Genomic DNA, 144,179 nt, shown 5'->3' on the forward strand with positions numbered 1-144,179 from the left:
GTCTTTGGAGAAGGGCGGGATATAAATGTAATAAAAATAAATAAAAAAATAATAATACATGACACTAGAATTAAACTTCCCACATACCCAAGATTGTTCATGTTTTTCTAGCTTGGCTCCTCAAAAGATGGGAATTTTATAATTCCTTTTTTAAATAATATTTCCATTTAAATGTTATATTTAAATAGATAAAAACAAGTACAAACTACTACTGGTGAAGAAGATTCATCGTAAACTAAATGTCTCTGAAGCAGCAGAGACTGTATGGTGTCGAAAGGTAAATTCCTGCTGGTAAAACCTCTATGGAAAAGGGAAAGGCTGTGAGATCATTCTCTGTACTCCAGACATCACTACTCATAAGTAAACTGCAGGAACAAAGTGTCTGCAATTGGCTCATCAGCTGAGCAGTTGGGAATTAAGAGATTTCCGTCAGGTTCACAGCCACAATATATTATATTATTGAGACAAAGTTCTCTCAAACCTCACAATTATATTTGGAAATTGTTTTTCAACTACTTTTCAAATATTAAGAACCTTCTAATCAACAATACATATTTTACATGTTGTATAAATTTAGGAAAACAACTGACATGATTGATTGATGCAAAATGCTGATGTATGCATGTTTTAATACAGCTAAAACAAATACAAACTATTCATGTTGTCTGTTTACTCTGTGAAAATTCAAGACACACCTTTGACATTGAGATAAAATTTAAGTAAAGAGAAAGCCACAAGAAAATCTGTTCCAATTCCACAGTTATTTTTCAGAATGTCCATGATTAAATTTATCCACAATATTATGAAATTTCTTAAATTTTATATGTTCCTTCCCTCTGTCTAAAGAAAAGCAATAAACAGATATAAAGAGAGACATCTACTCATCTTTAAATTTTCTCAAGCAAAAGCTTCTGTTTTCATTTTTATTGTAATGATATCCTTTTTTCTGTAGTTAAGATTCAGCAATGTGGGATAATGGAAAGATATACAAAATGATGCAAGAGTTCTGTAATAGTTTTGGCAATGAAGAAAAGAGAAAGAAATGAAGTATACTTGAATTATTCAGTTTCCAGTTTATTTGTCTAAGTTATTTTGCGGAAAATAAATCTCTAATCCTGTGGTTAATGGCATGAGTCATATCTATAAAGTAAAAAGCTAAAAGCTCAATTCTGATTTAACATTTGAGTTAAGTTGAAGGAAATGAATTAGTTTGCAAATTAATTTTAAATATTGTTTCAGAATATGAGATGTAACAAAATTACCTAGCAAATATCCAATAAAAATATTTAGCTTAAATATTGATATATTTATATGGTGCTGCACCATGCAAAACTTTGTCCATTTACACAAATAGGTTTGGTTATTGATGCATTTAATAAAAACAAATAAAGTTCCATTTATTTCATTGGGGCTCACTTCTGCATAGACATACATGGTACTGCACCATTTAAATGTACAGAGACTAGAAGATAGAAAAAATGGATTGCTTTTACTTTTTTTAAAAAAAAAATTATACAGTTAGGGTAGGCAAGGCAATTGGATTTTAATTCTAAAATCATTTCTTTCATTAGAGATGTTTAGGCTTAAGTACTGTATACCATCCAATTTAATTTAAAAAGGATATTTCACATTGTAGCTTTATTAAAAAAAACTGGCAGAGGAAGTCAAACAGTATAGTTAACAGAAATACACTTTTTTTCTAGAAGTTCCTTCACTCCAGGAGTGGGAACGCCCCCCACCCCACATCCAAGAGAAACAGATAGAACTATTCCCCTTTCCAGCCCACTTCACTGCCCATCCTGTGTCACATTAGATTTTTGTTGCTTCTAAAGAAAGAAATGGTGAAAGCACAAAAACGTAGGAATTATCTTGTAGCATCTTTTCCAATTAAGACATTTTATTAAAAAGCATAAGCTTTTTTGAGCGCTACTAACATTGTTGGTTGGAAAAAATGCTATTGTGATTTTTTGCCATCAGATTAACATGACTTTCCTCTTGTAACATCTTTAGCAGAAAAAACCTAATTTTGCTCCCAACCCTTTGCTAGGAATCATGACAGAAAGAGGTGTAAAACTTTTCTTGAGGTCAGAAATCATATTTGAGGCAACCTCTCATCCACAGCTACATGTGTCAGTTTAAAGGGGTGTTAAACTTTAAATAAAAAAAATAATGAAAAAATGATATTGCTACGATTATTACCTGCATGTTTAATGATTGCCCCCTTTGTCCTAATGATGGTTATGCTATTGTACAAATTCTATGTGATTATTTTCTGAAATAATAGGTTGTATTTTTGTAGGGGACCTATTCAGAAGGTAAGGGGTTGCCCCTTTTCAGAAAGAACTGGAATTGTCATTCTTTTCTCATATTTGTGACCAGCCTTCTACAAATAAGGCCTAGAGTTGAGGCTGACAGAAAGATACAAGCCAGGAACCTGCAGGGGGAAGAGGGTGGTGGCAAATAACAACATGAGGATAGAATCATAGCAATTATAATGGTGTTCAGGGATTCTTTTTTAACAATACTTTATTAATTTTTATAGTCACAAATCCTTAATATTTTATCAGCAACATGTTGTCTGCGTTCCAATATTTAGCTTACTAATACATGTTAAACTCCTTTCTCTCTACCTCATTTTTCTAGCCATTGTTAAAATCTATCCCATGTTCTAAAGCAGAGGTCCCCAAACTTTTGGGCACCTTTGGGTTAAGTGGAAGGAGGTTTTTCTGTGGAGGGTGCATGGTTTGTGTGCTGCCTGCATCTTGCAGAAGGGGCTTTGCTTGCTGGCATGCTGCAGCCCGGTACTGGTCCACAGCCTGGGGGTTGGGGACCCTTGTTCTAAAATATTCTGAATCTTCTTTCTCTTTCATTTTCAATGTCTGTCCATTTTTGCACAGTCCAAAATTTTCTTAATTATCTCTTCCTCTGCTGGTAATTCTTCATCTTTCAAATGTTGAGCAAATATAATTCTCGCTGCAGTTAAATATACACATTCTTAGACTTCCGGTTTGCCACGCGGCCAATATGGATGTGCGGAAGACAACTCTAGTCTTCCCCGTCCAATTTTGCATCACTGGGGGACCCTGAAAAGGGTCAAAAGTCACTCCATAGAGGTGACCAATGAGGGGCCCTCGCTGGATCGCAGAAGAGTGGCAACTCTCCTGTTAGAGCCGGCAAATCACTCCAAACTGGCAGACAAAAGGACTGGCCATAGAAATATGGCTCAGCGCTACGCTGTGAACAGCCATCTGGCAACTATAAAGCAGCGTGGAAGAGACTGGGTGAGATCTACCTCTCTTACATCCTAATTACTTACTTACCTGCATAAGCTGCTAAAATACTTTTCACCTGTGGTGAAGGAAGGGAGATTTTAGCCCTCCCTCCAGAAACAGTGGCAATTGATTACCCAGGGGAGTTTAAAATGTTGGAAAAAATACTGGGATCTAATTGGAACTCTACTTCCTAAAACAGGTGGATTATAAGATTTGTAATTTTCTACTCTTTATTTTTCTTTGATTTTTACTCTTATTATTATTGAAGATCTGGGTTTGTTTTTTTCTTAAAATAGAAGGGGGGAAAAACCTGAAAAGATCCAAACAACTCTGGGATGACATCTGGTGGCTAAACTTGAGATTGTACCTGCAATTCTTTAAGACAGACTTGTTGACAGTTTTGAAAATAGATAAGATATAAGCAACCTTGAAGCATCAGCTGCAAGGAGCTCAGCTCAGCTCCTCACTTAGTGAGCTTCCTGACTGTAAGCTTTTAGTTTAATACACTATAATGGAAGAACAGGAATTGATCTTTCCTACAGAGGAAGAACAATTGGTGATGAACAATTTTACAATTGGTAATGAACTAAGAAATGGCAGGAAAAAACAAGGAAGCAGCCTGGACATGCAAACTAAAATTATGACTTTAACTAAAGAATCATCTAAACAGAATTCTACAGAGAAAGTGAAACAACCAAATGCTATGACAGAAGACTTAGTTACTCAACAAATACAGATAATGGAAAATACAAAAAAGAAACTGATAATAGAGAACAAGAAAGGACTTTTCTTAAAAACCAGAAGGACTCTGAATATCAAAAAGAAAAAAAAAAGATGAAAGAGAAGATAAACACTTTGGGACAAGTACGTCGAGATGGAAAAACAAGGAGACGATATGCTAGATCAGCTAGTCCTCTTAAGAAAACAACAACTGGATGTTCTTTTCAACATCAAACAATAGCCACAACAACACAAGGAGATCTTTTTGATGATTTAAAAGCAAAGATACGAAAGATGATTTGGCAAAGAAAAAAAGCTAGAATAAGACTGAAAAGGCTTGGGGTTTTGACTTGTACATGAGATTTAAAATAGAATATATCCAGATGGATAGAATATGTATTCTGAATATAAGATATTGTAATGACTTGAGATAAAGAAAAAATTGGTTATATAAAATTTAGAAACACAAATATTGAAATAAGAATATTATACTGTTTTACCAGTTTGTTAAGGTAGATGGTAAGAATCTATATATAAGGTGTGTATTTTAAATATTAGATTGTATGAGGAATTGTGATAAAAGAATTGTGGTTAATTAAAAATTTGGAAAAAATATTAAACGTTAAATTAAAATATTAAGGGAAAATCAATTATAGGTCGCCACTAGCTAAAAGTTTGAATGTTTAAAAATAACTAAGATTTGAATTTAAGATATTGTTATGAGTTGAGACAAAGGTTAAGTAAAACTTAGAAGTATAAACACTAATAATTAAATTTATATATTGGTTTGTGGTATAATAGTTAAAAAAATTATTAGCTTCAAATATGAGATAGGAGACATATAGGAGGAAAAAAATATTAAGTGTGGAACAAAAGAAATTTTGGCTATTAAATTGGAGGCCCTAAGATATTTGAGAATTACTAGAAAAATAAGAATACTACTTTGTACTATTAATTGGTTGATATAGATGGTGAGAATCATGTATAAATAAAAGGTATATCTGGAATTTTAGACTGCGGGGCAATCGTTATAGAAATTGGGGTCATTTAAAATTTGGAAATGATAAAGATTAAACGTTAACATCAATAGGAAATTAAAGTTAAGAAAAATTTATTAGGTCATGGATTTTCTAAAAGATGGAATGTCCAATTAATTAAGATATGTATAAACTGAAGATTATTGATGAACACTAAAAAGTTATTCTTCGTTTGATTGATAGAATGAGAACTATGTAGGTCCGAATATGAGACAGTATATATCATTGATGGCAAACCTTTTAGAGACCGAGTGCCCAAACTGCAACCCAAAACCCACATGTATTTCATCGGGTGCCAGGTGGACGTGGCCCACTGGGTGGGTGTGGCCCATTGGGTGGGCATGGCCCATTGGGTGGGCGTGGCTTAGCCATTGTAATACTTTGAGATTTGTACTGATGATATTTAAATGTAATGTAACTATTGTGCCCAGCCGCCACGTTACTTTTCAAATATGTAAATGTAATATAAATTAATAAAAAACTTGGAAAAAATATACACATTCTTTCTCATAATTTCCTACAATTATACCTAACAAAAATAATTCTGGCATAAAATCTACATGTTTTTTTATATATGTATTCTTAAACAAAATCTTTTGGCTTTAGGGCATGTCCACCAAAGATGATAGTATGTGCCTTGTTTTGGTCTACATTTCCAACAATTGCTAGGCATCTTTTTGAACATTTTTTTCTAACCTCATGGGTAAATGCCATCTATTCGGGCATTCTGATGTAACTATCTTATTGCAACATTTGTTTGATATCCTTTGGTGCCCATCAGGCATTCTGTCTCATCTAGATTTTAAACATTCTTTTAAAACTTCATACCTCATACAATACTACAGGCAGTCCTTGACTTATGACTATAACTGACCTTAAAATTTCTGTTGCTAAGTGGAACATTTGTTCAGTGAATTCTGCCCCGTTTTATGTTCTTTCCTGCCACAGTTGTTAAGTGAATCATTGCAGTTGTTAAATTAGTAAAACAATTGTTAAGTGAATCTGGCTTCCCCATTGATTTTGCTTGTTAGAAAGTCAAAAGCTGATCACATGACTCCTGGTCACTGCAACCGTAATAAATGTCAGTTGCCAAGTGTCCAGATTTTGCTCACATCACCATGGAATGCTGCAATGGTTTTAAGGGTGAAAACGGGGTATAAGTCACTTCTTTCAGTGCTGGTGTAACTTTGAACAGTCATTAAATGAACTGTTGTAAGTCAAGGACAACCTGTATATGTTTCCATCTCCTTATACGTACGTGGATGAACGAGAGAAGGGTAGCAGCCGCCGCTTTTGTCAGCTTTGTTGAGCCTTTGAGTCTCTTGCCTTGCCCTGGCTTCTCCTGCCAGCTGCTGTCTAGCCCGAAAACCCGCCCAAAAAAGGAAAAGAAACGAGGGTTCCCTCTTTGGGCCCGCTTTAATCCGATTGTTCGCTTTCTCTTCCACATGTAAAAGTATAAGTGATGACCCTCGTTAAAAAAAATTACCGGTATTTATTCTCTCGATCTCATTACCGATCTTTATAACAAGTCCTTGATGCGCAGAAGTAACCAAGCAGGCTTATAAAACTACATTATCCAGAAATCTCCGGGAGCACTATAGGGAAACTACGTTACCCAGAAGGCCTCGCGAGGGCACACACAAAAAAGCGAAACTACATTCCCCGGAAGGCTTTTGAGGAACTTAACGCTGTCGTGGCGTTTCGCGGGTTACAGTGGGAATGCCTGAAAGTGTGCCCCGTTCTCTCCTTGCCGCTGTGTGTGTGAACGTTGGTCTTCAGTGGTGCCCGTGAGTCTCAGGAGAAGGACTTATCTCATCTCTCCTGTGGCGAATAAGGATGAGGAGGGCTGGGCTGGGTAAGTGGGGATTAACAGCGAGAAATTTGTTGTGGGGAGCTGGGCTCTAGAAAGGAAACCGGCGTTCAGAGGTTCAGCGTAGTTGCCACAGTTCAGTCACGGCCGCGTCTTCGGGAAAAGATCCAAGCCCCTCCCGCGATCTAGGTTAACTTTCCTCTTATTCATTAAGGCGAATAGCAGAGGCCTGGTGACACCTATCTCCTACCGATGTCTTTAGTACATTTTTCCTCAATGGGATTTACACTTAATATGCCTAAGAGTTCAAAACACTCAATTGCCGGTATGGATACATCCTGGGTTGATGTCTCCTACCAAGAGTTAAGCCACGTAGTTGGATATTAGAACAGATGGCAGAAATGCAAAGAGCCAGTGGGGTGTAAGAGGGACTGGCATGAGGAGCATCCAATAGATTAGGCTTAGACTGAAGCTCCTTGGGTGATTTTGGGCCAGTTACACTCAGCTCAGTCTACTCTGCTGGGCTGTGGTTGGGAAAAATAGAAGGAACTTTATGCACACTATTTTATGGTCTTCTACCAAAAGTCAGGATATAAATCTAGCAAATAAATACAAGTGGAGTATCATGTATAGTTCAATCATCCTACTGTAGCTAGATGAACACTTATCTCAGATTTTTAAAGGCAAGCTATGCATTATGCAAAAGGGACGCGGTGGCTCAGTGGGTTTTATTTAATGTACAGATAATACCACCAGAAATTATTTTAGCCTTTTTAATAAATGTTTTTATTGATGTTGAGCTCATCATGGAAAACATCATATATTGTTATATATATACTAGGTTAACTATTTAAAAGGGACGTGGTGGCTCAGTGGGCTAGGACGCTGAGCCTGTCGATCAGAAGGTCGGCAGTTTGGCGGGTCGAATCCCGAGTGCCGCGTAGCAGAGTGAGCGCCTGTTACTCGTCCCAGCTTCTGCCAACCTAGCAGTTTGAAAGCACATAAAAATGAAAGTAGAAAAATAGGGACCACTATGGTGGGAAGGTAACAGCGTCTAGTCATGCCGGCCACATGACCTCGGACAAGCGCTGGCCCTTCGGCTTTGAAACGGAGATGAGCACCAGCCCCTAGAGTCGGAAACGACTAGCACACATGTGCGGGGGAACCTTTACCTTTATATGCATTGAGAGTCAGGGTATACTTATGGGTTACTGTCATCAAGTATCTGCAAAAATCATCATTACTGAATAAAGTTGAAACCAACTGTAGACTATGATGAAAGCGATAAAACACTACCTGTAGCTTGCTTGTTCTGTATGTCACCCCACATATGCTACAAAGATATCTGATTAGACACAACCAAGGAATTGTATCAGGAAGTTCAAGACTGCATGAATAATGAAAAGATGAGGCAGCAATTTATTTATTTTATTTATTACATTTATATACCGCCCTTTCCCGAAGGACTCAGGGCGGTTTACAGGGTGATTAAAAAACCAAAATACAAAAGTTAAAAACAAATTTAAAAAAAAAATTATATCTGTCCCTGTATAAATAAAACCCCAGTTAAAACAAGATTAATCCCCTTTTGCTCGTGGGGGTTATTATGGCTTTAATAATGAGCTCTTGTGGTTGCTTAATATTCAGCCCAGTTTTCACTGCACTAATGAGAATCAAAAACTGCATTAACTTTTAAAATAGGTATGCAACCCTGCCATCAAAAGCTCCTATTCTCTGGCCTATGACATCTAGGAATAACTTAATTTATGAGAAATCTTTCATTGAATGCTAATTGGAGGCCTAAGACTAGAAATACCATTTACTATGACAAAATTAACACTACACATTATGCAGATAGCTTGCAAATTTTAATCAGCTTTCAAGAAATTCATAGAAATCTGGTATATTCTGAAAGCATTTGGGACTTGCAAAATAATGTGAAATATAATATATAAATTAATTATCTTCAAAGTAATTATTATAGTGCTTTCTGCATAATAAAGTATTTTGTAGCTCACTTTCTCCTATTTATAAATTATTTTTGGCTCTTGTCAAAAATGTTTTCCATTTCATATGGATAAACTGTCTAATTTAGTCAACTAACTGCAGAAATATGTGCATTTTGACTTAATAACCTCACCGTATTTTATGTTTTACATAGAAAACTTCAAGAAAATAATGAAAGATAGTGTATGCTACTTTTCTTTTTAAAATTCAGAAGTGGTTGACAACCACAGACCCATTTCAAATTCTGAGCAATTTATTCACAACTTGTGCATTGAATGAACAATAAAATCCAGCAGATCCAGTAACTATAAATTATAATATGTATAAAAACATAGATTTCTAGCATTCAGGTGAAGCTGGAAGGACATTAAATTAGATGTTATGGCAACATTCCATGATTAGACTTGTTTCAGGGCACACTATTCTAGTTTTAAAGATAGGATTTCTGAGGTGATTATAACGTGTGTGTGTGGTGTGTTTGTGTCTCAAACAGAAAAAGTTAATACTGATTTTATCTATGCCCCAATTTATTACCAATTGTATAAGTGATTTTCACCAATTTAAAGTGTATTTAGAAACTGGCAGTTTTAATTTTTTAGCCAAGTAATAATTTAGTGGCTAGATAACTGAAATTTTAAGAAAATGTGTAAAGGGAAACCTACCACATGCTAGTAATCTAAGCAATAAATATTCAGATAATCTCAGTTTGGGTACAAGCCTGTTGCATCTTACAGTTGCCACTTGGCCTTCCAATGACAATATGTATCAGCACCCTTATCCTTTAGAATACACTTGTTTAGGTATGTGGCTTCCTAAGTCTTGTGTGGAGCCCCCAGTTCTATCCTCAAATTGCTGCCGCATCATTAATTTATTAATGCTGCAGGTTATTAGAAAATGCACCTTGATGTCTTCTTTATTTGCAGTTGATAAAATCAAAATTAGTTGTTTGCCATCCGCTATATACCTGCCAGAGTGCTTTTCATGGATTATGACTAAAATGTTGCATATCTTTATTTAGGAAAATGAAATCCCATTGACCTTTGACAATGGTTTATCTCCTGACTTGTTTAAACTTCATTTGCCTTAAGTTCCTCCATAAGTGCACTATTTTTCAAGACTGGTTCCACTGCTTTGTCTATCTGAGGAAAAGGTGGGGTAGAAGGTAGAACAAGGTTTCATTAGTGCAAACCTGATGGCACCTCTACCCAAATTTCCTTGAAGAAAAGGGTAGTGACTTTTCTCCCAAGGTAATGTCATAAATGGATTTCTGAAGAATCTTAAAGTACATCATTGAGTAAAAATGATTAATGCGATTCTGGGAAGAAACTAGCTGTATTTCTGTGTTGCATCAGTTATGAAGTAGACATCTGGAATTACAAGAAAACATTTCCAGTCTATGATGTATAACTTTTGAATTCTATCCACGAAAAATGGTCACTACAACTTTTAGCTATCCAAGAAATGTGTAGACATAGTTCCATCGTTATTCTATTATTTTAACTATTTGGAAGTGAAGTTCCTGTCCCCCCTATGAAAATTATAAATCTATTTTCCTACTTGGGATATTGAGACTCAGTTTATATGCCATGTTTTCAGTAAAATAATAAATTGGGTTTTTTTAGGTCAACATACTGTATCTCTTACCTGACCCTCATCTTCCTTCTCTTGTCTAACCATTACTTTTTCACCTGCCAAATTTATCAAGCATTTGGTATATCTGTGGGCTGTTGTATAAGAGGGATGTATGTATTATGTGTGGGTGAGATGTTTTATGCATGGATGTATTTCAACATAAGCACTTCAGTTTGCCCCACCTTCATGTAACATGTTCTACAGGACTTGAAAAAATGGTCCTCTACCTAAGAAAATAAATATATTCTTTTATTTCCCAACAGACAAATTATATTTTTCATTCTAAAAGTTGACCTAGTATTTTTGTTTCCAAAGGAGCTAGCCATATTAGTCTGCTGGTTGCGGGGGGGGGGGGGAATGTAGAGAAGTTTTGTAGCCTTTTAAAAACATAACAGATTTAACCCTACAAGTTTTTGTGGATCCTGTCCACTTAATCAAAGTGGGATTTAATAGTATTTTGTAGCACCTTAAAAACTGTACAAAAAATTACTAAATCTTTGTTAATGCAGTTCTCTAAAATAGCGACAAATGACTTTATGTGTTCATTTATGTAAGTATGTGTATGTAAATAAATTATTAAATAGTGTGTTTCTTAGGCTACCACTAAATGGCAGTAAAGTATTAAGTTTCTGTATCCCACAGCAGATACAGATGTATGATAGGCCTAATATGTATGGAAGGTAAAGTTTTTACTGAATTTGTAACATAAATTGTGGCGATGCGATAGCTCAACTATTTATTTATTATTTATTTATTTTTATTTATTTATTTATTTATTTATTTATTTATTTATTTTTTATTTATTTGGTTGGTTGGTTGGTTGGTTGGTTGGTTGGTTGGTTGGTTGGTTGGTTTATATACCACCCTACTCCCGAAGGACTGAGGGCGGTTTACAAGGCAAAATTAAAGACGACAGCCTGGGTTTGAAACCCAAGCATCACACAATGCAGTGAGCTCCTGTCCTTGCTCTGGCTACTGCCAATCTAGCAGTTTGAAAGCATGCAAATGCCAATAGATAAATACGTACCTATTCGATGGGAAGGCAACAGTGCTCCATGACTTCATGCTGGCCACATGATATGGAAGAATCTTCAGACAACGCCCAATGGCCCTTGAAACGAAGATAAGCACTGCCTCTTACAGTCAGCAACAACTAATGGAGTAAAATCTGCAGGGACTTCTTCATCTTACCTTTTACCTTACAACATATTATAATTGAATTTTATTTAAAAACATTTCAATGATATACTAATTATGAGCATCTTTAGATCTGTTGAAAGTATTAAGAGATAAAGTGTATGTAAAAATAAAAAACCTACATGTGGCTAATTTTCAAAAGCAAAGGAAAAATATTAGGAAAAGCAGTACGTTAAAAGGAGCTAAAATAATAAAGTAACGGAGGAAAAAGGGTAAAGAAATAATAAAAATTCAAAAATTGAAATTGCAAAATTTTCTACAAATCTCAATTTGTAGAAAAAATTCAAATCTCAATTTTGTATTTTATAAATAATTGCAAATAAAAATAATACAGGTTGTGCTTGGATTATGAATACAATTGGGACTGGAATTTCAGTCCTGATTGTGGACTAAAGTGATGCAGAATATTATCATTGTATTCTAACCAATCTCAGGATGTTCCAAAAGTGATGTTGGCACAGAGAAGACCCACCCATGTGGTCCCTGATACTAAATAGGAGTGTGAAAGAAGCTCTCCCTTACAAAATGTATCAGTCAAAAACCACTGGGAGCAGGTGACCAAAATTACCCAATTATAAAGTTTTAAATTGCTAATCTTGAAGAGTAACACTGTCTATTCTTACTGAAGAAAAAAGCAAGGGACAATTTCTAAGACCAGTTTTGAAGAGTAGAACCTAGCATTTGGGGAAGATGCTTTTGATTTTGTGTTGTCATGAAGAAAGGAGTAAGAAAATAACACATCTAATTTAATAGATGATCCAAATACGTACACCCTACTTAGAAAATCAAAGAAGAGGAAGAGAGATGGACTTTAATGTATATTCTTTTGCAAAATGTTAACGGTATATGGAAGCTTTGGACTGTCCCTTTTAGTTATTTTTAAGACAGTAGATTTGGATCCTGAATTCTCTTTGCAACCCACTGGATTGGGCTGTAGACTGAAAGGCTCTGAGGGTAACATGAATTAATCACCCTTTGTATTATATCTTCCTTCTTCCCTTATTGAGTACTTTGACCCTGTTCAATTTTACATTATGAAAGGTTTAGGTTGTTCCTATTGCATGATGACATTACTTGCCTGTACTTTTAAAACAGGTGATGATTTAATAATCATCTTTCCCTCCAGAAACCGTATTTTCACATCTGAACTTCTGGTGCTTTGATTGGTTTTTTTAGGTGAAGGAGCTGCTGGCAGCAATTATGGTTATACCAATAGTGGCTATAGTGTATATGAGGAAGAAAATGAAAAGCTAGCAGAAAGCTTGCGTTCAAAAGTCACTGCCATAAAATCTGTAAGTATGTCATTATACTAGCAACATCCAAATTGATTGGAGTACATAATGGTTGGATTATCAGTGTGTAGCAACAATTTAATTGAATTGAGGCACAATGTTGCTCATCAGAAAGCATGGTACATTTGTTCGTAGAATAGATTCTAGCTATAATTGGATTTGAGTTTCAGCTGCCCTTTTTAGCTAATCAGAGTATTAGTTACAAGCTGGAACAGTCAGAAGATTTTCTTGTTTGGCATTGTGACTAAGAATTGTGTTCCTAAGGGAATGATAAATCAGCAAAGGTTAGTAAGTCAGTCTACTTATAAGCCACAAAGTTAAATTGTTCTGTTAAATAAATACTGAAAATAAACTGAACCAGCCCAGTTGTCTAGTCTGGTCCCTATAAATAAAGCTGGCAATTTGCACATCCTCGTGCCAATTCATTTACTATGTCTTTAATAATCCTCAGCATGGCAAAAAAAGATCAGGTTTGCTTCAAAAAGAACTCATTGACTCCAACTTGACTTATTATACACCATGTAAGGAGGGTACACCAAGACATTTTAACTGCCTAATGGCTCCCTTGATCTAAGTACCAAATCTTGTGGAATTATTATGGCTCAAAAGAATCTATAAGAGATAAATGAGATGTAATAGAGTAATCTACTACCCAAACTAGCTACTATACTATTAATCATCATCTGTAATTTAATTTGCTGTGTGTACCATTTTTTGCTCAACAAGGCTGGTCTGTAGTTCTGAAGTAGGCTTTAAAATACTGAAACATAAAATGCTGAAAAAAAGAAATTATCTAAGCACAATATAAGCAGAAAAGAAATAAGAAATAAGACACAGATTTAACAGTATACAAAGTGTCTTTAGTTAAAAGCTTCAGAGAGCAAAGCAAACTGTAATACTGTAATTCCTACTGCATAAGGGAAAAAATAACAGAAGGGAGAGAATTTGTATTTGAAAATGAATGAAATTGTTGGAAAAATAATGCTATCTTACTCAATTCTATTACAAACCTTTTAGGATCATCTGAAACACCTTAAATAAGCTTGTTATCTCATTATATACTATTATGCATGGTAAAATATGATGTATGTCTTTTTTCTCATAGCTTTCCATTGAAATTGGAACAGAAGTTAAACAACATAATAAATTATTAACTGAAATGGTATGTATTTATTTAAGCAGTTTATTTTAGATGAGCATAGAAACAGCTTAACTCTAAGCTTTCAAATAAATCAATTTAATTTTAAAATCACTCAAGTGAATTCTAACATACTCAGCCCTTAAGACATGCTTACATGACACCACTGAATTTAATAAGTGAATAAAGATTTAGGTTTGTTATTTCAGTAGATTTATTTCAGGGGTCCCCAACCAGTGGGCCATGGCCCTGTAGTGGGCCGTGGCCACTGGGCCGTGAGACAGGCTGGCCAGTGCGCACACACACCCTCACTTGTGTTAGTACCACAGCCGCAGGGCGCAAAAACGGGGTGCCACCGCACTGTGGGATGTAAAAACAGACCACCCCCGTGCTGCAAGGTGCAAAAATGAATGACGCAAAAAATCCAAATTTTGCATACAGCTATTAAAATAAATGAAGTTAAATACATGGGACATTTTTTTAAAAAGCAAAAATATCCACGGCCACCTTTTTTTGGGAAGGTGAACTAAACACTGAAGTACAGTTCTTTCTGTATAAGTGAGAACAATTTAATTTCTTCAACATTTTGCTAAACTTTCACTGTCTAAAATTTAGTATTTTCAAATGAAGCAAAGGAATTATTCAATTTATGTCGCTTTCTCTCTAAGGATCAAGCAGTATTTTCACAATTCAGTAAAAAACATTATACCAAAAAGTTAGTAACGTACCTAAATAAATCCAGTGAGGACTATGTCTGAATGGTGATTTGAACTCAATATTCTGTTCAAAACTGATTTAGCTTTCTACAATCCGAGTTATGACCATAATGGAGCCCAAAATTTTCATGGCTAAGCAAGGCAGTTGTTAAGTGATTTATGCCCCATTTTATGACTTTTTTTGCCACAGGTAAGCAGGCCACTGCTGTTTTAAATAAATCATGCAGTTGTTAATTTTTCTTGTCGGACTCCAGCTGGGAAGATTACAAATAATGATATTTTAATGAGCCTGGGACAGTGCAACTATCATAAATACATGCCAATTGTCAAGCGCCCCAGTTGTGATCATGTGACTGTGGGGATGCTGCAGTGGTAATAAGTGTGAAAAAAGTCATAAACACTTTTTTCAGTGCTATTGTAACTTCAAATGGTCACTAAACAAATGGTTGTAACACAAGGACAACCCGTACTACTTGGAAATATGAACATACGTTTTTCAGCAATACCCAATATGACAAAGTGATTCTGAGAGTTGGAAGTCCACACATTTGAAGGGAGCCCGAGTTGAGCAAAAATATTCTAAAGCATGAGAGTTGAAGTCAATTCTGAGAGTTGAAGTCTTTTCGTATTAAAAGTTGCTAATAGCAATAGCAATAGCATTTAGACTTATATATCACTTCACAGTGCTTTACAGCCCTCTAAGCAATTTACAGTCAGTCTATTGCCCCTAACAATCTGGGTCCTCCATTTTATTGACCTCAGAAGGATGGAAAGCTGAGTCAACCTTGAGCCAGCCAGGATCGAGCTCCTGGAGTGAGCAGTGAGTTCGCCTGAGTACTGCATTCTAACCACTGCTCCACCACGGCTCTCAATGTTGAAAAACATTGTAGATAGCTTGCTGATCTATGAGCAGAGAAAATACATCTGGTTGAAAGCTCTATCTTTATGTATTAAAAGTTTAGGTAAGATGCAAACAGTAAAATAATTCTGCATGTTTTTAACAACAGGACAATGATTTTGATTCAACAAGTGGATTCCTTGGTGCAACAATGGGCAGATTGAAAATCCTCTCCAGAGGAAGCCAGACAAAACTGTTATGCTACATGATGCTGTTCTCATTGTTTGTGTTTTTTGTGATTTATTGGATTATTAAACTAAGGTAATGCAGATCTCCATTATGAGATTATTTACAACATGATAGACTCTTGAAAGCCTTTTTTGAGAAAATTGGTAAATAATTTTTGTAACTGGATTTAGGATTAATGCATTTGGATCTCTGTGGTATACCCTTAAATGCTTATCAAGCTAGACGTGTTTTTTTGTGTGTGTTTTGTTTTAAAAAGCCCTTATTTTGTAGACTTTCCTGAACTGAATTTGTTCAAATCTGAACTCTTTGCAGACAAAACACGTTTACTACGGATTAAATCCATTATTGAAACAGGCATTTTCCTATTCAAAAATTACACTGTATAAAAACGGTTGCTTTTTTTCCTAGTAATAAATCATCTTGGTAATTTTGTATGAATTTATCGAATATTTTAAAAAGTGAAATGACTTTAAAGCTAAATTAATTGAAGGGCTATTGTTTTAGTAAAATAGTTAATTGTGTTCTGAATTTGGCTTACAGTTAATTATATACTTTATACTATATAATAGTTTTGCGATACTTGTGTGAGGGAAAAGAAAGGGGGCTCACTATTAAACATGTGGTTCTTTACCCACATGTCTGTACTGGGGTTCCATTACTGTTATGTTTAGGATTAATAGACCAGAATAGGCAGTTTTAATTTTACTACACTATCTTACAATAGGCAGTTTGTGCAAAATTCTAGGTAGGCAAGGCAGTTGCATAACCCGCTGTTATAATGTTTGAGGTTTCATGTAATATAATAGTGAAACAGGCTGGCTTTGGTTTTTTTTTTGAAAAAAGAAATTTAGGGGTTAGATTCCTTTTAATTAAAAAATGAAAGGGATCCACAAATATTAAATCCCCATTAAATAAATGGCCTGTTTTATTATATATTGGTATATTCCTAGTAGCAACACTACATATTTGCATCATTAATAATGTTGCTGTTTTAATTTGGTAGGACAGTGTTAACTTCCAGAATATGAAATCTGATAGTATGTGACATTTGAAATATAGGTGATATTTACACAATTCCAAGAAGAGAGATTTTGGTGATGAGAATAGAACCTCAGTATATATTCTTTGAAAAAAAAAGTGTTCTCTCTCTATAAGGAATACCTATCTCATATGAAGATTTCTTCACAGCAAGAGCTTCAATTAATCTTTTAACTTGCAATTCTTGTTTTAAAACAGCAATAGCAGCAGTACTTAAACTTAAATACCAGCCCATAGTGTTTTACATAGTGTTTTACAGCATTCTCTAAGCAGTTTACAGATGTCAACATATTGTCCCCAAAAATTTGGGCCCTCATTTTACCGACCTCAGAAAGATGAAAGACTAAGTCAATCTTGAGCATATCAGGATCAAACTCCAGGCTGTGGGCGGAGTTAGCTTGCAATATTGCATTCTAACCCATTGCGTCACCCCAGATTTTAAAATTCATGCTCAGAGCTAGTTGTTAAGGTGTTAGATTAGAAGTGCGAAAACCTGACTTAGCCCTGCTTTATAGATGGTAGCAAGCTGGTTGAGTTTAAGCAGTCATTAACTTTCAGCCCTAGGAAGAGGCCATGGCAAACCACTTCTGAAATGTTTCCAAAAAATAATCAATGGATTTAACCAAGCAGATGCCAGAAGTCAAATCTGATTTGAGGGTAGTATATATTTAATTCTCTATATTAAATATTGTTTTTGCTAAGTTCATAGATATTTATTTTTAACACACCTGCAAGTTTGAGAAAATTGAAAGATAATAGAAGATTTTTTCCAGTGTTCAACTTCATATTAACTTGCTAGAGTTAACAGACCTGTAAAGAACTGTTAACAGAATGGACTTGAGTGTTATGTTAAGCTTCTTAGAAGTCTTTTGCATGCAGAATTTTTTTTGAGAAAATTGGTAAATAATTTTTATTAAGCTAAGTTAGATGCTGGATAAATATCTAGTGAATCTTCAGCAAATCCAGTCACTATGTAGCTATGATCCCATTAAGGTGTTAAAGTGAGGATTCTAGTCACCGTCACAATTGGCCATTTCAACAGCAATGATAATTTCCATCCATTTTTCAGTTCCAACAAGTAGAGTCACACCAATATGGAGCAAGTGTATCTTGTTTTATTTATATGTATTTTATACTGTCAAATTCTCCAACTGAAATGATTTTTTAAAAAAATATAGTAGAACAATTCATGATTTGAAGTTTATTTCAATCATATATAAATGCTTCAATTATAAAAATTTTATCCTATTTTATTATATTGAAAATAGTGAAGAATATCTTTGATTTTACTAATGGTAAGGCTTATATACGCTATACATATTTATCATTTAAAAATGTAGAGAAATGCAATAGGAGTGTTTCAATTTCCGTATCATTTATTTATTAAATTTATTTGCCGCTTATCTTGCTTGGGGGGGACTGCTCTATGCAACTTACAATAATAAAAAGAAAGAAAAATGAAAAATTAAAGTTATTAACATTAAAGCTTTAAACCATTTGAAGAATATGATTAGGCTGACTGATGTTAAGATTTTTTTCATCATAATTGTGCTATATAGCAGAGGTCCCCAACCTTTGGGCACCAGGGACCGGTTACATGGGGAGACGTTTTTCCGTGGATAAGAGGGAGCATGGTTTTGTGTGCTGACTGCAACCCGCGGATGGGGCTTTGCTTCTTGTGCAGCCTGGTTGCTGGCGTGCTGCGGCCTGGTACCAGTCCATGGACTGGGTGTTGGGGACCCTTGCTATATAGTTCTGAAAATTCCAGGGGTCATCCTTTTTGGTTCCTATAAAATAAGAGAATACAGATTAATGTTTCAATTTAAAATAGCTTTTTTGTAACTTAACTACAAGCCCACTGTTTACTGATATTATATCTGAATGTCCTAATGTCATAAAATTTTACTGGAAGAAAATGGTTCCCTTTCACAATTACTTCCCAGTAACCAATATTTGAGTATGCAGCCTATGATGCAGGGGATAGTAAACCTTCAGTGTTAGTAATCATTGATAGCTTGATTCTGAATGAACCCATTCATCTCTCTTTGAAAGCTGTCCAAATTGCTTGCTGTAATCACAACTGCTGGCAATGAATTTCCTAAATTAGCTCTATATGGTGTGAATTTTTCTTTCTTTCTTACCATCTTTAGCCTCTCTGCATTTAATTTGGGTAATAGATGACTTGAAATTCTAACAGTGTGAAAGAAGGATAAAAACTTTTCTCCTATCTAAGCTATGCATAACTCCATGTGCACCATGGCACTCATTCTTTTTCAGGCACCATATTCAATTAAACTATATAGTCAACTACAGGTGGACATTTTTCCACATCTTTTGGAAAGTAATGGTGCCTTTAATACATTGCATATTATAAATAAATAAATATAGAATGCATTCGATTGTTACTAACAGGGTTGCACAAACAATACATTTAAATAATTATTTAAATCAATATAGTATGGTGGACATTAAGATGTGCAATATTAATGCATATGTTAATATTTATGAGATGCATGAAATAATTATATGAACTTGGTATGTGTGATCATATCTCTGATTAATATTTAAAAATCTTGATTATAAAGTATGTGAGATAAGAATTCTAGGTGGATCCTATCATTACCTTTTTTTACATTATATTCCTACCTTACATTGTTCAGAAGGAAACGATGGATTCACTTTTTAGAATTAAAAGAAAAACCCAGAAAAAAAATTTCTAGGTATGAATGTGCAGGGCATTCACATTAAAGCAGAAAAGGGGCTTCAGATCTGGCCTGGCTCTCCTCACTGTGCATGAAATCAGGGGGAAAAATACACCTGCTTTCAGCACACTTTCAGTAGCCTTATAGACTCTATTTCCTAAATTTAAGTATAATTTACATGCAAGGAAAAAATCATGAAGAAAATTAAAAATGTAATTCCTTTGGATATATTTATCATACCAACATAAAAAAACCTCTTGTCTAATACAGATTATTAAAACAGTACTAAACATTTACAGTGTTCACAAGACTTACTTTTGTGGCAATATACCCATGTATTTGCATATAATGGACAGCATGATTTCATCAGGACCACCTCCTATTGATGACAGTCTTAAATCTCTGCCATGACAGAAAAGGCAAAAGAAACTTATCAATAAAGTGAAATTTGTCTGTTCTGTTTCCCCTTTCAGTTATGCTAAATATTGTTTAACAGTTAATTGCAAGATGCTTTAATATACCAGTCATCATCATCACTTATAATGTATTGGATTTATAAGTACAAAAGTTCAGTTTGGGACAGAATCTAATGATCCTCAGTCTAATGGTCAGCAAGTGTAACTGAGTGTGGCTGCATATATAGCACCCAAAGCCTACAAAGGAAGTCTTGCCAACCTTTCTCTGTTGCCAAGCTAAATAATCATAAATTGGGTAACAAGATTCCTACTCTAGTGCTGCTCTTTGGAAAATGGAAAACACAATCTTGAACATCAATCCTGGATCCACAGTAGGGTTTAATCTTTTGTTACACAGGCATTAATCCCCATGATTTTAATGGTTGTGGGAGTCATAGCTTTCAACAGAATTGTTCTGATGCATATTTTCTCTATGTCAGAAAAAATGCAGCCCATAAAAATTCCCCAAAGTTCCAGTCAGTCCTCTTATCTCAGAAAAGCATGATAATTCCTTGGGGGGGGGGGCAGAGTTATTTCAATTCCATTTTGGTACACCTCCTTGAATTAGAAATGACCTATCTATTTGCAAGTATGTGTAGTCCTTGGTTTACAGCAGCAATTGGGCTTGGAATTACCATCATTAAGCACTACAAATATAAAGAATGATGTCATGTGGTCACATTGCTTAGTGACATCAATTCTGTCAGTCCCAGTTGCCATTGTTAAGCAAATCACTGTGGCTCATTAAGTGAGGCCATTGCATGATCAACATTTGCTATTTTTGCTGGGTTCCCCATTGACTTTGCTTCTCAGAAGCTGCCAAACAAAGTTGCAAATAGTGACCACTTATTAATGGGACACTGCAATGGTTGGAATGGTAAGGAATGTCTACTAGTACAGGTAGTCCTCAACTTATCACCACAATTGAGCCCAAAATTTATGTTACTAATTGAGAATTTTGTTAAGTGAGTTTTAATTCATTTTACAACTTTTCTTACCATGTTTGTGAAGTGAATCATTGCAGTTATTAAATTAGTAACATGGTTAAGAGAATCTGGCTTCCCCATTAACTTCACTAGTCAGAATGTTGCAAAAGGGGATCACATCACCCCAGGACATTTGCGATTGTCATAAATATGAACCACTTGTCAAGCATGTGAGTGTAAATCATGTGACCATGGAGATGTTGCAATGATCATAAGTGAGAAAAATGGTCATAAGTCTTTTTTTGGTACTGTTGTAACTTTGAACAGTCACTAAATGAACTGTTGTTAAGGACTATCTATACCACTTATTTGGCATGATTGAAATTTTGAATAGATGCTGAATAAGTGGTCATTAACCAAGGACTACCTAAGAATTATAGATTAGTGTACTTTTTAATCACTGGGGGGGGAGTTTCATTCTGAAAAAGCTGTTTCAGTGTGATCATGCAGAATAAAATAGGGTTATGCAAATCTTTGAAGAATCTTCAATGAGGTTTCGAGGAAAATAACCCCTTCAAGCTACTTTTATAAGGGAACTGTATGGTTATCATAACCTGTCACTTGTCAAAAGCACTTGAAGTTCTTCAGGCTTTTGCAAATGACAGAGGTAAATGCTTCACCTTAAGTAATGCAAAGTGTTTTGTTAAGGCAAATTTTACTTCCTCTTCATTTCCTCAAAATGAAGAAGAGATCATTTTGCCTCACAGCACAAAACTGTTCATTGAGAATTGACTAATGCAAGCCTAGAAGAGGATAATAAGAAATGAGATGTAACATCCAAACTCCTAATCAATTGCAGTGTTTTACACTGTATAGATTAATTGAAAAAATGTGTTCAATTAAAAATCTCAAAATACACTAATGACCATTAAAACTATATGTAATTTTTATGTAGTATCTAAAATTTTATGTAACACTTAACATTTACATAATTTTTGCCATGTATATCCTGATAATACATAACATTTACTTAAATTAGTAAAAATTACTCAAATACATTCTGTGAACTCTTTGAATTTAGGTTTTATCTGCATCCAAAGTAGACAATGAGGATGTGCATTTCGCTGCACTTTGCTGTATCTTTCCTTTACAGCAAGATTTTTGTATTCTTATCTTGATAATGTAAGACATAGAAATAAGGGCTCTTTTACAATGTGTGTGTGTATGTGTTTATGTATGTGTGTGTGTGTGTGTGTGTGTGTGTATATGGATCTTTGTGTATATATATATATATATATATATGGATCTTTGGTCATTCGGGTTTTTTCCCACGTAGAATTGAAGGTGTAAGAGCAACGTTTCGATGAAATCTCATCCGTCATCCTCAGGCTGGTGGCTTCAGCTTCGTTCTTCTGGGAAGCCACCAGCCTGAGGATGACGGATGAGATTTCGTCGAAACGTTGCTCTTACACCTTCAATTCTACGTGGGGAAAAACCCGAATGACCAAAGATCCACATACAAACACCCGCGAAAACCTCAGAAAACACACACACACACACACACACATATATATATATATATATATATATATATATATATATATATATATATATATATATATATATGTGTGTGTGTGTGTGTGTGTGTGTGTGTGTGTGTGTGTGTGTGTGTAAATTACTAACAAAAAATTAAAGGGAAACTGAAATGCATTTCTGATTCTTTAGTCTTCATCAGTCAGCTATACCCTTCTGAGATTCGAACCTGGGCTGATTGCATATTAGGCAGTGTTATTTGCCTCTTAAGCCACAAGGTCTCTCTCGCTCTGTTAGCTTTTTTTTGCAAGGGAAGATATGTTTCAAATGTTAACTATTTAGATTACCTTGCTAGGCCCCAAACATGGGGCAAATCTTTATTTCCTGTTTTCAGCCTATCTTGAAGGCCATCGAACAGGCTATAGTCACACCGGACAGTTCATATATTTGTGTAAATTACTAACAAATAATTAAAGGGAAACTGAAATGCATTTCTGACTCTTTAGTCTTCATCAGTCAGCTATACCCTTCTGAGATTCGAACCTGGGCTGATTGCATATTAGGCAGTGTTATTTGCCTCTTAAGCCACAAGGTCTCTCTCGCTCTGTTAGCTTTTTTTTGCAAGGGAAGATATGTTTCAAATGTTAACTATTTAGATTACCTTGCTTAGATTACCCTTCGAATTTATATATATATATATATATATATATATATATATATATATATATATATATATATATATATATATATATATATATATATATATATATATATATATATATATATATATATATATATATATATATATATATATATATATATAAACAAACAAACAAACACTGGGATGGAATTAAAAAACTAAAACAGTTTTTATTGCTAAAAAATCAAGCTTTCGTTGGCTAACTGCCAACGTCGTCAGGATGGAGACGCTGGGGTGGGGAGATCACGTTTATACTGTTGCACTCTGTCTGCACTCTGTCTGCACTCTGCTCATGGAGCGCGTCACCGATCTGTTTGTTGAGGTCTGCCATGTTTCTTTGAGTTGTCGCGCATCTGTTTTGGGGGGATGTAGTTGTCTCTGGGTATCTGTTGTTAAAAGTGAATTGCTGATAGTTCCATGTGTTGTAGCCATGGCTCTGGTCATTGCCCGTGTTCTCATGCCAGGGGTCTTAAATGGTTGTTGCTCTTCTTCCCTGTGTTCAACACAGCTGGCCTTATGGGACCCTCTTTAGACGTATAGACACGCATTGCAGCATGAATAAGGCAAAAAGGGAAGAAAGACGCCGCCTTTATCGTGTCTGCAGAAACAACGGGTACCCATCTAACTTCATCAGACAACACAGCATGTCAGGTGAACCTATCCGCCATGAATGTGAAAATGCCTTAACATCACGGATAACACTGCCTTATATCTATGGTGTATCCGAGGCCACAGTGCACATACTAAAAGGTAAAGGTTCCCCCGCACATGCGTGCTAGTCGTTTCCGACTCTAGGGGCCGGTGCTCATCTCCGTTTCAAAGCCGAAGAGCCAGCGCTTGTCCGAGGACGTCTCCATGGTCATGTGGCCGGCATGACTAGACGCCAAAGGCGCACGGAACGCTGTTACCTTCCCACCGGAGTGGTCCCTATTTTTCTACTTGCATTTTTACGTGCTTTCGAACTGCTAGGTTGGCAGAAGCTGAGACGAGTAACAGGCGCTCACTCTGTTACGCGGCACTCGGGATTTGACCCGCCAAACTGCCGACTGCGCATACTAGCCCCTCACAAAGTCGGTGTTGCCCACAGACCTGATCGGACCTTATGAGCTTGTGTCATGCGCCCTAAAGATCCACTCCCCAATGAAGAGAAATCCTCGGTTGTGTACAAGATGTCATGCCAGAATTGCAATTGCAATTACATTGGGGAGACAGAAAAATGACTGAGGACTAGGGTGCATGAACACAAGCTTGCTATTAGAAGACAAGAACAAAATTCACAGGTGTGGGCACACATGGCTACACACAACCACGTCTTTAATCTAGCAGGGACCGAGGCAATTGCCAGCGACAACACTAAAGGCGGCTGCTTGTTTAAGGAAGCTTGGTTTTCAAACCACTCCTCTATCAACCGGCATATAGACCTCCCCCCTGCATACCAGGCACTAAGAAATTGGGAAGAGGAACGACGTGCGCGATATGAAGATAAAACAGCGCAAGAATTCACAAAGTACCTCATTGTATCAAATCCAAGATTACACCAACAGACAACCACCCTGCAATGTTGAACACAGGGAAGAAGAGCAACAACCATTTAAGACCCCTGGCATGAGAACACGGGCAATGACCAGAGCTATAGCTACAACACATGGAATATATATATATATATATATATATATATATATATATATATATATATATGTGTGTGTGTGTGTGTGTGTGTGTGTGTGTGTGTGTGTGTGTGTGTGTGTGTGTGTGTGTATGTGTGTGTGTGTATATATTCATATTCATATTCTGGACAAATGGCTGTCCAGTCTCTTGAAAATCTCTAGTGATGGAGCAGCCACAACTTTCAGAGGTAAGACATTCTAATGAGTAATTGTTCTCACTGTTTTCTCCTTAGTTCTAGGTTGGAACGCTCTTTAATGATTTGCCACCTAGGAATACCTAGTTCTCTCAATAATTCATTGTCACTTTTTTGCTCTTATCTGCATCGTTTCTAGGGTCTCAACATCTTTTTTATGTTGTGCTGACCAAACCTGGACACAGTATTCCAGGTGTGTGTGTGTATGTGCATATACAAACATACACATATTAAATCTATTGTATATATGTTCATTGTTTTGAGATAGTAGTTCCTGTTGCCACCTCATCTTTCTTATTGTACTTAAGTTTGACTACTGGCATAATAGAATGCATTTCAATTTACAATGAATATAAATATTGTTGGTCAATAACAGAAATAAAAGTTTACTATTACTGCTTCAACTGTTCTCCCTGTGTATTTGTAGGATTCTTTTGAGGGGGTGGATTTGAGTGCATTTGAGCTTAACATGAGGCATGGGGAATTTAAGAAATGTATACTGTAAATATCCTGCAGGATACATAGTATATAAAGTTTCTTGGATTATAAGATGTGTCTTTTCTTAAAATTCTACATTAACTACATGAATCCAATGCCATGCTTCAAATTCAATGCATCAAATATGACCATGGCGACAGCGACTCATTGGGTTCCGGCTGCTTGAGGCGATGGCAGCGACGGTGATGGCGATGGCGGCGTCTTCGAGGCCCGCTGGCCTCTTTTACCGGCAGCGACGATGGCTGTGGCAACGGCGGCGACATAGCGGACTACCAACTTATTTATTAACTTATTTATTAACTTATTTATTAATTCTCCATCTGCCTCCTTTTTTCCCCTTTGGACTGGGACGGACCTGGGCACAAGCCACAGTGGGAGAGTGGCTTGTTTTACATCGGCAGCCCCATAGAGGTGGGAGCTCTATGGGTGCTGCCCCACCCAGGGTGGGCATTTTGGACCATCCCCGGGAGCAGACTCGCGCCCCGTTGTGAGAGGACGGGTTGTGGTCTGCCCCTGGGAGCATCCAACCGAGTGGCAGTAGGTTGGTGGATGGCCCATATGTTCCACTCCTTACCTTCGAACCTCCTGTTGGATTTTTTAACCATTGGACTGCCCTCTCTGGACTTGCTCGGACTGTATGCATCGATATTCTGATACGGACTTGCTCGCCCTCAGGGGTGCCCCCCTCTCCTGGGTGCGTCCCGCCTTCTTTTCTATCCCCAGTCTCGATGAAGGACCCAATTATTGGGACCCTGAGAGATGGCCAGGTAAGGCCAGGGGCTCTCGATATAAATTTAATAAGAGGCCCCTGGTTAATTTTTTAGTCAAATTTTTTAGGGGGTTGGGGAGGGGGGTGGGGGGTAGTGGTTGTCTGGCTGTGGGGGGTGGCCATACAACTGTGTTGCAGGCCAGGCCTGGGTCTGATGGCGTTCGGGGAGAGCGGGTTGTGGTTACATCTGGGGCTCGGGAGCGGGTCGTGGGATTGCTGATTCCCACGACACTGGGGTATGGCAGCAGGCGTATGGACAGAGGGCCGTATCGTTACCGGGAGGGCTGTCTCCGCTGTTTGCAAGCGGTGAGGCGCTCCGACCCTCTGGTTCTTCCCCGAGGTGCCGGGAGCGAGGATGTGCAGCCTCCTGAGCTCCGGCTGGTGTACCTGAATGCCAGGTCCGTGGTTAATAAGGCTCCCCTTGTGCGGGATCTGGTGGAGGGTGAGCATGCGGACCTGGCTTGTATCACCGAGACCTGGTTGGGTCCAGAGGGTGGGGTCCCTTTGGTTGACCTTTGCCCACCAGGTTTCCGAGCGTTACACCGGCCTCGGGCTCAAGGTAGGGGCGGGGGAGTGGCGGTTGTTATTAGGGAGACCTTATGTCCGCGGGAGACCACCGTTCCTCAGATAGTCGGGTGTGAGTCTCTCTTTTTGAGGTTTGGTTCGGGGGCGCAGTTGGGCTTGCTGCTGGTGTACGTTTCGCCTAGTCACACAGCGGCAGCCCTGCCCGTGCTACTCGATGTCCTCTCCGGTTTGGTGATTGAGTTCCCCAAACTTCTAGTTTTGGGTGACTTCAATCTACCATCCCTGGGAGGGTCATCTGAGTTAGCCCGGGAGTTCATGGCTTCCATGACGGCCATGGACCTGACGCAGGTAATTTCTGAACCAACTCATGAGGGAGGCCACACCCTTGACTTGGTTTTTTTATCTGGACGGTGGTTGGATGATCTTGGTGGGGGCTCTCCATTTATTATGCCCCTGTCATGGACCGATCATCACCTCCTGCGGCTGGTCTTCCGTCTTGCCACCCCCCACCGTGGGGATGCGGAACCAACTAGATGGTACCGCCCCAGACGCTTAATGGACCCTTTCGGGTTCCAGGCAGCGCTGGGATCCCCACCTGCCTCCGTCGCTCACAGCTCGGCAGATGCCTTAGTGGAAGCCTGGGAAAGGGCAGCCACTGAGGCACTGGACCGAGTTGTACCCCTGCGGCCCCTGACCCGGTGCAGATCCCATCGAGCTCCATGGTTCTCCGCGGAGCTCCGGGAGATGAAGCGTCGGAAACGGGGCCTAGAGAGCTGCTGGAGGTCCAGCCGATCCGAATCTGACCGGTTGCGGTTAAGAACCTATATTAGGTCTTATCTCGCAGCGATGAGGGCAGCAAGGTGCAATTACTTCTCTGCCCTCATCGCGTCCGCAGATAATCGCCCGGCCGCCCTGTTTAGGGTAACTCGCTCCCTCCTTAATCAGGAGGTGAGGGAGGATCCCTTGCAGGGTCGTGCCGAGGAGTTTGGTCAACATCTGTCGGATAAAATCGCTCGGATTCGGACCGGTTTGGACTCCAGCTGGGCAGAGTCTGACGATCAGGACACGGGCGGTCTTGTCAATGTTATCTGGGAGGAGTTTGATTCTGTGACCCCTGATGAAGTGGACAGGATTATGGGGAGGTTGAGCTCCACCACATGTTTATTGGATCCATGCCCTTCCTGGCTGGTTTATGCAGCCAGGGAGAGGACACGAGGCTGGTTCCAGGCGGTGATATCTGCTTCTTTGAGTGAGGGTAATTTCCCCACCGTCTTGAAGGAGGCGGTGGTGAGACCTCTCCTCAAGAAGCCTGCCTTGGACCCAGCTGTCTTGAACAACTTTCGTCCAGTCTCCAACCTTCGCTTTCTTGCGAAGGTTGTTGAGAGTGTGGTGGCGCATCAGCTCCCTCTGGTCCTGGATGAAGCGGATTATCTGGACCCGTACCAATCGGGTTTCAGGCCCGGGTACAGCACGGAGACGGCATTGGTCGCTCTGGTGAATGATCTCTGGAGGGCCCGGGATAGGGGATATTCCTCTGTCCTGGTCCTATTAGACCTCTCGGCGGCTTTCGATACCATCGACCATGGTATCCTGCTGCGGCGTCTCAGGGGATTGGGAGTGGGAGGCACAGTTCTTCGGTGGTTCTCCTATCTCCTGGGACGTTCGCAGTCGGTGTTGGCAGGGGGGCAGAGATCGGCCCCTAGGTCTCTCGTTTGTGGAGTTCCTCAGGGTTCGGTTCTCTCGCCTCTCCTGTTCAACATCTACATGAAACCGCTGGGTGAGATCATTCGTGGTTTTGGAGTTGGGTATCATCAATATGCTGATGATACCCAACTTTTCATTTCGACCCCAAACCACCCCAGTGATGCCCTCGCTGTGATGTCCCGTTGCCTGGAGGCGGTTCGGGTCTGGATGGGGAGGAACAGACTTCAACTCAACCCTGACAAGACTGAGTGGCTGTACATTCCGGCATCCCGGGACATTCAAAACGTTCCTTCACTTTCTATGGGGGGTGAGTCTTTACCCCCTGTAGATAGGGCTCGCAACTTGGGAGTCCTCCTGGATGCACGGCTTACCTTAGAAGATCATGTAGTAGCCGTGACCAGGGGGGCTTTCGCACAGATTCGCCTGGTGCGGCAGTTGCAGCCCTACCTAGACCGGGATGCCCTGTGTACGGTCACTCATGCGCTCGTGACCTCTCGTCTTGACTATTGCAATGCTCTCTACATGGGGCTTCCCTTGAAGACCACTCGGAGGCTCCAACTGGTACAGAATGCGGCCGCGAGAGTTGTCTTGGGAGTTTCCCGGTACTCCCATGTTACACCTTTGCTCCGCGAGCTGCATTGGTTACCAGTTGTCTTCCGGGTGAGGTTCAAGGTCTTAGTGATGGTTTTTAAGTCCTTACATGGCATGGGTCCGGAATACCTCGGGGACCACCTGCTGCCGGCGTCAACTCCCCTCCGCCCCGTGCGTTCCCACAGAGAGGGCCTCCTCAGGGTGCCTCCAGTCAGAGAATGTCGGCTGGTGGCCCCCAGGGGGAGGGCCTTCTCTGTGGGCGCTCCGGCTTTGTGGAACCAGCTGCCGGTTGAGCTCCGGATGGCACCGGATCTCCGCTCCTTCCGGCGCGGGTTAAAGACCCATTTATTTGAACAAGCTGGCCTGGCCTGATGGGGAATCACTTAGGGTTTTAATATTTATATATATATATTATTGTTTTTATTGTGGGCAATAATTTAATTCTTTTTTAACTTTTGTACTTTTGTAGTTTTAAGATATGCCCTGTTCACCGCCCTGAGTCCTTCGGGAGAAGGGCGGTATAAAAATTTAATTAAAAAAAATATATGAATACTTGATTAATAATTTGAATGTTTGTAACATTACATTTGAAACTCAAATACTTTGGCCACCTAATGAGAAGGAAGGACTCACTGCAGAAGAGCCTAATGCTGGGAAAGATTGAGGGCAATAGAAGAAGGGGACAACAGAGAATGAGGTGGCTGGATGGAGTCACTGAAGCAGTAGGCATGAGCCTAAATGGACTCCAGAAGATGGTAGAGGACAGGAAGGCCTGGAGTCCATGGGGTCACGATGAGTCGGACACAACTTCGCATCTAACAACAACAGCAACATTACATACTTATACATGTATACCAACATAGACTAAAGGGTTAATCATTCTCACCTGTACATTCTGCTCACTAGCACTTCATTAGTGTACCCCATTCCTCCCCAAAACTGGAGACAGCTATCCGTAATCTCTCGACATAGACGTCCACACTTTAGCTTGGCCATGGATACAAGTTTTGTCACATCATTGCCACGTATATAGAGACCTCAAGTAAAAATACAAATTCGCCTGTCAAGTTAGCCATATTTTCAAAACTAAAATTACCTTTTATTAGATCATTAGAAATAAAATTATATTGCATTTACTTATCGTCTCATATAGCAATGCACGAAGGAGTTCTAGTTCAGTCGCTAGTTCAGCCAGGCGAAAATGCACTATTTGATTGTGAAGTATTGGTTGGCCAAATACCTTCCGTTGAGAAGTATAATCAATAGTTTCTTTTATCACGGTTTCTAGACTTATCACTGCTAAAATGTGACATAATAAAAGATGAAAGTAAGTTTATTTAATTCCTTTCCATTGAAGGTTAAGTCTCCCCCTTCCCCTCCCTCCCTCCCTCTCTGCCTCTCTCCCTTCAGATTTTTCTGAATCTTTGCATATCTTTGCCACAGAACATGATCAAGAGCTTTCCATGAATGCTACTGTTACTTAAAGGGAGTCAAAGTGAGTAATAATACTCTACACAATGAAACTCTGTTTCATGGACAACATGCAATGTGTGTGGAACAAGTCAGCAGCAACCTCAAAATTCAGTAAGTGGTTGCACCATCTTGAACTGCAGTAATGCTTCCTAATAATTATGCAGGGATTTTGCCTGTTTCATAGCACGTTGCTTTGCTCAGTAAAATTGGAATTTTTATTATTTGAACTGCTTGCCTCAAGACTTGCTACAATATTTCAGCTTTTAGATCTAGAGTATCTAAATGCAGAGGTAGTTCTCCATCCAATCTCTCAAAAATGTGCTTGTTTATTTGGCAACGCTGCTTTGGTCTATGACCCATCCGCGATGCATGTATGGCTTGATATTCTGCAGAATTGTATGATACGTTTTGTATGATAGCAAGTAGTCCAGATCCTGAGACCAAAGAGCATCTCCAAACTATGAACTTACCACCTCTCTGATGACTGATATGAGATTTGAAATTAATTTATTTGATTAATTAAAACCAATCTGGAATTCTTTGGTTTCCACCAAACATAATAGCACCTATGGAGCCTGAAAAGGTCCACATATCTGGAAGGTCATCCAGATGCTTTTTAGCCAACTTGAAACAGTGGCTATCTCTCAAGAATATTCCCAAAGTACAGGATAACATTTCCAGGAATCTCAGAACATGCTTGGCTTTTTCAGCCCTTTCTTGATCTGGCTAGAGTCAGTTTTCTTTACTTCTCTATTTTTAAAAAAGCTAAAAGAAGAAGTTTCTCTGTTATTCCAAACTTTCACTACCACAGAACCTTTTTTAAAAAATTTAGAGTAGTGGAGTCCTAGAGGTTCCACATGGCCTTGTAGTATCGTCCAGACCAGGGGTCAGCAACCTGAAACAGTGAAAGAGCCACTCGGAACCGGTTCCCTCACAAAAGGAAAAACTGGGAGCCGCAAAAAATGTGTGTGCATGCGCGTACATGCGCGCATGTGCAGAACAGGGTTTGACTGAAGAGTGGAGCCAAGGCGAGATGTGCACCTACCCTGCATATTTGAATTGATTGGTTGAACTTTTTTAGTCCCACTTTTTTTTTGGACTGCACATGGCAGAGGACTGGGAGCCGCAGGAGACGGCTGAAAGAGCCGCATGTGGCTCCGGAGCCGCGGGTTGCAGACCTGTGGTCCAGACGGATAAGACATCAATGACTTTATTGTGGAAGTTGTCATATGTTCTCTGGAGAGCACTTTACTGTAATAAGGAGAACCAAACTTTGTGAAATTGATGTAGAGAAGAGCTGGTCCAAATTAATTGCATTCAAACAACTGTTATGGTTTGTTTTTTAGTTGTATTAACTGAACTGATGTTTTTAAAATATTTATTTTATTTATTAAAGTTGTACTTGTCAAACCAAATCAACACAGACGACTTGGTTTATAAAACAATACATATTTGGTGTTTTTCATCAGAGCCTGTTATATAACAGAGAGACCCATATAAAGTTTTGGTAACATGTAATGGCAAAAATATTCAAAATTCAGAAAAACTGAATGGGAACAAATGCTTTTTCACAGGTTTGTATATGGAAAGAATCTGCAGCTATGGAAATGCGTACAATATTGTCTTCAACAAGAATTTGGCTTCCACGTTCATAATTGAGTGTTATATTTTACTGCCAAAATCAACTTTCCACATTGTTTTCAAAGCAAAAGCCATCTTAGTGGCTGGACAGTGTAGCTTATTACTTACTTGAGGCTACTACCCACATTCGTTCTTCTTGGAATTGCAACATCTGGTAAATAAATCCCATTCCTTCTTCCCCAATAAGGTAATTGCTGGGAATTCTGACATTTTCAAAGAAAACTTCCACTGTGTCGGATGATCTCACACCAAGCGTGTTAATTTTCCTGGCAATGTGAATACCTGAAAATGAGTGTTTATAGATTAAGGGAAATGATTAATACAAATGAATAATATGAATTGCATATGTGGGACATTCAATGACAATTACATTATGGCTTTTTCTTTATCCTAATTAAAATTCATCTTTAAAAAAGTGCAAGTGTTAGTAAAATTAATGTTTCCACTTGGGGGGGCGGAAAATTGGAATGATCCTTTCTGATTTGAGGAAGACAAAATTAAAGAGTCACTCTAAGAATGAATGGGCAATCTCTATATATGATAAACACATAAATGTGAATGCTCACTTTTTTACAGTGCAATATGCCTATTACTTTCCTGAACAATGAATAAAATCCCTTGTGTATTGGCTTGTCAAGAATGTCATTCGATAATATCCTTTATTTACACTAGGAATAGTATTCTGACTGCCAATCACTCACAATATACTGTGGTGCTTCTGTATGTATTTTGAGACTGTATGTATTTTGAGACATTCAGTACCTTTACTAATTCAAAATGGGGAAAAATATGCCTGAAAGAATCAGGGACTTTTGACTGGATAGTCTACGTTCCATCTGGATCAATGAATTTACAAATTTACAGATTTGAATAAAAAAGAAAGAAGGAGGAATACAGTACAGACAAATGCAGGACCGTCTGCTACCAGAAATGACTTCCCATCACCCGGTGCGCTCACACAGGGAGGGCCTCCTCAGGGTGCCGTCGGCTAGACAATGTCGGCTGGCGACCCCCAGGGGGAGGGCCTTCTCTGTGGAATCAAGTTCCCCTTGAGCTCCGGATAAGTCTTTGTATTATGTGCATCTACTTTTTTTCCTAGATAGGGAACTCTCTGGAGATTCATGCCCTGGTCATCTCCTGTTTGGACTACTACATCGACTTATCCTTGAAAAGTATCAAGAAGCTTCAGCTGGTACAAAATGCAGCTAGGGGCACCAAAAATAGTGCATGTAATACCTCTGTTGCGTGAGTTGCATTGGGTACTAGTTTGCTTATGAGTCCAATTCAAGGTGTTGGCTATGATCTTTAAAGCCCTTCAGGGCCATGTTACTTCTGGGACTCTCTTCATCCTGTTATATCAGCCCATCCCACCCATGAGGCATGGAAGATATGTTATGGATTCTGTCAACCAAAGAATTCCAACTGGCAGGCTCCAGGAGGAAAAACTTTCTCTGCCATTGTTCCCGGAATGTGGAGCAATCTCTCTTTGAAATGAAGTGGGCACCCACTCTCTTGGCCTTCCATAAATGCTTAAAAACATGGCTCTGTGGCCTTGCTTGGGGCATGCAGAGAAGCACAGAACCGTGGAGCTGATTACTGCCCTGAAACCCCTCTCCCACCTTTTAATTATTTTTTTTAACATTCATTGCCTCTTTTAAATTTTATGTATTGTTTTTATGTTTTTAATATTTTACTGTACACTGCCCAGAGTCCTTCTATGAGGGAGATGAGTGGTTCTTCTTAAAGATGATAAATAATAGGCTTTAGTGGTATTTCCTAGATAATACACACTATTATATATAAAGAATGCTATTCCATATCAGCAACATGGGCAATGTTGGCTCTACTATTTTTTAAAAATTAACAGACTAATGTCTGTATATCAGAATTACCAACTTTACTAAGACCAAACGGGACTGCAGCATGACCCAATACAAGGTAAAGGTTCCCCCGCACATGCGTGCTAGTCATTTCTGACTCTAGGGGCCGGTGCTCATCTCCGTTTCAAAGCCAAGTCCGAAGATGTCTCCGTGGTTATGTGGCTGGCATGACTAGATGCCAAAGGCGCACAGAACGCTGTTACCTTCCCACTGCAGTGGTCCTTATTTTTCTACTTGTATTTTTACGTGCTTTCGAACTGCTAGGTTGGCAGAAGCTAGGACAAGTAACAAGTGCTCACTATGCTTTGCGGCACTCGGGAATCGACCCGCCAAACTGCCGACCTTCTGTTCAGCATCCTAACCCACTGAGCCACCGCGTCCCTGCATGACCCAATATTACAGTCCAATTCTTTTTTTAAAATTGTCAATAAAACTGTTGTCCTTATATTGGAAAATTGGAAAAAATCACTTATAGCTTAATCAGTGCAATGTATTTGAAAAAATCTTACTTCTTTCTTTAGAATTACTCATCAGTGGGCGTAGAACAATTTTAAATAATATAATCCTTTGATTGTTTAAAGTAACTTCACTAATCCAAAAATTTCATTTATATTTTTAACTACTAACAGACTGCAATTAAGATTGAGTGGTACCTAGCATTAGTTCTTTTTTGGATAGAGAACATTCCAAATTGTTTTTGTTCTTCCTATTTTAGTTAACTCCCGCCTGTTAGAAACAACTACCCTAATATTGTATTTAATAACACATTCAAGATTCAGAGGACTAGCTCTTACGAAATTTCCCAAAGTGGATTTATCGACTTTCAAGTAGCTATAAAACTTTCCCATTTAAATGGGACTATGGTATTGTTAACTTTTATTCCTTCACCAGATCATGTGCCCCAGACATATTTGGAAAACTGATTTCATCATTTCTTCATTATTAATAGCATTTCTGAGTGATATTCATCTGGGTACTTAGTGTGAAAAAAACTTGACAGTCAACCTTGAGACATAGGCCTTGCTGAAGGATATCCAACATGCTCACAAAAAGAAAGTCCTATCTAATTAATCTATATTAATATTTTAGAATATTAATAAATGTGATAATGATGAACCAGTAGACATTATTTACTTAAGTTTTTTAAAAAAACTTGATAACTCACTCATCAAATATTTCTCAGTAAGTTTAAGAACCATGGGAAAAAAGAGTAGGTTCTCTTGTGTATAAGCATCAGGCTACATCATAGAAAACAATACACACGAGTAAATGGATATTTCTCACAAGGGAGGATATAATTTGTGGGGTCCGCCAGTTTTTATCTTAGAAATGATGTCTTTTAAAATATTTATATATGATTTATAAAATATTTATAAAAGAATTGAATGTGACTTGTAGACTAGTGAAGTTGGTGAAAACAGTAAATTGTTCAGAGTGATATAAAAACCAAAATAAACTGCAAAGAACTCAATAAGAAAATGGATGTAGTTGTCATTCTACATGAGCAAGTATAAAATGATATACATGGGTGCCAAGGAACCTAACTATTCATGCAAGCTAATAGGATCAGAGCTAGCATTAACTTGATGTGTGAGTAATAAAAACAGTTAAATGAAGATGTTAATCCAGTGTCCAACCAAAATGAAAGGGGAAAAAAACAGCATGTTAGAAATAATTTTAAAAATGTAATGAAAACAGAAATTATAATTTCAAAATGCCCTAATAGCAATCAATTATACGACATTTGGAATACTGCAAGTGATAGCCTTAATCAGTTTTTGTTTGGATGTTTCTACTGATATTTTTACAAGTACTATTTTATAATCAGTAGCAGCTTCTAATTTATCTGTTCCTACAGCAGGCTACAACTAAAAAGACATATTGTGTAAAATGCATGAAATGGGACCAGTAGTCTAAAATACTTTTGTTCCTACTAATTTCTTCTTCTTTCCTGACCCTGCTGTTAATGATTGATATCTCAGTTAACAAAGAAATAGTCATGCAATAATTTTATAGCACACACAAAAACCTATTATGACATAAGTTTGAGTAGATAACTATCAATTATATCAAATTGTTGTTAAGGTTTTTTTCAATTTTAAGTACTTATTTGCTTGGTTGCTTCAACTTTTAAGATAAAAACTTTTAAGATAGCAAAAAAAAAAAACACCCAAAAAACAACAACCCTGTGAAACTTCAATTAAGATTTCTGTTTTTAATTTGGAAAGCCTGATAGCTATTTGAAGATTTTGTGTTAGTCTAACAAGGCACTTTCACAATATACATTTTTCAAATTCTTATACCCAACACTATTTTACTTCAAAAAGATTGTCATAATTTGGAAGTGATATGTCTCATGATGATTTATAAGGTTTAAATATGAATTTCCACTCCTCTAATTTTTAAGTTTTACTCTTTTATATTAGTTTTTTTTCCTGAGAACAATTTATCTTAACTTTATTACCAGGCAGCTTCATTGGCAGGCATAGGAGTGATTTGTTTTTGTGGGGTGGTCCATCTTTTGTGTTTGCCAAGAGGCACATCCAGTCTGCCTGAAATCCAGAAGTGATCCACATTTTGCTACCATTTATCACATAGTCATCACCTTTTCTTACAGCTTTGGTCTTTATATCTATATACAAGGAAGAAAAAAATGGTAAGCAATGTGAAGAGTCCCACTATATGAAGTGATGGTGGTGCTAAATGAGTAATTCTTATGAATCGTCTTTGAAATTTCACCCGTCATAGTGCCCCACTGGCCTGTGATTGTGATTTGAGTACTTGGCAATTGGCTCCATTTATGAAGTTGCAGTATTCTATCTAAGGTCATGTTATTGCAACTTGCAATCTTCTCTGCTGACATGCTTTAGCAAATGACCGGCACTTGATCACTGGCACTTGGAAAATTGCAGCATCCAGTAATCATGTGATTACTGTTTACAACCTTCCCACTAGCAAAGTCAAAGTGGAAGGTAACAGGGAAGATCACAGGTTGCTCTAATGACCCATCCTCCCCAGTCCTTCTGTGGTGCTCCCTCCATGCCACCCACCCGTTACACGTTCTGTTCTCACATCCTGCCTGTGCCATCCACTCCCCAGCATTCTTGCATTTGTGTGCAGCTTGTGCCTCATCTCCCAAGCCCTCTCACTGTACACAGCCTGCCCCAGGCTTCTCAGGGCGTCCCTTATGACCCTGCATCCCACATTTTCCTGCAGCAGCCTCCTGGCACTCCTTCCTGTGACTTCTGCCACTTCCCGGTTAATAATCCATGTACCCTAGCTGACAGCAACTAGGAATGCTGGGATTGTTGTCATTAACCAATGAAATATATGATGGCACGCTTTATGACAGCAACACTCATCTATAACACCCCCAATCTCAATTGCTGTCATAACATGTACCTACCAATTTATTTTATATACATTGGAAATTAAGGATTTAACCTTTAAATGAACCTGATTCCTCAACAGAGTCCCAAATTCAAAGTAGGCTGAATTTTTAGCTAATTAAGTAAATATGCTGGTAGATAAAGAGTCTAGTACTCTTGTGATTTACTAAAACTTTTATACCCTTCTGAATCACTTGACTATGCCCATTGCTGTTTATTGATAATTGGAAACTCCTTATAGATTTTTTTTTGCATGAAATAGAAAAAGATGAACTTACAGTTTATGGGTTTAATAATTAGACAGGAGATTACAAAAAGAAGAGTCACACTGAAATCGTAGAGTAAGAGGTAAGAACCTTGTTCTCTAAAAGTTGTAAAACACAATAAAGAAAATACCTACTAACTTCTGTCTATGGCAGAAGAACCATTCACAGGTAGTCCTCGACTTACAACAGTTCATTTAATGGTTGTTTGAAGTTAAAGAGGCACAGAAAAAAGGGACTTATGACCATTTTTCACATTTATAACCACTGCAGCATCCCCATAGTCACAGGATCAAAATTGGGATGCTTGTTCCTTTTTTTCTTATACATAGGGGTTTTCCAAAGAGACATTTCCACTTCTTTTAATATGAAAAAAAGTTTTTAATACATGGGTTTTAGGTTGTTTTTTTAAATTACCTGATACCAACTCATGGCAATTGGTCAATTCAATTTAGTGGTTCTTTTGCCTGCCCCAAATTTCTTTGAACCCTTTAATCCAATCCCATGCCTTCTTTCTCCCTATTATCCTATTTTCATTCACTAAATATTGTACTTTGTGCAGACAATAATCAACATTATATTTGAGCCACCTTAGATTTTCACTGCTTCACAATTTTTTTTAATCCCATTTATATCCCGCCCTTCTCCAAAGACTCAGGGTGGCTTACAATCTAAAGCACAATGTGCTTAGCAATAGCCTTCATTCTATGTATATACCTGCTTATTAAGCGGCATTATTACAAAGTCAGCTTATTGCCCCCAACAATCTGGGTCCTCATTTTACCTACCTCGGAAGGATGGAAGGCTGAGTCAACCTTGAGCCTGGTGGGATGCGAACCTGCACTAATTGCAGGCAGCTGGTGTTACTTAAGGAGGCATTAGCCCACTGCTCCACCAAGGCTCAGTTAATAAATAGAAGCTTTAGTTTTGAAGCTCTATAAATATTTAAGCAAACTGTGGTCCATAAAGAAAGATGGGAAAGTTTTGTCTTAATTCTTTGATTTGAAGAGTTGTCAAGGTAGAAATGATAAATCCTATAGATTACTAAGATAAAAGATGTATAAAAAGAGAAAATTAAACTTGGCCTTATTAAAAGGTTTTAATAGCATATTTTAATATTCCTATTTATTTAAGCTAGTTTGAAAGAGAGGAATTCCAACAGAAGAGAATATCTGTAACCCAGGATTGAACTATGGTGCTCTCTGAGTTTGGTTGTTAGCTCGCAGATGTTTTGCTACAAGACTAGATACAACTTCAATGAATGGTCCATGTGAATTTGTCCAATAACAAAACATCTGTAAACTCACACCAAGGAGTGCATAGGAGAAAAATTAATTACAGCACACAAATTCAATGAAACTGTAATAATAACAATGATTCTTTCTTCTCCAATTGTTTTAACAGGGCTTTCACAAAGCATCTTTTTCTAGTTGTTGTTGATCAGTTGAGAATTAAGAACATTAATACTCTGAACCAGTACTTCTAGCTACTTCACAGTTGTTGAGTTATAGAGCACCAGGGACCTCTCATTTAAATCCTGAGTTACAAATATTCTCCACTATTGGTATGGTTATTATTGCAAAACAAAACAAAGCAAAATGTGTGGGGAAAGAAAAGGGAGTCAAGCTATTCTCCAAAGCACCTGAAAGCAGGACAAGAAGCAACGGATGGAAACTAGTCAAGGAGAGAAGCAACCTAGAACTAAGGAGAAACTTCCTGACAGTTAGAACAATTAACCAGTGGAACTACCTGCCTCCAGAAGTGGTGAATGTTCCAACACTGGAAGTTTTTAAGAAGAGACTGGACAGCCATTTGCCTGAAATGGTATAGGGCACAGGTCTGCAACCCGCGGCTGCGGAGCCGCATGCGGCTCTTTCAGCCGTCTCCTGCGGCTCCCAGTACTCTGCCATGTGCAGTCCAAAAAAAAAAAGTGGGACCAAAAAAGTTCAACCAATCAATTCAAATATGCAGGGTAGGTGCATATCTCTCCTTGGCTCTTCAGTCAAACCCTGTTCTGCGCATGCGCGCATGTACACACATGTGCACACATTTTTTGCGGCTCCCAGTTTTTCCTTTTGTGAGGGAACTGGTTCCGAGTGGCTCTTTCACTGTTTCAGGTTGCTGACCCCTGGTATAGGGTTTCCTGGCTGAGCAGGGGGTTGGACTAGATGACCTCCAAGGTCCCTTCCATTTATTATTATTATTATTATTATTATTATTATTAGTAGTAGTAGTAGTAGTAGTAGTAGTAGTAGTAGTGGTAGTAATAATAATAATAGTAGTAGTAGTAGTAGTAGTAGTAGTAGTAGTAGTAGTAGTATTCTTGAGTTATTTAGAATAGCAAAACATACATGGGGCAGGATATTAATGAAGCTTGGCATAATTGGTTGTGGTTTATAGATGAGTTTTTAACTGAGGCCACAACATTGCTCTTTTCTTTCTTTCTTTCTTTCTTTCTTTCTTTCTTTCTTTCTTTCTTTCTTTCTTTCTTTCTTTCTTTCTTCCTTTCTTTCTTTCTTTCTTTCTTTTTTTCTTTCTTTCTTTCCTTTCTTTTTCTTTCCTAATTTATTAATTGTATTATGATTTTATTGTTGCTCACTAGCTAGAATTATTAATGTATATGCTACATAAATAGCCATATAAATTTGCATAATAAATAATTAATAATCAGTTGTAAATGAGTTACAAATTTTATATGCATGATTTATACTTACTTGCAACATCTGAACCTGCCTCAGGTTCACTTACTCCTATGCAAGCCACCATATCTCCAGCTATTGTTGGAGCAAGAAATTCTTTCTTCAGCTCATCTGTACCAAATCTGCAATGACGGCAAAGTGAAACACGTTTTCCATGGCCCTTTTGTGTGATTTCTGAAAGCAAGATCTACTACAACAGTATTTCACTTCCTTTTTTAAGAGGAAAGGTTTGATACTTTTATGTATAACTTTGAAAATAAAGACTGGAAAGCAGAGCATGACATAAAATAACCTAAGTCTGTCTTTCCAATAGAAGTTGGGCAACATAATTCATGGGGAAAAAGTACTTTGTAACATTTGGCAGCAAAAGCTAGCAAGGCAAATGATCAAATGACAACAGTTTCTAAGAAAGGAGAAATATCTCCCAATCATCTGATGCATAGGGTGTGACCAATTCTCTATTACTGTTTTTTGTGCAAGCAAACCAAGGACACTACAAACAAAAAAAGCCACGTGTTTTGTCCTACACTTTTGGAGAAGACAAATTGGAAAAAGTTTACTTAAATTGTACCTCTACAAAACGTTCACAATTGAACCCCAGTTGTCCTCTTTCTATGCATAGTAGGCAGAAAAGAGATCTCATCTGCATAAAATTGGGGCTATACTTAGCTTGCTCCTCTTTTTGTTCTGGCCTTGTCTTACATCGCATTTTGTATTCTGAATACAACACATTTCTCTCAAGAAAAAGAAGACTGAGCATGACAAGGTGTTTTTTTTTTAGAAACTGAGCATTTGCCTATTCTTCAGCATGGAACCCCCAAATTTTCCAGCATTGCATCTCCCAGTAATAATATCGTTTGCAAAATATCTGATTAAACAAAGGGACTTACAAGCTTTACCTGAAATTATGGCTGCTGTAGGATCCCTGCAGTCATGTGATCAAAATTCAGACACTTGGCAGCCCACATGCACTTATAACCACAGGGATGCTGCAACTCCCACATATCTCCACCACCACCCTTCCCATCTAAGTTCTTTTGGCCTCCTGAGCTCTGCTTCTCCAGAGGGTCTTCCTATCCTGTTGCTCCCACTGCTGACAAGGCATGCCTAGCTTGGCTGCTGGGTTGTGGCTGGCTTCATGCTGCAAAAAGTAAAAGTAGCCCCTGAGTTGCAGTGCACCATGCTTGTGGGCTGGGCTGGGACTGGCTCCATACCACAGAAAAGAAAATAAACAAGGGAAAACAAGGAACTGACAACACACCAAAACATCCCGTTGCAAAGAACTCGAGGGTGGTGGTGGTGGGGAGGACACATAGGTGGGGTCGGGAGGTAGGAGCAATCCCTTATCCTATTGAGGTTGGGTTTGATGACAGGTTAAACCTAGATTGGGCTGCAATGGATCCTTAGCGATGACCAGTAAACTGACAATTTTTATTTATTTTTATTTTATTGGATTTATATACCGCCCTTTCCCGAAGGACTCAGGGCGGGTTACAAGGTAATTAAAACATTGATACAAAAATTAAAAAGAATTAAAAAGAATTAAATTTAATCCCTGAAAAAATATAAAACCCCAATTAAAAACAACAGAGATTGCCGGGGTTGCACTGCTAAGCAACACAGTCACATGATAACTCACTTTACGACCACAGAGCTTAGCAACCAAAATCCAGTCCGAATTGTGGCCATAAGTCAAGGACTACCTGTACAGGGCCTGAGCAAACAGTATGATGAAAGCTCCACTTAATACTGTATTGATTTCAACTTAGCTTGACCTGGAGGATAAATTTCTGTATTTGCTTCTATAGCTAAAATGGTGTATATTATTTTGTGTGTGCAAGTTACAAAATGTGTGTATGTTTAATGACATAGTTTGCATGAAACAGCTGTTGGAATGGAACAGAAACTTAAGTCACCAAGGGGGTAGGGGATATTTACTTTTTATTGTCTTTATATTGGATTTTTATTCATGTAAGCTGCCCAGAGTCACTGAAAGGGAGTTGGGCCATCATATAATTTTCATTCATTCATTCATTCATTCATTCATTCATTCATTCATTCATTCATTCATAAATCTATGAAAGCATATTCAATTACTACAATTATTTTAATGAAAGCGACTCAGGTTTTCCACTATGCTATTGTGGGAGATGAATGTGAGGAGGTTTAAGTAATGCACTCCACTTTTCTCTTTGCTTTCCAATATAAAATGGTTTCTCATCTGATGTTTGCACATAATTTAATAATTTAATAATTTAATTTGTATACCGCCCTTCTCCCGAAGGACTCAGGGCGGTGAACAGGGCAATACATAATAAAAAACAGAATACAAAAATTAAAAAGTAATTAAACCATTATGCCCGTAAAATTAATACATATTAAAATTAAGACTATTTATAAAAACCCAACCCCATCCCGTCAGACCAGGCCAGCTTGTTCGAAAAAGGTTTTAAGCTCATTAAAGCTTTAGGTTTCTCAATGATACATGGGTTTCCATTAATCTCTCCTCTCCCTTCTGTCATAAGTACAATTCAGTTGCTTGATAATTGAGAAAGCCAAGAGTACTAAAAATAATGCACATCATGTGATGCATGATGTAAAGAAAATGAGAGTTGACTTTTTTGTATAGTGAAGGAATAAACAAGCAGTTAAGGGGAAAAGATTATAGAGTTCTGAGAAAAGGGAAGCCTGAGAAAGGAACTCAAAATAATCCTGCTTTGAATTTGTTTGATATAAGATGGAACAGAGATAAATATATACAGACTTTGGCTACAAGTTGGCAAAGGTTACATGGTCTCTATTTATTCAACCTATATGTAGATTATATATTGAGTGAGGCTCGATTGAAAATATATTATTGTGGTTTTAAAATAGGAAGAAGAAACATTGGTAACTGTGATATGCTGATCACATTACTCTATAATAGTTGAAAATACAAATTATCTGCAAGTTTTAATAATGAAAGTCAATGAACGCAGTAGAAAAATCAATTAGGATAAAAAAGTGACACAGGCAGAGCAACTAGCCTCAGAACAGGCAATGAAAGAAACAGTGGATAATTTCTGCCTTTTTTAGATTAATTATCACCAATAAGGGAGCCAACACTCCAGAAGATAGGCTTAAGGTACAGAAGGTTCTTGACAGGTTTGAACATTGGGCGCTATCTAACAAAATGAAATTTAATGGTGAAAAAAGTAAGGTTCTACATTTAGGCAAGAAAAACAGTATAAGTGGCACCTTGCTCAATAGTAGTAACTGTGAGAGGGATCTCAAGAGTGCTAGTGGTCAATCACCTAAATATGAGCCAGCAGTGGGCTACAGCTGCCAAAAAAAGCAACACAGTACTAGGCTGCATTAACAGAGGCATAGAATCAAGATCATGTGAAGTGTTAATACCACTTTACAATGCCTTGGTAAGGCCACACTTGGAATACTGCATCCAGTTTTGGTCATCACGGTGTAAAAACCATATTGAGACTCTAGAAAGAGTACAGAGAAGAGCAACAAAGATGATCAGGGGACTGGAGGCTAAAACATATAATAAATGGTTGTTGGATTTGGGTATGTCTTGTTTAATGAAGAGAAGGTGAGATGATAGCAGTGTTCCAATATCTCAGGGGTTGGAAAGAAAGAGGGACTCCCACAGAGAAGAGGGAGTCAAGCTATTCTCCAAAGCACCTGAAGGCAGGACAAGAAGCAATGGATGGAAACTAACGAAAGAAAGAAGCAACCTAGAACTAAGGAGAAAATTCCTGACAGTGGGAACAATTAATCAGTGGAACAACCTGCCTCCAGAAGCTGTGAATGCTCCAACACTGGAAGTTTTTAAGAAGAGACTGGACAGATATTTGTCTGAAATGGTATAGGGTTTCCTGCCTGAGCAGGGATTGGATTACATGACCTCCAAGGTCCCTTCCAACATGATGATGATGATGATAATGTTGCAGATTAGCACCTTGGGAACAGAAATGAAGCTTTTGGGGGAAAAAATATGAAGATCCATTATATATACAAAAATCAGACTCATACAGACAATGGAAGGAAAAGTTGGAATTTGTGATGGAATGTGCACTAGGAGAAGGAGAATTCCAGCAAAAGCATTGATGTTTCACATGGAGGAGGCAGTACATTCCAGAGAAAAGCCCAAAATAAGAGAATGCACAGCCCTGGACTGCACTTGGGGAGTGGGGAGGAAGAGGTTTAGGGTAGTCATACTCTGAAATCTCCCAGAGTGTATCTATTACATTAGAAAGTTATAGCTTTAATCTGATAGGATTCTGTTTATTAAGTGTAAGCAAATATAAAGATCTATACTCGTTTGGATTTCATTGTTCTGTCTTTGGACTTGCACCTGACAGAATCTGAAGAAGCAGGTTAGAAAGAGTATTAATGCACTTGAACTTTAGCGTTGGAGAAGATGTCTTGAGAACATCATGGACAGCCAAGAAAACAAACAAATAAATCATGGAACAAATCAATCCAAAGTTCCCATTCTAGGCAGAAATAACTAGGCATTGACTTGATGACACATAATAAATCAACCAAATCTCTATAGCTCACAGATTGGGATTAAAAGCTATTAAGGCCACACTTTTGTTTAAAAAAAAATCTAATTGTGAACAAAATACTGGCAGCTTCAGCTGTTATTTATATATTTAGAAATTTATTTATATAGTTACCCAATTCAAACATGAGTCTAAATTGTGTACAAAAACATAAAACAAAAAGAGAAGAAAAATTAGTATGATTATTGAATAGGAAATGGTCTGATTCATATATAAGTTACACCAGAGTATAGTTAGTTTAACTAGGGGGGCTATCCTGCAGGAGTTGGCAAATTGAACGTTTTTAAACTCAACAAATAGTTCTAAGTTTACAATGACAACTGAGACTGGAATTTCTGTCTCTAAGTGATATGGTCATAAAATGCAATGTCGTACGATTCGCATGGCTTAGCAACAGCAACCTTGAAAACCCGGTGACTGCCTGTGATCAGAGTTGTAAGTAAGGAGGGCAGGGGACAAGTGCTGTGTGCGGGTGGGTGAAAGCTGCAGCTGGACTCTACTGAGCTGACAGGGGCCGCTACAGTGCACAGATGAGTGCCATGGGGAACAATAACCCTAGGATCTTAAACACTATAGGTCTTCTTGGGACAAAAAGTGCAAGAGCCACTTATGACTTTCCCTTCCAATTTCCCCACTGCCTTTGTTTATGGGAATCTGGCAGGAAAGGTCCCAAATGGTGATCACATGACTGTAACCATGATGTAATTGCAAGCCAGCTGTCCAAACACATGACTGTGGGGATACTGTGACAGTTGTAATTACACAGATTTGTTGGTTGTAAGGCCCTCTTGTTCAATACTGTTGTAACTGAATGGTTGCTGAATGAATGACTGCAACCAGAACTTCGTTGTTTACTGATTCATGTTAAATTGCAGAGAAAAATTAAACACAATAAGATTGTTCTCTGGATCACTTGCTACAGTTGTATTATATAAAGCTATAATTTTAATCTGCACAATGCAAGAAATGGCTTAGAAAGCTGTCAGAAGCAATTACATAGAGAATTCCCTTATGCATGTATAAGGCATGAGAAAATTTTTATTTCAAAGATTTGTTCAGAAAAAGTCTTCATAATGAACAAAGGCACAGAAAAAATGTCAGTTTCCAGATAAACTCATTTATAATAATATTCAAATCAGAATGGAAGTGAAAAAGGCAAGAGAGAGAAAGAGGTGGGGGGGAGGGGGGGAGGGAGAGAGACTTTACATGTTTATATGACCATCCATCTTAAGCCAACCTCTGGCTCACAAACAAAGGATATAACCATATATACAAGCAATAAAACAAAAACAGTAAAACCAAAACCATAATAATTGGAGCAGCCCAGCAATCCATTGGCTTATAAATACAACTTTTAAAGCAGCACTTTCTGTTCACCAAGTAAACCAGACATAATAAAGTTTCAAATCTGTTAGAATTTCATTAACCTCTGCAAAGAAGCAGTGTCAGCTACTAGGCATGAATATTTCAGTATCCTACCTGAAAATTCTAGAGATGGAACCTGTGAGCTTTTGAATGCAAAGGATCTGCCCCTTTATGAGCCATGACTTCATTCCAAGGTAGAAGACTGCATAGTTCTCAGGTGATCTTCCACAGCGTATGTTCTTGGTAAAAGGTAACTGAACTCATGACTTATTTGCATACACAAAATGTTCAGCTACATAAGCTTTTGCTCTGATGAAGTACTGTTCCACTTATATCTTTACTTTTCCCCAAAAATGCTTTTTATAAACACATTTCTAGTCTTTTCCATTTCAGTACTGTACCTGGATGATAAGTATTTTCTTCCCATGCATTATTTTCTTAATTTGAATTACTTCCATTAATCTTTCTAATTTTAACTGTTAAATTATGTTGCTGCTTCTGTCAAGTCAGAAGCAGGAAGTACTATTTATTATCTAAACAGGAAGATAAAACCAAACACTCTGGTTTGGATAAATCAGAGTGAAATACTGCATGTAATTTACACCAAGAATATTTTAAACAAATGCAAGTACAAGGAAGATATGGTAGACTTCTGGTTTTTTGCGCCGTAGCACCCAGCCATGGGATTGCAAAGCTCTGCATCCCACAGCTGATTTTGTCCTGCCAGGGGACCTAAATGGGTCTGAAGTCGCCCCAGAGAGGCGGCAAAGGAAAAGTGGTGCCCCATTGATCACAGAATGGCGGCAGTCATTCCGTTCAATCCGGGGGAAGCCCTCTGACCCGACAGTGTCTAGCCAAGCTACCTGCAGCCAAAGTCCAAAAGCATGAACCAGAACAACAGTGAACAGCATGCTTGAAATTGGTGAGAGTATTGATCTTCTCCTATTTTGCAACTAAGTCCGTGGGAAAGATCCCCAAAGCAAGAAAACCTCTGAAAGTGAGGGAAGGGGACTACACTCCCATTCCCCCATAGATGGAAGTGGTGAATTAACCTCTAAGGAGGAAAGAAACATACCAAAATTAAATTTAAAATACTACGATCTGATCAAACTTAGAAAATAAAACAAACTGTTAAGATTATATTCTAAAGGATTTGGGCTTCCGGTGGCTCCGCGGCGACGGAGGCAGCCTTCCCGGGCTGCCCGCGGCTCAGCTGAGTGATTTTCGCCCGAAACAGCGCCGATCAGCTGTTCGGGCGAATTTGAAGCCCCCTCCTCGGGAGAAGAGGAGGGGGTGAGCCCCCAGGTAGGGGTTGAGTTCTCCGGGGCCGCCTGAGCTTGGAGCTTGGGCGGCTGAAGGATTGAACTCCCCCGTAGCCTGGGCTGCTCCCAGCTGGCTAGCGTCTCTGCTCCGGACTTCATGGAGCAGAGCCAGGCGTCTGCGACCATCCCTGCTTGAAGGAGAGACTATGAAAGGAAAAGAGCAGGCAGAGCAGTACAAGAGGGAATGATGAAGAGATGAAGAGGATTATTTTATTTTACTCTCGAGCTTGATGGACTTTGCTTAAAACTTAAAGTGAAAGTGCGTCACAATTGTAAGTAAAAGATGGCGTCTAAACCTCCCCCTAGAACTTTTCGGAGTGCTGGAAATTCTCCGGTGCAACAACAATCATTACTGCAGGCGTTGCATTCTCCAGATGTATTGACATCGAAGGATCTTGAAAAACATACCCAGTTAATTTTGGAGTCAATGGGTGTTAAATTTGCACAGATGGAGGAGAAATTGGAGAAATTGGAGCAGAGAATGGAAGAAAGGATGGAACAGAAACTCAGAGAGATGAAGGTAGACATTTTGTCCTCAGTGCATAAAGTAGCTAAATGTGTGGAGGTGCTGGATGACCAAGTGGAAGAACTGACTCAAAAGAATGCTATATTAGAAGCAAAAGTACTGGAAATTGAAGATTTAAAAGACAAAATGGATAGTGAACTGAGTCTGGCTCAATTTTACCAGATGCAGTTTGCTGTTAGAATTAGAGGCCTAAAAGAGAATATTAAGGAAGATTTAAAGCAGTTGGTCTCTGAGGCTTTTGAGGTGGTATTGAACCATCCAGCATCTGAAATAAAACAAGGCATGGACAAAGTGTTTCGTGTGAACTCGTGGATTGCTAAACAGAGAAAGTTGCCTAGAGATGTGGTGGTTTATTTTGTAAAAAGGGAAATTAGAGATGAAGTTATACAAGCTGCCTATGATACTAAAGTGGTGATTGCTGGTCAAGAAGTTTTGGTTTTAAAAGAAATTCCTCCAAAGATTTTAAAGAGAAGGAAGGACTTTATATTTCTTGTGCAAGAGTTCAAGCAAAGAGATATAAGGTTCAGATGGGAGATCCCAGTTGGGTTGAGCTTCATGTATGAAGGCAAAAGGTACTGTTTGGGTACGGTGAAGCAAGCGCATGATTTTTACAACAATGTCTTAAAAGCAACCCCATCAACACTTTTGGAAGCTGCAGAGGGATCTGGAGAAGGAGAACATCAAGAGGATGAAGATGGACAGATAGACGAGAATGGTACAGGAGGAGATCAAGCTGCAACTCTTTTGGATGATCCTAGAGAACAGAGGGTGACGCGTGCTGCCTTAAAACGCTCAAAAAAGATAAGAAAATAGGACTAGTAGAAATCTATGGAACTTCCACAACATACTGATAGTCAAGTGGTAGTTGTGTTTTTAAGAGTTTTGGGATGATATGTATGGTAATAGAATTTTTAATTTGGAATTAATGGACAATTTACTACAGAGGAAGAGGAAGAAAGTTTTGTGGGTTAATGTGGGTTAATTTGTGTAAGAACTATCTATTATAGCCTATTTTTGCTAGAGAGGTTAATAGGGATAGGTGCTTGTGATGTGTAAATGAGAATATGTTTAGGAAATAGTGAATTGTGGAAGAACATAGATGGGAATGACGCTAGTTTTCTTTTATTTTAGTTTTTTATACATATTTAGTATTGTTAAGGATTGGTTTACTTTATATAAGTTAGAGAGTGATGGATTTTAGAGTTTATAATTGTTAGTATATGATTGTTTATGATTGCTTTTTAGATATATACCTTGTATTTTGCTCTGGGAAGTCGGGGGGGGGAGGGGGGGAGGAGGGGAAGTAGGGGGGGGGAGGCAGGGGAGGGAGGAGGGAGAGGGGGAGGGGGGGGATAGGGGGGAGGTAGGGAGGGGAGGAGGGAGGGGGAAGGGGGGTTTTCTAAAGGAAAACTGTATTTTAAAACTTTTCAATAAAAAAAAAAAGATTATATTCTAAAGGATTTTGATGAAATTATAAAAAAAGAAAAATAATAAGAATAATTTCTTGTCTGAAAGAGCTGGAAAACAAATACCTGCTGACATCTAGTGGAGAAGTAGAACATAGCAAATAGCACTCTAATAACCTTTAAGAAGATAGCTGCTAGGAAACAAAGAAGAGAATGTACACTGGGCCAGATATAAGATTGGAAAGTGTCTGAAGGAAAAGAAATACTCTGATTGTGTCCTAAATTTATGAATTGTTTACAGAAAAAGAAAAACTTGATTTATGACTAATCTTTGAGGGGGGAAGTTACAGGAAGGATTTAAGGTGGCTAAATATATTGAACTGTAATTCTGACTGGTTGACAATTGAACCCTGAATGAAAGAATTGTTATAAAACATTGATTTTACTGAAACTTTTACAACTGAAAATACAGTGGATTATAAAAATTATATATAAAGACAAGAACTATACAAAACTGGACTGTTTGGATTTTGAGCTTTAGCTGGCTTGACAAGGCTAATTACAGAGATTATGGCACTCATGACGGAGTACTTGAAAGGGGGACACAACATGAATATGACATACTCATTAAAAATGATAGAAAACCACACTTAAAACCTACTGCTGAAGGACTTAGCCTGAAAGATCAAAGATCTCTAGAAGCAACATTCCAAGACAAATACTTTCCAAGAGTAAAATTATGCAATGCTAGACAGATTCAAATCACAATAGCTTTAAACCATAAGGAGATTAAACACAACTTTGATAACATAAATGAATACATTTCTAATTTAAATTCACAATCAAAAAGCAAACAGCAAAAGATGATAAAGAATGAACAAACAAACCAGATAACAGAACCTAAACTAGAAAAAAAAACTTAATCGGCAAACCAACAAATGAAGAGAATTATAACTTAATTCAAACAGAAAAAAATCTTACAAGACTTGGATACAACAATAAATATGGAAAAGATATCTGATGCATTAGAACATCAAAATAAACTTTAGGAGAAGAAAGAAGACTTAACAAAATGGACACTGCCAGGAGAATCATTGTTTGGGAGAAAAAAAGCACACGTCTTATGTATCCTTCACTCCCAACAATAATTACAAAAAATACAAGAACTGCCTGACAAGCTGAAAATATTAATTTGGAAAACTATTTAGCAAAAGAAGGCCAGAGATGGGCTCAAGAGATTTGACTTGCCCTACAAGATGGAATATTACACAAGTAAACACCTGTTTGAATATGACTAAATATACAGATAACTTTGGCCATAAAGGGGCCCTACAACAAGAGAGATAAGAGATATAAGCAGGACTGTTTTTCTCATAGAATGCTCAGAACGGCGTTCCGGCACCTTTTTTTTAAAGAAAAAAAAGCTCCCTCTGAAAGCCTATTGCAGGGCTAGGCAATCTTGGCCCTTTTTTATGACTCCCAGAAATCCTGAGCCAGCCATGCTGAGGGGGAGAGGTTTCCAAGCTGAGCCATGCTAGGTCTGGAATTCTGGGAGTTGAAGTCCTTGAGTCATAAAAGAGCCTGTACTAGAGGAGGACATTAAAATTATATACAGGGTTACTTCTTTAGGAACTAAACTTTTAGAATCTAAAACAGCTAATTCAAAAAAGCCAACAGGAAAGAACCTCACATTTCTCATCTGCTTCTGTCTTTTGGAAGGTAAAATTAGATAACAAAATAATCTATTTCCTATGTTAACATCTCTGCAATGAAATCAATAAAGGTAACAGAAAAGAAATGAGAAACATTTTTCTCAATGTAATATGTCTAATTTAGCTGATGCTAGAAAAAATAGTATCTTTTGTATATACTCTTGAAAACTATTTTAAATCTAAACATCTATTACAATTAAACCACTTTAAATTAATTCTTAAGAATGAAATATTCTTAATTTGGACTTTACTTTTACTGTTTGGACTGTTGTGTGTTTTGAAAAATAGATTAATTAGAATCTAGTTATGTTGCACTTCAGTCTTTAAATAATTAAGGTAAAGGTAAAGGTTCCCCCGCACATGCGTGCTAGTCATTTCCGACTCTAGGGGCCGGTGCTCATCTCCGTTTCAAAGCTGAAGAGCCAGTGCTTGTCCGAGGACGTCTCCGTGGTTATGTGGCCGGCATGACTAGACGCCAAAGGCACACGGAACGCTGTTACCTTCCCACCGTAGTGGTCCCTATTTTTCTACTTGTATTTTTTACGTGCTTTCGAACTGCTAGGTTGGCAGAAGCTGGGACGAATAACAGGCGCTCACTCTGCTACGCGGCACTCGGGATTCGACTCGCCAAACTGCCGACCTTCTGATCGACAGGCTCAGCGTCCTAACCCACTGAGCCACCACGTCCCTTTTAAATAATTAGCCTAGTATATACATAACAATATATGATGTTTTCCATGATGAGTTCAACATCAATAAAAACATTTATTAAAAAGGTTAAAATAATTTCTGGTGGTATTATCTGTACATTAAAATTTTGTTTAGTCACAATCTTTCACTTTTCACCTTCTGGAAAAGTAGTGGTCATGTATCCTAGCAAAAGATGTTACATATGTGCATAAGCGTAGTCAGTAGCATTTGCCTTTTTAAAAATATCAAACATGCAAAGAAACAAAAATAAGTCCAAAATATCTGTATTACATCCAGAAATGCCAACTTTGCAACCAATATTTCTCATGCATAGCTATGGCACCCTAAGGATACCTGCATACATGCAAATGCTTCTCTGTGATGCAGTAATGCAGGAGGGATTGCTTTTTCCTTCCAGTAACAGATTGCTGGGAAATACCAAACATGGCCTTAAGAATTCCAATGATTTTTCTGGATGTGATTGGAAAGAGGCCTAGAAATGCCAGCACAAATACATCACACTTGCTGAACGTGCACACACAACTAATTACAATCTTCAATTATATGTGATATATCCAGGGCTTTTTTTCCCATAGAACGCTCAGAACAGCGTTCCAGCACGGTTTTTTGCACATACACACACACACACACACACACACACACACACAAAAGCTGAAGGAAACTGTTCCGGAGAGCCAAATTCTCCTTAGGCAGCCAGGTTGCAGAGCAGCAGAATGCATCACAGTGACAGGCCTTCAGATGGCTTACATCGAAGGAAATGCGATCCATACAGGCTAATTTCAAAGTGGGAGGGTAAGAAGGGCCGAGTGTGAACAGGTTGCTTAGCAACCTGCTTAAACAGTCTCTATAACTTTCAGCTCCCGGTGCCTTGCCATTTTTAAGCTGGGAAGTTGAAAAAAAAGCTAAAAAGAAGGCAATAGAGTGCTATCAAGGAAAATGTATAGATATAGCCAGCAGACGTTTAGGGAACCTTTATTTTTCATACACTGTTCGAATTTTGTTTTAATGCCATGGTGATACACTCCTAAAGCATCTGTTCATTAAATACAGTATAACAAAGTTTTGGATGATGGAATTATTTTTATCTAAGGGTAACTAATGATAACAGCTCTTAAATCTGTTATTTTGTCTTATTTTTGCACAAAAATTGTATAATTTGCATTTGTATTCATTTACAAATAGAATATGTTGTTAAAATGTATTGGTGTTGAAATAATTAGTGCATACATATACCTAAAACCAGTTTATTGCATTTGGCAATTGTACTAAAAAAAATCTCATTGTCAACCAATATAATTCTTTTAATTTGAAATCAAGTGAAAAATTGATTTAAATTATTTTATTAAAACAAATTAATGGCAATTCTTTTATAAGAAGTTGCCTTAAACAAAATGAGTTTGACATGCCTGCTCTAGATAGTTGAATGCTCCAAAATAAATTCTAGACCAGGCCTGTACATGCAGCCTTGGACAGAGCAGACTTTTAAAAAAAAATAGTAATAAAATCACCACCACTGCCCTGAAAGTCATGTTGCCTAGTGCCTCAATGGCTTACCATAACCACGAACTCCAACACTGTAGATGCTCCTCTAGTCACCAAATCATTGATTAGCCCACCAGCATTCCTTTGCAGACCACAAAGATTTTTAATTTATCACTGTGGGCCTTTCCCTTCTACAAGTTGCACAAACCTCTTCTAGATTGTCCTCTTGCCTTTCCGAGTTAACTCCTTGGTCTGTCAATGAGCAAGAATTGACTCTGTAGGGAAGCATATTATCATTTGATGTATATTTAACATATGTTCTACTTTTATTTACCGATTATATAATATTTGTATGCAATCCACATGGCGAGGCTTGGTGCAACTTACAATATTTTTAAAATCATAAGATTAAAACATAAAAGCAGGGCTTTTTTCTCATAGAACGCTCAGAATGGCGTTCCGGCACCCTTTTTTGCACACACACACACAGAAAAAAGCTTTTGCACAAGCTATGCTACTCCCTCTATTGGCTTTCAAAAGCCTATTGGCTTTTGAAAGCCAATAGGAATTGCTGCTGAGTGTGCCAAAGACCTGGCCGGCAAACATTGCACCGGCAAGTTGTCTGCAGCGAAGGCAAGTTGGCAGGAACTTTGCATCCCTCCCTGCTGCCCAACTACACTATCTTAACTAGGTAAGTAAGAGAGGACAAGGAATGGGAGGTGGGTTCTGCGGAGTCCATGTGCACTCCTTCCTTGTGCTCACCCGTGTCAGCCAGGCTGGTGGCCTACCTGGTGCTGGACCTGTGCCACTGTCGCCTCGCCCTGTGTGCCTAAGTGGCCGTCCTGCATTGCCTGGCCTGCACCGCCTCTGCTGCCCACCCCGCACAGCCCTGCCATATAGAACAGGCCCCGCTGCTTCCACAGCACCAGCTGTGCCAGCTCCGGCCCTGGGGGGAAGCCCACCACCAACACCCCTCATACCCGTGACCACAGTAGTGCCGCCCCCGCCCCCCCACCTCCTGTGCCCGCCAAGATGAGAGTTCCGTCACTTTTTTTTTTAGAAAAAAAGCACTAGATATAAGTAATATAGTATTTTTGATAAGATACAAAATGTAAAAATACTGGGCTGGTGTAAATGAATGAAAAGTTTGAATTTTAAAGATAAATTAAGTTTGAAAAGATTTAGTATTAATGACTGAAATATTGAAGGGAAATTAGGCTTAATAAGAACTTTGAAAAAAGGATACGTAGTCATTTAACAAATCAACTTTTACAAATAGAAGTGAAATATAAATTGATTAGAAAAGATGTTATAGGTAGATGCTATGATAGATAAGTAGTACAGTATTTTTATAACATATGAAATATGAAAATATTGGGATGAAGTATTTAGTTAATTACTGAGAAAATTATGACCGATAAGAATTGTTTGAATATTAAGGAGAAATTGAGCTTAAACAAGATTTAAGAAAATAAAATATATGGTGAATCATTTAAGATTTTTATGAAAATAACATGTTGATAAGAAAAAAATGCCACATATGGATACTATTATTGTTGACATAAATATGGAAGAAAATGTTTATATTTAATCATTTATATATTGAAAATATCAAATATCAAAATTATATTTGTTTAATGTTGAAGACGGAGGATACTACTGGGAGAAGAGAAGATCAAGGAAATATATTATTAATTGATATACTAATTATGTAAATATAAAAATTAATTATTATTGACTTGTTAATTAACTAGTATTGATTGTAAGTTTTTCCCTAAAAATTTATGAACCAAGACAACACGCTGTACACCAGGCACTAAGGATTGTTATTGTAAAAAATCAATAAAACTTTTATTTAAAAAAAGGAAGATATGGTAACCTCTACTGAGCATGGGATAAGTAGATTAAAATTCATCCCTAGGCTGTGTAAACAGAAGTATGGTATCAAGATCAAAATAAGTAACTGCTTCTTTCTATCATATATAAATGAGACCGTTCCCAAGGCTTTGGGCAATGCAAATTTTTGAAAACATGCCCACAGGAATCACTTTTAGTATAATTATGCAAAGCCTAATTACTACATAGCTAATTTATTTAGTTAATATAAAACATTCCCATGGAGAATACTGATTCATCAGATGATATCATGTTGCAAAAAAGACAAGAGCTTTCCCCTTCCAAACCATAATCTGCATCTAGGACAGGGGTCTACAAATTTAGCAACTTTAAGATCTGTGGACTTCAACTCCCAGAATTCCTCAACCAGCCATGATGGCTGAGGAATTCTGGGAGTTGAAGTTTACAAGTCTTAAAACTGCCACATTTGAAGACCCCTGATCTAGGATCAGCAAAGTGATACTAAAGGGCACCATAGTATAGTATAGATACTATAGGGCACCATGATGGCATCCAGGAAATCCAAATACAAACAGCTGGAACCAGTGGTGGGATTCAAATACGTCAACAACAGGTTCTGTATGTGGATGCCACTTCCGGAAGTCCATTCTGGGCTTGGGCAACAAAAAAATAGCTACTGGTTCTGTCGAAGTGGTGCAAACTGGCTGAATCCCACCACTGGCTGGAACCCATAAGAGTGCAAGAGTGCAAGAATGCTGAAATCTTTATCCGACTGTGGTAAACCATGCTGAATCCTTGTTAAATTTCAAGACAAAAATCCTGCAATCTTGTGAGATATGACAATCATGAATTAATTTGGACACTTTAATGTTTTAAATATTTTTATTTCTCACAAGCACTAAATAAAATGTGAGTCAGTGTCCAATGTCTATAAGAATGACATCTGCCATACTAATATAGTCTAGCAAGAAAATAAAACAAAAATGGGTTTGGGTCAGTTATATAGTATTTTCTAGATACTTTTCTAGAAAGCATCACCACCAAATGGATTCATAGCTGGCTGACCAGCTATACTCAGCATGTGGTCCTCAATGGAACTGCATCTACATGGAGGGAAGTGTGTAGTGGGGTGCCCCAGGGCTCTGTTCTAGGCCCAGTGCTCTTCAATATCTTCATTAATGGTTTGGATGAGGGGATAGATAGGGAACTCATCAAATTTACAGACGACACCAAGCTGGCAGGAATAGCCAATACTCCAGAAGATAGGCTTAAGATACAGGAGGATCTGGACAGACTCGAACACTGGGCACTATCTAACAAAATGAAATTCAATTGTGAAAAAAGTAAGGTTCTACATTTAAGCAAGAAAATCCAAATGTACAGGTATTGTATAGGTGGTATCTTGCTCAATAGTAGTAACTATGAGAGGGATCTTGGAGTCTTAGTGGACAATCATTTAAATATGAGCCAGCAGTCTGCTGCAGCTGCCAAAAAGCCAACACAGTGCTAGGCTGCATTAACAGAGGGATAGAATCAAGATCAAGTGAAGTACTAATACCACTTTACAATGCCTTGGTAAGGCCACACCTGGAATATTGCATCCAGTTTTGGTCACCACGATGTAAAAAAGATGTCGAGACTCTAGAAAGAGTACAGAGAAGAGCAACAAAGATGATTGGGGGACTGGAGGCTAAAACATACAGGGAACGGTTGCTGGAATTGGGTATGTGTAGTTTAATGAAGAGAAAGGTGAGGGGTGACATGATAGCAGTGTTCCAATATCTCAGGGGCTGCCACAAAGAAGAGGGAGCCAGGCTGTTTTCCAGAGCACCTGAAGGCAGGACAAGAAGCAACGGATGGAAACTAGTCAAGGAGAGAAGCAACCTAGAACTAAGGAGAAACTTCCTGACAGTTAGAACAATTAACCAGTGGAACTACCTGCCTCCAGAAGTGGTGAATGCTCCAACACTGGTAGTTTTTAAGAAGAGACTGGACAGCCATTTGCCTGAAATGGTATAGGGTTTCCTGCCTGAGCAGGGGGTTGGACTAGATGACCTCTAAGGTCCCTTCCAACTTTATTATTATTATTATTATTATTATTATTATTATTATTATTATTATTATTATTATTATTATCCATGTCCCTTGACCTTTAAAGAGATCTTAGCAGCCTCTCTGATGAAGTAACAACAGCATGCCTGATGTCAGAGCAAATGGTTCAACTGGGGATATCCTAGGTTCATTTTTGACCTCCTTCACTGAACTGTTGCAAATATGTAATAAGTAAATGCAAAAGGTAAGCATCTTCTCAAATGTCATCAGAGCTTTCTTTGCTCCTTGTCATGGTGAGCTCAGACTTAGATAAGGCGACCAACAACGAACAAGGAGTTCCAGAGTTACCGGATGAACTGCTGCCTGAGGACATGCAGGGAGGAGCTGGAGAGTAACCATCAACCATAGCTGCCATGGGTCTCTGAAGTCTAAGTTGCCACCACTCTAGTCCAGGACTCACCATGATGAGTAAATAAATAATAAACACCCATAGAAGCACATCTCCAAAATCAGAACTTTTGTTACACTTCAATCCTGAGATCAAATGTGGAATAACGAAATTACTTTTTTTAAAAAAAAATCTCTGCTCTGCAGGGCTAGATTCCAAACTGTTTTACTTCTGTTGTCTTTTCTAAAGATTCTGGAAATTCCAGTATTACCTTAAAAACCCCACAAACTAAGTAGGAAATTGGACTTGATGTTCTGAATGGTCTCTAATTCTGTGGTTTAATGGAAAAAAGACAGGATCCAAGAAGGTTTTTTCCCCACAAATTTACCTTGCAAGAGCTGGTGTAGCCATACTGCTTTGTACCCCAATAGCTAGGGGAATAGCTCCACAGCGAATATATCCAAGTTCTTCTGCCACTGCAGCATTGTAGGAGAAATCCAAATTTAGGCCGCCATATTCTGAATATAAGAAAACACATTACCATTACAAAACTGATGTAAAGTTATGAATTCTAGAGTTATTATATGGCTTCTTTGCATAACGTAGCAAGTCCATTTTAATGAATTACCTCATTGAATTACTGCTATCACCTATGGAATTAAAATGATAGTACAACAGATCTTTCAGAGAACGCTCAAGCATGCTGAAGACATTTTGCCAACAAAGAACACCACTTGAACTAATCATACTTCTTAATTAGATCAATGCCTAAATGTGACCTGGATAGCATTGTTACTTCAACACTGATGAGAGAATGGAATCCTCCATTTCTTCTAATAATCTAGTTTGGGAGATGCTGGATAGCATTGAAAGAATATTTAGCTTGATCTTCCAACATAGGAGAAAATATGGGAAAGATTTATAGTCTTAAAAATCATTCTTGACTATAACTATCTGTTCAAAATAATTTATTTACACTGTCCATTTAATATTTTACTTAAAGTTATATGTCAGTGCTAGCAATGGCACAATGAAATCTCTATTTCAATCAATAATTTTTACACAGGCTGAAAAATGATGTCAGGTGTAGCTCTTTATGCCATATTGTGTATTTCTTACAGAGCAGATGTGGCTTTGTACCCTGTTCCTATCCTGCACAAAATTTGTATAGCAAAGTACAAATGGCTTTGCAAATGTTTATAGATACACTTAATATGAACTAGCATTTTGCCACTATCTGGGAACATTTATAAGCATATGTTATCTTTTATTGTATTGAAATCATGGAGCAGAAAGTCCATAGATTATTTGCTATTTGGAATAATGGCCACAGTTTATATGCATTTTATTAGAAGGTTCTCAAGCAGGAGGTTGGACTAGAAGACCTCCAAGGTCCCTTCCAATTCTATTCTGAATTGAGTTGAAGGTTGCAATAGCAGATTTTCCCCTACAGAGAACTTCAAAGCATTCCTTAAGATAACTACAGTTAAAAGCATTTAGATCAAGTTTAGGCAAAAAAAAACAGCATACAAAAGTTACAGAAATCTCTATCACAAAAATGATTGAGAGGACAAAAATAAGAAAATGTGAATGTTAATTTCACAGTGACAAAAACCAACATATCTCAGAGCAGGATCTAAGCAGTAAAAGGGTTGATGATTCCTCATAGATGACCACATCACAAGAATGAAGCAGGGGGGAGGGAGTTGCTCTTTTAGAATTGTATCTAAGAATGATAGTATCCAGCTGAAGCTTCCCTTTGTGACACAGATATACATACAAGTGATCTCACTTAACAACCATTCAAATTGTGATGGTACTTATAGTTAGCTCTTGTATTAACTCAGTTGCAGCATCCTATCATGCGATCACAATTCAGATACTTGATGACTGGTTCACAATTATGACATTGCAGCATCTCATGGTCACATGAGTACCATTCGTAACTTTCTTTGCCAGCTTTCTACACACAGAGTCAATGGGGAAACCAACAGGAGGCTGCAAATAGTGATCCCATGATACCAAGCTTAATGAAAACAACTGGTAAGTATGGTGCCGGGAAAAATAATATACTATATAAAAATAATATAGCACTTCCTGGCTACCAGGGGATGACATTTTTGTATGTGATTGGGTTTGTGCAGTTGTAGTTTCCACCTCACCAAGTGGCAGCTGTTACTAGGCCTGGGGAAAAAAGAGAATTGATGGCTATAAGGGATAGAAAATACAGGTAGTCCTCACTTAATGATGGAAAATGGGACTAGAATTTCCATTGCTAAGTGACATGGTTGTAAAGTATGAAATCATGACTGCATTGCTTGGCTGCTTCACCTATTGCCTGCAAAAAAACATTGCATTATTTTTAGCTTATCATACAGCAATTGAGGGCAACATCAGCTATGCCAAGGAAGAAAATAAAACTCATTTTCCAGATGGTTTAAATTTCTGAATAATACCACTATTTCCTGTTAAATGTTCAACTATAATAAGTTCAACCAAATGGAAAGATTAATTATCAGGCTCTCAAGACAATATCAACCAGATGGAGATAGAGCCAAAACAAAAATAATAAATATGGCCATAAAATCGTCATTTGATTTCCATTCTCAAATTCTGCATTATAGTTTGGATTAATTAACTGTATCTTTGGCTGGGGGTACCCGACTATACCTAGGATCCTTCTGAGCCTTGTGGAGCCTTTAAACCAAAGGTGGGATATGACGACCCTTTTATCACTTGTAGACTTCAACTCCCAGAATATTGGCTCAGGAATTCTGTGTGTTGAAGTCCACCAGTCATAAAGAGGCCATCATTCCTCACCTCTGCTTTAAACAATGAGATTTTGGGTGACTCAGAAGATATGCTTACTGAGCTGCAACAAGCTCCGGGATATCTTCTTGGAGATTCATGCAGCTTCTACCCTTATAACATTCTGAAAATTATGAAAACCTGTCTGTTCTCCAAGGCCATGGGTTAAAATAGTTGTGTATCCCTTTTAGTTAGTTTAGTTTTGTCCTAGGTTCTGATAAGGCTATTCTTCTTTTTATACAATTTGCTTCCTTGCATATTTATTTGTAAGCCACCCAGACTATTGAAGAATCAGGCAGCCTTGAAATATTGATGAATAAAGAATTTTTTTAAAAAATAAAAGTTACAAGCAGAAGCTATCAGACACTAAGCACTCATGTCCTTGCTTGTAAACTAATGAATTTTGTTTGCATAACTTTGGATAAAACAAATTTTATTACTGCAGGACAGATAGACACGAGACCAGACAGACAGACACACATTCACATAGAGCAGGTAGAAAACAAAGTAGAAGCTCTCTCTCTCTCTTTCTCTCTCTCTCTCTCTCTCTCTCTCTCTCTCTCTCTCTCTCTCTCTCTCTCTCTCTCTGTGTGTGTGTGTGTGTGTAGGGGTGGTATATAATAAAATGGACAAAATAAATCATCTTATAAAATAGAGTAAAAATTAAAAAAATCTTGCAAAATAGGTATTTTTTATTTAGTAAATGGGCTCTAGCAGGAATGGAATTCAATGTACAAAACTAGTAAGCGGAAATAACATTGGGTTCACGCTTTAATTTGTGCAAGGAAGTTAGGATGGACAGTCTGATACTTTTGTTCCTTCCTCCAGCTAAATGTGCTTTTTCTAAGCACACTATAATTTTGCCATGGTCTTCTTGATCATTAAAAAATATTATTTTTAAGATCGCTTGATAAACTCATTTCTTCAAATCATACTCCCCCCAAAAAAACAAACATATACTTGGAAAGAACAGATCTGAAGGAAACTACAGAGTTCATCTGTCTTTCTCTTGGCTTGCCTCTGTTACACAAAATTCTTGGCAGCAGAAAAAAATGGCTGTTTTTGAAAAAGGAACAATGTGTATATGCTGGCTTAGTTTTGTTTGGAAGAGTGGATGCTGAGTCAAACAAATCTCCCTGACTTTTTATTCAAAAGGTTAGAGATAAAATGTAAGGAAAGAGAAACAGGAAGCCAGAATATAAGAAGTTCATTAAAATGTATTGCAAAAGAATCTATAATCTGCTTTTTAATTGTATATTTCCAAAAGGGGTGTACAATAGAGTTAAAAATACCAAGAAATGTCAAAGTACAAAAAGTTTAAGAGTACTAACCATCTCTCTCCCACTCCCACCCCCATCATGACCGTAATGACTCATGACCTACCAGACATTAAGTGGGTCATCACATGAGTGACCCAATTTTATGAGTTTTGCAGTGGTTGTTAAATGAAAGCTGTGATTGTTAAGTGAGCACAGTGCTAAGTGAACCCCACTGTCACTATCAGTAGGGTTCTCTCTAAGGCATTTTTGCTGAAAACCAGATTTTTGGAAAAAAACATCCTAATGACCACGGGATGCTGAAAACAGCCATAAATGTGGGCTGGCTGCCAAGTGCCCAAAATGTGGTTATATGATTGCGGGGAAGGGGTTAGGATTAGGTTATGATTGTATTGACATCAGCACTGTGCACGGCTAGGCCAACAAATGTAAAGATGGTAAGCTGAGAAAAGTTTAATTGAGTAATCAAGAATGAAATGAACAAAGTGGTACAGCAGCTGTTAAGTTTCACAAGAGAAGGGTTGATAAATTGACCAGGGACAATCAGATCACTCAGAGGAAAGTTGCCACAGTTTTTGGAATCAGATGCTACGATTCATATGGATTTCCCTGAATCAGGTAGTGTTATAAAGTACTACATTAAAATATTTAAAACTTTGAAACAATGATTAAGCAGAGTTCAGAAGCACAAGAAAGTAAATTTGTTGTAATGTGCTAAAGCCTGGTCTCACACTTTTCAGGCTACCCAAATGGCAATTACAAAGTTGGATCTCATTATCTTACTCCATCTGCCATATAATTAAAACTTGGCACAAAACAATTTTCACCTTTTCCCAAAGCTGAAGAAAAACTTTTTTCAGCATGTTTGACTCAAAGAAGAGATAACAGAATCTGGCTGAAAAGACAAATATAGCTTTCACAACAACTTTAAGAAGCTTGTCCATTGTTGCAAGAAATATCTAGTGAATGTGGTGATTATGTGTAAAAGCAAATACACATAATGAAAAATCATTATTTAATTCAAACATTAGTCTTAAACTACGCAGAATATAGAATGGCTTTATACTGCAGAATGAATTATACTAATGGAGAAGATACGGAATGTACAGAATCATTTTAAGACACATGAATTCTATGAAAAGATGTATAAACATTATATTTCTAGAAATTTACTAAAGCCTTTTGAAATACTCATATATATTTAATATACTTAATTTAATATTAGGCATTCCAGGTAATTGGCATATTAAAACTTGAATTATAAAAGCAATAAATTTTATTAAAAATACTTTTGAACATAAATGGAAAAGTAGGATTGTACTAGGTACCTGTATAAAGCACACAGCAAAAAGGTAGCATATAAAAATTAAGATATGGAATATTACCATATCTGGTGGTCATGTCCTAAAGCTAAAGGGATTTAGCTTAAGATACACTTATGGTTGGAGAAGATGATTAAAAAACAAATAGAATTTAAACCAGAATTTTTTCTGTTAGGAATGATAGGCCCCAACTATGACAAGGAGAGCAGATACTTAATGTTACATGTATTGACAGCAGCGAGAATTATGTATGCCCAATATTGGGAAAATGAAAAGTTACCAACTGAATAAGTATTAATCAAGAAAATATTGGATTGTGCAGAAATGGATAGATTAACTTTAGAGATTAAAGAGAAAGAGCATTCAGTTTACTATAGAACTTGGAATAAATTCTATCAATGGCTAGATAAGCGAGTTAGAGAAAGGAATGTGATATGCAATTTTGAATTTATTTGAGTAAGAAAAATACTATACATTGAAAACTTACTATTGTTTATGATAATCCATTATACCTATCATTGTTATCAATTATTAGCTTTATTACTTTTATTTATATATATTTACCCAGACAATATGCTGTTTGTCAAATATTGAATGTTATTGGGGAAAACCCCAACCCTCACCCCCAACCTTTCCTGTACCCTAACCCTAATTCCCATTCCCTTACCCCCCTCCTTAACCCTTTAAAAACTAATAAAAATTTTTAAAAAAAAAAGATATGGAAGACTGGCCTAACAGAACTTAGAGACATTTTGTTACTATATATTGTCTTAGGAAAATATTATTTTATATATTCACCCTTCTCTTATAGCCAGCTCATCAATATTTTTGCTCAGAAATGCAAACTTACATTTATTTATTTACTTACTTACCTACCTACCTACTTACTTGCTTACTTATTACCTACCTACCTACCTACTTACTTACTTATTGGTTGAATGTCCAAAACACTTTTAAATACCTGTCTAATTTTTAAGTGGGGGGGGGACTTTCAAAGTGGATTAAACCGGTGTCAGTTTCATAAAAGGAAAGTTGGAAAATTATATTTTTTAATAAATTATAAATTATTTAGTTGTCTTGATTGACAAGTGAATAATGTTCCTTTGGAAAGAGCCATTTCTAATGCATTACAGTTGAACCTCAAACTGCTTTCCGTGCACAAGTGCTTCCTTGAAAACTGTCTATCATATATCAAAGTCTACATGCAGAGAGACAATTACACCCTCGTGAATAAATAAAAATGTTTAAAAAATTGATGTTTTTTGCAAAAAAAAATACCTGAAGATGCAGAGCAGGAATAAAAATAGTTCAGAAGCAAAAAAAGAGAGAGGGAGAGGATAGGAGAAAAATAATAATAAAACAAATGGTATACCAGAATGTAATTTTCTTCCACAACCCCAATGGACAATTCCTAAGAGCAGATCATGTTATGTAGCTGCCTCATATGCCTGTACTTCACCCTTACAATTGAACTTCAGCATCTTCTGAAGACTGCCTGTGTATTCAGAACTGTGAACTACAAGTCCAAAATTAACTTATGACTTCTTATTGACTTCTAGTACTGAAACCAGAGAAAAACCTGGCTGTAGACAACAGACAATGATATCTGTAAATTGTTTCCCTTGGCTTTCCCTTAGTAAAAACTTGCTCTGCCAATTTAGGTAGAATAATAAAAGTGCGGCCATAAAACAAAACAATATCCAGGAAATGAACTAAAGCTTGCATTTCAGTATTACATAGTTTGGGTCAAATATTTGGGTAAAACCACACCACATCAAATCCAACTCAACCCAATCCTTTATGTATCATTTCTGACAAATTCAAGAACAAATATTTAAAAAGTGTGTATTCCAAGTTATTTGGTTCATAGTGCGTCAGCATTCTAAAGCTTATTTTTAATGATTAACAGTAAAGCATATTTCCTATTTTGTACAATGACAAAAAAAAGGTAAAAAAGGAAAGGATTTTGAACTGAAAATTAAATTGCTGGGCATCTGGGAATGTTCAAATTTCTTTGAAATTACTCTTTCCCATTTTTCTTTTCCTAATAAGAAATAATAGAACAGGTTTTGTAGATGTGAGAATGTGACAGAAGGTTAATGGATTTTAAGTATGTTGCTAAATCCTGAAGGATTTTATAATAAACTCTCACATATGTTCCTGCTGAGAATCTAGATTAAGGGAGAAGAAATTAGCCTATGGATTGTGAATAAAAGCAAAGAAAGGAAAAGAAAGGATAATCCACATAAAGGATAATCCAATTCACTGAAGAGCTATCTCAATCAATATGCAGGTAGCCTGGGATTTGGATTTTAACTCTCACAGAGAGCTATTACTATGCAGCATGGAAACCCAAACTTAAAACCACTTTATAATGCCTTGCTAAGGCCACACTTGGAATACTGCATCCAGTTTTGGTCACCACGATGTAAAAAAGAAGCTGAAACTCTAGAAAGAGTAGAGAAAAGCAACAAAGATTATTAGGGAACTGGAGGCTAAAACATATAAGGAACGGTTTCTGGAATTGGGTATTAATGAAGTTAAGAGAAGGATGAGGGGTGACATGATAGAAGTGTTCCAATATCTCAGCGGTTGCCCCAAAGAAGAGGGAGTTAAGCTATTCTCCAAAGCACCTGAATGTAGGACAAGAAGCAATGATGGAAATTAATCAAAGAGAGAAGCAACTTAGAACTTAGGAGAAATTTCCTGACAGTGAGAACAATTAATCAGTGGAACAACCTACCTCTAGAAGCTGTGAATGCTCCAACACTGGAAGTTTTTAAGAAGAGACTGGACAGCCATTTGTCTGAAATGATATAGGCCAGGGTTTCCTGCCTGAGCAGGGAGTTGGACTAGATGACCTCCAACATCATCATCATCATCATCATCATCATCATCATCATCATCATTGAATCTCCTTGAAATATTCCTCTCTTGACATTAACCTGCAACTGTGTCTTCCATTGTGCCATTGATCTTTGCACAAATTTTCTGATGTTTCTACTGTCCTGTTATTTCTAGACACTTAATTTTGAGCTCAATTGTAGTCATAAACTGAGAACAATTTATATTTAGTTTCTATATTTTAATCACTTATATTAACAGATACATATATTGAATAAAATTAATGAAACTTGATGTGAATCTTCTTTTCTTGGTCATGGTTCATTTTCAGGGGCTTGACCTAAGAGTTCCTAATTATTTTTTGACCCAGCTTAGTTTTTTTCAAGGTGAACTGAGGTCTATTATGTACTGCAAAACCTGAATATATAATAAAATGTTGAAATATTCCACCCTGTGAGGAAAATTATACTTGAAAATAAATGCTAAACTATAATGACAACTCTGTAAGATCTGGAATAGCTTCAAAATAACTAACATAAAAACTTGAACACTTTCCTTCCAAAATGGCAGAAGAAAGAGACAAAATATACATTATTACTAAGCTTTGTTCAATTTTGTTCTATAATTTAACAACATGCATTCATAAACATGCTCACTTTTGTCTATTCAAAGCAAGATTTGAAGTATGCAATTAACCCTTATTTGCTTTTCAAAGATGCTGCATCAATACAGCTGTCATGGTTCCAACAGATGAAACTCTTCAAAAGAACTTCAAGGTATTGTTTACTTTAAAGGATCTTTTATTTGAGTAGCATAATATCAGCACTTAAATAATTGAAGCCAAAAACTGAATTCCCCTCCCCTGGGCACATAGTATCAAAGCACAATTCCCTCCTCCAATTAACAGTCATAAATCACATTCCCCAATTAGCTTGAAGTGCTGACTTCCTCTCCAGCTCTCCAGCCCGCCAATTCTTTATCAGTTCTGAGTTCAATAACCTTGATTCTCACGCTAAGATTTATTGTTGTTATGTCTAGCTGGACTCTCATTCACATCCCCCTCCCTCCCACCATCATCTCACTCTAAAAGCGAAAGGGGAAAAATGGCTACATTTCCATCTGTTGTCAATGCAAAAACATCCGTAGCGTTGGCAACAGCATTAGATATAAGATAAAAAGATATTTATGAAAATGCCTAAAGTAAAATTTTGTTTGTACTGTAAACAGCCCATGAGAAGAGATTTTTTAAAAGGAGTGGGGTGGGGGGAGGCAAAAGATTCAATCCTGGAAAAAAACTGAACCCGGTCCTCCAGGTTATTTATATAAACATATATAAATAAATAAAATTTAAAGACTACCCCATGTCTTGTGTGCTCACAATTCTCAGTGAATTCCATAACATCTAAGAAACCAGAATTAGGCTGGCTATGGCATTCAAATCTCAAAATTTTCTTTAATTAGCTCCTTTCTAAATTTAAGCTGTGATTCCTACTTAAGATAGCAACAATCCATAGCAGAATATTTGACAAATAGGCAAAAAGTATTTAATATAATTAAATTTAATCATGAACACAACTGTCTATTAGATCACACATTCAAAACTTCTATTAAGGAAATCAGATACTTAAAAAAGCTAGTCATCTGTTTCCACAGTTAGCTGATTTTAAGTAGAAAATACAATTTCATGGTGATGACACACAGTACTGCTCAACAATAAAACCACCAAATTTTTTGTACATGTTCAATTAAACCTGTGTATTATTAACCACATTTTCTTTTGTAGTACAACCAGTTCTATCCATTTCTAAGTGGAAAGAAAGTACTGTGCTTGTGGACTTAGAACACTTTAATATTTGCAGAAATTACTTGGTTAGACAGTGGTCTTCCCAGAACAGCCCAATAATGATTCAATATGCTCTCTGGCTGCAAATACTGTTGTGCAAGTGAGATAGTAAAGTCAGAAAATGGACACGAGTAGCTTGCAAAAGTCAATTTAATATTTTGCTAGAACAATGTTGTAAGGCTTTTCAGTTTACATATCTTTAGGACTTTTATTTCTTGCGTATTTTGCAAAGGTTCATAACAATAGTCCTTAATCACCTTAAAAATACACTTTCATAACATAGAACATTGAATAGTGGAGGGATAACTAAAGTTATAAATAAATGCATTTAAATTAGTTAATTAAAACAGCAAGTAGAATTATTTATTAAAGAAGGTTATGAAGATTTATATACCATAGTTTGACAGCTAAAAAAAAACCAAGTTTGAGTACCATGTCAAAACACGTCCCACATAAAGCCTGCTTTAGATTTTAGTAAAATTATATTTGTATTTGCTTTTGCATGACTTTATATTCCATTCCATCCATGTTAAAATGCTATATAATTAGGATGTATTTAGAAAGGCCAGCCTCTAAATAAATGCTTCACCCAAATATTAGACTCACTAACAGAGATGAAATAATAGAAAGTGTCGAAGACACAGGAACCTTGGGGGGAAGTGATCATGCAATATTGGAATTCAACATTATGGAAGCACAAGCAATAGAACACAGCCAAACTAGAGTCTTGGACTTTAAAAGAGCTAATTTCAATAAACTTAGAGAGACCTTGGGAAGAATTCCATGGATGAGAATCCTAAAGAGGAAAACAACTCAAGAAGCTTGGGAAATTTTGAAAAGTGAGATAATAAAGGCCCAGTCTAGCACAATACCAACAAAGAAGAAAAACAACAGCTCTCAAAAGAAACCAGCATGGCTGCATAAAGAACTCTCTGATAAATTGAAAGATAAAAGGACAAGTATAAAGAAGTGGAAAGAGGGGCACATAACTAAGGCAGAATATCAGCCAATAGCCCGTGCCTGCAAAGATGAAGTGAGGAAAGCTAAGGCTCAAAATGAACTAAGGATTGCGACCAAAGTCAAAAATAACAAAAAAAGCTTCTTTCAACATATAAAAAACAAGAAAAAAGTTAAGGAAATGATTGGTCCATTAGTGAGGGAAAGTGGCAAGAAGGTGACAAGCAACAGGGAGAAAGCAGAACTATTTAACTCATTTTTTGCATTTGTTTTTACACAAAGGGAAAAAACAGTCCAACCTACCAAAACCAGTGCCATAAAAAACAGAATAGAAACACAAGTTAAGACAGGCAAGAAAATGGTGAGCACCTGTCCAGCCTAGACGAGTTCAAATCACTAGGACCAGATGGATTACACCCTAAAGTTCTCAAGAAACTAGCAGATGTGATCTCAGAACCACTGAACTATATTTTTCAAATATCGTGGAGCACTGGGGAACTACCAGAGGACTGGAAGAGAGCTGATATAGTTCCCATCTTCAAAAAAGGGGAAAAAATAGATCCAGGAAACTACAGACCTATCAGCCTGACCTCAATACTTGGGAAGATTCTGGAAAAGATAAGCAAACAACAAATCAGCGAACACCTTGAGGCAAACAAAGTCATCACTAAAAGTCAACATGGGTTTGTCAAAAACAGATCATGCCAGACTAATCTTATTACATTCTTTGACCAAGTGACAAAATTAGTGGACCAGAGGAATGCTGTAGATATAATTTACTTGGACTTCAGTAAGGCATTTGATAAAGTAGATCACAACCTACTACTTGATAAGATAGAAAATGTGGGTTAGATAGCATCACCACCAGATGGATTCGTAGCTGGCTGACAGGCCGTACTCAGCGTGTGGTCCTCAATGGAACTGCATCTACATGGAAGGAAGTGTGTAGTGGGGTGCCCCAGGGCTCTGTTCTGGGCCCAGTGCTCTTCAACATCTTCATCAACGATTTGGATGAGGGGATAGAAGGGGAACTCATCAAATTTGCACACGACACCAAGCTGGCAGGAATAGCCAATACTTCAGAAGATAGGCTTAAAATACAGGAGGATCTGGACAGACTCGAACACTGGGTGCTATCTAACAAAATGAAATTCAATGGTGAATAAGTAAGGTTCTACATTTAGGCAGGAAAAATCAAATGCACAGGTATAGTATAGGTGGTACTTTGCTTAATAGTAGTAACTGTGAGAGCGATCTCGGAGTCCTAGTAGACAATCACTTCAATATGAGCCAGCAGTGTGCGGCAGTTGCCAAAAAAGCCAACACAGTGCTAGGCTGCATTAACAGAGGGATAGAATCAAGATCATGTGAAGTACTAATACCTCTTTACAATGCCTTGGTAAGGCCACACCTGGAATACTGCATCCAGTTTTGGTCACCATGATGTAAAAAAGATGTTGAGACTCTAGAAAGAGTACAGAGAAGAGCAACAAAGATGATTGGGGGACTGGAGGCTAAAACATATAGGGAACGGTTGCTGGAATTGGGTATGTGTAGTTTAACGAAGAGAAGGGCGAGGGGTGACATGATAGCAGTGTTCCAATATCTCAGGGGCTGCCACAAAGAAGAGGGACTCAAGCTATTCTCCAAAGCACCTGAAAGCAGGACAAGAAGCAACAGATGGAAACTAGTCAAGGAGAGAAGCAACCTAGAACTAAGGAGAAACTTCCTGACAGTTAGAACAACTAACCAGTGGAACAACCTGCCTCCAGAAGTGGTGAATGCTCCAACACTGGAAGTTTTTAAGAGGAGACCGGACAGCCATTTGCCTGAACTTGTATAGGGTTCCCTGCCTGAGCAGGGGTTGGACTAGATGACCTCCAAGGTCCCTTCCAACTTCTTCTTCTTCTTCTTCTTCTTCTTCTTCTTCTTCTTCTTCTTCTTATTATTATTATTATTATTATTATTATTATTATTATTATTATTATTATTATTATTATTATTATTATTATTATTACATGCTTTCTAAATTACAGGCAACTGTTAAAGTATGTTTCTTTCTCACCGGTCGGCTTGTCTATTCCAAGAAATCCAGCTTTCCCGAGAGTTTTGAAAACTTGGTGTGTTGGAAATTGTCCCTCTTCTTCCCATTGGTCCACAAATGGATTGATTTCTTTGTTGATAATCTGCATTTGGAAAGTAAGAGAAGGATGAAAATTGAAAAAAGTTACAGAGTGAAATTACATCTATATGGCAAATACTATTTTAATACAGGCTTTATAGTAATTTATTCCAGGCTTTCCTAAACAGAAGCTCCCCTGCTCTGCTGGACTACAGTTCCCATCATCTCCAGCAAGTATAAGGTAGTCAGAATCTAAAACAATAGGGTGGAATGCTGGTTTAATGCAGTAATGGATTTACTAATTCCAGCTATGTTTGATGCTCAAAACCAGTTGAAGCTAGAGTTAATTGGATAGATTTGCAACCTTATTATTGCAATACCAACAACAGCTTAACTATCATGTTTCAGAGTTCTTCATTCAAATTTAAATAGAGACTAGTGATATGAAGCTTGAAAACTTGCTTAATATTTCATCTTTAAATGTTGCACAAAATTGTAAAGATGCAAAAAAAGGAAAGTTTATTTCAGAAGATGCTGGCACTAAATCAAGAAATAATTTATACCATCGTTTTGTAAAATGTCTCTTATCCAAGATTTAATCCTGGCTGAAAGTGCTGAAATATTGTGGAGAGAAACTAGGGTAAAGGGAAGGGTAATCTCTCCTAGCTGTGTTTATTGTGTTATTTTATGATGCAGTTGGCTGAGTCTTGTAGAGTGATGTCCATAGGTAAGTCTATAGAAACTTCATCTCACTAACCAGAATTTCTATCTAATCATCTCTCAGTTTGGAGTATAGTATTTGTAACTGCATTTGGATAACTGTGACAATGTAGGGAAAACATTAGTGTTCTAACTGCACAACAGTCTCTTTTTCTCAAGTCAAGATTTAAATAATCCCGATACTCCCATGCAACACCTCTACTCCGCGAGCTGCATTGGCTTCTGGTTGCCCTTCGGGTGAGATTCAAGGTGCTGGTGATGACCTATAAAGCCCTAAATGGCGAGGGTCCGGGATATCTGAGGGAACACCTGCTGCTGGCATCAAGCTCCCTTCATCCAGTGCGCTCCCACAGGAAGGGACTTCTCAGGGTGCCGCCGGTAAAAGATTGCCGGCGGGTAACACCCAGGGGGAGGGCCTTCTCAGTGGGTGCGCCTGCCCTCTGGAACCAGCTGCCCATGGAGCTTAGGACTGCCCCCGACCTCCGTTCATTCCGCCGGGACCTGAAGACCTGGCTCTTCGAGCTCTCTGGCCCAGGCTGAGAATTGTAATTTTAATTTTAATTGGGGTTTTTTACTTTTTCAGGGACTGTTGTAATTATTTTAATTGTTTTTAACTTTTGTATTTCTTGTTTTAAATACCCTGTAAACCACCCTGAGTCCTGCGGGAAAGGGCGGTATATAAATCCAATTAAATAAATAAATAAATAATAAATAAATGAATGAATGAATGAATGAATGAATGAATGAATGAATGAATGAATGAATAAATAAAATACCCAAATTGAGATTGCTCAATAAGCAGTATTTTCCTATCTGTTTTGAAAGATATTATCACCTGATTGCTCAACTCCTGTACTTCTTGGCTGACTAAATCAGCCACACTGGAACAGGTCCTCTCTTGAGAAGTAATTAATGATTACTAAAATGCAGGATGTGTTCCTGCCTGCTTAAAGGAGGAAGTTATGATACCACTATTGAAAATCAGATCGTTCCCTTGATCCAGAGATCTTGTTTAATTATAGTCAGTCACAAATATTTCACTGCTGAGTAAGAAGATCAAGAAAGCAGTGGCTTCAGAACTTCAGATATATTTTTAGCTGACCTGATTTTCGGAACACATTTCAGAGTTTTTATCCAGGACATGACACCAAAACTCTTTTGCTTACATGGTTAGATGACCTATGGCAGATTTGGAAAAAGGATACTGCTAAATTCTCTAAATCCCTTGCTAGCTTTTAATACTGTCTAGTATGGTATTCTCCTGTGCCATCTGCCAGGATTCGGCTTTGGGGATATTTCATAGTGCTTTTTGGTCCTCTCTGTAAACAAACTGAGAGCTGACCTCAGGGAAGGTATGAAAGAGGCATAATAGAAAAAGGAAGGAAGGAACAAGCTGTTAAGGAGAGATTTAGAGAAAATATTACACAAAAAGAGTAGGTTAATGTCTGACTTCCTTTTTCCTAAAGTCTAACAACACTGGTTCCATGTCCTGGTGTATTGTAATATGTACTTCCCATCACTGGTAGGCTCTGATATGAAACACAGACAGGAAAATACATAAACTAATGATCTGAAGACACTGAACAGAAGGTGACTGTGTGTAGAAAGCTGATAAGAGTTCACTGTTGGAATCTGATGTTTCGGGCCATCTCTATCTAGCTAGCTAGCTGAGCCTTTTCCAAACTGAATTATATATCCATCTCCAGATTTATTGGAATTATAACTTAGAATGTATAAACAGTAAAGAAAGAAAATGAGGAGATAATAAAGACATAAATTGTAAGAGACCCAAATAATTCTCGTACATCTCCACAAACCACAATTAAATGTTTCCTCCTTCCCCAAAAATATGGAGTAATCTTTGAGGTTTAAAAATTCAAGGTGCTGGTGATGACCTATAAAGCCCTAAATGGCATGGGTCCAGATTATCTCAGGGAGCACCTGCTGCCAGCATCAGCCTTCCATCGTCCTGTGTACTCCCACAGGGAGGGCCTCCTTAGGGTTCCGCTGGCGGGTGATTCCAAGGGGGAGGGCATTCTCTGTGGGCGCGCCTGCCCTATGGAATGAACTGTCAGTGGAACTTCGGACTGCCCCGGACCTTCGCTCGTTTCGCCGGGATCTGAAAACTTGGTTATTTGATCTTTCTGGCCTGGACTGAGGGGGTTTTAATTTAACTTTAAATTTTAAATTTTAATTTGTTTTAATTGTGGGCTAGTCTTAATTTAATTCTATTTTAATTGTATTTATTTGTATTGTTTTAATTCGCCCTGTAAACCGCCCTGAGTCCTTCGGGAATAGGGCGGTATATAAAATCAATCAATTAAATAAATAAATAAATAAAAATACATAATCTGAAACTAGTCGCTGGTATGTTGTCAGGTTTTAGGCTAGAATTGAAATAATGTTTTTTTTTTAAAAAATGTAAACATTTTTGTACTTGTTTAGCCTTTTATTTATTAATAGATGCTACTGATTGTAAACAATACTTATGTTTGCAGTTCAAATCATGCATTCTCAGCAGCAACCTGCAAGGGTTTATTTAATGACTGCATGATTGTGTAATTTTATTAAAGAATATCTCAAGTACTGTTCACAGTTGAGAATACCGTTTTGGCAACTGTATGGTAAAAGGCCAGTGAATTTGTAAAATATAAGATTTTGTAATAATTAAGTTTGTCTGGATGTTTTAGTATATCTGATTATTTGAGAAAAATAAGAACTCATTTAACTTATATTACTACCAGAGTTTTTCTATTTCTGGAAAATTACTTTCTTTTTATGACAAAAGAAGAAGAAAAATATCAAAATATCAAAGAACAAATCCTACTGGAGTTCCTTGAGAATAATGCAAGTCTTGTAAAAAACTAAAATTAAGATCAATGATAATACAGCAGAGACAACAGCACAAAATATCTTACCCATTCTTTCATTATTTATATAAATAACCGCTTTTAAAAGATATTTTATTAACATTTTCACTTTAAAATGGTCTATGTTTTATGAACAGGGAATGCTTCTAAGTGCAGTTATTGTGTTAATGTTCCTAATAATGAATTCAGTACGTAGTTTAATGTTTAATGTCATGATGAGACAGTTTCTATAACTGAAGATATAGGGGAGCAGGTGACCCCTCCTCAAAAAGCCTGTCCTGGACCCAGCTGTTTTAAACAACGTTCGCCCGGTCTCCAGCCTTCGCTTTCTTGCGAAGGTTGTTGAGAGCGTAGTGGCGCATCAACTTCCTCTGTTCCTGGAAGATGCTGATTATCTAGACCCATACCAATCGGGTTTCAGGCCCGGACACAGCACGGAAACGGCATTGGTCGCTCTGATGAATGATCTCTGGCGAGCTCGGGACAGGGGTTGTTCCTCTGTCCTAGTCCTATTAGACCTCTCAGCGGCTTTTGATACCATCGACCATGGTATCTTACTGCAGCGTCTCAGGAGGTTGGGAGTGGGAGGCACTGTTTTTCAGTGGTTCTCCTCCTACCTTCTGGAACGTTCACAGTCGGTGTTGGCGGGTGGGCAGAGATCGACCCCGAGACCTCTCATTTATGGAGTTCCTCAGGGGTCGGTCCTCTCACCTCTCCTGTTTAACATCTATATGAAGCCGCTAGGTGAGATCATCCATGGTTTTGGAGTATGCTGATGATACCCAGCTTTTCATCTCGACCCCAAACTACCCCAAACTTATCTATTCGAACAAGCCGGCCTGGTCTGATGGGTTTGGGGTTTTAACATTATTTTTAACTAACTTACTACATTGGGCACAATCATTTAACTTTAAATCTTGTATCCTGTATTCTTATTTTTATTGCCCTGTACACCGCCCTGAGTCCTTCGGGAGAAGGGCGGTATATAAATCAAATAAATAAATAAATAAATAAATAAATAAATAAATAAATAAGTTGATTATGAAATCATCTGTATCCAAGGACTATATTAAATTAAGAGAAAAAATGTTTTATTGCTGAAAAGCTAGAGTTCTATACTGAGAACTCCCTCCCTTTAAAATCCACTGAAACATGTAACCATGTAAAATGGTTAAAAAATAGAGTACTGGGATAAAATTATTCAATTCTGCAATGAATTATGAAACTCATTGGAGGACCCTCAGACACTAGCTAGTTGAGACACCATGCTAAACTACAGTTGGTCTAATTATGTTTTGCTTAGAATATTTTGCTAAATCATAAATCAGTTTTCATGCCCATGCCCAGTGATGAGACAATAAGATTCAATTGAGTCCATTCCTTTATTTATTTACACCTAATGGACAGAATCTTGCCAAACTAAAGTAAAAAACATTTTAGCACACTAAATATATTTGGAGAAGTCAAACTTCTTTCTCTTTCTCCATTCATCCTGGGACTACAGTCTCTGAATCTTCACCTTTTTCTGGGAAAGCTCTGAGTTAACAAAAGGCTTCTCTTCTGCTGCTGCAGTGTACATTTCATTCCAGGTGTGCTAAACCTGTTGGTTTGTATGATACATCAAGGGTCATACTTTAAACTAGGGCAGGATTAGAAATTATTCTAGGAAAAAGTTTCAGAAATGTTGTGGGGAGAAGTGGGTGCCTTAAGTAACTGAAAAGCTTAAGACAGCCATTTTGTCCTTTAAATCACTTCAAAATGTAAAACACCCAAATGTTTACCCAAGCTAGTTAGTACGGACGTGAGGGATAAATGAACCACCCAAACAATGTATTTCTTCTTCTGTCATAAAATAGGATTTATAATCCATAAACCACTTTATAATGCCTTGGTAAGGTCACACTTGGAATACTGCATCCAGTTTTGGTCACCATGATGTAAAAAAGATGTTGACACTCTAGAAAGAGAGCAGACAACAGCAACAAAGATGATCAGGGGACTGGAGGCTAAAACATATAAAGATTACTGGAATTGGGTATGTCTAGTTTAATGAAGAGAAGGGCGAGGGGTGACATGATAGCAGTGTTCCAGTATCTCAGGGGCTGCCACAAAGAAGAGGGAGTCAAGCTATTCTCAAAAGCCTTTGAAGGCAGGACAAGCAGTAATGGATGGAAACTAATCAAGAAGAGAAGCAACCTAGAACTAAGGAAAAATTTCCTGACGGTTAGAACAATTAATTAGTGGAACAACTTGCCTCCAGAAGTGGTGAATGCTCCAACATTGGACGTTTTAAAAAAGAGATTGGACAATCATTTGTCTGAAATGGTTTAACGTTTCCTGCTTGTTCAGGGGGTTGGACTAGAAGACCTCCAAAATCCCTTCCCACTCTGTTATTCTATTATATTCTAATAATGTGTGAGTGAGCGCCTGTTACTCATCCCAGCTTCTGCCAACCTAGCAGTTCGAAAGCACGTAAAAATGCAAGTAGAAAAATAGGGACCACTCCGGTGGGAAGGTAACAGCGTTCCGTACGCCTTTGGCGTCTAGTCATGCCGGCCACATGACCACGGAGATGTCCTCGGACAAGCGCTGGCTCTTCGGCTTTGAAACGGAGATGAGCACCGGCCCCTAGAGTCGGAAACGACTAGCACGCATGTGCGGGGGAACCTTTACCTTTACCTTTAATGTGTGTGGTCTGAATTAACTCCAAGCTTCAAGTTCCGTGTGAAATTTATAAAGATAAATGAACCCTTAACCCCAAACTCCAAATAGCCCCTCACCGCAAATAGAGGACATAAAAAACATCAACATAATTAAAGATATTTTTTCTGAAAATCTAAGCTGGTTTACAAATGATTTTAATTATAATCCATAGGCCAGAGTAGAAAATTATTGAAACTACTTTTGAGAACTAAAAAAAGTTTTAATATTTGAGAGTTAAACCAAGTATTAAAAGCTGCCAAGAGAAGAAGGAGGCCCAAGAGAATTGCATTCCCATTGTCCCATTCTCTCAAAAGGTCATCCACCAGCACAACTAATGAAGTTTATGGGCTCTATTCTGGCCTGAAACCCACTTCTTCTAGAGTGTCTGGAGTTTTGGAACTATGATAAAAATGAAGTTGGAGTCAGGTCTCAAATTATTCAATATAGTTGTATTCTGAGCCTTATTGATCAGGGGATGCACCTGACCACCCATTTACACACAAAAAAGCATTTATTACTGCTCAGGTCCAGCCTCCCATAGCCTTCTCATGAGTGGCCTTAAGGAACCCTGAAAGGCAGGAATCCAAGTAAGAGTGGCAAAGCTGAGGTTACAGAAAGCCTTTCTATTTCAAAAGGACTTCAAACTGATATAAGATCACTCCACAGAAGGAACTTCAGTCATCTCCACTGGTACTATCCCCGGTTCAACCCCATCTGAAAGTGAGAAATGTTATTTACCATTTGCTGTTTAAATTCTTTATTGCACCTCTTCACACATGCCTTTCCCCCAAAGTGAAAAGGGAATGAGCACCAGCAGATGCAATGGAAATGACAGAATGTTTCCTCGGTGTAGGCTCAAACATGGATTCTTACCAGTGTCCAGGCAGTTTCAAGAGAGATCGTCATTAAGATATGTTCAAGGTATCTTGGTTCATCTTCCTGAGCAACTCAGTAAATCAGTGAGATTCAGTGGATTTGCAAGAATAGGCTGCTCCATTGTAATCTAATCAAGTGCATTTCTTCTTCTTCTTCTTCTTCTTCTTCTTCTTCTTCTTCTTCTTCTTCTTCTTCTTTCCTCCTCCTCCTCCTCCTCCTCCTCCTCCTCCGTCAAGGGAGATACAAAGTTCTCATAATGTCTACCTTTATATATTAAGGGTTCCACTACTGCTTTATTTCCACAGGAGGTGGTATTTATTTGTTTAGAAAATTATATTTCAGAAACATTCTCTGATTCTGGTATCCCCAGTGACATCATAAGCACTAGTTTTATTTGCAGGCCAGGTTTGCTGTACCATTTAATATTCTCTCTCTCTCTCTCTCTTAAATTTTACATTTAAGTATTTAAAAAGCAATGTGGCGGCTGGGTTAATTGATAATTCAATGACATACAAATATCTTTAGTACAAGTCTCAAACTACCGTATTAAATATTTCTTCACTTTTCCCCTTAGTATTTACTGTCTCATGTTTAAACTAATACAATTCTTTTTTTAACAAGTTTTATTAGTTTTTCAGTTAAAATCTACATATTTAGAAAACATCACGATGACTGGGTAATCAGAGATTCAGTAACAGAGTTTTCAGTACATAATTCAGGTTACATTATCAAAACATCCTTCTCAATTTCCCTTAACATTTCATACAACCAGTTTAAACTAATAAATTTCCAGAAATAGCATGGTCAGTTGAAAAAATTGCTAATTCAATTTCATTGAAATATATCTATGTACTGTTATTAAAGTTTACCTAATTTTATTTTTAATTATATTATTCAAATTTAGCCTTTAACATCCCAAATAATATTCACAACCCAAATTTCCCTTATTTCATTACAGCAAAAACTATAGCATCTAACATGTACACAGTGGTTGAGTAGCTATGTTCTACCTAAGAAACATTGTTTGTTTCACATCCTAATACATCACACGTTACTGACAGGACCACAGCCTATGTTTATCTATCTACAACTATTTATACAAAACCAGATTCTGTTTTAAATTTTAGCTAATTCTTAATTCTTAAATAGAATAATCAAACGTCTTTTAACATCAAATGTGGGATCTATAAACCAAATTTCCATTATGTCAGTGCACAAATTATAATGTCTAAAATAAGCCTAATAGATACATAAACACATTCTAGTTCTCTCATAAACATTTTCTATCTTAGATCCTGATAGATCACTGATTACTAAAAGGATAGCCTTTAATGGTTCTCTAAGAACTCACTTTTTATATTTAACTCTGGCTTTCCTTTTTTGCCAATCAGGTTTCCAGACCAAGGCCTTCAAATTGTCAGATAGGTCTCCCTTCGCTCCAATACATATTATTTGAATCGAAGGAGGCCATCTAGCCATCAGTGAACCACAAAAACCAAACCATTTGTGTAATATATGTGAGTTAAACACTGTTAAACCTAGAGAAACGCAAGTGACAGCTTTTGACAGCTGACAGCTCCACACGCGGCTATCGCTGACAGCTCCACACGCGTCTACCGCTGACAGCTCCACACGCGGCTACCGATGACAGCTGAAACTGACAGCTGTGCATGCGGTCCACGCGGATTGGCTTACACCGAAACGGCGGGAGAATCCACAAGCGGGGATTGGCCAGAGGCTCGCCGGCACCACTATATAAGGGGTTTCAAAAACAGAGGCTCGCCGGCACCACTATATAAGGGGTTTCAAAAACATACTTGTTCGTTCCTGTGGAGGCAATAAACAGCTAATCATACCTAAGACTGCTGTCCTCTTTACCGGGAACCCACGGCAGATATTACAATCTGTAATCATTACTTTGTGGCCCTGTTAATTCTAGTCTCTGAATTTGCTCTAAAAACTTTATCTTCAGTTCGGTCTGGATTCCTCTTCCGTCTGGGTTCATCTGCTTTAAGTAAAGAGTCTTATCCAATTTTGTAATTAATGTTTGGCTATCCAGGCTTTCAGGAAACTCTTTGTTGATCTTCCACATCCTCTAAGTTAGCATCACTACTTGCACATAGTATACTTCTAAAGTTATAGGCTCTTTTGATGGAGTCAAAAGTTGAGTATTAAGTTTTCCCATAGTTTGTTGTTGGTCCTTAAGGTTATTTGCCATAGTGATAGTTCCTTGTACTTTTAGTTGTCAGTTCTTTGGATAGTTGTTGCTTATATTCCTCTGCCTCAGTAGTAATATCTTCAAATTTTGTTATATTCTGAAGTATAAATTCTTTAGTTGCAGTCTGGGTTTCAATTTGTGACTTAAGGTTGGCATGTAAATTATTAAATCTGGAGATAGACATCTCAGTGACTGTAGATTGTTTCAAGTATGAGGTTATAGTCAAGCAAGGTTTGTGGCTGATCATTCTCCATTTTGTAATAATTATAAATAGTCCTTGGTGGAGGCTATTTTTCAAACAAAAATCAGTAAGAGTCCACCTCCACAAGTCTAAGCCAAATTCATCTCCAGCTGTTTCAGGTTTTTATCTTAATGCCAAGGTCAGTCCAAAATGTAAGCAAGCTTGTTTGCCAATAGTATTCACTAAATATCCCCAGAGTACTTCAAATCCTTTTCAGATAGTATCTTTTTATTTCTTTTTTTGTCCCCTTTTTAGACTAATAGGTAGAATAGTCCATTTCTGTAAATATAGGAACTTTGGGCCAAAAGTAGAAAGGCAGTCCAATAAATTTAGACAAAGGCCGCTCTTAAGGAGGGTGGGGGGAAAAATCCCTTCCCTCTCTCCTCGCAGGGGGAAGCAAATTTGAGAAGCTTTTGGCAGGGAAAGTAGACAATTAGGAAAACAAGAAGGCAATTCTGACCCAGTTTTTAAGTGCTTTCAAGTGTTTTGTTGTGCTTTTGGCTTCGGCAGGAAACAGCTAAATGATGGGCCATGGGAGTGGCCGATCCCTTCTTCTTCGGTTCAGAGAGTAGCTCCAAGCCGACAAGAGGGCTGCCGCCCTTCTACTGCCGACTGGAAAGACCTCTCCCCCGCTCATCGCCCCTCCAGGGCGACTTTCGACCCCTTTACAGGGGCTCCCTGATGAACAAATCCAGGCGACACAAGGAATGGTTCCCTCGTGCGTCTGGCTGCACCAAAAATCCAGAACCACTAAATTAATACAATTCTTATTATAACGATTAAATACAAAAACATTCTTGCATTTATCAATAATTTTTAGCTTATACATATCCTGGTTATTTTACCATTCAGTCTTTATAGACAATCTATGTCCTAATTAGCTTTTCCCAATTTTAATTTCCCATTAATATTTAAACTTAACATTTCATATTAATTTCCAAGTTTTAAGAAACCAAAGTGCCCTTTATCACAATTCATCACAAAATCTAATATTCAGGATACACGTCTTATCTATTTAAATATATTCTATTTCTCACCATCTTATATAATCTAATTAATAATTCAGTGTAACATTCTTATTTTCTATTAATTTCCAAATGTCTTAAATTTAATTTCCAAAGTTTCTCTTGTTTCAACATCAAATACTAACAAATCGTCTGTCTATTTTTCCATCTTAATGTAGTTGTCCTGAAATATTTATCTTCCCTTCAGTCTGTTCTTCTTCTTGATCCTCAGATTTCTTCTGGTTTATATAGAAAGTCTTTTCCATTTTCAGTCCCTTTTCTGGGTTTTCTGTTAACTGTGTTTGTTGATCAGTTGAATCTTCTATCATAGTATTTGATTGTTGCACTTCTTCTATTACATTCTGTGTAGTTGTTTCTTTAGTTGTAATCAAAGTTTGTGTTCGTATATCTAGGCTGACATCTTGTTCTTTTCTGTAGCTTCTTATTTCATCAGAAGCTGTAAGAATAGTTTCATAAATTGCTTTCAACATAAAGAGAATCTGTTCCTGATCTTCATCCATGTTCTCTTAGTAGTGTGTTAAATTAAAAGCTTTACAATCAAAGAATGAAAATAATTTTGTCACTGGGCTTCTCACAGCTGATATCTGTTTTATCTATAGTCTGGGCTTCAAACCAAGTCTCTTTTATGCAATAATAAGTTGTAATATCAGGTTTAGCCACAAGATGTCACCCATAACGTTTAAGATTTTTTTAAGTCCAAAATTTTTTATAATCCTTTTTCCAATTTTACTTCTTTTTTGTAGTAAAAACCCAAATCTTCAATAAGAATAAGAAATCTTTTAGTCCTCGAATTTTAGAAAGATAGAAATCCAGTTAAAATCAGGTTATTCTTTCAGCATTTTAAACTCCCCTGGATAGTCAGTCCCCACTGTTTTTAGAGGGTGGGACAGAATTTCCATTCCCTCAGGGAAGAAAATACTTTGGGCAGTTTATACAGGTAGAAAAAATAGTTAGGATTGAAGAGAGGTTCAGATCTCACCCAGTGTGATGACCCAGGGCCCCAAAAGGAGACAAGCAGTCAGCTAGCAAAGAAACAGTTCTTTAATCATTGCCCAAGTTCTCCAAAAGCTCCCACAGAAGCTGGCAAGAGTTCAAGCAAACACACATAGGCAAGACAGATAACACAAAAATGGAACATAAATAATCCTTCCAACTCTCGCCCTGCCTGCAGTCTGCAAGGGAAGACTCAGAAATATCTTCTGTGGCTGAAACAGGAAACTGACCAGTCCGAACTCCAAGGTGACCAGGCTAGACAAGGCACAATTCACATCTCCAGATAACAAATACCCCATCCCACAGCATCTCCTTATATCTTAGTCCCCAGGTGTGCCTTGTGAAGTGAGCCTCCAAGCAAATGAGCCTGCCTCCGTTGTTTGCTCCTCCTCTGCTCTCCTTGCTCTGGGATCAGGTGGTGGGACCTTGCTCCTCGCTTGCACTATGCCTTTCCTATTGCAAACCTGAAGAGCCCTGGCCTGCCTCAGCCTGCTCTTCCCCACAGTCCTCCGAAGCCACAGACACCCCCTCCTGGGCCTCAATAAAGCACTCCATGTCATCCTCAGAGTCAGGCTCGGATGGAGGCATGACACCCAGTCTCATCTGCGCTTCTTTATAGGTGCCTGGTGGTAAGTTTGACTTCGGCTGTCTGCAGCCTAGTGACGGGCCATATTTCTATGGCCGGTCTTTCATCCGCCGGTGTGGAGGGCTGACCTGGATCAAGCAGAAGGGCTACTGCCCTCCCGCGAACAAGCAGGGGTCCCCTCCTTGCTTGTTGCCCCTACAGGGTGATTTTCGACCCTTTCCAGGGTCCCCCAGCAGGGTGAAATCAGACGTGGAAGCCCGAGCTTGTCTTCCAATGGCTGCGGCAGCCGCAGCGGCAAACCGGAAGTTAATTTTTCATTTGATTTTTATTACCTTCCTACAATCCTTTGTTGATTGAAATATTTCCATCAATTACTACATACCTTATTTTATTATTTACTGGAATTGTAGAATAAACAAACATACATAATATTCCTTAGCACTAAGTTTACAATGTACCATTATTGATATTTTATGAAAGCAAGACATCACTATCTCTATGTTCAGGGGAGATAACAAAAGAGGACAAGCAGTTCTGATTAATTGTAACAAGTCTTTGTAACTTTTTTCCAAAGAGCATCTAAAACACCATCCAAACAAAGTATTAATCATGGTGAAGGAAGACCTCCCCCCTCCTCAGATAGAAGAAGAAATCTGAAGGCGGGAAGAAAATTTAATCACAACAGTTTAAATCTTTCCAAATAAGCCCTCATGAGTCCTTTTTAAATTAAAACAAACACTCTGTCTAGCTCATTTTCAGAACCCACAGCCTCAGACGAACCCAAGTGCCAACAAACGGGTGGAAAGTATCAACTTGAACAAACATTGAAGGTAAGCTTAACCACAGGAAGACTGACAGGATTAGAACACAAACACAGAAAAATACATAAAATTAATGAAACACATCAGATTCTTTCCTGAGACAGGGATTAACTTTTAACCTTTTTCCTAAACAAGACTGGATCAAGAAACTAGCCTAGCAATATGCACTGCTCCACGATTCAGGAATGACATTTTGAAAACTCAGAAATTCAACAAATCAAAATTGACAATTTTGAAAACCCTGGAAAAGTATAAAGACACACATTTGGAGACCACTCTTTCTAGCTAGCCAAGAAACTTTGCTGAATGTCACTCATCTTAGTTTTTTGCCATTAAAATACTTATTTCCAGCAGCTCTGCTTCAATTCAATTATTTCTCCAAAGCGCTGATAGTTGCGTCCCAGCTGGAAAAATCCCCAAGGGAGGGGCTCTTTCCTCTCCACAAGGGCAAATACAAAAAGTTCAAGCATATATTGAGTGACCTGAATCTGGAACAGCTAAAATGGTTACCTAGTAATTAGCAATAACCTTCCTCAGGTATTCTCAAAACATACTAGAAATTATGCAGAACAATACTAAAACAATAGTGAAGGGCTTAGAATAACTTCCTCTAAGTTCAACTATTGGGGTTTATTTTAAGTGTGGTTTACTGGATAAGCTAAAAATAATCCATACTGTGCCAAAATCAAACAATTTGTACTGATTGACCACAATGTAAAAATCCAGAGTGTTTTCTAAAATTGTTTTTTTTCCTATTAGGATTAATGCACTACATCTTCTATTTAATATTTAAACAACCCTGTATGCCTTTTACTTAAGCTTATCCCAACCTATTTTTTGCTAACCACATTCCTAATGCCAGTATTGCTTCTATGAATACTTAATAGCAACATAACTTACATCATTTTGTGATATTATCTAAGAAATACCCAGTGTTTGCTTCATTCTCTGACCAAAAAGCCAATCCCAAAGTAGCCAACTGGTTAGGTAATCGAAAGTTTCATACTACCTAACCAATTTACTGGCCATTTCTATAGAATAATAATAATAATAATAATAATAATAATAATAATAATAATAATAATAATAATAATAATAATAATAATAATAATAATAATAATAATAATAATAATAATAATAATAATAATAATAATAAGAAGAAGAAGAAGAAGAAGAAGAAGAAGAAGAAGAAGAAGAAGAAGAAGAAGAAGAAGAAGAAGAAGAAGAAGAAGAAGAAGAAGAAGAAGAAGAAGAAGAAGAAGAAGAAGAAGTTGGAAGGGACCTTGGAGGTCATCTACTCCAACCACCTGCTCAGGCAGGAAACCCTATACCAGTTCAGGCAAATGGCTGTCCAGTCTCTTCTTAAAAACTTCCAGTGTTGGAGCATTCACCACTTCTGAAGGCAGGATGTTCCACTGGTTAATTCTTCTAACTGTGAGGAAGTTTCTCCTTAGTTCTAGGTTGCTTCTCTCCTTGACTAGTTTCCATCTGTTGCTTCTTGTCCTGCTTTCAGGTGCTTTGGAGAATAGCTTGACTCCCTCTTCTTTGTGGTAGCCCCTGAGATATTGGAACACTGCTATCATGTCACCCCTCACCCTTCTCTTCATTAAACTACACATACCCAATTCCAGCAACCGTTCCCTATATGTTTTAGCCTCCAGTCCCCCAATCATCTTTGTTGCTCTTCTCTGTACTCTTTCTAGAGTCTTGACATCTTTTTTACATCGTGGTGACCAAAACTGGATGCAATATTCCAGGTGTGGCCTTACCAAGGCATTGTAAAGTGGTATTAGTACTTCATGTGATTTTGATTCTATTCCTCTGTTAATGCAGCCTAGCACTGTGTTGGCTTTTTTGGCAGCTGCAGCACACTGCTGGCTCATATTGAAGTGATTGTCTACTAGGACTTCGAGATCCCTCTCACAGTTACTACTATTGAGCAAGGTACCACCTATACTATACCTGTGCATTTGATTTTTCCTGTCTACATGTAGAACCTTACTTTTTTCACCATTGAATTTCATTTTGTTAGATAGCGCCCAGTGTTCGAGTCTGTCCAGATCCTCCTGTATTTTAAGCCTATCTTCTGGAGTGTTGGCTGTTCCTGCCAGCTTGGTGTCGTCTGCAAATTTGATGAGTTCCCCATCTATCCCCTCATCCAAACCATTAATGAAGATATTGAAGAGCACTGGGCTCAGAACAGAGCCCTGGGGCACCCCACTACACACCTCCTTCCATGTAGATGCAGTTCCATTGAGGACCACATGCTGAGTACGGCCTGTCAGCCAGCTACAAATCCATCTGGTGGTGATGCTATCTAACCCACATTTTTCTATCTTATCAAGTAGTAGGTTGTGATTTACTTTATCAAATGCCTTACTGAAGTCCAAGTAAATTATATCTACAGCATTCCTCTGGTCCACTAATTTTGTCACTTGGTCAAAGAATGTAATAAGATTTGTCTGGCATGATCTGTTTTTGACAAACCCAAGTTGACTTTTAGTGATGACTTTGTTTGCATCAAGGTGTTCGCTGATTTGTTGTTTGATTATCTTTTCCAGAATCTTCCCAGGTATTGAGGTCAGGCTGATAGGTCTATAGTTTCCTGGATCTATTTTACCCCTTTTTGAAGATGGAAACTACATCAACTCTCTTCCAGTCCTCTGGTAGTTCCCCAGTGCTCCAGGATCTTTGAAAAATATAGTTCAGTGGTTCTGAGATCACATCTGCCAGTTTCTTGAGAACTTTGGGGTGTAATCCATCTGGTCCTGGTGATTTGAACTCGTCTAGGCTGGACAGGTGCTCACTTACCATTTTTTTGCCTATCTTAACTTGCGTTTCTATTCTGTTTTTTATGGCACTGGTTTTGGTAGTTTGGACTGTTTTTTCCCTTTGTGTAAAGACAGATGCAAAAAACGAGTTAAATAGTTCTGCTTTCTCCCTGTTGCTTGTCACCTTCTTGCCACTTTCCCCCATTAATGGACCAATCATTTCCTTAACTTTTTTCTTGTTTTTTATATGTTGAAAGAAGCATTTTTTGTTATTTTTGACTTTGGTCGCAATCCTTAGTTCATTTTGAGCCTTAGCTTTCCTCACTTCATCTTTGCAGGCACAGGCTATTTGCTGATATTCTGAGTTCTGAATGATACATATTCTGACTGATACATTATCCTCTCCTGCTATTCCCTTGTAAAGGTAAAGTAAAGATTGTTGGGGGCAATTAAGCTGACTTTGTAATAATGCCGCTTGGGGGAGGGGTGTGAAAGCCCTAATAAGCAGGCATATACATAGAATGAAGGCTACTGCTAAGCTTGTAAGCTGCCCTGAGTCTTCGGAGAAGGGCGGGATATAAATGGAATTAAAATAAATAAAATTAAAATAAAGGTTCCCCCGCACATGCGTGCTAGTTGTTCCAACTCATCTCCGTTTCAAAGCCGAAGAGACAGCGCTTGTCCAAGGACGACTCCATGGTCATATGGCCGGCATGACTAGACACCAAAGGCGCATGGAACGCTGTTATCTTCCCACCATAGTGATCCCTATTTTTCTACTTGCATTTTTACGTTCTTTCGAACTGCTAGGTTGGCAGAAGCTGGGACGAGTAACAGGCGCTCACTCTGTTATGTGGCACTCGGGATTCGACCTGCCAAACTGCCGACCTTCCGATCGACAAGCTCAACGTCCTAACCCACTGAGCCACCGCATCCCTTCCCTTGTACTTGGCTTTATTCCTTCTGGAATAAAACAAGCAAAATGAAATTCAACCTTAAGCAAAAATTTTATATTCATAATTTTAACTACCAATATCAGTGATGGCGAACCTTTTAGAGACCGAGTGCCCAAACTGCAACCCAAAACCCACTTGTATATCGCAAAGTGCCAGGACTGCATCAGCATTGTGGTGCCTTCGGGGGGTTGGCAGGGAGGCACCTCTGAGTGCCACCTCTGGCACACAAAAAACGGGGGTGCAAAAATGGGCCACCGTGTGCAAGGTGTAAAAATGGCCACCGCCATGCAGCGGGGTGCAGATACAAGGCGCTGCACCACACAAGAACGGGGCACAGCTAGTATCACGCATGCGCTATCCCCACCCCATTCGCAGCAGGTGCGTGCTCGCAGGCCCGTGCGCGCATGCACACATGCAAAATGCTTCCTTTTCCCTTTTCTTCCAGTCCACCAATCAACAATGGTTGGTGACCTCTGCTCTACCACCTCTACTCAAGCTTGCTAGTTGGCCACTTTTCCTCCTTTGTGCTGGGCGGGGCTCCTGCTCTGGGCAGTGGTGACATCCTGATGGACCTGTTGCTGGTGGCGGTGGCACGTGTGCCAACAGAGAGGGCTCTGAGTGCCGCCTCTGGCATGCGTGCCATAGGTTCGCCACCACTGACCAATATGATCACTGATACTTAAACAGGATTTTTTAAAATAAATATATTGCATTTTTTTCTTTGTAATCCTAGATATGCTGCAGATAGTTACTATAGGACTATATTAAATTAAATACCCTGCTGTTCTGAAAGTCTTAGTGAACAAAAAAAAATGTGATAGAGAATTCCTTAATACACTAAATCTATCTAGAATTATTAATACATATCAGGTGACAAGACTAGCGTCTTAACCGCTGAGCCATCAAGCCACCCCATTATTCTAAAGCATTCTGGTTTTAATTAATAAAAATGTTTACTTAAAACAAATAAATGGTAACTAAATATTTAACATCTATTGGCCACTTTAAATGGTGCATTACAAGACCCTCTGCTCCAGGCCCTAATCTCTACCCTTCAACACAGTCGCCTCCAGTTAGTTCCAGTCAGGGGGCCTCTCTTTCGCCCAGGGGTCTTCAAACCTGGCCCTTTTATGACTTGCGAACTTCAACTCCCAGAATTCCTCAGCCAGGCATGCTGGCTGGGGAATTCTGGGAGTTGAAGTCCACAGGTCATAAAAGGGGCAATTTTGAAGTCCCCTGCTTTAGCCCAACCACTGGCCAGAGACGTAGATGGTGGCTAAACAGGGAAGGAAGAGGAGCTGAATGGTGAAGCAGGAGAAAGAGCCTGTCATTTCTCTGCTGTAGAGTACATCAGCGCATCAGCTTTTGCTAGGCTGATTTTGAGTACAATTCTGCCACTTTCAGAAGAGCAACAAAGCCATACTGTGTTTAAAAATAACTTGAAAATAGCAAACAATTACGGGGGAAGCAGTTTCTACTGTAATGAATATCTATGGCAAAATAGGAAACATCAAAGGAGAAAGCAAATGTTAGATGATTATCATTTTCTGCTAACCTCAAATTTGGGTGGATTGCACTTTAATTTGGTTGTGGGAATGAGCCCATAGAGCCACAAGTGATTTTTGCAGATTTCTAACAACTATGGAGCTTCAGAAGCACCACTGACTTCTGCCCAAACAATCCAAATTACAAATGCTTATACGCTTAGGTAGATATTTTTTTTATTTCTGCCAATAAGAACAGATGTGTTTCACAATACTATATCCTGCAGCATATAATAATGAATAATTGTAACAATGGCATGAAGCATTACTAAAGCAACTGATTCAAGTAGGCTTTGCAGTGTCTTAATAAGACATTTCAGTACTTAAATGTTTCCTGCGGGGGACGGGGGAATTAAAGGAATTGCCACAGTATTAGAAGTTCCTACTGAGGTGCAGCACTTTTGGCCTTCTTAAATCTGAATTTCTCCAACTATATGAAGGAATAATAATAAAACTCCGAGTAGATAAACCGGGCGATCTGTGTGATTCCAGATTTAACAAACTTTGTAACATAATCCGAACAATGATCCAAAACTTTTTTCACCAAGCGATCTTGAGGCAACCTGACCATAGACAAACCTAATTTCAGATTCTGCCCCCTGCCACTTCCCTATAACCAATTCAGCGAATAAAAGGATAAAAGCTAGTTTTGCCTTCCGCATAGATCTAAAAAACAAGTACCTTTCTCAGAGACGTTCTTAATGCAAAATGATCTTCGGTGTATATTAGGTGACCTCCGGACAGGGTGCCATTACTATAAGGGCGGTTGTTCGGATTAAGCGACCAACTTTCTGGAAAACCTGCAATTGAGGCTCCAACAAAACGTAGCAGCGGTAGTTTTAACAACTTCATTAGGTCTTTACGACTGAAAAAAGAATTCCGAGGAAGCGCCATGCTGTTGAGTAAAGCACGACGAACGCATGCGTTGTAGTTAGAAAACGGCAACTAGTGACGGTGGATTATCCTCGAATGCGGTTGTTTCGCTTCTATAAAGCAGTTATACTGCGCTGGGTCTTTAATAAATTACACAACTGCTGACGTAGAGGAATACAGAACAGTAACTGACACCGGAGAATTACCCAATTTTATAGACAGACAGACAGACAGACAGATAGATAGATGATAGATAGATAGATAGATAGATAGATAGATAGATAGATAGATAGATAGATAGATAGATAGATAGATAGATAGATAGATAGATAGATAGATAGATAGATAGATAGATAGATAGATAGAGCTAGAAGGGACCTTAAAGGTCTTCTAGTCCAGCCCCCACCCCCCACCCCCCAAGCGCGCGCTCAAGCAGGAGAACCTATGTGTCTGTCTAGCGGCTCTAGCCTCTTAAAAATCTCCAGTGTTGGAGCGCCCACAATTTCTGATGGCAAGCTGTTCCACTGGTTAATTGTCCTCGCAGTCAGGAAGTTCTCCTTAATTCCAGGTTGCTTCTCTCTGATCAAATGATAGTTGTTTTTTGTATTTCCAAAAATTGTGAAAAGTGGAGGATCGCTAGAATCGCAGATTCAAGAGATTCGACTCACCCTACCAGATGGAGTATTACATGAGCAAACTCTTGTTTCAAAATGGCTAAAAGAATAGAGAACTTTGAACATAAAGGGGCTCTACAAGAAGAGGGATAAGAGATTTAAGTAGTATAGTATGTTTTACAATATATGAAATGTAAAAATATTGGGAAGATGTAATTTTTATAAATATAAGTGAAATATAAACTGATCAGAAAGGATGTTATATGCAGATACTATAAGATAGATAAGAAATACAGTATTTTATAATGTATGAAATGTGAAAATATTGGGATGGTGTACTTAAATGGAAAAATTTGGATATTTACATGACTAACTTTAAGAAAATTATGATTAAGAATGGGTTGAATATAAAGGGGAAATTAAGCTTAAACAAAAACTATGAAAATAGGATGCATGGTGAACTAATGAGATGATGTCTATAAGAATAATATAAGCTGATGATAAATTATCATCTGTACAAACATGAAAAATGTTTATATTTAATTATTTATACATTGAAAATATTAAGAATTATATCTGTTTAAGGTTGAAGAAGGAGAATACAATTGGGAGAAGGGAAGATCAAAGAAATTTATTATTAATTAATATACTAATTATGGAATTATAAAAATCAATCATTATTGACTGTTAATTAATTATTACTGTCTTTTTTTCAAATATATAAACCAAGACAACATGCTGTACACCAGGCACTGGAGATTGTTATTGTAAAAAACCAATAAAAAAATTTTTAAAAAAATATTTTAAGACAAGGTGATCACTCAGATGCTGTATAAAACAGACTGGGACTAGAATGTTATTGTCCAACTGGATGTATTCCAAAACAGGAAGGTTTTAGATTCTCCTCAGGTATACTTGCTGCCTATTTAAGAACAGAGTTAAGGCCAGTCTCCATCATGGTAAGAATATATCTTTTATTGTTGGGGCACTATGAGAAGCTTGAAAGAGCTCAAGAATCCCATTTTTCAAAGTCTGTTTTCTCAGTTGCTAAGTTGGGAACCAATGGAAGAACTTTTATCACCCATCGTACAAATGTACCTTTGGGAAAACATGTTTCTTGGAACAGAGAAAATATTAGAGATTGGCTTTTCAAAAGTAATATCAATAAAGATGCCATGTAGTATAATCATCCAAATTTTCATCTTGGTCTCACCATTATAAAATATATAAAAGCCTCTCCCACTGGTTAACACTACCAGTACTTCGCTGTGATAAGCTTTAATGTCCTTTCACTTGCAAATTGTGTTCTCCACATATCTTGAAGGGAGATTTCATAAATCCCTGTCAAATAAGGTCTCTTTTCATGGAATGGAACAACTCGCCACAGTCAACTCCTATGGGGTCCCAAGGATGCTTTTCAAAAGAGACACTGAACTTTCTAGTTTTTTCCTTGAAAATGTTTCGCTTCTCATCCAAGAAATTTTTTCAGTTGAATGGTGGGGAATGGAAGTCATTACTTGAAGAATATAAATCCGAGGGATTTATAGACTCCGAGGGATCTCGGAGTCTTAGTAGACAATCACTTCAATATGAGCCAGCAGTGTGCTGCAGCTGCCAAAAAAGCCAACACAGTGCTAGGCTGCATTAACAGAGGGATAGAATCAAGATCAAGTGAAGTACTAATACCACTTTACAATGCTTTGGTAAGGCCACACCTGGAATACTGCATCCAGTTTTGGTCACCACGATGTAAAAAAGATGTCGAGACTCTAGAAAGGGTACAGAGAAGAGCAACCAAGATGATTAGGGGGCTGGAGGCTAAAACATATAGGGAACGGTTGCTGGAATTGGGTATGTGTAGTTTAATGAAGAGAAGGGTGAGGGGTGACATGATAGCAGTGTTCCAATATCTCAGGGGCTACCACAAAGAAGAGGGAGTCCAGCTATTCTCCAAAGCACCTGAAAGCAGGACAAGAAGCAACGGATGGAAACTAGTCAAGGAGAGAAGCAACCTAGAACTAAGGAGAAACTTCCTGACAGTTAGAACAATTAACCAGTGGAACAACCTGCCTCCAGAGGTGGTGAATGCTCCAACACTGGAGGTTTTTAAGAAGAGACTGGACAGCCATTTGCCTGAAATGGTATAGGGTTTCCTGCCTGAGCAGGGGGTTGGACTAGATGACCTCCAAGGTCCTTTCCAACTTTTTATTATTATTATTATTATTATTATTATTATTATTATTATTATTATTATTATTATTATTATTATTATTATTATTATTATTATTATTTTTGCTCTGCTGTCATTTAACAGAATAACAGAGTTGGAAGAGGCCTTAGAGGTCTTCTAGAACATAAAACATAGAATAACAGAGATGGAAGGGACCTTGGAAGTCTTCAAGTCCAACCTCCTGCTTGAACAAGAGACCCTATACCATTTCAGACAAATGGTTGTTCAGTCTCTTTTTGAAAGCTTCCAGTGATGAAGCAACTGCAACTTCTGAAGGCAAGCTATTCCATTGGTTGACTGCTTTCACAGTTAGGAAATTTCTCCTTAGTTCTAGTCTAATCTCCAGCTCAAGCAGGAGACCCTATACCATTTCAGACAAATGGCTCTCCAATCTCTTCTTTAAAATCTCTAGTTAAAAAGAACCTACAACTTCTGAGGCAAGCTGTTCCACAGATTAATTGTTCTCACTCTTAGGAAATTTCTCCTTAGTTCTATGTTGGAACTTTCTTTGATAAGATTCCATCTTGCTTAAGGGTAGAGCATCTTCTCTTGCCTTCAGGTGCTTTGAAGAATAGGTTGACCACCTCTTTGTGACAGCCCTTTCGATGTTAGAAGACTGCTATCATGTCACCCCTGGTCCTTCTCTTCATTCAACTAGACATACCCAATTCCTGCAACCATTTAGCCTCCAGTCCTCTAATCATCTTTGTTGTTCTTCTCTGCACTTTTTCTCAGGTCTCAAATTTTTTTGTATCATGGTGATCAAAACTGGATGTAGCTGTAGTATTCCAAGTATGGTCTCATCAGTGCAATATAAAGTGGCACTAGCACTAGCACCCCCACATGATCTTGATACTATCTGTTATGTATATAGGGAATGTTTCCGCAGTAGTGAGCCACTGACACCACCAGGTGGCATGGTACCCTGGCAAGATTGGCAGGGTAGTCCTTGGCGGGAAATCCAGATAAGGGGATTGGTCCCAGGTATACCTGGCTAGGTATATAAGAGGGGCTAATGGCCCTTTGTCTGGAGTCATGTGTTAACTTCAATAAAGGTCTATTATGCTGAACCCTGTTGTCCGGAGTCATCCATGTGGTCCAGAACTCACTACACAATAGTGGCGACAAGGGTGGGATGCTGCTTCATGCAGATCTGAAGTCACTTGGAAAGGAGGAAAGGCAAATCTTTCCCGAGAAACCTTCCAAGCGAAGCAGTATCCACAGACCGGGTGCACCATGGTGAGGTTCGGACACACCAGCGAATTCCGTTTTAACATTGACAAGCCCGAGCGGTGGGAAGCGCACCTGGGATGGATCGAAGGGTTCCTGCTGATCAACAAGATCACAGAAGACCAGATGAAAGCAGCAGCCCTGCTGTGCCTCAGCAGCCAGGATGTATACGATGTGGCCATCAGATTGTGCGCACCGACACCCATCGCATCCATCCCATATGATGAACTCAAGGATAAGCTAGCTGAACATTTCATGCCATCCAGGGCTCCAATTTTTTGGCGTTTCCAATTTTCCCAGCGCATCCAGCTCCCGGGTGAGACAACATCACACTATGTCGCGGCTCTGAGACAGGCTGCCCGTTTGTGTAAGTTCCCTGATCTCGAAGATAGAATTCGAGACCAGGTGGTGTTCGGGCTTAGAGACCATCAGTGCCGACAAAAAATCCTCGCAAAACCGCCGATGAATCTGTGAGAAGTCCTAGACAAGGTAATGGCTCACAAGGCAGCCAATGGCACCGGCAAGCCCACACACCGTCCTGGCAGCAGCCCAGGAGTGACAATACATCATGAATGTGCCACGAACAGCGGATACGGAGAAACGGACGGAGAGGCAGAGATAGATGTGGTCCAGCAAAGGCCCGGTAAACAGCCAACGCGGCGGGACAACGACGGAAGCCAACGAAAATACACATTGGTCAGCAAAAGCACCGCTTGCAGCTGCAGCTGCAGAGAACCAAGAGCAACCAACTACGCCAGCCAAAAATGTGCCAGCTGCAGAGGAAACCATCCGAGAGCGACCTGCAGATTCAGATCTGAAAAATGTCGCTCCTGCGGCAAGACGGGGCACATCGCAGCCATCTGCCGGAACCACAACTGGGACAGCTTGAACGAATTACAAGCCATGGCGTCGGCACTCGAAGGTACTGGGTCCCTGCAGCGCATATCACCGAAATCTGGGGGGAGCAGGCGGACCATGTCTCGTACGGAGATACACCATTTGCTCAAGCCTAAAATTACAATACAGGTCCATCTGCAAGGGGTACCTTGCACGATGGAGCTTGACTCTGGTTCCACAGTCTCAATTATTTCATGTGAGACATTTAAAGGAATTTGCTACCAGAGCAAGTGGAGAATCCCTTTAAAGCCCACCACATTGCTGCTGTCCGACTTTCAGCATTCCCCCATTAAAATCAGGGGAAAGGCCACCGTGATTGTGGGGTTCAAGGAATTCCAGGGTCCATTGGACGTCCTGGTGACCGACGGGTGGAGGACCAGTCTAGTGGGGCTGGACTGGTTCGATGCCCTGGGCATTTGGTTGGAGGGAGTACATAACATCCAACCCAAAAGTCTTGAATTCATCTGCAAAACATTTGCAGACGTATTCGATGACAAGCTGGGTAAATACACGCCCCCCCCATTAAATTTAAGCTAAACCCAGGGGTCTTACCCATTCGCATCAAGCCCCGGAGAGTCCCATTCGCTCTCAAGCAAATGATTGAGAGCGAATTGGATAAGTTGGTAGCTAGATATATAAGAGGGGCTAATAGCCCTTTGTCTGGAGTCATGTGTTAACTTCAATAAAGGTCTATTATGCTGAACCCTGTTGTCCGGAGTCATCCATGCGGTCCAGAACCCACTACACAATATTATCCTTCTGTTGATTGGCATTTTTGGCAGCTGCAGCACACTCTTGGCTCATATGTAAGTGGTTGTCCACTAGGATTCCTACATCCCTCTCACAGTTACTGCTATTGAGTAAAATACCTTCTATTCTATATAGCAGGGGTGTCAAACTACTGGCCCGTGGGCTGGACGCGTCATCCAGAAGCCGTGCCCACCCCATTGCTGGCAATGGCGAAAAGGATCTGATATATTGCACAACGTCACGTGATGTTGCGAGTTTGACATGTCTGCTATATAGTATCTGTGCATTTGGTTGTTCTTGCCTACATGTAAAAGATTACTTTTTTCACCACTAAATTGCATTTTGCTGGAGAGGACCCAGTGTTCAAGTCTGTCATAATTCTTTTGGATCTTGAGCTATCTTCTAAAGTGTTGACTATTCCACCCAAATTGATATCCTCTTCAAGTTTGATGAGTTTTCCTTCCATCTCTTCATCTAAATCAGGGGTGTGAAACTGCCGGCCCGCAGGCCAGATGCATCACAAGGAAACCGCACCCACCCCATTGCCGGCAATGGGGAAAAAGCTCCGATACATTGTGTGATGTCACAGGATGTCACATGTTTGACATGTCTGATCTAAATCATGTATGAAGATGTTGAAGAGTAGTCATTTTAAGACAGAATCTCAGGATACCCCACTGCATGTTTTTCTCCATGTAGATGTAGCTCCTTTGAGGTCTACATGCTGAGTGCAGTTGGTCAGCCAGTTATGAATCCATCTGGTGGCGATGCTGTCTATCCCACATTTTTCTATCTTACCAAGTAGCATGTTATGGTCTACATCAGGGGTCTTCAAACTTGGTCCTTTTATGACTTGTGGACTTCAATTCCCAGAATTCCTCAGCCAGGCACACTGACTGAGGAATTCTGGGAGTTGAAGTCCACAAGTCATAATACTCATTGTATTACTTTATTTCATAATTTTATTGTTTCACTGTTATTTTATTCTATTGTACAGCAAACTATATTTTATGATCTGTGGTTGCAACAATAAATTTGATAAATTGATTCTTACTGGTATTTATCTTGAGGGAGATCCTTAGAATTCATACATTGTTTTGTACAGTTTATATTTTTTATCCTATAATAATCCTGCCTGGACTTCTGATTAGGAACAGATGTAAAAATGTAGCATAAATAAATAAGTTAATTTTACCTGTGCTTGTTTAGATTTAGACAATAGTACTTCTAGATACTTCTCAATTTGCAATCACAATTGGGACCAGATTTTCTGTTGCTGAGCAAGTTGATTGTTAAGTTAGGCATACACAATTTTACATCCTTTTTTTGACGTAGTTGTTACATGAATTACTGCAGCTCTTAAGTCAATCACTGCAGTTGTTAAATGAATCATGTGGTTGATAGGAGAATCTGACTTCCCTCAATGACTGCTTGTGAGAAGTCTGCTAGGAAAGTCACAAATGGTGATCATATGATCCTGGGGCATTATCACTATTGTAAATATATGCTATTGTAATTTTGATCAGGTGACCATGAAGATGCTGCAAAGGTTGTAAGGATGGACCAGATTAGTTGCAAAACACTTTTTAGTGCTGTTGTAATAGTTGCTAAACAATGGTTGTAAGTTGAGGACCACTTATAATGTTTTAGGAACAGGGGAATCTATTCTCCAGGTGTTCTTCAAGTGTTGCTGAATTAGATTATGCAGGACCAATTGTGGAGGCTAATGAGTGTTGGAGATTAACAACTTTGCCATGAGGACACTTAAATCCTATATTCTGAAGGGGGAGGTGTCATATTGCTTCATTAAGATTTTTTTTTTACCAAAGTTATACTATGGTTAATAATAATTTCAACCAGCGAGCACAAAAAATTAAGAATACAAAACAGCCTCTTGAAAGAAATTTAATAATATGGTAAGCGAAAACTTGTTTCAGGAAATAACAATACAATCATTTGTTTTCTTATTTTTTTTAAAAAAAACGTTTAATTTGTACAATAAGATTCCTGAGATTTAAATTAAACTAGCTATACTATTGTTATTTTTCCCATTCAAAATTATCTGCATTCTTCTATGCAATTACACATCCTCCTTTCTCTTTAAAAGGGTTCCTGTCTTCAGGAATGCCTTTCACTAGAGGGTCTTCTCCTGATCTTTCTTCAATATAATTTTTAATTTCTTCAGAACACTTAGACACCTTAAGGAAAAAAGAGAAAAGAAAAAAATATTTAAATCTCCTTTGTAAAGGTAGGAAAGATTCCTTTGAGATGCAGAGTTTATGAAACTGAGGAAGAGAAAGAAGAACTGTTGCCTTGTTATGTATCATAACAAGCATAACTTGGTGTTTATGGAATACCTTGCAAAATGTTTATAATGAATTGTTGCATAATAAACAGCATTCTTTTTCCCATTTGCTGGATAAAACTCTCTTGCTGTTCTGTAAGGATGGAAGTAAGCAGTATTTTTCCATACAAGAACAGCCTAAAACTATATAAACTTTGTCTGCAATTATTCAGGTGCCTGGCAATAACTGTTGGACTAGATGACCTCCAAGGTCCCTTCCAACTTTATTATTATTATTATATATAGTATATGTAGCATTATGATTTATGAATGGTGAAAGTCATATGATGTACAAAGATGTGGTAGGGTAGTCTACGATATTAAAAGTCCAAGACATTTTGATATTTGAAAAACAAGACTTGGAAACTGAAATATTGTGAATTTGCAAACAAGGACGATATAAAAATCGGATAATACTCTCTGTAGAGGCATTCCTAGTTAAAATTCTAATTATGGGGTTTTGGCATGTTGTCAATATATACTGTACATAATATGGAAGATTCCAGTACAAGAAGTGCCATACAGAATTGAGGTCACTGAAACACCATATTTGCATTAAATATATAAATTAAATAGAAATTAAATGGAAGAATAGAAATTCCTGGCATAATATAATCATTACTATATGAACTGTAGCTATTCTAAAAATTTTATTTATAATGACTTCACTTAAGACTGACAAAGATATCTATATAATGTATGAAGGTGCCTTAAGAGCCTTGGTGGAGCAGTGGGCTAATGCCTCCTTAAGTAACACCAGCTGCCTGCAATTAGTGCAGGTTCGCATCCCACCAGGCTCAAGGTTGACTCAGCCTTCCATCCTTCCGAGGTAGGTAAAATGAGGACCCAGATTGTTGGGGGCAATAAGCTGACTTTGTAAAAATGCTGCTTGGGGCCCCCCGAAAGCCCTAATAAGCAGGTATATACATAGAATGAAGGCTATTGCTAAGCACATTGTGCTTTAGATTGTAAGCCGCCCTGAGTCTTCGGAGAAGGGCGGGATATAAATGGGATTAAAAAAAATCAACTTCATTCAATTCAGATCCACCAATGGAAACACTTGGACAATCTTTTATTTGAAAAACAAATTGAGAAGAATCAGTCAATGAGTCTGCTTGATAAAGCATCTGAGAAAAAAAATATTTGTTCAAAAAGCTCAGGGAAAATAGTTATTTTATCAGGACTAGCAGTATTTTATTTCTTTTATAAAGGGTAACATAAATACAGTTCAAGTTTACCAGAAGTTTAAAGGACATGTTTTAGAATTGTTTATTGTAGAAAGTATTTGTATATAGTTCTATTTCTTCTTTTAAAATCCTTAATTAACAAAAAAAGGCAAGTATTGTCTGCTTTCTTATTTAAGTACCAAGTTTCCTGCCCATCAGATTTTTTTGTTCTTGTAAGGTATTTTGATTAAAAACATTTAGGAAAAGTCTTTTTGTTTATCACAGCTAAATAAGGTAGGTACCCAATTCTAGTGTCATGTATTTTAGCAATTAATCTGGGCACCAATAGATTATGCAGGCATTCTTAGAATATAAAGTCACAGTTTAGCACTTTTGTTAGAAGTATGTTCACCTGTTTAGGAAAAAAAAGAAAAATGTAATTTGCCAGTCAGTGCAATATTTTGGGGTCTATATTATGTTGTTCCTTTTAGCCATCTGACTTAGCATGTTCTGCGTTTGAATTTATATAAAATACTTTCTGTCATTGTTAGGGTCTAATCCTGGCCACCATATTCAGAGTTGAACCAACTTTTGGGAGTCTTAAGTACAGTTTCCCAGCTGACCTATTGAATAGGTTGGATGATATCAATGGAAAAGTCTTCACAATTAGAGGAGATCTATGCCCCCAAACATTTTTAGACAATACTTAAAGACATACTCTACTCTGTTTAAATAAATAATAAATCTCAGTTCATATAAGAATTTATGGGATAATGTTCCAAAATCAAACTGCTGGTTTGATTGCTTTTTAAATGCTTATTGTTATTTATTTATATATTCTTTGTAGATGTTTAAATTTTATTGCTAATGTTTTTAAAAATTTGGATATATATATATATATATATATATATATATATATATATATATATATATATATATATATATATAGAGAGAGAGAGAGAGAGAGAGAGAGAGAGAGAGAGAGGGGGGGGGGGCGGGGAGAACTAAGGTTTTTTCTGGAGAAGAATGAATACATATATGTCAAATCAAAATAATATTTAAAATGAATGCATAATATGCTGTTAAGATAAATGTGTTTCTTTTAATTGGAGAAATAGAATCTTTACTATCTCAATATAAAGCATATTTTTTTACTTGGAATTATGGCTAGCTTTATAAATATCAGCAGTTGGGTATCATTCAAAAACAGCACAAATATTAAACACAGTGTTAATATATATTTTAATACATCCTGGTACTTACATTGCCAATGAAATAATTTTAAAAAATTGTCATTTCTGCTAATACACTAGCAATGCTATACTTATCTACTTTATTACATGTTCAGGAAATACATAGTTGTCCAGTTTTCTGAAAACAATTCCCCTAGTCAGGTAAATGCCTCATTTTTATGTCATGGAAATTATCTATCATAGTAATCACAATTCTGAATACTGCTAAGAAAGCTTTTTTCCCCTTTGACCATTCATTTCTTTCATGCTGTTCTATAACTTGGCTCCTTAAGTCTTATACTTAAGCTATAAAACACCCCAAATTTAATTCACTGCTTTTACAACCCATAATTAGCCTTTTCACACTTCTTTCCTTTCCTGATAATTATAGGTTTTCTTTAAGCTGTATATGTGTCATCCATTTTGCCATGAATATTTAACAAACATTGTCCACAGTCAGTCATTCCCAGGCTGCGGTTGGGATTACAGGTAGGAAGGAGAAGCTATTGAGAACCAGTAGAAAGAGCCCAAGGCATTTTGGTCTCTTCCTTCCCAAAAAGTCCCATTCTGGATTGTAAAATATAATACATTAACTATGGACTAGTTATGGGTAAACAAAACAGTCCTATAAATAATGAAAATGCTATCACCAGCAGAATCCTAGGCATTTTAGTGCCCAAAGTAAGAAAATGCTAAAAGTCCCATTCTTGGTTATTAAATATAATAATATATTAAATTGGTTCATCAGCTTTGCTTCTCATAGGCATGGAGAAAGAAAGAAAGAAAGAAAGAAAGAAAGAAAGAAAGAAAGAAAGAAAGAAAGAAAGAAAGAAAGAAAGAAAGAAAGAAAGAAAGAAAGAAAGAAAGAAAGAAAGAAAGAAAGAAAGAAAGAAAGAAAGAAAGAAAGAAAGAAAGAAAGAAAGAAAGAAAGAAAGAAAGATGAACAACTCACAAAAGGATAATCTCAGTGAAGGCTGATTGTACTCATTGAGTACAGCCTGCTATCTGAGAATACTATAATGCTACAGTAAGAAATGGATAGAAATAGAGGAATAAGTGAGAGAGGAAGCAAATCAGGAAAATAAAGATGAGCAATCCACTTAACAAGTCATGTCTTGTTAGAAGATCCATTTATCATTAACTAACAGATAATTTATCAGGTAATTTTAAAAAAGCATTATCAGAATGACATCAATAAAAATAAGAAGACAAAAAGCGACTTGTACATTAAATGTAGCCCTGATATGAAAAAAAACCCAAAAATGCTTCTAATACTTCTAAAAACTAAACAAACCTGCGACTGTATGTTTTAAGAACTTTTTAGTGCTATCAGGCTGATCTTTTTAACAATGGAATACAATACAAACTATGTCTACTCACTTTACTTGAGAGAGATTGTGGGGTGTAGAGGGGCGAGGTGAAAATTATATTAGTCTAGTAAATCCTGTTTATTCTACCGCTCTGTCAAAAGAAAATGTGCAGTAAATCTACCAGTAGAAAATATTTGCCTCCTTAAGTGAAGCAACTCAGTTCCAATGCATTTATAACCCACATGGAATACATTGCGAAACAGATTTTTTTTCCAACACATACACACACACAGCCATTGAAAACACTGAAATCCTGTTCTTAAAAGTCAGAACTCAAGAGAAAAACATTAGGGTGAACTACTTACAGGTTGCCTTTCCAATTTGACTTCTTTCCGGAGTTGTTCTACTTCCATTTTCAATTTATCCTTCTCACTTAGATCATCTATGTTGATTGCTGGCATTGCTGGGTTGGTGAAAAAAGAAAGTGTGAGTTTAGTGGTATATCTGTCTGCGTGTGTATGTGTGTGCAAGAAAGTAAAATAAGAGAGTACAGCTGATGAAGGAAAATCCTTACTTTTTGTATGAATTCCTCCTTATTTCTCTAAAGTAGCTGTTTCTTTTTCTGCCAGCTCTCTCAAGCTCCTAGTAACTATTTGAAGGATTTTAATCCATCAGCAGTATTTGCCCAAATCTGATTACGCCACAAAAATTGCCCCCTCCCCTTCTAGTTTTTATTACTTCAAACCAAACTGAGGCCTTCCACATTCATGGAAAGCCAGCCAATCTTCCTTCATGTGTCTTCATGCCATGCCTAAATTTGCTAAAATAGCTCTAACAGAAAACACAGACATAAGAAGAGCCAGTTCTGGCTACAATGAATTTTGAACTGTTCAGAAATAGGAGAGTTATCATAGAAAAAAAAATCCCCTTGAAAAATTTAATCTGGGATTGGCACACCTGTTTACACTACGCAAAGACCTTTGAGTGTAAAATGTCTTCCATCCATGAAGGGAGCATGGAATGAGTTGTGAAGAGTGGCTGAGTGAAGAGAAGAAAGCTATTAGAGGCAGGATGTGTGCCTCTCCTTTTGTTACAATGGAAATACCAACTATTGTGAGAGTTCCACAGGAAACAGGTTTGCTAAGGAAACATCTGGCTGTTTCCCTGTGCCAAGCTGGAGGAGCTAAACAATGGGAGTGTTTGGAAAACTAACACGGGAAAATAGGAAAAGGCAAGCACACAGAAAAGCTTGTCCCTCTAGGCACGTGTCCTATATTACTCATTTAGATGGAAGTTCATTTAAGTGAGTGCCTTATGGAATGCCTTTGGACTTATTTCCAAGGAGGCATATATGAGAAGGTTCTTGTTTCCCACGCTTTTGTATTTACAACACCCAAAATGCTGATTCCAAATTTGTATTTTTGTTGTTGCTGATTGCATAAATTGTTTGCAGGTTTTGTGTCCCCTTTCTCACTCTTTAACTACTCCTGGAACTTGCACTGAATAACCGCAGGACCTCATATTATATATATATATTTCCTTATGGCCAATATTTGTTTTAATATTATAGGTATATCCAGACAATATTGCCTACAATTTACAACATGCAAATGAACTATAATTTGCTGAATTAACCCAAAGTTGGATTAAGTTTGCACATCACTTACATAGACCACTGAACAACATTTTAACGTGTTGTACAAATACCATTGGAGGGTATGCTTTCATGAAGCTGTGAAACCACAGCCCATCCTTCCCCACATTAAGATGAGAGCTAGAATGCCATTACTAAATAAAAAAAGATAATCCCACCATGACTATGTTTACAGGAAACAACCTATTCCATTTAATTTTCACCTTCACACTGAATTATAACCAAACTGCATAGATTAGAATTATAGAAGCACAATGTAAGTAAAAAAGGAAGACTAGCTGTCAACTGCGCTATCATATAAATACAACCAAAGAGAAAACAGGTAGGAATTATTTCCCTACCTTCTCCCAAGCAAGGAGATAATGTTTTGGAAAGCCAGAGAAGCTTCTGGAGGTGTCTTGTTTGAGGGTTTCCATGCCTGATAGAGAAGATTTAAGGGCTATATTCAACCCCCACAGAGGCAGGCTGCAATACGACTATGGCTTTATTATTCATAATGGTTTACTGTGGAGTTCTCATAACTGTAGCTTTGATGAGATAAATCAGACACTTTGAAAAGCAGCACAAAGTATCAAATGAAACATACTGTATAATAAAATATTAATTATTAAAGTGTATTTATTGGTCCTTTAATTAGATGCTTAGAGTTAGAGTTTATCTGTTTGTTTGTATCCAGCCTTTATTATTTTTTCGAATAGCTCAAAGGGGCGAACATATTCAACATATATTCCTTCTATTTTCCCCACAAAAAACAACCCTGTGTACTGAGAGAGAATGACTGTGCTAAAGTCACCAAATTAAGGCAGGATGAGTCCTTCAGCTCCTGTGTTTCAGCAGCCTGCCCGTATCAATTTATCACAAGGCCTGTCTAATGTAGTTCCCTGTTTCTTTACACCTCCTGAACTAGTAAAGAAAATACCAATTTTATTAGTTCTGCTGTCCCTTGAAAAAGGAAAGTAGCGGTACTCTTGTCAAATTCACCTGGCTAAAGAAAAATAAAAAGTTGTGGCTTCAGAATGGAATTTTTTAAATACAGCTTTTCCATATTCCTTGCTATTTGGGGGGAAGATTGTTGTGGGCACAGGAGTCATGCCTATACAGTGCACAGTAGCCAGCTGGAGTAGAGGTGTTTGCCTGCAATTAAATGAAGATACTATGCACATTGGGTAATTATGGGTAAGCCAATACAATTCAGAAAACTCTATTTTTGTCGTAACAGGAAAATATGGTTGTAAATTGGTTTTCTGGTAGGCTGGATGACAAAGAAGATAATGCCATGTATTCCTGTCATCGAAAAAGGGTACGTAGCCAATACAGTGGGGAAAGCTAGTCTTGTAGATTCTCTCTAATATCCGCAGGCTAGCCAGTGTTATGATTATAGCATTCAGACTTTAAAAACTGAAGGTGGAGGAGGAAATTAATCTCAGGTGAAAACAGAAAGAACCTCTTGGTGTCTTGGTTTGTTTTTTGATGGGAAAACCTCCAAGCAGAAATGCTTATTATGAAAGCAGAAATAACTTAATGGCATAGGGTGAGGTTATTTGGGGATCTACTTGTTCCCATGGCTTCTTCCCACTCAGTAAGACTGGCACACTGTAGTCAGTGCACTTTGGATCCTGTTATTAAACAATGCCATCTGTCAGAAACCCCAAATATGCCTTCTTCGTTGTGATGTCTATCCTTGTGGAATGAGATGCATATACATCCCATTCTTGTGATGTTCTAAAACAGACATGTCAAACACAAGGCCCGGGGGCCGGATCTGGCCCGCGAAGTGGTTTCATGTGGCCCACAAAGCCATCCTGGAAACAGTGAGGGAACGGCCTCCACTGCCTTGGCCCTGGCCCAGAGACCCTCCTCCTGCCAGAGACCCTCAGATCTGTCCCACTCCTACCCAGGCCCCCATAGGCACCCTTGATGCCAACGATGTAGAGCTGGCCACGCCCACCCAGTAGGCCATACGCACTCTAGCCATGCCCACCCTGGCCACGCCCACCCTGGCCACACCCACCCGGCCCTCTGAGGGCAACCGCAATGCTGATGCGGCCCTCAATGAAATTGAGTTTGACACCCCTGTTCTAAAAGTCTTAAAAAACAGCTTCAGGTAGCATGCTTATGGAGCCCTGACTGTGGTGGTTTGTTTTTGTTTCTAGGTATGTGGGACATGGATACTTTATTTTTTTTTTATTTTTTCTTTTCTACTTTTAACTGTAAACCACCCAGGGTTATTCTGGAGTGGCCTCTACATCACCACCACTACCACCACATCATTATCATCATAACTACTATGATAATGACTACTACTATTACTTAGCACCAGTTTTTGTAGCGGTTCAGGCATCAGGCTAGAAACCAGGAGATTGTGAGTTCTAGTCCAGCCTTAGGCATGAAGGCAGCTGAGTTATCTTGGACCAGTTCCTCTCTCTCAGCCTAGGGGGAAAAAACTGTGTGGACTTGTTCAGGCAGTCACCAGACGTTTTTTAAAAAGTTAACATGAAAATTAGCACACACACACACACACACACACACACACACACACACACTATTTAGCACTGGAACTTATAAAATCAGATCCTGTGCAGAATAATTCATACTACATTCTAACTCAAGGTTAATCAATTCCATGAGGGACTGGACTAAAAAGAAACATTCTTTGAGAACTACATCATGCATATATTTTTTGCAGTGTTTGTTATAAAACTGGCAGCTTACCAATGCCTTCTTTGAAGATTCTTTTTAAGTAGCCAATCTAGCCAACATCCTACACATCACAGATAATCCCCCAAGTACTAATTATCAAAATTATACTGCATCTTGTACAGTGTAAATCCTGGCAGACAATCCATGGAATTGCTTCTGAATGAAACTCTATAGGACTCTCTGCTGAGTTGAAGTTGTATCCACTTAATCCTGAACTGACAAATAACTAGCATGAATTTTGCTACTCTCACTTTAGATGCATTCCTGCCTTTATGAAGACACTGGCAAACCACTTGAACTCGTTGAGAGGTAATAGAGTGAAAAGCCTAACAGATTTTATACACTTTGAGGGTGCTGTAAATAGTGTCCAAGCTAGAGGAAAATACTAATTCAAGATTTTTTTTTCCAAAGACAAGACGAGACTTTTTCATTAATGGGCTAGAGATAAGCTAGAGACAGTTTCGTGGCAGAAAAAATATGTTGCTAGAGCATGTCTTTGCCACTGAAAATGCAAGTGAAAAAGTCTCTTAAAGGGTTTGGAATATTTCTTACGCTATGGAATGAGATCCATCCAAAGATCCATAAAGCTTCCATTCTAATAATGTTCCAGAAGTTTTTAAATAAGAGATCATCAAGGACCTCACAGTTTTTAAATAAGTTGCTTTGTTACCACATGTTTTTGCCACATTTGTGGCAGTGTTTAAAGTTGGCAAAAGTCTTTTTAATTATGCTGATTTTTTTCCCCAGCAGTGTTAAAACTGAAGGGAAAAAAACCCAGGATGTTGCAGTATGTTCAAAATTTATTATGATATCTAAGGACTTTAGTCTGGTACTACACTCAGTGGACAAGAACAATTTCATCCAATGCCAAGAATTGTTATACCTAACTACTGGTAGTATACAAACAAAAACATACAAGAAGATTAACAAGATTTTAAAAGGCCATTAAATACAATGCCTCAAGAAAATACAGGTAGTCCTTGACTTATGACCACAATTGAGCCCAAAATGTATGTTGTTCAGTGAGACATTTGTTAAGTGAGTTTTGCCTCATTTTATGACCTTTCATGCCAGTTTTTAAGTGAGTCACTGCAGTTGTTAAATTAGTTATATGGTTGTTAAGTGAATCTGCATTCCCCATTGACTTTGCTTGTTAGAAGGCCATAAAAGGTGATCATATGACCCCGGGACACTGCAACTGTCATAAATGTGAGTTAGTTGGCAACTGTCTGAATTTTGATCACACAATCATGGGGATGCTGCAATGGTTGTAAATGTGAAAAATGGTCATAAGTCACTTTTCAAGTGATGTTGTAACTTTGAACGGTCACTAAATAAACTGTTGTAAGTCGAGGACTGTGTGTAGTGATATTTCTGTTCCAAAGGCTGAAGCTCAATGGTAGATCACTTCCTAAATTTCTAGAACTAGCCTGTAAAAGAAGACTTAACATAACTTTCTGCGAATTGGAGTTTTCCAATATATTGAACTATAATTCCCATAACCCAATTCATCATGGTTATGCTTATTCTGACTAAAGTATACTACAGACACTGCAGTACAGACCAGAAATTTGAAACATCTGGTTGGAAAACATTTTTCATAGCAACCGACCCTAATTTTAGTTTTCCATTAGCTTTTTGATGTGTGCTATTGTGTCCACAGTAAAAAAAATGACAATAAAGGTTATCTTATCTTATCATGGTGCGGTATTGGGGACGGTGTGTTTTATAAAAAGATCCAGTGTCTTTTAAGCTGAACCTGATGCCTGATGATTTGATATTATTGCTCATGTTGTTTCTTGGCAACTAGATGGCATTGTTTTATCATTGCCTTCTTGCGATATTTTTTTTCAACTACCCAGTCTGCCTCTAATATTGGACTCTCACCAATTATTCTCTTCCAGATCAAGGCTGTTTAGCTTCTGGGCCCAGTCAAAGCCATTCTGGTATTGTGTTATGTGGAAGTAGGAGGGTAGGTTAGTAGGCTGATGATGAAGCGGACAAATATTCAGCCTTGTGTAAAGACAAGTGATATCAAGTAATATTAATTCTTTCAATCTACCACTACTTCCATTTTTCTCTGGTTTTCCGATTTTATGCTATACTCATTCATAACTCTTCTTGTGGGGCCTCTCCTTCTCCATCTCACTGGCTTCCTAATCAAGTCCAGCTCATCCTTCTCTTTCCAAATATTACTCCTCTGAGGAGGGGAACTACTTCGGGATCGTCGGGTTATCCTCTCCACCCCGTTTCCATCTCCCGAGAGAGATTTGCCTCGCCCTCAGATCACAATATGAATCATCCGGCCTTGGAAAGTCGCCCAGCAGGAGGAGGCGGAGGGAAAAAAGGGTTCGGAATCAATAAAAATGCGCGCGAGGGTTCTGAAGAGAACCAGAGTTGTTTGGGGCTCGCTCGCGGGTTGCTTTCGGCTCCAAGTCATGACTAGCCCTTACGTCTTCTTTGTGTGCTCGCTGCCGCTACTCCTAGAGAGGGCGTGTGCCCAAGAGTCCCCACTGTCAGGTAAGCGGTACGGGGAGCCGCTTCGCTCTCTTGAAAGGAGGTGGAAAAGGGGGTCGCTGCGCTCAAGCTGGGTTTCACTTTTCCCCGGGAATCTGAACTGACTTCTCGCTAGATAAGTGTCCCTTCGCCAAGCCGCTGCAAGTGCTGCCCTCTTGCTGTCCACGGTGGCTCTTAGCTTGTGGGGATGCCGGTTGCGGGTTTAGGTTTGCCCTGGTCGAATACCCCCACTCCAGTGAATTTCCCTAAAATTAGGCTTCAAGAAGAAACCAGCGTGGCCCTAATAGGCGAGTGATGGTTTAAAATGGGCGCGCGCGGTGCGGGGGGGGGGGGGAAACCTGTCGGATCATGGTATTCCTGTTTTAGCATACTTTGATACTCTGACTATCCAGGCTATTAAGGCCCTATAGCGCTGTAGTATAAGGAACTCTTCAGTTTTTCCTCTATTTTTTCCTCTCTTCATTGAACCAGGGCGTTCTTCTGAACTATTAATTAATTCTTTCTTGATTGTTGGTGGTAAGACTCTATGTATATACATGAGGATTAGCCTTCATCCTGGTGCATCACATATAGAAAGAGTAGCAAAATATCAAATTCCCAGAGAAGGAATGATAATTCAACAGATTCAATTCACTAAAGGACCATGCTCAGATGAATAGACTGAAATTAAATATTTGGTGAATGAATGAACAGGACATATTTTCTTCCAGAAACTATTTGAAATCAGGTGCAAAGGCTGAATAGAAAAGTCTACATGAAATGCCTTCTTTCTCTTTTTTATGATTGAGAATGAGATTTTTTTTAAAAAAAAATTGAAACCTAGTTATTATGCTGTTAATGAAGTGTTTGTAACATCTGGATTTTTTATTACTTAATAATGTTTTATTCCCTATACTTAAGATTTGTACCAAAGTTGCTTGTCTCATTTATTTCTCTCTTTTTCTGGCAAGGGAGTACAAGTATCTGTTTGCAGCCGCCACTTAAAGGACCCTGTCGGGCCATACATTACAGGTGGCACTACAATAGATATTCGCAAACCTGCAAGCAGTTTACGTATGGAGGCTGCGAAGGGAATGACAACAATTTCTTAGATTTTACAGAGTGTTCAGAAACATGCAAGCGGATCAAAAGTACGTTATTGTTAAAAATTTCAGTTCGCAAAGCAAGTGTGGATTTAATTAGATAAATTACTATTATTGACAAGTTTATTTTGTTTACTTTTATAATTCCCATTGTTTAATTTATTAATTTGGTTAATTAAAAAATAAGTCCAAGGCTGAAACCTTATATGCATTATCCTAGAATTAAATTCTAAAAGAATTTAAAAGAGCCTTGGTGGAGCAGTGGGCTAATGCCTCCTTAAGTAACACCAGCTGCCTGCAATTAGTGCAGGTTCGCATCCCACCAGGCTCAAGGTTGACTCAGCCTTCCATCCTTCCGAGGTAGGTAAAATGAGGACCCAGATTGTTGGGGGCAATAAGCTGACTTTGTAATAATGCCGCTTGGGGGGGGGGGGGTGAAAGCCCTAATAAGCAGGCATATACATAGAATGAAGGCTATTGCTAAGCACATTGATTGTGCTTAGATTGTAAGCCGCCCTGAGTCTTCGGAGAAGGGCTGGATATAAATGGGATTAAAAATAATAATAATAATAATTTAAAAAAAAATACCTTGAAATGCAGCAGATTTCTTTGAGGAAGACATGGTTAGTAATTAACAGTTAAATGTGTTTTGTAAAGCTTACATGCATATCTTAAGATACTGAGACTACTTTATTCAAACTTATTGAGTTGTTTAATTTCCCTTTTGCTATATAATTTATTATTCAAGCCATTGTATGATTTCCTAAAACCTCTGTTAATTATATGATCTAGGCTAGTCTGTCATATGCATCGATCCAGTTTTCCTTATTTCACTTCCCTTCAGTTTTCATAGACTGCAGTATCTATTGTCTATGGTTGATGAGTCCAACAGAATCAAAGGCTCCTGAGTTGTAAGTCAGCCAATAAGAGAAAAGAAATATCTATGTCTTCTGGATTTATGTTAGATGGCAGGGCCCAACATTTTCATTCAGCCTTAATGACAGAAGCATGCATATTATGCACTGGAATAAACTTGCCCAAAAGCTGAAAAAATTGTTTACCTTCCTCTTGTACCATCACTGCCATGCCCCATACACTGATCATGCCCAACCATTTGCCCTGTTTTCTTCTGGTATCAAAAAGGACGTGTGCTTCTGTTCTAGTGCAAACTGTGAGAAGAGAAAACAATGATGGTCAATGCTATGAATCACAGGCCTTGTGAAGAAAGACTGAAGAAACATGTATAGCTTAGAGAAGAGGAGCAAAATGGAGATGTGAGCATATTTCTTAAGTATTTGAGATTGGCGCCTGAGAAAAGACACAAACCTCTCCAGTGCCAACTGAGCAGGACAAAATTAAATGATACAGTTAGGAGCAACTTACTGAGTGTTCAGTAATCATCAGTTATTCAGAAAACTGAGTGGGTTGTTCTTCAGTGGAGATCTGGACAACTATCTGTTGGGGATGAACATGGACATCCAGCACGTTATTTTATTTCTAAAAAAAAATAATGCTGAAATTGTTCCAATTGATAGGAAGGAAAGGTTGAGGAAGTGACAAGTTGACTAGTGACTAATTGCACTCTGACGTATTTCCTAGATTACTAGTTACTGTAAGTTCTATAACAGACACAAAAGCTCATAGCAATGGTTTAATGTTCAATATCTGCCTTGGGTTTGTTTTTATTTTAGAAGTGCCAAAAATATGCAGACTAGAAGCTGACCCAGGAATATGCCGAGGTTACATTGCAAGATATTTCTTCAACCTCAGAACAATGAAATGTGAAAAGTTTTATTATGGAGGTTGTTTTGGAAACGAAAACCGATTTGACAGCCCAGACACCTGCATGGACTTCTGTTTGCCAAGAAGAAGTAATTAACATTTTATTACTAGGCAGACAACAATCTAGGAAGTTTAAGAAGAGCCAGAAAGCTGAATTTCTTTCCCTAATTTTACCTTTGTGTGTGGTCACACCAGAACTGGCTTGCTCTGAGCATTCTAAAAGTGTTTGTAGTAAATAAGATAATAAAGGTATATTGTTTCCTTCATCTCTGTTAACATTTTGAATGATAATGTAATGTATCTCTAAACAGACTTTTTTCTAAATTTAGCCCTTCTGTTACCTCAAATAAATCCTGTTTTGTATCTTTTGAGAATCAGATAAACAAAATTATTTCTTCTTGCAACTAGAGTTAGGAATGCTTTAATTATGTTTTAACCCAACACTTACAAAGTTTAGATGAGGAAGATCCGAAACATTAGCTGTCCACCCCTTGGCAAATAGAAATGGCTTTCATTAAGAGGGAAGGGATGTTTCCATCCCTGCTTCCACTATATATCAACTGTTGCTGTCAAAGTCACTTATTATCAAGACTTGTAAACAAGTCTGTCCCATTCATCCATTGGTTTTTGAAAACATTGTGCTTTATTTTTGCCTCCAGAAATTTTGAAGCAGTAATCTATTTTCTTGAAGTTAAAGGCTATTAATGATTTCTATCTCTAAGAATTTAATCAATTTTTACCTGCTTCTAGTCTTATCCTGAGTTGGTTTTGACCCATATTATAAGTACTAAATGAACTGGAAACCTATGTTCTGAAAGGTCAATTTAGCCTATCATTTTAGCTGTAACTAGAAATCCCCTTCCCTCAAATCCAGATGTAACAGATTTTTAAAAAGTTATGTCTGAAATACTGGTTTATAAGATAAACTTACTGCTTTTCACAAAAGTTAAGGAACGAATAGGCAAAAAGTGTTTCATAAATGTATGAAGGCAAAAAAGCATGTTTTCAGAATATTAAAGAACAATTAATCACTGGAATGACTTGCCTCCAGAAGTTGTGGGTGTTCCAAAATGGGAGGTTTTTAAGAAGAAATTGGACAACCATTTATCTCAAGGATCTTCTGCTTCTGACTAGACTTCCAAGGTCCTTTTCAACTCTTGCTCTGTTAAGGAGCCATATTCTTTGCAGAGCTAATGGCTGCTTCAAAAGTTTCTGAGTATGACTTTGAATTACCTTTATGAGTGTGTGTATAGATATTCAGACTTGTATCCAGTCTGGTTTCCTAGCAGTACCAAAAGAAGTGTATTTGTGTACATGTGCATGCAAACAAATACAAGTTATAAAATATCTAGCAAAGATGATGACTTCTTTAACGATTCTGTGAGGCATGTTTTAGTTCCACTGATGTACTTTATAAATCACCTCTTTGGAATGTTTGCACAGCTAAATTTTTAAATATTTTTAAATATTTCCAGCAAACGAACTGTATTAAATTTACTTTTTATTATTTGAAGATAATCTGAAATATCTTTCCATATAAACCATCTGGAAAGAATAGGAATTTCAACTACTTCCTCCTTCCAAGAAAGATCATGGAATTCTGTTGTTGGAAAAAAGTTTCCTAACTAGCTACTACTTTTTTCAGAACGAAGGTGAAAGAATAGAATAGAATAGAATAGAATAGAATAGAATAGAATAGAATAGAATAGAATAGAATAGAATAGAATAGAATAGAATAGTTGGAAGGGACCTTGGAGGTCTTCTAGTCCAACCCCTGATCAGGTTCAGGAAGATGTGTATATGTGGAGTTTCTTGAATGACATAATAAGGGAGGATGACTGGAATGGCATATTTTGCTTTAATCATGTACCTACCTTTTAGCGGTTGCAAAGTTCCAACTGAAGTTCCTCTCTTTCTATAGCACAGGAGTGTCACATCTGAATACAAAAATGGCCAGGGAGGCCAGACTTCAATTGCAGATTTAAACAAATTTATCCATGTTTTTGGTTAATTAATTAAAAAATAGATTGCTATTATTTAAAAAAAGCCCAAGTGGGCTTTGTTGCTGTAATCTGGTATTCTGCTCTATCTAAAGCATGTCATAGCCTAATGATTTTTTTCTTTTTTCTTTTAAAGCTGCTCCTTCATTTTGTTACAGTCCAAAAGAAGAAGGATCGTGTTCAGCTTCAGTCGCTCGCTTTTATTACAATACTAGGACAAAAACATGTGAGAGGTTCACCTACACTGGCTGCGGTGGGAATAATAACAACTTTACCACAGAAAGATCCTGTCTCAAGATCTGCAGGAGAAGTAGGTGCCTTTCCTCTTGGTTTGGGGGGAGGCCCAGATGATGGCCAAATCTGGCTCTAGGTAGCAACCAAATTGGAAGATCATTTAAAAACAATTTATCACAATACTTTAATAAAGTGGAGGGGGGGCGAACCTGGAAAAATAGCCTGTATTCATTTTTATAGTTAGCGCAACAGAGAACTTCAGAGTAAGAGTTGATTCAGAAATAATAATCTGTTCATTTACATCATAGGAATTAAACCACCCAATAATACATGAGCATAACTGTAGGGAAAAAATGTATTCGGAATAAAAGTAAAAGAAATATTTGTAAGAGAAAAATGTCAGCGCTTTCCAATCCTGGGTCTGAAATATTTGCTTTATACTTGGAGGCATAAGAAGAGGTGAAAACAAAACTTTTATCTGCAAGCTATTAAATGCTTTTCTGCCATTTCTGGTTTCTAAAAGTGAGGCTTTTCTTGAAAGTTAAAGCTTATGGCAAATTATGAGCAGTACGTTTGCAAAAACAAATTTAAAATACAAGAAAACCCAGTGCATGTGAGCTAAGCAGTGCAACAATACTGCACAAAAAAAATTCCAGTAATATAAAGTCCATACTGTATGACCCTCACAGTGAAGTGTCAGAAAGCAGAACAGTTAGCCTTTTTGTGAATATTCATGATTTAGCTCCCTATTAGTAAACCTGGATAATTCTTGGTATCTTAAATCACACCTAGCCATTTGTTATTCTATTATTCCTACACTGGAAATGATTCTATTATAACAGAAGTAATGAATATGCCTTGCCTACAGGCAGGCAAGATGAATCTGATTCTCTAGTATCTTACTTCTCCCCGTATCCCAGTATGTTGGGACTATTAAGAAATTGAGGGGTATTAAAGGAAAGCACAGCCAGCCAGGAGTAAGGTGTAAAGAATTGTAGGGTAGCTGAAATATTTGTGATGTTATAAAGGACTGCCAAGAAACTAATGGGTTGGTTTAAATGGGAAATGTCAAATTAGAATTTCTGCTAAACTTCATTAATATTACAATATTATTTTAATAGTATAAGAGTTGAAATAATTTTGAGGAGGAAGAAGGATGTGATCCAAATGCTTTTAAACACTGATGCTTGTTGTGAATGGTGAGTGTTCAAAATTGGGAACCCTATGATCCCTATTTGTTCTGGATTTTGCTTGTCTAAGCCAGCTCATGACTTGCCAGTGAGAATAGGAGTAAGTTTTAATAGTGATCTTTCTTTTATACTTACCCCAGATTGGTAAATCATCCCAAATTGGTTATGATCTGCAGAGAGGTTGTGCCCAGCATTTTATTATCTAAATTAATGTGATCAAGTTATCTCTGAAAATGACTCAGTCTGTATTTTATTCTTAATAGGAACAAGGAAGCAAATTTTGTGAGACCAAAGAAATGGATGAATACAAAAATCTCTCCAGCAAAATGAATGCTGCACAGTTTCCTAAATCTGAAAATCTGAACTATTTGAATTTACTGGAAGCTATAATTTATTACCTCATTATATACAGAAAATATTATGATCATTTCTCAAATATAGGAAATTACTATTGTGTAATTCATTATAATACCTCTGAAGGCACAGTATATAATTATAGCCTCTTCTTCCCTTTTTTGTAATCCTTCCTCAGTTGTTGTTGACTAAATATCTTTGTTCAAGTAGCCTTGAATGATTGCTATTCTGACGGAGTGAGTAAAAGAAGTGGGGCAAAAGAACACAGCTCATTTCTCAGACTTGAAAGCAGCTGTGCTATCACGAGGCCTGAGGAGCTGACCTAACTGCTGATCACGTCTGGTGTAGTGAGAGGTCAAGACAGTGGTCCCACTGGTCCAGTCTGATATAAAGGTGTTGGGCACTAGAGGCCTGGGATGACATCCATCACCTCAGACTTTTGGCAACATGCTAGCAGTCAAACCTAAATACTGGAGAGAAGGAAAAGGGGAGAGAGAAAGAAAGGGGGGGGGCAAAGTCTGTTCATGGAGCGAATGGAGTGGCTGAAGCTAAAGATTGTAAAGAGATGTAGGGTGCAGAGCAGTTGTTGGCTCCTAGTCGGAAAAGGGAGAAGAAAACTCCATGGGTGGCTTCTGTGGAAAAAAGAAGTGAAGGCCCAGAGGGATGAGAGCTTCCTCCAAGAGCTCAGATGGGAAGGAGGGCATCAGCTGTTGGTGGCAAGCTTTGGTTCACCCCCCAGCAGAAAAGCATGGGTGTTCAGGTGAGCAGTTCCAGCAGAAAGTCAAGCCATGCTGAACACACTACAGTAAATACCAGTTAATTCATTTCTTTTACTCTTTTTTTTTGCCAAATCCAGAAATGAGGGAAGAAGACTGACAGAAAGGTGAAGGAGAGCTACAAAGGGCTAGTCTCTGGGAGGGACACCTAGGAGGAAACCCGGGTGAATACCAGTACTATGTTGTATATTCTATTTATGGAGATTCTTAATCTCCCTGCTCATGGTTGTTCCAAAGTTACTTTTCCAGAAGGTATCTGGACTTTCTTGGTTTTTCCCTTGAAGATGTTTTGCTTCTCATCCAAGACGCTTCTTCAGTTCTGACTGAATGGAAGGGAATGGAGGGACTTATATTTTTTGCAGTCATCTGTTTGTTAGCACTCTGAGGGTTGGTCCTTTAGCTTTCTGAAAATCATTGGGGGTTTTATCTGTATCCTCTCAGTCACCAGAATGAGAGTTCAAGCAGGTATGGAATTTTCTTGGGACTGTTGTATATTCCACTGTTATAAATACCTGCTGTGAATAAATTCATTGTATATGGTAAAAACAAATGCCTCCACTATTTTGTTTCTTTGTATTAATTGCCACCCCTGCAAAACAAAACATTTCCAATTCAAAGAACAACCTCACCACAGTGTGGCAATGACTGTCCTTTCTTCAAGGTTGGAATTTGTAGATTTGGTAGAACATATCTTGTAGAGTAGTATGCACAAGATTCCCATTGTTCAAATCACTGTGCCTAGTTGAACCTTGCAGGCAAGCTTTTTATGTGGCCAACTATGTCCTACAGATAGAATGATTCCGAACCCACATGGCCTAAACCCTGTTGTCATTTAGGAAAGAGTGGATTATTTAGCAAGCACTAGAACAGGATGATTTGTGATTGTGCTGATATCTGAATTTGATAATCTAATCATTCTTGGGGTTTCTTCTACAACAACAGTAATTAATAGTATTTTTTCTTGTTAATTATTTTTCTATGTGTCTATTCTTTTACTATGTTGTACGACCCCTGGAGTTGTCTGAGCAACTGAAGTGGCTTATAAATTGAACATATAAAACATTTTTAAAAATTAAATAGCATTTGAACTAGATAAAGATAAGAGAGAGGTTAAGGGCTGAGAAGGGGAAGCATTTAGCATGCTTTAAGAAAGCCAATGAAGTATAATAATTCAGGTGTTGGAAAAATCTGGGGAGACCCAAGTTTAACTCATCTAATCATAGGTCTCAATAAGTAAATTGGGTCACTGGACAAAGAACCATAGACTAGACAACCACCATGCAAAATATATTTCAATCCACAGAAGCCAATGGGATGTGGGAAGCATCCCAGAAGGAATAGTTCTTCCTAGTTCTCTGAAAGTATAAGTAAAGTAGGGGAGAAATTATTTCAAACTCACAAGATCTTGTGCATATAAACTTATAATAAAAGTAGTATAGTTGCTCATAGTGTGTTTTTTTCTGCTTACCTTGAAGGGCTGACAGGTAGGCTCATTATGATGTTAAAATGAAGAAAGATAAAGCATCCGTGTTTTGACCCTCTGAGAGAACAAAGGGAAGATTATAAAGCGAAGAAATAAAAATAACACTTTTTTGTTCTAGCAACAACCAACCATATCTATTTCTAATTTGCCTTGTGTACTAGTAGCTTCCAGTGAATTCCACAAAACCTTTAGGGTTACAGTTCTGGTGCTCCCCAAAGTTCCCAGATGGGCATGAGTAAGAAGAAACTATTCTGCCATAGTTACTATCAGTATAATCATTATAGAGAGCCCTTACCCTTGTTTCCTATCAGATTAGAACTGGAAGAGAAAAACATTGTCTGCTGTGACTAGCAACAGAACTGGGAAGAGATAGCAGTTGAGTTCATTCATCAAGCTAGGCCATTTGATGATACGTTTGACTTTGACTTAGTAAGTTGTGTGAAACCACTATTTTATTTAATAAATCACAAGCAAAAATGTGAATCTTATCAGTCTTTAGAAAATGCTTAAAGCTTCTTACGGATGTCAAAGCTTCTTAGCTTTCATTTATTTGTGGCTTTCCCCAAATTTGTAATAAATTAATGTAAATAGAATGGATATCCTTAAACTTTTTTATATTGTTGTACACAAATTGTTCTATTTTTGAGAAAATAAGAATGATTGCCCACTTGAGGTAGGAGACATCTGTTTTTTTTTTTAAATGTTGCAGTTGTCAATATTTTTTCCTTGATCAGTTTAAGACATTCCTAAGTAAAAGGAGAATAAATTTAATTAAAATTTTTAATTAAATTTTTAAAAAGATAAATCCCAAGTTGACAAACTCAATTGCTATAAGGAGTGTGAAGCTGGGTGTTAATCAGAAAATTAATTAATTATGATGCTAATAAATATTTTTTATGTTAACTTCATTTCTAACCGTGAAAATGACAAATATACTATTTTGAGGCAGCTGATAGACTTTTTAAAAAGCTTTCATTATTCAGCTGCTGCATTCTGCAGTAGCTTTTAATTTTTGAGAGTTAAAATGGGATCATGATGACAGTGCCAGCTAGACCATTCCAGTAGTCATAGATCCCAATACAAAGCAATAATGCTAAAGTGGACCTGCCAACACATTTCCTTGGTATCCAAAAAATCCGTCTTCTACCTTATTTTATTTATTTTTTAATGTATTTTAATTAAGAAATCTGAAGCTGCTATTCTAAAGCAACCAGCCTCAAACATACTTTTTTTGTCTTTATATCTCTTTTACTCAGGATAGTTATACAGCATAAATTATTAACCTATTGATAGGTTATTTTTGGACTTCCCAGGGACTGTTGATTCCCCATCCATGTCCTAACCAGTCCTTCATTTTCTGAGCTTCTGAACTCAGACAAAGTCAACCAGTTGCTCCTTCTTCTGGTTTAACAGTGCCTCTGATCCTCAGGTAGCTGGCATTTTCTTAGAAAATAAAAATGTGGACAGTGGCACACCATAACTTTGCCTACATTACTCTCTGAGTATGCACATGCTGTGGCCACCATCACAGCAACCATTTTATGAAGTCCCCATAACATGTATTAAAAATTCTCAATTGCTTAAAAATGGAATCACCAGAAATATCTAAAAATAGCTATCCCTGCCCCCCCCAAAGACATTGTCACTTATTCTTACAGAAAACATTTAGCATGCATTTATTAATTTAACTATATTCAATAAGACTTTGGTAATCTTATAATGGAATGGTTATCACTTCTTGCCCTTTATTCTTCTTTTTCTTTAGAATTTCATTTGCTAATTATCTCTGCCTATGTGCTGGGTTATAATTCAATCCATACTGTAATTTGTAACATTTTACAGCATGTCCACGCTATGAATAAAACATACTGGAAATAATTGAAATTGTTTCTGATTTTAAGTATCATAGTGTTGAATATTTGTTCTGTTGCACCTTGTCTCCTTAATTTATTGTTTCTGCAATCTATGTATAACTTTCATCCATCTTTGAATATTATACATATGATTCAGTAATTTCCACAAAATTGCCTAATTACATGATGCACTTTTCATATTAACAATTAAAAAGAACAAATACATACGCAGAGTTATTTTGTCCAATGAAAGAGAAATATTTAGTGGAGGACTGAAAGAAATGTCCTATCACTTATGGTAAGTTCCTTGGATTAGTTCTGCTATATAGTTTGATTGTGATATCATGTGCCACTAGGCATAAAAAAATGACAATGGCCTGTGGCTACAATGGTCTGTGTGGGCTCTCCATGTATAGGGATTTTCCAGATTCTAGAGGAACTCCAGGAGATAATGTAGCAAAAGAGTCCCTCAGAACAGAGGTCCCCAACCTTTTGGGCACCAGGAACCGGTTCTGTGGAGAGAGGTTTTTCTGCAGACTGGAGGGTGCATGGTTTTGTGTGCTGCCTGCCTCTCACGCATGGAGCTTTGCTTGTTTGTGTGGACCAGTTTCTGGCATGCCATAGCCCGTTCCACAGGCCAGGGGTTGGGGACCCCTGCATCAGAACATTGCTGGAGAAACACAAAAGTTAATCTGATTGGCCTTCCTTAACCATTATCTTGTAGTGTTAAGGGAAGTATGGCATAGTTATTTTTCTGCCCCAACTGCAGAGAGTGAATCAGTGGTCTTTTTTAAGGGTAAGGGGAACCCAGGAGAAATTTTTCAGGTCTACTGAGAAGGATTATTTTAGACATATATTGAATAAAGTTGCTCAACGTTGGACTTCAGCTATAGGATTCCATGGAGATGTCTGATGCCATCAAGGAGTTTTACCAGTGCTGGACATTGCAGAGGCCACAATGAGAAAGAACAGACTTCAATTCCATCTTTATTACTGAACATAGTGGCATTCTCTCAGATAGAGTTGATGTGCAGTTTGGGGACCTCCTGGACTTGTGACTTTTGATTGAAAAGCAGGTGGCAGCTGTGGCTGGGAAATTTGCACAATTTTACCTAGTGGTCTGGTAGTACCTGTTTCCGGATCAGGCTCTATTCCAGAAAACATGCCTTAATAATTTCCTACTTGGATTATTATAATGTGCTCTATATGTGGCTGCCCTTGAAGAATATTGAGAATCTGGTTTAAAATGCAGCAAGGTAAATTGTTTTGGGTTTTCTAGCTGCATGAGCTGCCCTGGCTCCTGTTAGGTTTCCAGATGTAATTCAAGGTGGCAGTTATGAATCACAGGGGCAGGTAGGTTACTTGCAGGATCATGGTCTCTAATGCTTTCTATTCCCTCACCAAAATCAGCAGAGTTCACAAACTGCACATTCTCTCTATTATGCAGTGTCTTCCTGTGGGTTATGTTTCCTCTGTTACTGCACCTGCCCAGTGGAATAGCATCTCCCTTGAGATACTCATGGGGCCAGCCCTGTTAGACTTTTGTTTCCGCAAGCATTAGGCTGGGAAGTTAAGTGGGCCCCCTTAGTTAGTTGATTTAATTACTGTTATAGCTCAAAGTGGAATGACTTTTTGCCCTGAAAATATGGTATATTATTCTCTCTCTCTCTCTCTCTCTCTCTCTCTCTCTATATATATATATATATATATATATATATATATATATATATATATATATATATATATATATATATATATATATGTGTGTGTGTGTGTGTGTGTGTGTGTGTGTAAATTTTTTTTGCTTGCTAGCAAAGAATAAAGGGAGACTGATATGATCATTTCAAACTTATTTGTTCTCATCAGTCAGCCATACCCTTGAGAACAAATAAGTTTGAAATGATCATATCAGTCTCCCTTTATTCTTTGCTAGCAAGCAAAAAAAATTTACACAAGTATGAGCTGCCACTGCTGTGGCTACTGCCTGTAGATGGCCTTGGGCTAGGCTGAAACAGGAAATAAGATTTGTCCCGTGTCTGGGACTAAGCAAGTGTATTCTGAATGCTTAACAAACATTTAACATATATATATAGTATATAATATATATATACATATATATATTATATATATGTATATGTATATATATGTATATATGTATATATATATATATATATATATATATATATATATATATATATACACACACATATTGTGTTATTGTTTTGAGGGTTTTAATTCTCTGTATGCCACCTAGAGTCTCTTTGGTAACGTGGTTGGTTATATAAATTGTCTAAATAAATAAATGCATGCAAGCAGAGGACTTTATTGAATAGAAGCAAAATACACAAATGATTACCTAGCTCCTGAGATATGAATGCATACTAATGACCGTCCCAAAGGTTTAATAATAAACAGCAGTAGGTTAATGGACAATTTATTTTTGTCAAACATTTAGGAAATTAAAATAGTGGTCATTGTGCATTCAAGGCAAAGCAATAAATCCTAATCCTATTATAGCCACTGCCACATTATGCATATTGAGAATGAATTAAAGCTTTAGCCAATTGCTGAATGATTTTTGTATCTTATTTTTTCTAAATTACAACACACCTAAACATTATAACTATTGTTTGTTATTTAATAATTATACAAAACCAAAGCCATGCCTCTTTAAAAGAGAGTATCAACAGGAATTAATTTTACCCGGCATATGTTCTTGAGAATTTACAGTAATTTAAAAAAACTTCTAAATTGAATATAATATTCTCTAATTAATCCCTTGCCAATGTACATTTGAACCAGCTCAGCTTACTAATAACAGTTCTCTCTGCTTGTTCTTTATAATAGTCATAAAAGTTCAGTGTGGTCTCTGAAGAAAAATGCATATTGCCTTTTATACTAACATATAGTTTGCTTAAGAGGAGAGGAGAGCATGGCGGACGTGCTTGTTCGAGCTCCGTGAGCTCCGTGAGTCCCAGCTATGAGGCGTCCCTTTGGAGCCCCTCAGGAGCCTTCGGGCTGCCTGGGATGTGGATTGGGGGGACGAGGCAGCTAGTGGCTGATGAAAACGGGCAGAGAACAGTTGGTAACCTGCGAGCTCTTTCATCTGTTTGCCTTTGTTTGCCTTCTGCCGCTTGCTGCTTGCCGCTTGCCGCTTGCCTTCTCCGGACCGCCTCTCAGCTGTTTGTGGCCGCCTCCGGCGTTCCCTATTGTTCCCTGCTGTGCCGGACCAGCTGGGCTGCTTGCTGTTCTCAGGCTGTTCCTGGTCGGCGAGGAGGTCGAGGAGGACGCTTGTGGGTTCATTTGGGGCGGCAGTGATGGCGGCGGCGGCGTGGGCGGCGGCCTCGGCGCTGGCGGCGGCAGTTTCTCGGGCTGCGCTCGGTGGAGGCGTTTCTTGGTTCCCCGAGCCGTTTCGGGCCGCCCTTAACATCTTCGGGCTGCCTCTGGTTGCCGAGAGAGACGCCTGCGGGTCCGGCTTGGCGGCGGCGATGGCGGCGACGGCGTGGGCGTTGGCGTTGCCGCTGGTAGCGGCGTCTCCTGGGGCCGCATTCGACGGCAGAGATGGCCTGCATCCGGCGACGACGACGACGGCAGCAGTGGGCTCTGGCCGTTCTCAGCGACCAGCACTAAGCGGTGGCATTCCTGGGGCCTCCTGGCCCGAGTGGCAACACTGGACCTGTTTTTGGGCCACTTCGGCGGCATCAGTGTTTTCTGGCCTATTTGGGCCGCTTGTGGAGGCCAGTGACTGGCTGCGATGTTTCTCGGGCTCTTGGCCCCTCTCGCCGGCGGTGGTGCTTCCATCTTACCCCAGACTGCATCAGGCTGCTTTTAGTGACGCTATCGTCCTCGGGCCGTTCTGGCGGCGGAGAGGGCGACTGAGAGTTATCCTAGCGGCGATGATGTTTCCTGTGCTGCCTCGGACCGCTTGTGTTGGCAACGGCGTCTTTGGACCGCTTCAATGGAGCAACAGGCGGTCTTTATACCACCTTTGGACCGTTCTAACGGCGGTGACGCTTTTAGACCATTTCGCCCATTTTGGCCCGTCTACTCTTTTGCCTGAATATATAACTTTGTCTGCCTCCCCCTCTCCCCTTTGGATTTGGTCGGTCCTGGGTATCAGCCATGGTGGGAGAGTGGCTGACTTTTACATCTGCAGCCCCATAGAGGTGGGAGCTCTAGGGGGCATGCCTACCCAGAGTATATCTTTGACCATCCCCAGGTACAGAGTTGCAACTTGCCGTGAGAGGGCGGGGGGGACCTGTTTACTGGGGCACCCAGCTAAGTGGCAGTGCAGCTGGGTGTGGATCCAGATATTTTCTTTTCCGGCCTTCGACCCTCCTATGGACTTGATCATCTCCAGGACTACCTATTCTGGACTTGCTGGACTAACATGCGACAATATACCAGCACGGACTTACTCGCCCTCAGGGGTGCCCCCCTCGCCTGGGTGCGACCCGCCTCTTTAAATTCTAACCTCGATGAAGGGCCCGAGTTTTGGGTCTCTGAGAGATGGCTGGGCAGGGGTAGGGGCCGTCAACATAAATGTAATAAGAGGCCCCTGATTTTGTTTTTATCAAAATTTTTTACGGGGTTGGGGAGGGGGGTGGGAGATAGGGGTTGTCTGGCTTTGGGGGGCGGCCAATCAACCATAGTTCAGGCCAGACTTGGGTCTGACCGCGCGGGGGGAGAACGAGGGGTCGTTGTCTCCGGGGCTCATGAGCGGGTCGTGGGATTACCAATTCCCATGACGGGGAATGGCAGCAGGCGGATAGACAGGGGGCCATATTGTTACCGGGAGCGCCGTCTCCGCTATTTGCAAGCGGTGGGGCGCTCCGACCCTCTGCCTCTTTCCCGAGGTTCCGGGAGCGATGATGTGCAGCCTCCTGAGCTCCGGCTGGTGTACTTGAATGCCAGGTCCGTGGTCAACAAGGCTCCCCTTATTAGGGATTTAGTTGAGGGTGAGCATGCGGACCTGGCTTGCATCACGGAGACTTGGTTGGGCCCAGAGGGTGGGGTCCCTTTGGTTGATCTTTGCCCACCAGGCTTCCGGGTGCTACACCAGCCTCGAGCTCAGGGTAGGGGTGGGGGTGTGGCGGTGATCGTTAGGGAGACCTTATGTCCGCGGGAGACCACCGTTCCTCAGATAGTCGGGTGTGAGTCTCTCTTCATGAGATTTGGCTCTGGGGCGCAGTTGGGCTTGCTGCTCGTGTACATTTCGCCTAGTCGCGTAGCGGCAGCCCTGCCCGAGCTGCTCGATGTCCTCTCAGGGTTGGTGGTTGAGTTCCCCAAACTTATAGTTTTGGGAGACGTCAACCTACCATCCCTGGGAGGTTCATCTGAGCTTGCTCGGGAGTTCATGGCTTCCATGACGGCCATGGACCTGACGCAGGTAATTTCTGAGCCAACTCATGAGGGAGGCCACACCCTTGACCTGATTTTCTTATCTGGACGGTGGTTGGATGATCTTGGTGGGGGCTTTCCATTTATTATGCCCCTGTCATGGACCGATCATCACCTCCTGCGGCTGGTCTTCCATTTTGCCACCCCCCGCCGTGGAGGTACGGAGCCAACTAGATGGTACCGCCCCAGACGCCTAATGGATCCTGAGAGATTCCAAGCGGCGCTGGGGTCTCCACCTGCCTCCATTGCTCACAGCTCGGCGGATGCCTTAGTGGAAGCCTGGGAAAGGGCAGCCACTGAGGCACTCGACCGGGTTGTACCCTTGCGGCCCCTGACCCGGCGCAGATCCCAGCGAGCTCCATGGTTCTCCGCGGAGCTCCGGGAGATGAAGCGTCGGAAACGGGGCCTAGAGAGCTGCTGGAGGTCCAGCCGATCTGAACCCGACCGATTGCGGTTAAGAACCTACATTAGGTCTTATCTCGCTGCGATGAGGGAGGCGAGGTGTAATTACTTCTCCACCCTCATCGCGTCCGCAGATAATCGCCCGGCCGCCTTGTTTAGGGTGACTCGCTCCCTTCTTAATCAGGAGGTGAGGGAGGATCCCTTGCAGGGTCGTGCCGAGGAGTTTGGTCAACATCTGTCGGATAAAATCGCTCGGATTCGGACCGGTTTGGACTCCAGCTGGGCAGAGTCTGACGATCAGGACACGGGCGGTCTTGTCAATGTTATCTGGGAGGAGTTTGATTCTGTGACCCCTGATGAAGTGGACAGGATTATGGGGAAGCTGAGTTCCACCACATGTTTATTGGACCCGTGCCCTTCTTGGCTGGTTTATGCAGCTAGGGAGAGGACACGAGGCTGGCTCCAGGCGGTTATATCTGCTTCTTTGAGTGAGGGTTGTTTCCCCACCATCTTGAAGGAGGCGGTGGTGAGACCTCTCCTCAAGAAGCCTGCCTTGGACCCAGCTGTATTGAACAACTTTCGTCCAGTCTCCAACCTTCGCTTTCTTGCGAAGGTTGTTGAGAGTGTGGTGGCGCATCAGCTCCCTCTGGTCCTGGATGAAGCGGATTATCTGGACCCTTACCAATCGGGTTTCAGGCCCGGGCACAGCACGGAGACGGCATTGGTCGCTCTGGTGAATGATCTCTGGAGGGCTCGGGATAGGGGGTATTCCTCTGTCCTAGTCCTATTAGACCTCTCGGCGGCTTTCGATACCATCGACCATGGTATCCTGCTGCAGCGTCTCAGGGGATTGGGAGTGGGAGACACGGTTTTTCAGTGGTTCTCCTCCTATCTCCTGGGACGCTCGCAGTCGGTGTTGGCAGGGGGGCAGAGGTCGACCCCTAGGACTCTCGCTTGTGGAGTTCCTCAGGGGTCGGTCCTCTCGCCTCTCCTGTTCAACATCTATATGAAACCGCTGGGTGAGATCATTCGTGGTTTTGGAGTTGGGTATCATCAATATGCTGATGATACCCAACTTTTTATTTCGACCCCAAACCACCCCAGTGATGCCCTCGCTGTGATGTCCCGTTGCCTGGAGGCGGTTCGGGTCTGGATGGGGAGGAACAGACTTCAACTCAACCCTGACAAGACTGAGTGGCTGTACATTCCGGCTTCCCGAGACACCTGGGATGTTCCACCTCTTTCTATGGGGGGTGAGCTTTTACCCCCTGTGGATAGGGCTCGCAACTTGGGAGTCCTCCTAGATTCACGACTCACTTTGGAGGATCACATAGTGGCCGTGACTAGGGGGGCTTTTGCCCAGGTTCGCCTGGTGCGCCAGTTGCGGCCCTATCTGGATCGGGAGGCCTTGTGTACGGTCACTCATGCGCTCGTGACCTCTCGCCTAGACTACTGTAACGCTCTCTACATGGGACTTCCCTTGAAGACTACTCGGAGGCTCCAACTGGTACAGAATGCGGCCGCGAGAGTTGTCTTGGGAGTTTCCCGGTACTCCCATGTTACACCTTTGCTCCGTGAGCTGCATTGGTTACCAGTTGTCTTCCGGGTAAGGTTCAAGGTTTTGGTTATGATCTTTAAGTCCCTACATGGCATGGGTCCGTGATACCTCGAGGACCACCTGCTGCCGGCGTCGACTCCCCTCCGCCCTGTGCGCGCCCACAGAGAGGGCCTCCTCAGGGTGCCTCCTGTCAAGGAATGTCGACTGGTGGCCCCCAGGGGGAGGGCCTTCTCTGTGGGTGCTCCGGCGTTATGGAACCAACTGCCGGTTGAGCTCCGGATGGCATCAGACCTCCGATCCTTCCGTCGCGGGTTGAAGACCCATTTATTCGAACTAGCGGGTCTGGCCTGATGGGGGTACTTGGGTTTTTTATAGGTTTGTTTTATTATTCTGGTTTTAACTTGGGCATTAATTTAATTATCTTTTAATGTTTGTACTGTTGTTTATATTTATGCCCTGTGAACCGCCCTGAGTCCCTTTGGGAGAAGGGCGGTATAAAAATCTCAATAAATCTTAAATCTTAAATATAATCTGCAGTAATGCACTTGAGCAAAATGGAGCTGAAAACCTTACATTAACATCCCTATAGACAGCTAGTTAGAAATAAACTTCAGGCCAAATCTAATCCAGGTTTTCAGATGGTCCATAAAAGAGGCTAGTAAAAATTATTGACAATCTGGAAATACTGTTATTTTTATAATATCGAAAATCATGTATTAATTATGGAGCATAAATTATGTCCATAAGTCGAGTAAGACTATCTCCCTCATCTGTCTCCCAAGTTCCTTAATGGTATAATAAAGTTGCTTTCATGTTACGTTTCTAGCACAATTCTCTACCTGAATGAAAATAGGGAACAATGATTTGACTAAAAAATCTATCAAGAGGTAGATTTTTATGGTGGTGTGTGTGCAGGGGGAAAGTTTGCAGTGTTTTGGAGCTTCTCACTTAGCATAAAGGCTGGGAAGTAGACCAGAAATCAATACCTAGGATAACATAAACAGTGTAATTTTAGCTTGAAAAAGATAAGACTGTGAAGTCATACCTTTCTTCAAGTATCTGAAACGTTATCATGTAAAAAGCAGGATAGACTTGTTTGCTGTCATTCCAGAATACAGGATAATAAACAATGTGCTTAATTACAAGAAATCAAACTTCAATAATGGAACAGAATGACTAGGAGTAATTTTATTGAAAGAGCGACTGAATGGTTATCAGTTAGGGATGGGGTCATCCCAAATTCCTTGACTGGACAAAGAAGTAGAAGTAGATTCAAAAATTCTATTAATCCATGGAATCCCTGGATTATCATTGACTATCTATTCAGGTTAGCCATCTATGGCATCCTCCTGAAAGGGAACTATAAAAGATGTCATCTTGATTCAGTTCAATTTTAGGTAAACATGATGATCTGTCTGAATTTTATTGTGCCTCTTCCAAGCCTGATCCTCAAAAGTATTGCGTGCAGCCTCAGAGCACCTCCAAACATTAGGGCATCTAAAAATTAGCAGTTTAAAAAATGTATAAAAAGGAAAGGAAAAGTTCACAGGTGCTGCATTTCTTTCTCAGTTAGGACAAAATGCTCTTGGAGACTTCCTACAGCTGTATGAAATGGCTTCAAAGTCTTTCTATTCTTTCCTTTGCTCCCATGAATGGTAGCTTTGTGAAAGATAGAGCTGAGATCTCTCAACAGAGGATAATAGCTTGTAGCATTGCAAATAGAATCTGTAATGAATTTACAAGGCAGCAATACTTTGGTTTAGTAAAGAACTAACTGGATTTAATATTGAGTTAAATATTGCATTCAGATGGTTTAATTCTGTTTGCTTCACTCCTTTCTTTTCTGTGTGATGCTCTGTGATAAGAGGCAATGTATCATTTTTCTTCTCAGGTCTTTTCCTCAATAAGCTCCCTTGGCTCAAGTTTCACAGTTGTCTTTTTCTCTAGGCACACCAACATGTGTAGAGATAAGATGGAATTTCTTCAGAATCCTAGTGGACAATCACTTAAATATGAGCCAGCAGTGTGCTGCAGCTGCCAAAAAAGCCAACACAGTGCTAGGCTGCATTAACAGAGGAATAGAATCAAGAGCACGTGAAGTATTAATACCACTTTACAATGCCTTGGTAAGGCCACACTTGGAATACTGCATCCAGTTTTGGTCACCATGATGTAAAAAAGATGTTGAGACTCTAGAAAGAGTACAGAGAAGAGCAACAAAGATGATTAGGGGACTGGAGACTAAAACATATAAAGAAAGATTGCTGGAATTGGGTATATCTAGTTTAATGAAGAGAAGGATAAGGGGGGACATGATAGCAGTGTTCCAATATCTCAGGGGCTGCCACAAAGAGGAGGGACTCAAGCTATTCCCCAAAGTGTGCAAAGGCAGGACAAGAAGCAATGGATGGAAACTAATCAAGGAGAGAAGCAACCTAGAACTAAGGAAAAACTTCCTGACAGTTAGAACAATTAACCAGTGGAACAACCTGCCTCCAGAAGCTGTGAGTGCTCCAACACTGGAAGTTTTTAAGAGGAGACTGGACAGCCATTTGTCTGAAATGGTATAGGGTTTCCTGCCTGAGCAGGGGGATTAGATGCCCTCCAAGATCCTTTCCAACATTTATTATTATTATTATTATTATTATTATTATTATTATTATTATTATTATTATTATTATTATTATTATTATTATTATTATTATTATTATTATTATTATTATTATTATTTATTATTATTATTACATCATCAGAGTATGCAATGTTCTAAAAAGTTATGTTCTTGCCAAATCCATCTTTTCTATGTTTGCTTATAATCCTACATTAGAAACAATTTGAAGAAAAGGATGAGCAAAAAAAAAGCGCCAAATCAACTTCTACAGTTGCAATTTAAAACAATGATTCAGTAATGATTCCAGCTTCTTCATGCTATCTATTGGCATAAAATACTCTCTATATATTCTTTTTGATTGGTTATCTGTCATCAAGTCAGGGTCAATTTGTAGCAACCATATATACTCCCCAATCTTGTCCTTCAGATCTTTCAACAGTGTAGCGATAACCAGTGTAATTAAATCCAATCACCTTGTTGCCAGTTTTCTTTTCTTTTTCTTCCACCTTTTCCAGAAATAGAGACATTTCTACAGAACTGTTATACTACACCCAAAGTATTATCATTATTTAAATTTAATTTAATAATTTAATAATTTGATTTCTATACCGCCCTTCTCCCGAAGGACTCAGGGCGGTGAACAGGGCAATACACAATAAAAATCGAATACAAAAATTAAAAAGCCATTAAACATCATGCCCATAAAATCAATACATATTAAAGTTAAAACTAGTTTTAAAAACCCAACCCCATCCCGTCAGACCAGGCCAGCTTGTTCAAAAAAGAATGTTTTGAGATCGCGCCGGAAGGAGCGAAGGTCAGGGGCCATCCGGAGCTCAACCGGTAAGCGGTTCCAAAGGTCTGGCGCGCCCACAGAGAACGCTCTCCCCCTGGGGGTCACCAATCGGCATTCTTTGATCGGCGGCACCCTGAGGAGGCCCTCTCTGTGGGAGCGCACTGGACGGAGGGAAGTTGATGCCGGCCGCAGGTGTTGCCGTAGGTAATCTGGACCCATGCCATGAAGGGCTTTGTAAGTCATAACTAACACCTTGAACCTCACCCGGAGAGCAACCGGTAGCCAATGCAGCTCGCGGAGCAAAGGTGTAACATGGGAGTATCGGGAAACTCCCAAGACAACTCGCGCGGCTGCATTCTGCACCAGTTGGAGTCTCCGGGTGGACCTCAAGGGCAGCCCCATGTAGAGAGCATTACAGTAGTCTAGACGAGAGGTCACGAGCGCATGAGTGACTGTGCGCGAAGCATCCCGGTCTAGATAGGGCCGCAACTGGCGCACCAGGCGAACCTGGGCAAAGGCCTGCCTAGTCACAGCTCCAATATGCTCTTCCAAAGAGAGCTGTGAGTCTAGAAGGACCCCCAACTTGCGGGCCCTATCTATGGGGGGTAATAGCTCACCCCCCATGGCCAATGATGGAATAATCGGAATTTCCCGGGATGCCGGCACGAACAGCCACTCAGTCTTGTCAGGGTTGAGTCGAAGCCTGTTCCTCCCCATCCAGACCTGGACTGCCTCCAGGCAACGGGACATCACGTCGAGGGCATCGCTGGGGTGGTTTGGAGTCGAAATAAAAAGCTGGGTATCATCAGCATATTGGTGATACCCAACTCCAAAACCATGAATGATCTCACCCAGCGGCTTCATATAGATGTTGAACAGGAGAGGCGAGAGAACTGATCCCTGAGGGACTCCACAAATGAGAGGTCTCAAGGTCGATCTCTGCCCCCCTGCCAACACCGACTGCAAACGTCCCAGAAGGTAAGAGGAGAACCACTGGAGAACTGTGCCTCCCACTCCTAACCCTCTGAGACGTCGCAGCAGGATACCATGGTCGATGGTATCAAAAGCCACTGAGAGGTCTAAAAGGACTAGGACAGAGGAGCAACCTCTGTCCCGAGCCCACCAGAGATCATTCACCAGCGCGACCAATGCTGTCTCCGTGCTGTACCCAGGCCTGAAACCCGATTGGTACGGGTCTAGGTAATCAGCTTCATCCAAGAACAAAGGGAGATGCTGCGCCACCACGCTCTCAACAACCTTCACTAAAAAGCGAAGGTTGGAGACCGGACGATAGTTGTTTAAAATTGCTGGGTCCAAGGCAGGCTTCTTGAGGAGGGGTCTCACCACCACCTCCTTCAAGGCGGCGGGAAAGCTACACTGACTCAAAGAGGCCGTAATCACTGCCTGGAGCCAGCCTCGTGTCCCATCCTGGGCTGCATAAGTCAGCCAGGAGGGGCACGGGTCCAACAAACACGTGGTGGAGCTCAGCTTCCCCATGATCTTGTCCACTTCTTCAGGAGTCACAGGATCGAACTCTTCCCAGATTAAATCGACAAGGCTGCCCGTATCCTCTTCGTCAGACTCTGCCCAGTCGGAGTCCAAACCGGTCCGGATCCGAGCGATTTTGTCCGACAGACATCGACTAAACTCCTCGGCTCGACCCTGCAAGGGTTCCTCCCTCACCTCCTGATTAAGAAGGGAGCGAGTTACCCTAAACAGGGCGGCCGGGCGATTATCTGCGGACGCGATGAGGGTGGCAAAGTGGTTAGACCTAGCCACCCTCAACGCTGCGAGATAAGTTCTCGTAAACGACCTTAGTCGTAACCGGTCGGATTCGGATTGGCTGGACCTCCAACAGCTCTCTAGGCCCCGTCTCCGACGCTTCATCTCGCGGAGCTCCATGGAGAACCATGGGGCCCGTTGAGATCTGCGTCAGGTCAAGGGCCGCATGGGTACAACTTAGTCGAGTGCCTCTGTGGCTGCCCTTTCCCAGGCTTCCACTAGGGCATCGACCGAGCTGTGAGCAAAGGAGGCAGGTGGGGGCCCAAGCGCCATTTGGAACTGCTCAGGGTCCATAAGGCATCTAGGGCGGAACCATCTTGTTGGCTCAGCAACCCCATGACAGGGAGTGGCAAAACAGAAGACCATCCGCAGGAGATGATGCTCAGTCCATCACAGGGGTGAATTAATTGGAGAAACCCCCCCAAGATCATCTAACCACCGTCCGGATAGAAAAACCAGATCGAGCGTGTGACCCCCCCGTGAGTTGGGCCCAGAATAACCTGCTTCAGGTCCATGGCCGTCATGGAAGCCATATACATATACATATACATATACATATACATATACATATACATATACATATACATATACATATACATATACATATACATATACATATACATATACATATACATATACATATACATATATATATATATATATATATATATATATATATATATATATATATATACACAAATACATATATGTTTTCGTAGATTCTCGCGGGTGTCTGTATGTGTAGATCTAGAGTCTCGGGTTTCTTCCCGCGTTCCTTTCATCTTCAGAAAGTTGTGGCGACGTTTCGACGAAATCCCATCCGTCATCATCAGGCCGGAGTGTTTCTCCTGCTGCTCCTGGTAGCAGCAGGAGAAACACTCCGGCCTGATGATGACAGATGGGATTTCGTCGAAACGTCGCCACAACTTTCTGAAGATGAAAGGAACGCGGGAAGAAACCCGAGACTCTAGATCTACATATACATATATACATATACATATACATATACATAGAATGAGGGCTACTGCTAAGCTTGTAAGCCGCCCTGAGTCTTCGGAGAAGGGCGGGATATAAATGGAATTAAAATAAAAATAAAAATAAAAAACTCAGATGATCTCCCCAGGGATGGTAGGTTGAAGTCACCCAAGACTATAAGTTTGGGGAACTCAACCACCAACTCTGAGAGGATATCGAGAAGCTCAGGCAGGGCTGCTGCCACGTGTCTAGGTGAAACATACACCAGCAGCAAGCCCAACTGAGCTCTGGGACCACATCTCAGGAGGAGGGACTCACACCCGACTATCTGGACCATGGTGGCCTCCCGCGGACATAAGGTCTCCCTCGCAACTACTGCCACTCCACCACCCCTACCCTGAGCCCGAGGCTGGTGCAGCACCCGGAAGCCTGATGGGCAAAGATCAACCAGGGGGACCCCGCCCTCTGGGCCCAACCAGGTCTCCGTAATGCAAGCCAGGTCTGCATGCTCCTCCTCAATCAACTCCTGAATGAGAGGAGCCTTATTCATTACGGACCTGGCATTAAAATACACGAGCCTGAGCTCAGGTGGTTGCTCATCCTCGCTCCCAGTACCACGAGCCGAAATCAGAGGGTCGGAGCACATCACCGCTTGAAGACAGCGGGGACGCACTCCTGGATATTGATACGGCCCTCTGTTCATACACCTGCGGCCATTCCCTACCGCCGTGGGAATAGACAATCCCACACCCCGCTCCGGGGCCCCGTAGGCCCCCAACCCAAGCCCCACCACGGCGCGAGCAATCCCCGGCCTGGTCTGAGAAACGGTTGGTGGAACCCCCCCAGTCTCCAACCAAACCTTTTTAGAACCCTCCCCTCTCCCTAACCCCATAAAAATTGAGCTAAAAAATGCACCAGGGGCATCTTATTAAATTTGTGATGGAGGCTCCTGTCCTTGCCCAACCAGAGGGTCGGAGCGCATCACCGCTAGTGAGCCTAGTCATCTGTGCCTCAAGTAAAAATAATAATAGAAGAGATCCTATTCTATTTTTTAATATATTATTGGATTTTGTGATTATTTTTTGTTGTTCTTGTATTGTCCAGAGTAGTGAGATGAGTTGTTATATAAATTTAATAAATAAATAAACAAGCAGGAAAGAAAATAAACTCTGGCTAATTGATTTGATGATATATTTATTTTCTTGGCTGCCCATGTACTCAGGAGTCTTCTCCAATGGCAAAGTTCAAATGCATCAATATACTTTCTGTCTTGCTTCTTCAAAGTCCAATTTTCACTTCCATAGAGCTTTCCAAGAAGAAACATTGTCTGCATGAGTCTGATTTGTATAGGTACAGACACATCCTAGCACACAGGTCCGCAACCCGCGGCTCCGGAGCCGCATGCGGCTCTTTCAGCCGTCTCCTGCGGCTCCCAGTCCTCTGCCATGTGCAGTCCAAAAAAAAAAAGTGGGACTAAAAATGTTCAACCAATCAATTCAAATATGCAGGGTAGGTGCACATTAATAATAATAATAATATCTCACCTTGGCTCCACTCTTCAGTCAAACCCTGTTCTGCACATGCGCGCATGTATGCACATGCGCACACATTTTTTGTGGCTCCCAGTTTTTCCTTTTGTGAGGGAACCGGTTCTGAGTGGCTCTTTCACTGTTTCAGGTTGCTGACCCCTGTCCTAGCATATCCCCAGTCTTCATCATACTTCCCTCGCATCCTCATGTGCTAAATTATAGCCCCGTATTACTCCATAGAACCTCCCTCAACTCACACTGCACCTCTGTGCAATCTCCCCAAACGTATTATTCATGTACGCTCTTAGGCCACACTATGCCTTATGTGCAGCTCTGGGCACCATCGGGAAAGGTTTCATGGGGATGTTAGAAAAATGCCAAAGGTGTCAGGGAGAGCCTGTGATGAAGGTTGGGAAGTGTGCTCAGGGATGCACAAGAGAAGCTATGCGGGTTGCAGAGGGCATGCAAGGATGTGGCCTGGGTCTCAAGTTGCACAGCTTGACATGGCCAATACAATCAAAGGCCTTTGTATAACAAATAAAGCACATACTAATTTATTTTCAGTATTATTTGGCTTTCTCAGTTATTCACATGTAGCTATAATAAAATATCAAGTTCCTTGATCTTTCACAAAGCCAGTTTCAACATCAGGCATCTCTGTTTCCATACAGGAATCTAATAAGCATTAGATAATTATAAACTTTAGTTAAAAAACATGTGAAATTAAGGAAATTGTACAATAGTTAACACTTTCCTTTAGATCTCCTTTCTTTGATCCATAAATTGCCATCTTCCCATTTTTAGCCACTGTGTTGTTCTCCATATTTGCTGGCATAGCTTGGGTAGACTCTGCTAGTTTATATTCTTGGCATCCACACCATCACAACTAACATCAGGGCTTTTTTTCTCATAGAACGCTCAGAACGGAGTTCCGGCACCTTTTTTGGATGGAACCTTGTAGGGTAGGCAAGGTGGGTTGTATGACATGTGTGAGTTCCGGCACCTTTTTCTTTTACAAAAAAAGCACTGACTAACATGATAAGATAACATAGCAGGATTTGGCAGCAGTGGGGGCGGGGGGATATGTAGTACTAGTTCATTTAATAAGGCTTATTCTAAAAAATAAAATAAAACATGAAGTTAAACACGTTTCTTTTCTTTTGCATACTTGAAATTTCTGTTACATTGTTCATGCAAAGCGAAAAAACAACATAAACTGCTTAATTACAAAATTAAGCATAGAGCCATCATCTCCTGAATAAGGCAATCTGTGATCCTAGTAGTCTATACAGCCTATATATACTAGATCACAATTGCTAAAAATAATTTTTTAAAAAGCTGTTCATTTTTTTTCTAATCATACCTTTTAAAGCTGACAGCATATTTGACTTTTCAACAGACAGTAACAATGGAATATGACTGTGTATAATAAACTATCCCTCTTTTATTTATTCCAGTTGCGTAGGAATCTTATAAAGATTTAAATAATGACAAATGAGAGGAATTAAATATTTTCAGTTAAAACAAAATATTTCAAATCTGTGGCAATGTTTTAACTAATCAGGTTGTGTTTGAACAACCTTATTTTCTCAAAGCCATTAGGAAGGTATAATTTATTTAAGCTGTCATCAGAGCTTGATTCATTAACTGGAAGTAAAAACATAAAGCGTTGCTGAACTTTGTACTTCTGATTTGTAGTGGAAATGGTTTGAGGTGGATCAGTATTTATCTCAGAGAGATAACTGTTGTCCTCTTATGAGCCTCTATTGTACTTTTCTAGCTCTATTTTCCTCTGGTACTTGTACTGTAACTTTTCCTGTCATTACTCAGAATGAGGTGATTGCCTCAAGCTACAGATACTGAGAGAGAAAGAACAGGGTGACATATAGAAGTGCTAATGGCCTGCTCCATTAATTTAACCTGCTATCTTCAGGAGTAGTGGAGAAGATTGTCTTTTGCAAATCTGTATCTCTGACAAAAAGCATCCTCAAGAAAATCTTAAAAGGACAGGTTAATATGGAAAGAGGCAATTCTTTAAATAATTAGATACCAACTGAGTATTTAGTAGTAGAAGTATTTAATAGGCATTACCTATTTCTGAAACAATCAGAAATATGATGGTATATTTGTTAAGTCGTGAGTTCTTTGGTGCAGGAAGGAAGACACAAGGCTGAGTACAAGATAACTCATTCTTTATTCTTGCTAGAACTGTACCGAAGCTTGGGCTGCAACCAGCCTCAATATATAGTCTAGCCCCTAGGTCACGGGTCGGCAACCCGCGGCTCCGGAGCCGCATGCGGCTCTTCGAGCCGTCTCCTGCAGCTCCCAGCCGCCTGGTGCGCGCGCACCTCTCCGAATGGGCGGAGGTGCGCGCGCACCTCCCCAAACCTTTGAAGAGGTGCGCGCGCACCTACACGCGAACGGGCAGCGGCGCCGCTTGTTGGGAAAGCTGCCGCGGCACGTTTGCAGGCTGCCGAAAGCAGCAGCTCTGCAAACGGGCCGCGGCAGCTTTCCCAACAAGCAGCGCCGCTGCCCATTCTGAGAGGTGCGCGCGCACCTCCCCAAACCTTTGAAGAGGTGCGCGCGCACCTCCACGCGAACAGGCAGCGGCACCGCTTGTTGGGAAAGCTGCCGCGGCACGTTTGCAGGCTGCCGAAGGCGGTAGCTCTGCAAATGGGCCGTCGCCGTCGCGCAACCGGGAACTGGTTCCATCAGACCTAAAAAAAAATGGCAACTGCGCACGTCCGCGCATGCGCAAGAAAAACCCGTTTTGCGCATGCGCAAAATGTTTTTTGCGCATGTGCGTGCATGGACGCACGCACGCGGCTCCCACTTTTTTTTATGTGTGATGGAACCGGTTCCCAGTGGCTCTTTTCCTTTTTCAGGTTGCCGACCACTGCCCTAGGTGGCAGCCAATAGGTTTGAACCCACTCTTGCCGCCTGTGGCTAGCCAATTACAGGACAGGAGACAGCTAGTCTAGGTTACTGGGGAGCCATTAGCCGCTCCAGCAACGTACATGTTGTAACACCACAAGCCCAGTACATAACAATATTTACCTCCAATTTTAAGATAATCAAGTATACCTTCACACTGTATTAGCAGTAATTTAGTCCATAGTCTGATGTGCTATAATGTTGTTTCTAAGATTTTAAATTAAGTATACCATTAAATTCATGATTTAATTTTATGATTATGGCTTTAAGCAGGAAATACAACTTTGATCTGACAGAGGGATTATGGATTGGGATTCATGCCTCATAATTCAGCAGAAGCAAACAACAACCCCTAAATCTGAAATTTTTACTAGGCTACCGTATTCTGCAGCCAGTGCAGGGGAAAAATAAAATCCCATGCCATTATGGCCTTTCTCTACAATATATTTATTAATGAGGTGGGTAAACGAAAGATTGCCTTTGATTTGAACCTAGAGTCACTGTAGACCTCAAACTGGCAGCCATCTTGGAAAAGAGCCAGAGTTGAGGACTCTTGCATTTAATCTTCTCTAGAATCTAGATTACAATAATTGATTTCCTTTATTAAACCATTAGGTGGCAAACACACAAAGACATTTTATACTACAGTAAATTGTACATACCTAAAGTATAAGAACACTTCTTGATGAGTTGCAGTAGCAATATTAAACTGAGATGAGCCATTGGTAATCAATTTATGTGAATGCTAGGCATTTACCAGTGCATGATACTCTGGTATCTTCTGCTGGAAAATATGAAAATATTTTCCAATTCCCAAAGAATTCCCAAAGAAGCCTCACTTTAGGTGTGAGAGAAGTTTGAAATGCTGAGCTAAATAAAGTATCCCATAGGAAGTGTTTTTTTAAACCTCATTTCCTGATGATCCATCATGTTGGGGACTACATTAAAGAATCTGGGTACAAAACTGCCCATGCCAAGGGATATGTCATAAATGTGAAAACATAAGAAACTTCCATTTTAATGGTTTTGGAGGAGATGAGCTATGGCGCACTTTACAGTATCTGCCAGCAGATGTGCCTGGATTAATATAGAGCTATGCTGTCAACCTTGACAACTTGAAGATGTTTTAGAATTTTTAGAATTTCCCAGCCAGCATAGCTAGAGTAGAGGGAATTCTGAAAGTTGAAGTCCACTATCTTCAAATTGCCAAGGTTGAGAAACATTGTTATAGAGATATCTTGATCAAAATGCTAGTTAGGAAAAGCAAGGATTCATTACTTGTGATTCTCTGAAAGTGGGAAGATAAGTCCCTGTAGCATCCTAAGCAGTATTTAAATGGTCAGATGCTTAATCCTGCTTCATTTAAATCAATATGTCTCAACCTTGGCAACTTAAAGATTTGATAGTTGGGATTTCTAGAAGCTGAAGTCCACACATTTTAAACTTGCCAAAATTTAGAAACTCTGATAATGCAAGCAGAAGTCTTGGGAGATACAAAAAACATGTTATCTGGAAGAATTCCACACTTCTAAAACTCTGTGGTGCAGTAGAGACATTTATTCAAATTCACACTAGCTGGAGAATCAAAAATATATAAAAAATGGATAGCAAACTTTACATAACTTTACTGTTTCACTGGTTTTATGGGACAAGTTGCAAGTAGGATGTATTACTATTATTATCTAACAGCTTAGCCTCTGAAAGGCCATTATTCTTTACTTTGGTTTCAGTATGAACATGTACTTAATTTCCACAGGGCAATTATGAGTAATTCTCTATTTAAGTATTGCTTTGATGCATTCACAGAGTGGTCAACTATGCCGTCATTTGACTATGAATCACACTCTTCATTTATATGGTCTAATACACAACAGATCACACCAGCTTTATGTACCCCAGAAATCTATTTTAGAAATACTTCAATAAGGAGCAAAAAATGGCTTTTATCACAATGATATGCATAATAAGGCATCCTGTGGTTCTTATCTGAATACAATAAAAATAGACAAAACAACAATTGTTTCTCCAAGTTGACTTCAAATGTTATAATTTTTCTATATTTCTGCAACTCAATTTCTGTTAGATATAATGAGAAATTTGAAGGAGTGTTTGCTAAGCTAATACTGCACAACATTTAAATATCCAGTGGTGGGATTCAAATATGTGAATAACTGGTTGTCTGTGGATGCCGTTTCCAGAAGTCCATTCTAGGCCCAATCTTTGTCTGAAATAATATGGGGTATCCCCCTTGAGCAGGGGGTTGGACTAGAAGACTCCTTCCTGCCTCCAGAAGTGGTGAATGCTCCAACACTGGAAGTTTTTAAGAAGAGACTGGACAGCCATTTGTCTGAAATGGTATAGGGTTTCCTGCCTTAGCAGGGGGTTGGACTAGATGACCTCCAAGGTCCCTTCCAACTTCTTCTTCTTCTTCTTCCTTCTTCTTCTTCTTCTTCTTCTTCTTCTTCTTCTTCTTCTTCTTCTTCTTCTTCTTCTTCTTCTTCTTCTTCTTCTTCTTCTTCTTCTTCTTCTTGTTATTGTTATTGTTATTATTATTATTACTCCCTTCCAATTCTGTTTTTATTCTGTCTTTAATTTGGGTGCCCAGGTTTTGGCAACATTTCTTAAATTTTAATCTAGAGATGATTTTTTTTCTTTAAAAACCCCCTGACTTTTATCTTGCTTTATTGCTGCTTTACTATTGTTTTACTGTTGTTGTTTGAGATTTATGCTGTAATCTGCTCTGGGAATGTTAACAGGCAGAATATAAATTGATTGGTAAAATAAATAATGTCTTGTCTGCTTAGCTGAACTTTCCCAGAATGGTGTCTATTCTTAAACTGTTCTCCTTCGTGTAGTCCTTACAACCCCTTAAGTATATCATGTGTCTGGAGCAGCTTGTCTAGAGAGATGCCTACCTTGAACTGAACTGGCTCTTTCAAAATTTGAAAGTTGGAGAAAATCAGACAAAGACTTACAAGAAGAAAGTATTTTGTTTGGGGTTGGAATACTGTATGTGAAAGAAAAAAAATGATCAGATTCAAATCTAACAGGACTAGAGATTATATTGAAGGCTTCAGGGCCAAATGTCTTGTGATCTTCCAGTTGTTTTACAGACTCTGATGTGTTTTCTTTGACAGTGGTATTAGATGGACCTGAAAACCAAAGAAAAGCCTCTGATGAACAGGACAGGTTAATCATCCTTCTCCCCCCCCCAACACACACAGACTCTTTCCCTCCAAGACCTTTTCAGTTGAAATAACAGAGTTCTTCTCCTTTTTTTCCTGATAGATAGTGGAGAGAAAAATGCATTGGCTAATGTTATACTCAGGATCCCAGTGATGGTAGTAGAGAAAATAACTATGGGTTGGCTTTAAATTGTGTCTGAGTGATTGGGAAGGAGAAACTTCAGTAATTGAAAGTGCCCTGAAGGAGTTTCTAGACAAATCTGCCATCCCCATACCCAAATGTTTGGCCAATAAATTATAAGGGTTTTTTGGGGGTGTGTGTGTGTGACATTCCTGGAAGTCCTAGGGTTTCAAATGGAAGAGAATTATACAGAGCAGCATCAGGAACCTGCAGGAATTTGCCATACTTCTCACACATGCAAGAACCATTTGCAAAAACAGAAAGACAATTAGAGAATTATGGCAGATGGTGTTGATGTAAATAAGATTTGGTTCCTCTCCTTTCTTTTCCCCCCTCTCCAGTCTTCAACTTCTTCTCTTATGACTTCTTGGCCTTTTGCTGCTCATTGAATGATGATAATGCTTAATGTTGTACAGGAATTTATTTATTAAATTTATAGAATCGTGATGGTTGGTGATAGTGTATGGATGAGGAGATAAACTAAGTCAGGGTACAACACTTTGAAACGATGTGCAATGAAAATGGTCTCTTTGAAGTTTCTACTTGTCCTAGTGCCCAAAAACTGCATTTTCTAATAGCTAGGAAGGAGGGGGCTAGATCAAGAAATATCCCATAGCCTCTGTGGGTTACTTCAGGGGATATTTTTTGCCAATGAGAAATAATGATAATGGATTAAGCTGGTCTTAGAGGGAAAAGCATCTTCTCATAAAAGCTTTGTTCTCTGGAAACTATCACCTTACCTTTGGGGTTTTCTTTCCAACGTGAAAGCATCCCCAGGACAGCATTACATACTAATGCATGAAATTTTCTAGTCCTTAAATTTAACGTCGTTGACTCATTGGTTTCTTTCATCTTTTTTTTTAGAGAGAATGACTGAGATCGAACTTCGACACACTATATTAAATTGCTTAAGCAATATACATAAATTTGTCACTCAAACACTACCACTGGGCTTATGAATGTCACCTCCAAGCAAAAACTATTATTTTCACAGGCAGAATCAAAATAAGGTCCTTAGGTACAATATTTCTCCATTCATTACAAATCCCTTAAACTATTATGTCTTCGGAAATAAACTAACTCTGTATTTTAAAAATGTTATAGTTAAAAATAAACTTCTGAATGGCAATTTCTTTTCTAGCATTCTGAACAGTCAGGAGTTTGATTTGTACCCATGGTGCTAAGAGATCATTAGGCTATGAACTTTTAATTACTCTGATTAAAATGTGCAGTAGTAAATGCACTTATCTTGGACCTTTAAGTTTGGTTGTGAGTTATTTTTACATTAGTGGAATAAATCGAAAACTTCACTTTACTTATAAGCCTAATCCATATTACACTCAGTGAGAGTTGAGAAACTATGATTTATTGACAAAATCATAACTGACAAGAGTTCAACATATTAAGTCATAAATCCTTATTTAGAAACCACAATGTGTGAATGTAACATGTCAGGTCAAACCAAACAAATTACACCACGTTTTAACCAGTAGCATCTATAGATGGAGTACAAAATGTCAAATATCTCTTATACCGGTAGTAGCTTGTTTCTGGCCCTACCTCTTTTGAATGCATGTTAATCATTCATGCATCTACAAAAGCAGCAGAGTTTCTATTGTGCTGCTATAACCACCATCTTGACTTTTTGTGAACTCCCTGGACACTCTTGGGATTTATCTCAGTATGTGAATTTTGTCACTTCCTCTTTCTGTGTCTAAAATATAAGGATTTGAATAGCAAACAAAATTTGTTTAATCTTAAGACTTTTGTAAAATAGTGAGGGTTTTTTTATAAGCCTCGTAAAATGCTTTCTATAAGCCTATATAGAAAATAGTGGTATTTGCAAGCAGAAAAGGGGATTAGAAAGTATAAACAATCCCTGCAACTTCTTGGAATTTCAATTTGAAATAATTATCTGTAAAGAGTTCATAGTCCCACTGTAAGGGCTTTGGGAGTGACCGTATTAAGTGTTCTTGTGCACATGAATGAATTTTTAGCATCCTTTGACTTCTGGACCTGGATAATATGAAACCTGTCCTCTTTAAATTCCAGTTTGGAATTTTTGTTTCATCTTAAAGAAAACAAGAAAAAGCTCCATAATGCTGCTGGGTCCCAAATGATATTTCATATCTATATTTGGCAGCCAAAAAGGATTATAAGCTTCAAAATGTCAGAGAGTCCCTCTTCAAAAGCAGTCAGACTGCAGAGATTCAGCTAATGTTTTTACTGACAGCATTGGAAATTACATGTCTGTGAACCAGAACCTGAAACAGAAATAAAAAAAATCTTTTTTTTTTGTCTTTCCATCATATCTTGGAAAATATAACCAGCAGGTTGGCACTACATGGCATTGCAAAATAATGACTGTGAAGGTTGTAAGTACAAGCACCAGTTGTAAGTCACTGGCTGTGAGGTTCTGATGAAAAAATGTCCCTTATAATTGACCTTCAGCTCCTCTAGAAACAGATGTTATGTTTCGGGATTGGTGAGACATTGACGAGGCGTTTAGTGGAAACAGCAACATGTTTATTAGGTTAGCACAGAAGTGAGTACAAACTGTCGCTAAGCTTCTATTTATATGGATCACTGCTAGGTGGCGGCCAATAGAATTAAAGTTCTTCCCACTCAAAAAAACAAGTAACAACTCTGGAGACAAGCAGTCCGGAGTTTAAACAGACACAGTACTTAACCAACAATAACGGTTTCCAAGTATTTTACACCAATACATAACAACAGGGTTGGACCATCACAATCCCACTGGATAGAAACTTTGAGTCCAAAGTGTCCATTAGTCTACATGGTAAATAAAGTTACTGGTTAATTTGAGATTAGTAAAATAAATGACCCCTTCATGGATTACTGCCTGGTCGTGGCGAAGGGGCTTGCGTAATTCAATGAAGCTATGAGCTATGCCGTGCAGGGCCACCCAAGACGGACAGGTCATAGCAGAGAGTTGTGACAAAATGTGATCCACTGGAGAAGGAAATGGCAACCCACTCCAGTATCTTTGCCATGAAAACCCCATGGACAGTAACAAAAGGCAAAAAGATATGACGCTGGAAGATGAGCCCCTCAGGTCAGAAGACGTCCAATATGCTACTGGGGAAGAGCAGAGGG

The 144,179-nt window shown here is 38.9% G+C and overlaps 4 protein-coding genes across 5 annotated transcripts; 2 read left to right on the forward strand and 2 right to left on the reverse strand.

The window, feature by feature from the left end:
• The first annotated feature begins 6,670 nt into the window (after nt 1-6,670).
• Nucleotides 6,671-17,871, forward strand: BET1 (Bet1 golgi vesicular membrane trafficking protein). Its single transcript, XM_081345565.1, has 4 exons — nt 6,671-6,884; nt 12,852-12,967; nt 14,073-14,129; nt 15,829-17,871. The coding sequence occupies exons 1-4, from the start codon at nt 6,866-6,868 to the stop codon at nt 15,982-15,984; spliced, it is 348 nt and encodes a 115-aa protein (XP_081201691.1). The 5' UTR covers nt 6,671-6,865; the 3' UTR covers nt 15,985-17,871.
• Nucleotides 17,872-18,117: 246 nt separating this feature from the next.
• Nucleotides 18,118-90,375, reverse strand: LOC308678402 (putative acyl-CoA dehydrogenase 6). The gene is made up of 10 exons (XM_081345564.1): nt 90,120-90,375; nt 71,058-71,178; nt 58,330-58,459; nt 40,571-40,677; nt 36,669-36,836; nt 32,433-32,606; nt 30,348-30,509; nt 30,097-30,247; nt 19,964-20,050; nt 18,118-18,733 (listed from the first exon to the last, which is right to left on the reverse strand). Exons 1-10 carry the CDS (start codon nt 90,330-90,332, stop codon nt 18,718-18,720), a joined length of 1,329 nt encoding a protein of 442 aa, XP_081201690.1. The 5' UTR covers nt 90,333-90,375; the 3' UTR covers nt 18,118-18,717.
• A 7,583-nt stretch (nt 90,376-97,958) lies between these two features.
• LOC308676933 (guanine nucleotide-binding protein G(I)/G(S)/G(O) subunit gamma-11) lies at nt 97,959-103,134 on the reverse strand. Of its 2 annotated transcripts, none has more exons than XM_081343003.1 (3): nt 103,042-103,134; nt 102,450-102,547; nt 97,959-98,230 (listed from the first exon to the last, which is right to left on the reverse strand). In XM_081343003.1, the coding sequence occupies exons 2-3, from the start codon at nt 102,543-102,545 to the stop codon at nt 98,105-98,107; spliced, it is 222 nt and encodes a 73-aa protein (XP_081199129.1). In that variant the 5' UTR covers nt 102,546-102,547; nt 103,042-103,134; the 3' UTR covers nt 97,959-98,104. The 2 variants fall into 2 exon arrangements, with proteins under 2 accessions (XP_081199129.1, XP_081199130.1); XM_081343004.1 differs by lacking the exon at nt 103,042-103,134 and adding an exon at nt 102,659-103,025.
• Nucleotides 103,135-108,843: 5,709 nt separating this feature from the next.
• Nucleotides 108,844-116,865, forward strand: TFPI2 (tissue factor pathway inhibitor 2). Its single transcript, XM_081343349.1, has 5 exons — nt 108,844-108,958; nt 109,906-110,085; nt 111,729-111,908; nt 113,956-114,129; nt 115,507-116,865. Exons 1-5 carry the CDS (start codon nt 108,877-108,879, stop codon nt 115,527-115,529), a joined length of 639 nt encoding a protein of 212 aa, XP_081199475.1. The 5' UTR covers nt 108,844-108,876; the 3' UTR covers nt 115,530-116,865.
• The last annotated feature ends 27,314 nt before the right edge of the window (nt 116,866-144,179 follow it).

Source organism: Vipera berus (assembly GCF_964194415.1).
Source record: "Vipera berus genome assembly, chromosome: Z".
NCBI classification, from domain to species: Eukaryota; Metazoa; Chordata; class Lepidosauria; order Squamata; family Viperidae; genus Vipera; species Vipera berus.

Bases quoted from the DNA above. Each gene is read 5' to 3' on its own strand.
- BET1 (XM_081345565.1), top strand. The intron at 12,968-14,072 runs GTAAGTATGTCA...TTTTTCTCATAG, and splicing joins AAGTCACTGCCATAAAATCT to CTTTCCATTGAAATTGGAAC. The intron at 14,130-15,828 runs GTATGTATTTAT...TTTTAACAACAG, and splicing joins ATAAATTATTAACTGAAATG to GACAATGATTTTGATTCAAC.
- LOC308678402 (XM_081345564.1), bottom strand. From the start codon at position 90,332: ATGGCGCTTCCTCGGAATTCTTTTTTCAGTCGTAAAGACCTAATGAAG. The intron at 36,837-40,570 runs GTAAGTATAAAT...CCTTGTATATAG, and splicing joins GGCAGGTTCAGATGTTGCAA to ATATAAAGACCAAAGCTGTA. The intron at 30,510-32,432 runs GTAAGTAATAAG...GTCACATTTTAG, and splicing joins AATGTGGGTAGTAGCCTCAA to CAGTGATAAGTCTAGAAACC.
- LOC308676933 (XM_081343003.1), bottom strand. From the start codon at position 102,545: ATGCCAGCAATCAACATAGATGATCTAAGTGAGAAGGATAAATTGAAA. The intron at 98,231-102,449 runs GTAAGTAGTTCA...TTTTTCCTTAAG, and splicing joins TCAAATTGGAAAGGCAACCT to GTGTCTAAGTGTTCTGAAGA.
- TFPI2 (XM_081343349.1), top strand. From the start codon at position 108,877: ATGACTAGCCCTTACGTCTTCTTTGTGTGCTCGCTGCCGCTACTCCTA. The intron at 111,909-113,955 runs GTAATTAACATT...TTTCTTTTAAAG, and splicing joins CTTCTGTTTGCCAAGAAGAA to CTGCTCCTTCATTTTGTTAC. The intron at 114,130-115,506 runs GTAGGTGCCTTT...TATTCTTAATAG, and splicing joins TCTCAAGATCTGCAGGAGAA to GAACAAGGAAGCAAATTTTG.